General features: G+C 46.9%; 1 protein-coding gene across 2 annotated transcripts; it reads right to left on the bottom strand.

The window, feature by feature from the left end:
• Positions 1–4,292: 4,292 nt before the first annotated feature.
• Positions 4,293–110,946, bottom strand: LOC121272897 (small conductance calcium-activated potassium channel protein 2-like). 2 transcript variants are annotated; one of them, XM_041179736.1, is made up of 8 exons: positions 110,084–110,946; positions 92,233–92,328; positions 61,756–62,174; positions 55,247–55,388; positions 32,994–33,104; positions 30,204–30,331; positions 10,819–10,888; positions 4,293–4,802 (listed from the first exon to the last, which is right to left on the bottom strand). In XM_041179736.1, the coding sequence occupies exons 1-8, from the start codon at positions 110,879–110,881 to the stop codon at positions 4,521–4,523; spliced, it is 2,046 nt and encodes a 681-aa protein (XP_041035670.1). In that variant the 5' UTR covers positions 110,882–110,946; the 3' UTR covers positions 4,293–4,520. The 2 variants fall into 2 exon arrangements, with proteins under 2 accessions (XP_041035670.1, XP_041035671.1); XM_041179737.1 differs by lacking the exon at positions 4,293–4,802 and adding an exon at positions 5,797–5,858.
• Between the last annotated feature and the right edge of the window lie 12,594 nt (positions 110,947–123,540).

The raw sequence follows: 123,540 nt of genomic DNA, 5'->3' as shown, positions 1-123,540 counted from the left end.
GCAAACAGTTATCCAGGCAGTTAATAGAAGGATAATTCTAGCTTTTAAGCCGTGCAAATCTAAACAAGTCATCGTTATATAGTCCGCTATAGACTTTACCTGATTTCCTCTGTGCTGTTAGTCATGGTTTGTCACTGCCATTATCCTCACCCCACCTTCCAAGCTTCGACCCTTGTCCCTGTGCTGTGTCAATGGCCTCCCTCATTCACTCGGGATGAAACGGAACACAGACAGGGAGGTCATACAGGAGGGGTCGTACTTTCCATCCATCATACCACACACTTGACAGCCAATTCTATTGCAGTCACTGGTATTGTACTGAATATCGGGAGGAGTGTATAACAGGTGACCCCTGACCTCTCCTCATTGTCCCTCCTATATACTCAAATTCCCGACCCCATACCTCCATCCTACACATCCACACTGAGATGGAATCCAGTCTCACCACACCATCTCCTATCATTCATCCTTTCCCAAAGACCTTGAATCACATCGCTGCTTATGTCCATCCTCCCCACTTCATTTTTAATTAATGTTTCTATCTATTTTCATCACTTCCGTCCCCCCTCACTGCTCACGGCCTCCCTTTCTGTCAGCTCTTTGAGCCTAATGTCTTTTTGTGACTTCTGCCCCATCGCCCACCTTGACATGTCTCTCTCCTGGTCAGAACAGGATGGATGCCAGACAAGGCTGCCCTCTCCCTTCTCTAGTCTTTTACATAAATGGGCCTGATTTTAACTCAATATAAGTGAAGGGGTTTTCAGTGAGTTAAAATCACACCCACATTCTCTGTCACAACAGCTCTTCTCTCTATTTATCAACCCTAATGAGATCAATGCTTATCTGAACACACCCTCCAAAGTTCCCAAACTGCAGAGCCTTCCTTCTCCCCACACCTTGTTGAAATCCAGACTCAAGTGCACTATCTCCAAATCTAATTCATTCCTCCACAGGACCTCAAATGTGTGGGATTTCCTTCCCTTCCCTCAGCCCTGTCACTGAAAACCAAGCTTGGCATCCAAAAAGCTACTCCTCTGCTATAGTTTTCAATCTTGTTGGGGTCCTTGCACTGTGAGCCTTATTCTATGTGTGGCTGCCCCAATGCCCTGTGCTGAAACCCATCCCTCCCAGCTTGAGGCCAGAGGCGTGAAGTAAGAAGGGCATGATTGAGACCGGGGCCCAAGGAAAAGCATACAGTAATTGGGTCAAGTACCCAAACACCAGACCATCAATCCAGGGCTGCCACTAGCATCTCCATCTGTGAAAAATTAGTCTCACGGGCTCTTGGCAAGACGGACAAGAGAGCATTGCGGGAGATGACACCAGCTTTCCCCTATCAATCTAAGCAGTGGGAGGTGGTGACGTAGTGGTATTGTCACTGACTAGTAATCCAGAGACCCAGGGTAAAGCTCTGGGGACCTGGGTTCAAATGGTGACATTTGAATTCTGTAAAAATCTGGAATTAAAAGTCTGATGATGACCATGAAACCATTGCCAATTGTTGTAAAAACCCATCTGGTTCACTAATGTCCTTTAGGAAGGGAAATCTGCTGTCCTTACCTGGTTTGGCCTACATGTGACTCCAGACCCACAGCAATGCAGTTGACTCATAAATGCCCCCCGAACGAGGGCAATAAATGCTGGCCTAGCTGGCAACACCCACACCCCATGAATGAATTTTAAAAAAAGCTTCCACAAAATCATGGAATAACGCAGGAAAGGAGTCCATTCACCTCATTGTGCCTGTGCTAGATCCTTGAAAAATCAATTGGTGTCACATCACTTTCATCTCCCATTAGCAACCCAGCTGAAGGAAAGGGAACACTGATCAGGCTGAGAAAAGTAACTAAGGGGGAAGGGGTGAGAAATTGATAAGCATTGGGAAAATGATGGGAAATCCGCTTTAAAATTAATATCTGTCTTTGGCCTCGGAGAAGGAGTTTGTGGAGGAAGGGTTAAACCAGGTAGCCTTTCCATTCTTCCTCACTGTCTGGTCAGTTAATCAGCCCAGAAGGTGAGATACACACACATGCACACAGACATTGGAGCCAAAGGACAGATTCGGCTGCAGTGTCTTCCAGGGGCAAATGGTCTCTTGCCACTTGGAGAATGAAGAACTTCTGTGAGTGAGGCGGTGGGTGGGAGGTGTGGAAACGACTCAATGCCCTCGGATCCTGTATCTTCAGCCCTTCACCCCACCCCCAGTGAGAAAGTCAGGGCGGGGGGGGGGGGGGAGGAATCTTTTAAAAAAAAATATTTAACCTCATTGTCACCCACTCTGGTTGAAGCTAATTTTTCACACTCAGTATGGTGAGTCTCAGTGCCAGCCCAGGACAGTTTAACAGTTGTAAAACACTGAAGCACATCCATCACCGTTATACCGACACAGAGTGAATACAAATACTGATAAGCAATCCCTTTGGGTTTTCAACATTCTTCTCCGAGGTTAACCTTTCATCTTATCTTTTTAATAAAAGAACGAGGCATCGCAGAGGCAAGGTGCCACTATGTTTTTTTTGTTATGCCCACGAGTGGCCTGTTTCTGTGCTGTAAATTCTATGTCATTTTCTAAATAGTAGTCTCTCTTTTTTAAAAAAAAAAGCGTCTGACAACCGTGTCTCTCTCTCTCTCTCTCTCTCTGTCCCACGCACACGGAGCGGAACAGCGCAGGGACCCCTCTCCTTTGTTCAACTCGTCCACGCCGTCCCCAGAATTGGCAGACAAAAATTTTGCATAAAATCAAATTTTCTGTTGTCATTGCATCGCCACGGGAACAGAAGGATCATTGCCGCTGGCTTTTCCATGTATAAAAAGGCGAATGAGCTCAATCGAAAGGCCCTCAGAAAAGCCCAGTTTTTTTTTTTCTTCTTTCCCCCCATCCCCACCCCCACCCCTCTCTCTCTTCCTTTTCCTGCTAGTTGAGTGATTTCCTCATGGGAATCGCCCCTGTCATCTTCTGAGGCTGAATTTGGATGAACGACCAGTTAATCCACTTTATTTCGTTTCTTCCCCCCCCCCCCCCCCAAACCCAGACACCAGCGAGAACTCGCCAAGTAACAGAGGAGCTCGGCCGTGGGATTTGTAACATTCACCTCCACTGCTACCTGGGGGGCGTTGGTGGGCTTTGAACGTGGGCTCAAATCCTGGAACGGGACTGGAAGTCGCAGGCTTGTGTGTGTGTGTGTGCGTGTGTGTGTGTGAGATTAACCTAGACAAGTTGGTGCCGAGCTGGTGCGAGCAGGGAAACGCTGACAGCCGCACCCACCACTCAAGAGGCTCGTGTTGTGCTTATTCTGTTTTATATATATATATATATATTTTTGTTGTTTATATAAGTGTTTCTTTAAAAAAAAATTGTTTTGGCAATAAGCAGCGACAGGAAGGCTCTCGGTCAGCTCCTCCTCCTAGTGATGGTCACAGTTTTTGTTTGAAAACACCCGTGTCTCCGCTCCTATGGGGAAGGCAATCCTTCATTTTCACTCCTAACCAGCGAGACCAGCCCCTCACCCAGCACACCAGTCTCTTCTTGCTTCAGAACTGAAGATGCTCCTTTGTTTTTTTTTTTGACCACCCAGCAGCAACTTGAAGGGAGTTGGAGGAGGAGGAGGAGGAGGGGGAGGAGGGGGAGGAGGAGGAGGGGGAGGAGGAGGAGGAGGAGGAGGAGGGGGGAGGAGGGGAGGAGGGGGAGGAGGAGGAGGGGGGGAGGAGGGGGAGGAGGAGGAGGAGGGGGGGGAGGAGGGGGAGGAGGAGGAGGAGGGGGGGGAGGAGGAGGAGGAGAGGAGGAGGGGGGGAGGAGGAGGAGGAGAGGAGGAGGGGGGGAGGAGGAGGAGGGGAGGAGGAGGGGGGGAGGGGAGGAGGGGGGGGAGGGGAGGGGAGGGGGGGGAGGGGAGGAGGAGGAGGGGAGGGGAGGGGGGGGAGGGGAGGAGGAGGAGGGGGGGAGGGGAGGGGAGGAGGAGGAGGGGGGGAGGAGGAGGAGGGGAGGGGAGGAGGAGGGGGGAGGGGAGGAGGAGGGGGGGAGGGGAGGAGGAGGGGGGAGGGGAGGAGGAGGAGGGGGGAGGGGAGGAGGAGGGGGGGAGGGGAGGAGGAGGGGGGGAGGGGAGGAGGAGGAGGGGGGAGGGGAGGGGAGGGGAGGAGGAGGAGGAGGGGGGGAGGAGGAGGAGGAGGAGGAGGGGGGGAGGGGAGGGGAGGAGGAGGAGGGGGGAGGGGAGGGGAGGAGGAGGAGGGGGGGAGGGGAGGAGGAGGAGGAGGAGGGGGGGAGGGGGGAAGGAAGAGGGAGGGGAGGAGGAGGGAGGAGGGGGGGGGGATGCAATAGAGAGGGAGTGTCAGCACCCCCTTGAACCAGTGGGGAGAAAGGGGGACAGGTACAGTGCTGAGTTAGGTGAGAGCTCTGATCCTATGTGCCCGTATCCTCATCCCTTTCCGTTCGCAGAGCCAGCAGGCAAGAAGGGTGGTGAGAGAGGTTGAGGTTGGGGGTGGGGGTGGGAAACGGAAAAATCACGCCTGGTCCGAGGTTCAGGGCCCTAACAGCTGCTGGAGCTGGTGCAAGGGGTCGGGAAGGAAGGGGAGCTGAGCCCCAGCTGGCTGTCAGAGCGCTGGGAGTCGCCGTGGGCACTGCCCGCCTCGGCGATGGCGCTGAGGAGCTGCTGCTGCTGCTGCTGCAGGGTGTCGGCGATCAGCCTGGGCAAGGCATGGAAACTGCTCGTCAGTCCTTCCAGCTTGTTTTCCAGACTCATGATCTGCTTCTCCAAGTCCTCGCCACGGTCGTTCAGCTCTGTGATCAGGTCGTACATGATTGTCTGCATCTGGGACAGAGACACAAGAAAGCAGCGAGGTTTTAGTATCAGAGCGGCATTCCTCATATCCCCATCTCCGCTCTCCTTTCCCTCACCAAGATTACATATTTCCAACTCCTTAACATCGCCTGTCTCTGCCTCCACCCTGAGTCAATCTGCTACAGAAACCCTCATGCATGCTTTCGTACCCCCAGACTCTCACTATTCAAATGCTCCTCCGATCAGCCTACCACCTTCTGTAAACTATAGCTCATCCAAAACTCTGCTGCCCATATGCTAACCTGTACCAAGTCCCATTCATCCATCACCTCATGTGCTCGCTGGCCTCCTCCAGCAATGCCTCAAATTTAAAATTCTCAACCTCCTGTTCAAATCACTCCATGGCCTCACCCCTTCTCCCTATCTCTATAATCTCCTCCAGCTCCACAACTCTCTGTGTTTCTCCGATTCTGACCCCTTGCGCATCCCCACTCTCCTTGCTGCACCATTGACGGCCGTGCCTTCAGCTACCTGGGCCCTAAGCTCTGGAATTGCCTCTCAAAACCTCTCAGCCTCTCTCTCTCCTCCTTTAAGACACTCCTTAAAACTGACCTCTTTGACCAAGCTTCTGGTCACCTGTTTCTCATATCTCCTTATGTGACTCAGGGTCAAATTTTGTCTAATAACATCCCTGTGAAGTACCATGGGTCACTTTTACTACATTAAAGGTGCTATGTAAATACAAGTTGTTGTTGGTAAAAGTTACCACTGAATCTGTTTCTACCACTTTTCAGGTAGTGCATTCCAGACCATAACAACTTATGTAAAAAAAATTCCCATCTCCTCTCTGGTTCCAGCTAAAGCCTGAAGCTGAAAGGTGTTGTCAACATTTGCTGTTTTTCTTTCAGATTTGTAGCATCTGTAGTATATTTATTGTTTTTTTTCCTACATGAAATGAAGTGAACAGAATCAGGGATCTTTACTCCATATCTAACCTCTGCTGTCTCTGAGTGAGGAATTCTTGACACTGACGCTGCATCACAAATGTAGGAACATTCTCCCACTCCCAACACCAATAACCTCGAACTGGGACAAAGCAAAAATTCACAAATTATCACTTTAAATGAGATTCCTTGTTTAAACTGCGATTGCCCGCTTGTAAATTACTATGGAACACCGCATGGTGGCGCCCTGCACTCATCAAATAAATTACAGGCTCCTCCTCTCAAACCCGAGCACAGAATCTGAACATTTCACAACATGCTACCATTTATCTGAGTCATCACTAGCAAAAAGGGACAACTGGCACAATGTCAGCCACTGCCCCTGTCTATCCCACTCTACCTCTGACCCTGTGTATCCCACTCTGCCTCTGACCCTGTATATTCCACTCTGTCACTGCCCCGGTGTATCCCACTCTGCCACTGCCCCTGTGTATCTCACTCTGTCCCTGCCCCTGTATATCTCACTCTGCCACTGCCCCTGTGTATCTCACTCTGTCCCTGACCTCTATATCTCACTCTGCCACTGCCCCTGTGTATCTCACTCTGTCCCTGACCTCTATATCTCACTCTGCCACTGCCCCTGTGTATCTCACTCTGTCCCTGACCTCTATATCTCACTCTGCCACTGCTCCTGTGTATCCCACTCTGTCACTGCCCCTGTGTATCCCACTCTGTCACTGCCCCTGTGTATCCCACTCTGTCACTGCCCCTGTGTATCCCACCCTGTCACTGCTCCTGTGTATCCCACCCTGTCACTGCTCCTGTGTATCCCACTCTGTCACTGCCCCTGTGTATCCCACTCTGTCACTGCTCCTGTGTATCCCACTCTGTCAATGCCCCTGTGTATCCCACCCTGTCACTGCTCCTGTGTATCCCACCCTGTCACTGCTCCTGTGTATCCCACCCTGTCACTGCTCCTGTGTATCCCACTCTGTCACTGCCCCTGTGTATCCCACTCTGTCACTGCTCCTGTATATCCCACTCTGTCAATGCCCCTGTGTATCCCACTCTGTCACTGCCCCTGTGTATCCCACTCTGTCACTGCCCCTGTGTATCCCACTCTGTCACTGCTCTTGTGTATCCCACTCTGTCACTGCCCCTGTGTATTCTACTCTGTCACTGCCCCGGTGTATCCCACTCTGTCACTGCCCCTGTGTATCCCACTCTGTCACTGCACATGTATATCTCACTCTGTCCCTGCTCCTGTGTATCCCACTCTGCCTCTGACCCTGTATATTCCACTCTGTCACTGCCCCTGTGTATCCCACTCTGTCACTGCTCCTGTGTATCCCACTCTGTCACTGCCCCTGTGTATCCCACTCTGTCACTGCCCCTGTGTATCCCACCCTGTCACTGCTCCTGTGTATCCCACCCTGTCACTGCTCCTGTGTATCCCACTCTGTCACTGCCCCAGTGTATCCCACCCTGTCACTGCTCCTGTGTATCCCACTCTGTAACTGCCCCTGTGTATCCCACTCTGTCACTGCCCCTGTGTATCCCACTCTGTCACTGCCCCTGTGTATTCCACTCTGTCACTGCCCCTGTGTATCCCACTCTGTCACTGCCCCTGTGTATCCCACTCTGTCACTGCCCCTGTGTATCCCACTCTGTCACTGCTCCTATGTATTCTACTCTGTCACTGCCCCGGTGTATCCCACTCTGTCACTGCCCCTGTGTATCCCACTCTGTCACTGCACATGTATATCTCACTCTGTCCCTGCTCCTGTGTATCCCACTCTGCCTCTGACCCTGTATATTCCACTCTGTCACTGCCCCTGTGTATCCCACTCTGTCACTGCTCTTGTGTATCCCACTCTGTCACTGCTCCTGTGTATCCCACTCTGTCACTGCCCCTGTGTATCCCACTCTGTCACTGCCCCTGTGTATCCCACTCTGTCACTGCTCCTGTGTATCCCACTCTGTCACTGCTCCTGTGTATCCCACTCTGTCACTGCCCCTGTGTATCCCACTCTGTCACTGCCCCGGTGTATCCCACGCTGCCTCTGACCCTGTATATTCCACTCTGTCACTGCCCCTGTGTATCCCACTCTGTCACTGCTCCTGTGTATCCCACTCTGTCACTGCTCCTGTGTATCCCACTCTGTCACTGCCCCTGTGTATCCCACTCTGTCACTGCCCCTGTGTATCCCACTCTGTCACTGCTCCTGTGTATCCCACTCTGTCACTGCTCCTGTGTATCCCACTCTGTCACTGCTCCTGTGTATCCCACTCTGTCACTGCTCCTGTGTATCCCACTCTGTCACTGCCCCTGTGTATCCCACTCTGTCACTGCTCCTATGTATTCTACTCTGTCACTGCCCCGGTGTATCCCACTCTGTCACTGCTCCTATGTATTCTACTCTGTCACTGCCCCGGTGTATCCCACTCTGTCACTGCCCCTGTGTGTCCCACTCTGTCACTGCACCTGTATATCTCACTCTGTCCCTGCTCCTGTGTATCCCACTCTGCCTCTGACCCTGTATATTCCACTCTGTCACTGCCCCTGTGTATCCCACTCTGTCACTGCCCCTGTGTATCCCACGCTGCCTCTGACCCTGTATATTCCACTCTGTCACTGCCCCTGTGTATCCCACTCTGTCACTGCTCCTGTGTATCCCACTCTGTCACTGCCCCTGTGTATCCCACTCTGTCACTGCCCCTGTGTATCCCACTCTGTCACTGCCCCTGTGTATCCCACTCTGTCACTGCCCCGGTGTATCCCACTCTGTCACTGCCCCTGTGTATCCCACTCTGTCACTGCCCCGGTGTATCCCACTCTGTCACTGCCCCGGTGTATCCCACTCTGTCACTGCCCCGGTGTATCCCACTCTGTCACTGCTCCTGTGTATTCTACTCTGTCACTGCCCCGGTGTATCCCACTCTGTCACTGCCCCTGTGTATCCCACTCTGTCACTGCACATGTATATCTCACTCTGTCCCTGCTCCTGTGTATCCCACTCTGCCTCTGACCCTGTATATTCCACTCTGTCACTGCCCCTGTGTATCCCACTCTGTCACTGCTCCTGTGTATCCCACTCTGTCACTGCCCCTGTGTATCCCACGCTGCCTCTGACCCTGTATATTCCACTCTGTCACTGCCCCTGTGTATCCCACTCTGTCACTGCTCCTGTGTATCCCACTCTGTCACTGCCCCTGTGTATCCCACTCTGTCACTGCCCCTGTGTATCCCACTCTGTCACTGCTCCTGTGTATCCCACTCTGTCACTGCTCCTGTGTATCCCACTCTGTCACTGCTCCTGTGTATCCCACTCTGTCACTGCTCCTGTGTATCCCACTCTGTCACTGCCCCTGTGTATCCCACTCTGTCACTGCACATGTATATCTCACTTTGCCAATGTCCCTGTAGACCTCGTTCTGCCACTGCCCCTCTATATTTCACTCTGCAATTGACACTGTATATCCCTCTGTGCCTGTGTATCTCACTCTGCCACTGGCCCCATATTTCAGACTCCATGTCCCCACTCCCACCCCTGTGTAACGGACTCCGCCGGCGCCCCCTGTATGTCGGACATGCCTCCACCCTGTGTAATGGACTCTGCCACCATCCCTATCCTGGACCTTGCCTCCACCCCTGTATATCTGATTCTGCCACCACCCCAGTGTATCTGACTATATCCTCACAACATCAGTATATCCCAAATTGCTTTACAGTCAATGAAGTACATTTCTAATTAATGCGCAGCAAGATCTCACAGCAATGTTGTAAACAAACTATTTTAGTGAAGTTGATTGAGGGGTAATTATTGGCCAGTTCACCAGGCAGAGGTCCCCTGATCTGCGCCCAACTGGGAGGGCAGACTGGGCACTTGATTTAACGTCTTATCCAAAAGACAGTGCCTCTGCCAGTGCCGTGGTCCTTCAGTACTGCACTGGGATTGTCGGCCTGTTTTTGGCTCAAGGTTCTTGAGCGGGATTTGAAACCACAACCATTCTGACGCAGAGGCAAGAGTGCTGCCCACTGTGGCTGAATACAACATGGGCTAGTTACAAAGTAAAACTGCTCCTTCTAAAAAGGACGAGGGCAAAAAAAAAAGACTCTAGCTGTATCTGTCATTCCTGCCCTGAGTTAAACACTAAAAGGAGCACTAAAATGAGTTTTATTGATGACAATTGCTTTACCCCTGCAATCATTTAATTCAAAACAGCATGCGATACGTTTTGAGTAGCGCGGTGCCTTTTGGAGACGGTCCCTGAGCTGGCCGCTCTTGGTGCTGAAGGATTTCTGATTGAATTAAATAAAGATCTGCAATTGGATTAAAAAAGCTGCTTGTTACTATAGCCACAATCAGAGGAGCAGAGGTGAAAGAAAACGACAGGCAGGTAAATGAAATGAGATGGAACAGCTGGTGGGATTAACCAGGCACAAGCACAGAGATTCCTGCCACACAGATATAATCCTCTAATAATTTAAAGCATGCTCTTAACTCCCGTATAATGCTACTGTGCAGCTTCGGAATAATCCCCTCATTACGCCTGTATCTGAATCTCTTGACGGCGTTAAGTTGCTGCTGTTTCTCGCCCCAACTGCACTTCTCCACCTGCAATCACTATCGTTGTCCTCTTCCCAAAGGTGCCAACCCTCACTGGTGGGGTTTGACCAGAATCCCCACTCCCCCCCCCAGTCCCAGTAGCTGATCTGTGACCCTCCTTCACTTGAGAGGCAGAACAGCCATTGACCATTAGCAATCAATCGAGAGCAGCACCACAGTCTCTACCGACGTCTGGTTTGGAGAGCGGCAGGGGAGATATCACCACTAAAGAAAGTGATTTTCTTTCCCCTGTGCTCTTCTTCGGGGCACTAAAGCGAATTGGGCCATCGTCTGAGGTCAGCTGTCTCAATCTGTACCAGGGATAGAACCTGGCATCTTACTTCTCTGAGTGACTCAGTCCCTTTAATTACCAATTGAGGCATCAAGGGAGCAAGGCAAAATTGTAATAGCGTGGAATCAAAGGTGCCTGAGGGAATGTGAGCTGTCCTACCCTCCCCCAGAAGAATTTTTGTTTATTTTGATGAATATTACCTTTGAGAGATCGACCAGGGTGTTTGCCTGGTCGTTGAGTTTCCTCTGCTCCATCTTCACATTGCGAAGCCTGTGGGATAATCAGAAAAGTACAGACCCTCACAACTACTGAATGCAACAAATCTGAACACTCTCAGTGACCCCCTCGCCCCGCATATGTCATCTCCGAACGATCCTCTTTGGTCAAGGCAAGATGGCCTGACCCCTGGATATCAGAATCCCTGAAGGGCGGCAAACAGATCAACTGTGAATGAATGTGAATGGGAGGAGGCCATTCAGCCCCTCGAGTCTGTTCCGCCATTCAGTCAGATAGTGGTGGATCTGCCCCTCTAGTCCATTTGCCCACCTTTGCTCCATACCCCTTTATACTTTACCCAACAAAATTCTATTGACCTCAATCTTGGGGAGTGAGTTCTAGATTTCCGTTACCCTTTGTAAGAAACAGGCTTCCTGACATCAACACCAAACCTAATTTTAAGATGATGCCCCTTTGTTCTTGATTCTCCCACAAGAGGAAATAGTTTCTCTGTATCTACACTATGGAGCCCCTTAATTATTTTCAACACCTGAATAAAATTACCCCTTAATCTTCTGTGTTCAATGCAAGCCATACTTTTAGCCCCAGTTTCATTCTGGTGAACCTGCACTGCACCTACACATTTTCTCAAAGTTCAACAGTATTGCATAGGATTCTAGCTGTGCTGCCTGCCCAGCAAGCAGTCCCCTCCCCTACAGCATGGTGACTGAGATAGGTAACTTGCTGGGTGTCAATATGCCACCTACCACTCAATTTTGCAGTGTGCCAACCTACATTTCAGCCAATCACAACAAGCCTTTTATCCCCAGTGCCTGAACAGTGACTCTCTAACGTTTATCTCTGCCTCTCCAAGACACAGACTCCTGCTGAGTCAAGACATTTAATGTTTTACATAGGTAACATCACAGCTAAGTCAGATCCTGTCCTCATCCAACACATATACACACTTGCTAGCAACAGTCACTGGCTAGCAACCAGAAGCAGGAATTGTAATTCAATCCCAAGTATAAGTTATTTTGTATATATATTGGCTGAACCTTTCAATTAGATTCCAGCATGTAACTCACTCCCGTGTACCTGTTATTCTGTATTTAAACCACCCCAAACCCCTCGATTAGATTCCAGTCTATAATTCACTCTCGTGTATCTGTTATTCTATATTTAAATTACCCAAACTCCTCAATTAGATTCCAGCATGTAACTCAATCCTGGGTATCTGTTATCCTACATTTAAATTACCTGAACCTCTTGATTAGATTCCAGCATGTAACTCACTCCTGGGTTTCTGTTATTCTACATTTAAATTACCTGAACCTCTTGATTGGATTCCAGTCTGGAACTCACTCCCGGGTATCTGTTATTCTATATATAAACCACCCCGTACCCCTCGATTAGATTCCAGTCTGTAACTCACTCCCGGGTATCTGTTATTCTATATATAAACCACCCTGAACCCCTCGATTAGATTCCAGTCTGTAACTCACTCCCCAGAATCTGTTATTCTATATATAAACCCACCCCGAACCCCTCGATTAGATTCCAGTCTGTAACTCACTTCCGGATATCTGTTATTCAATATATAAACCACCCGAACCCCTCGATTAGATTCCAGTCTGTAACTCACTCCCGGGTATCTGTTATTCTATATATAAACCACCCCGAACACCTCGATTAGATTCCAGTCTGTAACTCACTCCCGGGTATCTGTTATTCTATATATAAACCACCCCGGACCCCTCGATTAGATTCCAGTGTGTAACTCACTCCCAGGTATCTGTTATTCTATATGTAAACCACCCCAAACCCCTCGATTAGATTCCAGTGTGTAACTCACTCCCGGGTATCTGTTATTCTATATATAAAGCACCCGAACCCCTTGATTAGATTCCAGCATGTAACTCACTCCCGGGTATCTGTTATTCTATATATAAACCACCCTGAACCCCTCGATTAGATTCCAGTCTGTAACTCACTCCCCAGAATCTGTTATTCTATGTATAAACCCACCCCGAACCCCTCGATTAGATTCCAGTCTGTAACTCACTCCTGGGTATCTGTTATTCTATATATAAACCCACCCCGAACCCCTCAATTAGATTCCAGCATGTAACTCACTCCCGGGTATCTGTTATTCTATATATAAACCACCCCGAACCCCTCGATTAGATTCCAGTCTGTAACTCACTCCCGGGTATCTGTTATTCTATATATAAACCACCCCGAACCCCTCGATTAGATTCCAGTCTGTAACTCACTCCCAGGTATCTGTTATTCTATATGTAAACCACCCCAAACCCCTCGATTAGATTCCAGTGTGTAACTCACACCCGGGTATCTGTTATTCTATATATAAACCACCCCGAACCCCTCGATTAGATTCCAGTCTGTAACTCACTCCCGGGTATCTGTTATTCTATATATAAACCACCCGAACCCCTCGATTAGATTCCAGTGTGTAACTCACTCCCAGGTATCTGTTATTATATATGTAAACCACCCCAAACCCCTCGATTAGATTCCAGTGTGTAACTCACTCCCGGGTATCTGTTATTCTATATATAAACCACCCGAACCCCTTGATTAGATTCCAGCATGTAACTCACTCCCGGGTATCTGTTATTCTATATATAAACCACCCTGAACCCCTCGATTAGATTCCAGTCTGTAACTCACTCCCCAGAATCTGTTATTCTATATATAAACCCACCCCGAACCCCTCGATTAGATTCCAGTCTGTAACTCACTCCCGGGTATCTGTTATTCAATATATAAACCACCCGAACCCCTCGATTAGATTCCAGTCTGTAACTCACTCTCGGGTATCTGTTATTCTATATATAAACCACCCCGAACCCCTCGATTAGATTCCAGTCTGAAACTCACTCCCGGGTATCTGTTATTCTATATATAAACCACCTGAACCCCTCGATTAGATTCCAGTGTGTAACTCACACCCAGGTATCTGTTATTATATATGTAAACCACCCCAAACCCCTCGATTAGATTCCAGTGTGTAACTCACTCCCGGGTATCTGTTATTCTATATATAAACCACCCGAACCCCTTGATTAGATTCCAGCATGTAACTCACTCCCGGGTATCTGTTATTCTATATATAAACCACCCTGAACCCCTCGATTAGATTCCAGTCTGTAACTCACTCCCCAGAATCTGTTATTCTATATATAAACCCACCCCGAACCCCTCGATTAGATTCCAGTCTGTAACTCACTCCCGGGTATCTGTTATTCAATATATAAACCACCCGAACCCCTCGATTAGATTCCAGTCTGTAACTCACTCCCGGGTATCTGTTATTCTATATATAAACCACCCCGAACCCCTCGATTAGATTCCAGTCTGTAACTCACTCCCGGGTATCTGTTATTCTATATATAAACCACCCCGAACCCCTCGATTAGATTCCAGTGTGTAACTCACTCCCAGGTATCTGTTATTCTATATGTAAACCACCCCGAACCCCTCGATTAGATTCCAGTGTGTAACTCACTCCCGGGTATCTGTTATTCTATATATAAACCACCCCGAACCCCTCGATTAGATTCCAGTCTGTAACTCACTCCCGGGTATCTGTTATTCTATATATAAACCCACCCCGAACCCCTCGATTAGATTCCAGTCTGTAACTCACTCCCGGGTATCTGTTATTCTATATATAAACCACCCGAACCCCTCAATTAGATTCCAGCATGTAACTCACTCCCGGGTATCTGTTATTCTATATATAAACCACCCCGAACCCCTCGATTAGATTCCAGTCTGTAACTCACTCCTGGGTATCTGTTATTCTATATATAAACCACCCCGAACCCCTCGATTAGATTCCAGTGTGTAACTCACTCCCAGGTATCTGTTATTCTATATTTAAACCACCCCGAACGCCTCGATTAGATTCCAGTGTGTAACTCACTCCCGGGCATCTGTTATTCTATATATAAACCACCTGAACCCCTCAATTAGATTCCAGTCTGTAACTCACTCCCGGGTATCTGTTATTCTATATATAAACCACCCCGAAACCCTCGATTAGATTCCAGTCTGTAACTCACTCCCGGGTATCTGTTATTCTATATATAAACCACCTGAACCCCTCAATTAGATTCCAGTCTGTAACTCACTCCCGGGTATTTGTTATTCTATATATAAACCACCCCGAACCCCTCGATTAGATTCCAGTCTGTAACTCACTCCCAGGTATCTGTTATTCTATATGTAAACCACCCCAAACCCCTCGATTAGATTCCAGTGTGTAACTCACACCCGGGTATCTGTTATTCTATATATAAACCACCCCGAACCCCTCGATTAGATTCCAGTCTGTAACTCACTCCCGGGTATCTGTTATTCTATATATAAACCACCCGAACCCCTCGATTAGATTCCAGTGTGTAACTCACTCCCAGGTATCTGTTATTATATATGTAAACCACCCCAAACCCCTCGATTAGATTCCAGTGTGTAACTCACTCCCGGGTATCTGTTATTCTATATATAAACCACCCGAACCCCTTGATTAGATTCCAGCATGTAACTCACTCCCGGGTATCTGTTATTCTATATATAAACCACCCTGAACCTCTCGATTAGATTCCAGTCTGTAACTCACTCCCCAGAATCTGTTATTCTATATATAAACCCACCCCGAACCCCTCGATTAGATTCCAGTCTGTAACTCACTCCCGGGTATCTGTTATTCAATATATAAACCACCCGAACCCCTCGATTAGATTCCAGTCTGTAACTCACTCCCGGGTATCTGTTATTCTATATATAAACCACCCCGAACCCCTCGATTAGATTCCAGTCTGTAACTCACTCCCGGGTATCTGTTATTCTATATATAAACCACCCCGAACCCCTCGATTAGATTCCAGTGTGTAACTCACTCCCAGGTATCTGTTATTCTATATGTAAACCACCCCGAACCCCTCGATTAGATTCCAGTGTGTAACTCACTCCCGGGTATCTGTTATTCTATATATAAACCACCCCGAACCCCTCGATTAGATTCCAGTCTGTAACTCACTCCCGGGTATCTGTTATTCTATATATAAACCACCCGAACCCCTCGATTAGATTCCAGTCTGTAACTCACTCCCGGGTATCTGTTATTCTATATATAAACCACCCGAACCCCTCAATTAGATTCCAGCATGTAACTCACTCCCGGGTATCTGTTATTCTATATATAAACCACCCCGAACCCCTCGATTAGATTCCAGTCTGTAACTCACTCCTGGGTATCTGTTATTCTATATATAAACCACCCCGAACCCCTCGATTAGATTCCAGTGTGTAACTCACTCCCAGGTATCTGTTATTCTATATTTAAACCACCCCGAACGCCTCGATCAGATTCCAGTGTGTAACTCACTCCCGGGCATCTGTTATTCTATATATAAACCACCTGAACCCCTCGATTAGATTCCAGTCTGTAACTCACTCCCGGGTATCTGTTATTCTATATATAAACCACCCCGCACCCCTCGATTAGATTTCAGTCTGTAACTCACTCCCGGGTATCTGTTATTCTATATATAAACCACCCCGCACCCCTCGATTAGATTCCAGTCTGTAACTCACTCCCAGGTATCTGTTATTCTATATATAAACCATCCGAACCCCTCGATTAGATTCCAGTCTGTAACTCACTCCCGGGTATCTGTTATTCTATATATAAACCACCCCGAACCCCTCGATTAGATTCCAGTCTGTAACTCACTCCCAGGTATCTGTTATTCTATATATAAACCACCTGAACCCCTTGATTAGATTCCAGTCTATAACTCACCCCCGGGTGTCTGTTATTCTATATGTAAACCCCCCGAACCCCTCAATTAGGTTCCAGTGTGTAACTCACTCCCGGGTATCTGTTATTCTATATATAAACCACCCCGAACCCCTCGATTAGATTCCAGTCTGTAACTCACTCCCAGGTACCTGTTATTCTATATATAAACCACCCCGAACCCCTCGATTAGATTCCAGTCTGTAATTCACTCCCAGGTATCTGTTATTCTATATATAAACCACCTAAACTCCTCGATCAGATTCCAGTCTGTAACTCACTCCTGGGTAACTGTTATTCTATATATAAACCACCCCGAACCCCTCGATTAGATTCCAGTCTGTAACTCACTCCTGTGTATCTGTTATTCTATATATAAACCACCCCGAACCCCTCGATTAGATTCCAGCCTGTAACTCACTCTCGGGTATCTGTTATTCTATATATAAACCACCCTGAACCCCTCGATTAGATTCCAGTCTATAACTCACTCTTGGGTATTGGAATCAATGTATTGATTCCGATGATTAGTTACCAGTCTCTAACTCACTCCTGGATATCTGTTATTCTAGATATAAATCACCCGAACCTCTTGATTAGATTCCAGTCAGTAACTCACTCCTGGATATCTGTTATTCTAGATATAAATCACCCGAACCTCTTGATTAGATTCCAGTCAGTAACTCACTCCCTGGAATCTGTTATTCTATATATAAACTACCTGAACCTCTCAATTAGATTCCAGCCTGTAATTCACTCCTGGGTACCTGTTATTCTATATATATACCCCCGAACCCCTCAATTAGGTTCCAGCCTGTAACTCACTCCTGGGTACTGTTATTCTATATATAAACCACCCTGAACCCCTCGATTAGATTCCAGTCTGTTACTCACTCTCGGGTATCTGTTATTCTATATATAAACCACCCCGAACCCCTCGATTAGATTCCAGTCTGTAACTCACTCCCGGGTATCTGTTATTCTATATATAAACCACCCCGAACCCCTCGATTAGATTCCAGTCTGTTACTCACTCTCGGGTATCTGTTATTCTATATATAAACCACCCCGAACCCCTCGATTAGATTCCAGTCTGTAACTCACTCCCGGGTATCTGTTATTCTATATATAAACCACCCCGAACCCCTCGATTAGATTCCAGTCTGTAACTCACTCCCGGCTATCTGTTATTCTATATATAAACCTCCCCCGAACCCCTCGATCAGACTCCAGTCTGTAACTCACTCCCTGGAATCTGTTATTCTATATATAAACTACCTGAACCTCTCAATTAGATTCCAGCCTGTAATTCACTCCTGGGTACCTGTTATTCTATATATATACCCCCGAACCCCTCAATTAGGTTCCAGCCTGTAACTCACTCCTGGGTACTGTTATTCTATATATAAACCACCCCGAACCCCTCGATTAGATTCCAGTCTGTTACTCACTCTCGGGTATCTGTTATTCTATATATAAACCACCCCGAACCCCTCGATTAGATTCCAGTCTGTAACTCACTCCCGGGTATCTGTTATTCTATATATAAACCACCCCGAACCCCTCGATTAGATTCCAGTCTGTTACTCACTCTCGGGTATCTGTTATTCTATATATAAACCACCCCGAACCCCTCGATTAGATTCCAGTCTGTAACTCACTCCCGGGTATCTGTTATTCTATATATAAACCACCCCGAACCCCTCGATTAGATTCCAGTCTGTAACTCACTCCCCAGAATCTGTTATTCTATATATAAACCCACCCCGAACCCCTCGATTAGATTCCAGTCTGTAACTCACTCCCGGGTATCTGTTATTCTATATATAAACCACCCCGAACCCCTCGATTAGATTCCAGTCTGTTACTCACTCTCTGGTATCTGTTATTCTATATATAAACCACCCCTAACCCCTCGATTAGATTCCAGTCTGTAACTCACTCCCGGGTATCTGTTATTCTATATATAAATCACCCCGAACACCTCGATTAGATTCCAGTCTGTTACTCACTCTCGGGTATCTGTTATTCTATATATAAACCACCCCGAACCCCTCGATTAGATTCCAGTCTGTAACTCACTCCCGGGTATCTGTTATTCTATATATAAACCACCCCGAACCCCTCGATTAGATTCCAGTCTGTAACTCACTCCCGGGTATCTGTTATTCTATATATAAACCACCCCGAACACCTCGATTAGATTCCAGTCTGTTACTCACTCTCGGGTATCTGTTATTCTATATATAAACCACCCGAACCCCTCGATTAGATTCCAGTCTGTAACTCACTCCCGGGTATCTGTTATTCTATATATAAACCACCCCGAACCCCTCGATTAGATTCCAGTCTGTTACTCACTCTCTGGTATCTGTTATTCTATATATAAACCACCCCTAACCCCTCGATTAGATTCCAGTCTGTAACTCACTCCCGGGTATCTGTTATTCTATATATAAACCACCCCGAACCCCTCGATTAGATTCCAGTCTGTAACTCACTCCCGGGTATCTGTTATTCTATATATAAACCACCCCGAACCCCTCGATTAGATTCCAGTCTGTAACTCACTCCCGGGTATCTGTTATTCTATATATAAACCACCCCGAACACCTCGATTAGATTCCAGTCTGTTACTCACTCTCGGGTATCTGTTATTCTATATATAAACCACCCCGAACCCCTCGATTAGATTCCAGACTGTAACTCACTCCCGGGTATCTGTTATTCTATATATAAACCACCCCGAACCCCTCGATTAGATTCCAGTCTGTTACTCACTCTCGGGTATCTGTTATTCTATATATAAACCACCCCGAACCCCTCGATTAGATTCCAGTCTGTTACTCACTCTCTGGTATCTGTTATTCTATATATAAACCACCCCTAACCCCTCGATTAGATTCCAGTCTGTTACTCACTCCCGGGTATCTGTTATTCTATATATAAACCACCCCGAACCCCTCGATTAGATTCCAGTCTGTTACTCACTCCCGGGTATCTGTTATTCTATATATAAACCACCCCGAACCCCTCGATTAGATTCCAGCCTGTAACTCACTCCTGGGTATCTGTTATCCTATATATAAACCACCCCGAACCCCTCGATTAGATTCCAGTCTGTTACTCACTCTCGGGTATCTGTTATTCTATATATAAACCACCCCGAACCCCTCGATTAGATTCCAGCCTGTAACTCACTCCTGTGTATCTGTTATCCTATATATAAACCACCCCGAACCCCTCGATTAGATTCCAGCCTGTAACTCACTCCTGTGTATCTGTTATCTATATATAAACCACCCCGAACCCCTCGATTAGATTTCAGGCTGTAACTCACTCCCGGGTATCTGTTATTCTATATATAAACCCTCTGAACCCCTCGATTAGATTCCAGTCTGTAACTCACTCCCGGGTATCTGTTATTCTATATATAAACCACCCCTAATCCCTCGATTAGATTCCAGCCTGTAACTCACTCCCGGGTATCTGTTATTCTATATATAAACCACCCCGAACCCCTCGATTAGATTCCAGCCTGTAACTCACTCCCTGGTATCTGTTATTCTATATATAAACCACCCCGAACCCCTCGATTAGATTCCAGTCTGTAACTCACTCCCGGGTATCTGTTATTCTATATATAAACCACCCCGAACCCCTCGATTAGATTCCAGTCTGTAACTCACTCCCGGGTATCTGTTATTCTATATATAAACCACCCCGAACCCCTCGATTAGATTCCAGTCTGTAACTCACTCCCGGGTATCTGTTATTCTATATATAAACCACCCCGAACCCCTCGATTAGATTCCAGTCTGTAACTCACTCCCGGGTATCTGTTATTCTATATATAAACCACCCTGATCCCCTCGATTAGATTCCAGTCTGTAACTCACTCCCGGGTATCTGTTATTCTATATATAAACCACCCTGATCCCCTCGATTAGATTCCAGTCTGTAACTCACTCCTGGGTATCTGTTATCATATATATAAACCACCCGAACCCCTCGATTAGATTCCAGTCTGTAACTCACTCCCGGGTATCTGTTATTCTATATATAAACCACCCCGAACCCCTCGATTAGATTCCAGTCTGTAACTCACTCCTGGGTATCTGTTATCCTATATATAAACCACCCCGAACCCCTCGATTAGATTCCAGTCTGTAACTCACTCCCGGGTATCTGTTATTCTATATATAAACCACCCCGAACCCCTCGATTAGATTCCAGTCTGTAACTCACTCCTGTGTATCTGTTATTCTATATATAAACCACCCCGAACCCCTCGATTAGATTCCAGTCTGTAACTCACTCCTGTGTATCTGTTATCCTATATATAAACCACCCCGAACCCCTCGATTAGATTCCAGTCTGTAACTCACTCCTGTGTATCTGTTATCCTATATATAAACCACCCCGAACCCCTCGATTAGATTCCAGCCTGTTACTCACTCCTGGGTATCTGTTATCCTATATATAAACCACCCCGAACCCCTCGATTAGATTCCAGTCTGTAACTCACTCCCGGGTATCTGTTATTCTATATATAAACCACCCCGAACCCCTCGATTAGATTCCAGTCTGTTACTCACTCTCGGGTATCTGTTATTCTATATATAAACCACCCCGAACCCCTCGATTAGATTCCAGCCTGTAACTCACTCCTGGGTATCTGTTATCCTATATATAAACCACGCCGAACCCCTCGATTAGATTCCAGTCTGTAACTCACTCCCGGGTATCTGTTATTCTATATATAAACCACCCGAACCCCTCGATTAGATTCCAGTCTGTAACTCACTCCCGGGTATCTGTTATTCTATATATAAACCACCCGAACCCCTCGATTAGATTCCAGTCTGTAACTCACTCCCGGGTATCTGTTATTCTATATATAAACCACCCCGAACCCCTCGATTAGATTCCAGCCTGTAACTCACTCCTGTGTATCTGTTATTCTATATATAAACCACCCCGAACCCCTCGATTAGATTCCAGCCTGTAACTCACTCCTGGGTATCTGTTATCCTATATATAAACCACCCCGAACCCCTCGATTAGATTCCAGTCTGTAACTCACTCCCGGGTATCTGTTATTCTATATATAAACCACCCCGAACCCCTCGATTAGATTCCAGTCTGTTACTCACTCTCGGGTATCTGTTATTCTGTATATAAACCATCCGAATCCCTCGATTAGATTCCAGCCTGTAACTCACTCCCGGGTATCTGTTATTCTATATATAAACCACCCCGAACCCCTCGATTAGATTCCAGTCTGTTACTCACTCTCGGGTATCTGTTATTCTGTATATAAACCATCCGAATCCCTCGATTAGATTCCAGCCTGTAACTCACTCCCGGGTATCTGTTATTCTATATATAAACCACCCCGAACCCCTCGATTAGATTCCAGTCTGTTACTCACTCCTGGGTATCTGTTATTCTATATATAAACCACCCCGAACCCCTCGATTAGATTCCAGTGTGTAACTCACTCCCGGGTATCTGTTATTCTATATATAAACCACCCCGAACCCCTCGATTAGATTCCAGTCTGTAACTCACTCTCGGGTATCTGTTATTCTATATATAAACCACCCCGAACACCTCGATTAGATTCCAGTCTGTTACTCACTCTCGGGTATCTGTTATTCTATATATAAACCACCCCGAACCCCTCGATTAGATTCCAGACTGTAACTCACTCCCGGGTATCTGTTATTCTATATATAAACCACCCCGAACCCCTCGATTAGATTCCAGTCTGTTACTCACTCTCGGGTATCTGTTATTCTATATATAAACCACCCCGAACCCCTCGATTAGATTCCAGTCTGTTACTCACTCTCTGGTATCTGTTATTCTATATATAAACCACCCCTAACCCCTCGATTAGATTCCAGTCTGTAACTCACTCCCGGGTATCTGTTATTCTATATATAAACCACCCCGAACCCCTCGATTAGATTCCAGTCTGTTACTCACTCCCGGGTATCTGTTATTCTATATATAAACCACCCCGAACCCCTCGATTAGATTCCAGCCTGTAACTCACTCCTGGGTATCTGTTATCCTATATATAAACCACCCCGAACCCCTCGATTAGATTCCAGTCTGTTACTCACTCTCGGGTATCTGTTATTCTATATATAAACCACCCCGAACCCCTCGATTAGATTCCAGCCTGTAACTCACTCCTGTGTATCTGTTATCCTATATATAAACCACCCCGAACCCCTCGATTAGATTCCAGCCTGTAACTCACTCCTGTGTATCTGTTATCCTATATATAAACCACCCCGAACCCCTCGATTAGATTCCAGCCTGTAACTCACTCCCAGGTATCTGTTATTCTATATATAAACCCTCTGAACCCCTCGATTAGATTCCAGTCTGTAACTCACTCCCGGGTATCTGTTATTCTATATATAAACCACCCCGAACCCCTCGATTAGATTCCAGCCTGTAACTCACTCCCGGGTATCTGTTATCCTATATATAAACCACCCCGAACCCCTCGATTAGATTCCAGCCTGTAACTCACTCCTGTGTATCTGTTATCCTATATATAAACCACCCCGAACCCCTCGATTAGATTCCAGCCTGTAACTCACTCCCAGGTATCTGTTATTCTATATATAAACCCTCTGAACCCCTCGATTAGATTCCAGTCTGTAACTCACTCCCGGGTATCTGTTATTCTATATATAAACCACCCCGAACCCCTCGATTAGATTCCAGTCTGTTACTCACTCCCGGGTATCTGTTATTCTATATATAAACCACCCCGAACCCCTCGATTAGATTCCAGCCTGTAACTCACTCCCGGGTATCTGTTATTCTATATGTAAACCACCCCGAACCCCTCGATTAGATTCCAGTCTGTAACTCACTCCCGGGTATCTGTTATTCTATATATAAACCACCTGAACCCCTCGATTAGATTCCAGTCTGTAACTCACTCCTGGGTATCTGTTATCCTATATATAAACCACCCGAACCCCTCGATTAGATTCCAGTCTGTAACTCACTCCCGGGTATCTGTTATTCTATATATAAACCCCCCGAACCCCTCGATTAGATTCCAGTCTGTAACTCACTCCTGGGTATCTGTTATCCTATATATAAACCACCCGAACCCCTCGATTAGATTCCAGTCTGTAACTCACTCCCGGGTATCTGTTATTCTATATATAAACCACCCCGAACCCCTCGATTAGATTCCAGTCTGTAACTCACTCCTGTGTATCTGTTATTCTATATATAAACCACCCCGAACCCCTCGATTAGATTCCAGTCTGTAACTCACTCCTGTGTATCTGTTATCCTATATATAAACCACCCCGAACCCCTCGATTAGATTCCAGTCTGTTACTCACTCTCGGGTATCTGTTATTCTATATATAAACCACCCCGAACCCCTCGATTAGATTCCAGCCTGTAACTCACTCCTGGGTATCTGTTATCCTATATATAAACCACGCCGAACCCCTCGATTAGATTCCAGTCTGTAACTCACTTCTGGGTATCTGTTATTCTATATATAAACCACCCGAACCCCTCGATTAGATTCCAGTCTGTAACTCACTCCCGGGTATCTGTTATTCTATATATAAACCACCCCGAACCCCTCGATTAGATTCCAGTCTGTAACTCACTCCCGGGTATCTGTTATTCTATATATAAACCACCCCGAACCCCTCGATTAGATTCCAGCCTGTAACTCACTCCTGGGTATCTGTTATTCTATATATAAACCACCCCGAACCCCTCGATTAGATTCCAGCCTGTAACTCACTCCTGGGTATCTGTTATCCTATATATAAACCACCCCGAACCCCTCGATTAGATTCCAGTCTGTAGCTCACTCCCGGGTATCTGTTATTCTATATATAAACCACCCCGAACCCCTCGATTAGATTCCAGTCTGTTACTCACTCTCGGGTATCTGTTATTCTGTATATAAACCATCCGAATCCCTCGATTAGATTCCAGCCTGTAACTCACTCCCGGGTATCTGTTATTCTATATATAAACCACCCCGAACCCCTCGATTAGATTCCAGTCTGTTACTCACTCTCGGGTATCTGTTATTCTGTATATAAACCATCCGAATCCCTCGATTAGATTCCAGCCTGTAACTCACTCCCGGGTATCTGTTATTCTGTATATAAACCACCCCGAACCCCTCGATTAGATTCCAGTCTGTTACTGACTCCCGGGTATCTGTTATTCTATATATAAACCACCCCGATCCCCTCGATTAGATTCCAGTCTGTTACTCACTCCTGGGTATCTGTTATTCTATATATAAACCACCCCGAACCCCTCGATTAGATTCCAGTGTGTAACTCACTCCCGGGTATCTGTTATTCTATATATAAACCACCCCGAACCCCTCGATTAGATTCCAGCCTGTTACTCACTCTCGGGTATCTGTTATTCTATATATAAACCACCTCGAACCCCTCGATTAGATTCCAGTCTGTAACTCACTCCTGGGTATCTGTTATTCTATATATAAACCACCCCGAACCCCTCGATTAGATTCCAGTCTGTAACTCACTCCCGGGTATCTGTTATTCTATATATAAACCACCCCGAACCCCTCGATTAGATTCCAGCCTGTTACTCACTCCCGGGTATCTGTTATTCTATATATAAACCACCCCAAACCCCTCGATTAGATTCCAGTCTGTAACTCACTCCTGGGTATCTGTTATTCTATATATAAACCACCCCGAACCCCTCGATTAGATTCCAGTCTGTAACTCACTCCCGGGTATCTGTTATTCTATATATAAACCACCCGAACCCCTCGATTAGATTCCAGTCTGTAACTCACTCCCGGGTGTCTGTTATTCTATATATAAACCACCCCGTAGCCCTCGATTAGATTCCAGTCTGTAACTCACTCCCGGGTATCTGTTATTCTATATATAAACCACCCCGAACCCCTCGATTAGATTCCAGTCTGTAACTCACTCCCGGGTATCTGTTATTCTATATATAAACCACCCGAACCCCTCGATCAGACTCCAGTCTGTTACTCACTCCCACGCATCTGTTATTCTATATATAAACCACCCCGAACCCCTCGATTAGATTCCAGTCTGTAACTCACTCCCGGGTATCTGTTATTCTATATATAAACCACCCCGAACCCCTCGATTAGATTCCAGTCTGTAACTCACTCCCGGGTATCTGTTATTCTATATATAAACCCACCCCGAACCCCTCGATTAGATTCCAGTCTATAGCTCAAACCCGTGTATCTGTTATTCTATATATAAACCATCCCAAAGCCCTCGATTAGATTCCAGTCTGTTACTCACTCTCGGGTATCTGTTATTCTATATATAAACCACCCCGAACCCCTCGATTAGATTCCAGTGTGTAACTCACTCCCGGGTATCTGTTATTCTATATATAAACCACCCCGAACCCCTCAATTAGATTCCAGTCTGTAACTCACTCCCGGGTATCTGTTATTCTATATATAAACCACCCCGAACCCCTCGATTAGATTCCAGCCTGTTACTCACTCTCGGGTATCGCAAGCTCCAACAACGTATTGATACCAATGCCCATCCAGGACCCTCCACCCCTTCCTATCCCTCTGACCCCATCCCGTCTTCTAATCCCAGCCCTTGCTGTGTATTCACCATACCCTCTGACCTTCCCCTCTCTGTTGCTGAACGTTCAGTACTCAACAAAGCACTCAGTTCCATACCCTTATGCCCTCACCTCAATGAATTTTAGGCTCGGCACAATGCTGAACTCTTCTTCCACCGCCTTCGTCTGTGCTCACTTCTACGGGCAGGAATCCTCCCCCAGTTCAACGGATCCTTTTACCTGCCTCCAGTATTCTTCCTCCACCTGGATCCCTCCTTATGACCTCTTACCTGCTCTTGATCTTTTCATTGAGGGCTGTCGGCGTGACATCAGCCATCTCAATTTCTCTGCTCCTCTCACCCACTCTCACCTGTCTCCTTCTGAACTTGCTGCATTCCATTCTCTTGGGTCCAACCCTGACTTTGTTATCAAACCTGCTGACAAGGGTGGTGCTGCTGTTGTCTGGCGTACTAACTTCTATCTCACAGAGGCTGAGTGACAACTCTCAGACACTTCCTCCTACCTCCCCCTGGACCATGACCCCACCACCGAACATCAAGACATTGTTTCCAGGGCTGTCACTGACCTCATTTCCTCTGGAGGTCTTCACTCCACAGCTTCCAATCTCAGCCTCCAACCTCATAGTCTCCCAACCTCGGACAGCTCGCTCCTACCTCCTCTCCAAAATGCACAAACAGGACTGTCCCAGTAGACCCATCGTGTCAGCCTGTTCCTGCCCCACGGATCTCACTTCTTCCTATCTTGACTCCATTCTCTCTCCCCTTACTGAGTCTGTTCCCACCGACATTCGCGATTCCTCTGATGCCCTACATCATAACTGGCCCTAACCGCCTTATCTTCACAATGGACGTCCAATCCCTCTACACTCTATCCCCCACCAGGCTGGTCTGAGGGCTCTCCACTCCTTCCTTGAACAGAAGCCTGAACAATCCCCATCCACCACTACTCTCCTTCGTGCGGCTGAACTTGTTCTCTCACTGAACAATTTCTCCTTAAACTTGTCTCACTTCCTCCAAATAAAAGGTGTGGCCATGGATACCTGCTTGGGCCCCAGTTATGCCTGTCTCTTTATGGAGTATGTAGAACATTCATTGTTCCAGTCCTACTCAAGTCACCTCCCACAACTCTTTTTTTGGTATATCGATGACTGTTTCGATGCCATTTCATGCTTTCGTCTGGACCTGGAAAATTTTATCAGTTTTGCTTCCAATTTCCACCTCCCTGTCACCTTCAAATGATCCATCTCTGACACTTCCCTTCCCTTCCTTGACCTCTCTGTCTCAATTTCTGGTGATAGACTGTCCACCAATATTCATTACAAGTCTACTGACTCCCACAGCTACCTTGACTACAGCTCCTCACACCCCGCTTCCTGTAAGGACTCCGTCCCATTCTCTCAGTTCCTTCACCTCCGTTGCGTCTGTTCCGATGATGCCACTTTCAAAAATGGAGCATCTGACAATGTCTTCTTTCTTCCTTAACTGAGGTTTCCCGCCAACTGTAGTTGACAGGGCCCTCAACCATGTCCAACCCACCTCCTGCACCTCTGCCCTCACACCTTCCTCCTCCTCCCAGAACCATGATAGGGTTCCCCTTGTCCTCATCTTCCGACTAGGGACTTTACAGCCTTCTGGACTGAATATTGAATTCAACAACTTTAGGTCGTGAGCTCCCTCCCCCATCCCCACCCCCTTTCTGTTTCCCCCTTCCTTTTTTTTCCAATAAATTATAAAGATTTTCCTTTTCCCACCTATTTCCATTATATAAAAAAAACCCCACTAGAGCTATACCTTGAGTGCCCTACCATCCATTCTTAATTAGCACATTCGTTTAGATAATATCACCAACTTTAACTTTAACACCTATGTGTTCTATTGTACTATTGTCGTTGACATCTTTTGATGATCTGCTTCTATCACTGCTTGTTTGTCCCTACAACCACACCCCCACCTCTCTCTCTCTCTCTATCTCTCCGCCCCCCACACACACACCTTAAACCAGCTTATATTTCAACTCTTTCTTGGACTCAAACTCAAGTTCTGTCGAAGGGTCATGAGGACTCGAAACGTCAACTCTTTTCTTCTCCGCCGATGCTGCCAGACCTGCTGAGTTTTTCCAGGTAATTCTGTTTTTGTTTTGGATTTCCAGCATCTGCAGTTTTTTTGTTTTTATTTTTTTTCCCCTTGTCCTCACTCTTCACCCCGCCAGCCTCCACATTCAAAGGATCATCCTCCACCATTTTCACCAACTCTTAGCATGATGCCACCACCAAACACATCTTCCTTTCACTCCCCCTGTCAGCATTCCATAGGGATCATTCCCTCCAGGACACCCTGGTCCACTCCTCCTTCACTTCCAACACCTCATCCCCTTCCAATGGCACCTTCCCATGCAATTGCAGAAGGTGAAACACCTGCCCCTTTACCTCCTCCCTCCTCACTGTCCAAGGGCCCAAACACACCTTTCAGGTGAAGCAGTGCTTCACTAGCACCTCTTTCAATGTGGTCTACTGCATTCGCTGCTCCCAATGCGGTTTCCTCTACGTTGGGGAGACCTAATGCAGTCTGGGTGGCCACTTTGCAGAACACCTTCGGTCTGTCCACAAGCATGACCCAGACCTCCCTGTCGCTTGCCATTTCAACACACCATCCTGCTCTCATGCCCACATGTCCGTCCTTGGCCTGCTGCATTGTTCCAGTGAAGCCCAACGCAAACTGGAGGAACAGCACCTCATCTTCCGATTAGGCAATTTACAGCCTTCCGGACTTAACATTGAGTTCAACAACTTCAGACCATGAATTCTCTCCTCTCTCTTCAACCCTTTTTTAATCCAATTTCTTTAAATTTAAACTTAATTTTTCATCCACTTATTTTCATTTTTATTCATTTATTCATTGTTTTATCCCCTTTTTATCCCTTTTTCCCCAACCACTGCCCCCTCCCTCCACCCCACCCCCAAAAGAGCCATCTGTTACTTGCTCCATGTTGTTCTTTCACAGAGTGCTTACCCTTGTTCTGCTATTAACACATTCTGCTTTCTTACCTTTATGCCACTATCAGCACCTCCTTTAGCCTTTAACGCTATCATGAACACTCCCTTTGTCTTTTTGTCCATGACATCATTGTCATTCCCTCCTTTATCCCCACCTATTGCTGGCCTTCTATACAGCTTCACCTGTTCCACCCCGCTTAAACAGTATAAATTTCATCACATTTCTATTTCTCATTAGCTCTGAAGAAGGGTCATACAGACTCGAAACGTTAATCCTGTTTCTCTCCCCATAGATGCTGTTGGACCTGCTGAGTTTTTCCAGCATTTTCTGTTTTTATCCCGGGTATCTGTTATTCTATATATAACTCACCCAAACCCCTCGATTAGATTCCAGTCTGTAACTCACTCCTGGGTATCTGTTATTCTATATATAACTTACCCAAACCCCTCGATTAGATTCCAGTCTGTAACTCACTCCTGGGTATCTGTTAGTCTATATATAAACAACTTGAACCCCTTGATGATTCTAGTCTGTGACTCACTCCCGGGTATCTGTTATTCTATATATAAACCACCCCGAACCCCTCGATTAGATTTCAGTCTGTAACTCACTCCCGGGTATCTGTTATTCTATATATAAACCCCGCCGAACCCCTCAATTAGATTCCAGTCTGTAACTCACTCCCGGGTATCTGTTATTCTATATATAAACCACCCCGAACCCCTCAATTAGATTCCAGTCTGTAACTCACTCCCGGGTATCTGTTATTCTATATATAAACCACCCCAAACCCCTCGATTAGATTCCAGCCTGTAACTCACTCCCGGATATTGACTACGGTCCTGTTATTGGTCCTCTGAGTGCAGGACATCCGTGTCACAGCCCCTTCCTATGAACTCACTGATGGATGGCCTGCAGGAACTTCCTCTGGTGCTTCCTCACTTTGGCATGGTCAATCTTTTTGAGCAGTTTTGTGTGTTTGTAGATCAGCCAGGTCTCCCGCAAAACATTGGCTGCTGCATTTTTTATCTGGTGGGGATAAGGGAAGCAACAGGTTAGGGTACAATAGAACAAGCAACTGTAAGTCTCACTGTGTGACCCTTTTCAATGGGGCGTCTCACCATCAGGATTCCTTTCAAAGAACTCACCATTGGGACCTTTTTTAAGAGGGAGTCTCAGCATGAGACCCCGTTAACAAAAAAGAAATCTTCACTACTGGGACATTTTCAAATAAGGAGTCTCACCATCAGGACCCCTTTATCAGACAGCGTCTCACCATCTGGTCCCCTTTAGCGGAAGGAGTCTCACCATCGAGACCCCTTTATCAGACAGCGTCTCACCATCCAGACTCCTTTAACAGAGGGAGTCTCACCATTAAGACCCCTTTATCAGACAGTGTCTCACCATCCGGACCCCTTTAACAGAGGGAGTCTCACCATCAAGCCCCCTTTATTAGAGGGAGTCTCACCATCAGGACTCCTTTATCAGAGGGAGTCTCACCATCAGGACTCCTTTATCAGAGGGAGTCTCACCATCGAGACCCCTTTATCAGAGGGAGTCTCACCATCGAGACCCCTTTATCAGAGGGATTCTCACCATCAGGACTCCTTTAACAGATGGAGTCTCACTATTGAGACTCCTTTATCAGAGGGAGTCTCACTATTGAGACTCCTTTATCAGAGGGAGTCTCACCATCAAGACCCCTTTAACAGAAGGAGTCTTACTATTGAAACCCCTTTATCAGAGGGAGTCTCACCATCAGAACTCCTTTATCAGAGGGAGTCTCACTATTGAGACTCCTTTATCAGAGGGAGTCTCACCATCAAGACCCCTTTAACAGAAGGAGTCTTACTATCGAAACCCCTTTATCAGAGGGAGTCTCACCATCGAGACCCCTTTATCAGAGGGAGTCTCACCATCGAGACCCCTTTATCAGAGGGATTCTCACCATCAGGACCCCTTTATCAGAGGGAGTCTCACCATCAGGACCCCTTTATCAGAGGGAGTCTCACCATCAGGACCCCCTTAACAGAGTGATTCCCTCCATCAGAACTCCTTTAACAGAGTGATTCTCTCCATTAGGGCCCCATTAACAGAGGGAGTCTATTGGGTCTGTTTCAAAGAGGGTGTCTCACCCTCCGAACCCTTCCATCGATAAAGCAGAAAGAAAACCTCAGCCTGGTCCAATCCCTCATTGTTTGGTTTGAAGTGACTTGCTCTGTTGGTTAAATTGCTTTCTGCTCCCAGCTTTGGGATAAATCAGGTACTCAAGTTGTTGGTGGACGAACCATTGGAGCATGACAGAAACTGGAGGGGCACTTCTTAATGCTGCAATGTGTCTCTTTGACAGTCATGGTCTTGAAGTGGTTTAATTTATCATCTCTAATCGAGGGTGAGGCCCATCTATACCTTCAATGTTTTCTACCCTTCTGATCCTGGGTCCTCCCATCCCGATTGCAGAGATTGGAAGGAGCCGCATAGCCCCAGGTCTCTGCTGATGTCATAAAACTGTCCAGTAGGAGGTGCAACATCAACAGCCTGAAAAACCTGCCCTCAGACCCTTATTATTTGGTGATTATCACATTGCTGTCTGTGGGAGCTTGCTGTGCACAATTTGACTCCTGCGTTTCCTACATTCCTACAGTGATGACCCTTCGAAGGTACTTCATTGTCTGTGATATGCTTTGGGGTGTCGGGAGGTCTTGAAAGCCGCTCATCAATGCAAAGTTTCTTTCTTTGCTCTGGGGCTTTTGAACAGGACAGGCAGAGTGAAGGCAGAAGTGGGCCTCAGGCCTGCTTCCTCAGCCAAAGAATAATGTGTGTCACATGACAGGACTTAACACCTGAGGTTGTGGCCGCTTGACTTTGATCACTGATCCCAGGAATCCCAAGGAACTGGTGAATGAAACGGTGAGGCTCTCCCCCAACCTCTGCAATGATGCGCAGTACATTTCGGCAGGTATGGAAAACTCCAGCACTGCTGCAAAGCATGTCAACGTGACCTTGTATCAGACGCCCCCACATTCTGGCAGCTTGCAAACATCCTGTTTTGACAGCAGTCAGGCAGGCTCACGGACAGGAGAAGGATTCCTCTTCTCTTCCCCAGCTGATAAATGGCCAAGACTCCCAGATGTTTCCCACATCCCAGACCCAGATAGGGACCATCACCCAGATACACAACTTCTTCACGGCAAGGGTGGGGTGGGAACACCTTGATATTGCTCCTCATCGTGACCCCAGACTCCTGCTGTGGAAAGTGCATGGGCAAAGGCTGTGATGCCCTCCATGGTTGATCAGCTTGCCAATACCCACTGTACTGAGCCATGCTGGAACAACAGTCATTTGGGGTGATGTCCAAGAGGGCACTTGGACTAGCAAGGATGGGAAAACAGTGAACAAAATCCACATCATAAATATATGAAAGGCAGGCCCTTAAAAATAGCAACACAGAGATGTTGGAGATCATTTTGTCTGTGCTCTGAGACACAGAGAATGGCTGGATGAATAGCACCCATCATTCCCACATCACTCGCTGAAGATGCTTGTCCATGCCATCAATTCTCCTGCTCGCTGGTCCATTTGACGCCCTAGTCCACAGGTGTAATATCCATGGACTGAACGGCTCAGGGCAGTACCTGTGTACGTGCTGACGAATAACAAACGTTCACAGAGTTTAATGAAGCCTGCTTACCCGCTTGGTGAGCTGTGTATCCATCATGAAGTTATGGACGTGCTTCTCAGCTTTGGTTAGTTCTAGTTTCCTAGCAACGACAGCCACCACCAGAGCTGTACATCCTGCACCCTTGGGGAGGGGGGAAGGGATGAGAGAGAGTGAGAAGCAGGCAAACAAAAAGGAAGAGAAAGAGACAATGTACACTCAGAGAAAGGGATACACATAGCCAGAGAGGGTAACACAAACAGATCGAGTGATAAATGGATAGAGACAGAAAGAGAGAGAGAGACAGAGAGAGCGAGACAGACAGATAGAGTGACAGGGAGAGAGACAGAGGCAGACAGATACAGAAAGAGAAACAGACAGACAGAGAAAGGGAGAGACAGAGAGAATTATAAAGAGCAATGAAGATACAGAGAATCATATACAAAAATAGGCAAATAAAGGGAGGCACAGGCAGAGAGGGTGTCAAACAGAGAGGGCAGGAAAAGTCAGAGACAGGTAGAAAGACAGTTGGTAGGAGAGATAGAGAGAGAAACACACAGAGATGGAGAACCACATGCACCGATAGAAGGGAATGCAGGCAGAGGGTGTCAATTGGACGAAGAGAGAGTTGAAAAGAGAGTCAGGGAGAGAAAGCAAAATGGAAAAAGACAGACAGAAAGAGAGACAGAGATAGAAAGTGATACATATAGAGGGAGATGGGAAGACAAATTCAAAGGCAATAAACAGATAGAATCAGAGGAAGAGAAAAAAGTAGCACCCAGACACAAGGAAAGAGAGAGGGGACCCAGAGAAGGGAAGGAAGAAAGAAACAAAGAGGAGATTATTTTTGAAAAAGTTTCTTCTCAAAAGTAAACAAGCTCTTTTCCTGGAGACTAAGCACTGATATAAAACCGGAGAGGCATTTGGGATAAGACAAGGTCTCCACTGTCCCTCTAATGGGTTCCCAAATTCACACACACACGCACACACCCTTCCAACCCATTGCTGCAATGTGGTGATTTCACAATGGAGAGGAGTGAAGCAGTGAAAGAGGTAGATACAGAAAGACAGCCAGAGGATGGAGAGAGAAACAAAGCGAGAGGGATAGACAGAGGGAGAAACAGAGAAAAAAGAAATGCATGAGCATGAGGAAGAGAAAGTTTATGAAAGAGGAGAGGGAGTGAGAGAGATAATGGAAAAATCAGAGGAAGAGAAAGAGAGCGATAGAGACAGAGGAGGAAAATCGAGACAGAGAAAGTGGGGAAAGATAGTGAGCGAACGAGAAGGGAGCAGTGAATAAACAGACAGATGAAGGGGATGAAGGAGAATGAGAAAATGGCAAAGAGAAACACAGGAGAAAAAAGAAAGAGGGAAAGAAAGAGAGGAGGAGAGCGCAGGTAGGAAAGAGTCAGACAGAAACAAGAGAATGAGAGTGCGGTGGAGAGAGAGAGAAAAAGGTGTGTGCAGCAAACACCTCTGAATATGTTAAACAAAAACAGAATTACCTGGAAAAACTCAGCAGGCAGGTCTGTCAGCATCGGTGGAGAAGAAAAGAGTTGACGTTTCGAGTCTTCATGACCCTTCCACCGATGCTGCCAGACCTGCCTGCTGAGTTTTTCCAGGTAATTCTGTTTTTGTTTTGGATTTCCAGCATCCGCAGTTTTTTGTTTTCATTTCTGAATATGTTGCCTGCTGTATCACCCAGTGATTAGTAAGTGATGGGGAGAACCAAAGAAAGGAAGGAACTAAAATAACTTGAAAATATATAGACAGGTTAAGTTCTCAGAACGGGATTATAAACTGCTTAGTGTGTCCAAACAATTCGTCAGTGTAGTCTCACTGTCAGTCCCTGAGGGGGCCACTGTCAGCTAAGCAGTGAGTACCACAATATTAATCCTTGATAATTCACTGACAGATTGTATGAGATTTTTAATAACGGGTTTTAAATCATTCAGATAATTCCCTTGTTGACACCTGTCTGCATTAAGTCATATCTCTACACAAGTTACAGATTGCACTGAGGCATCATTCTGGTCACATGACTGGCAGAATCATTCCATAAATGTGCAGCTTTATCATGTAGTAGAACAGATTGAAGGCATTCTGGTTAAAAGCCATTTCAATTGTGCTACTAAGCCCCACAGAAAGGTTAACAGAAGGGCTGCCAGATTTGGACTTGGTATCTCTGAGGTGGGGAGGGGTAAAATCAACCTGGTCCCTATCCCATACCCCAGTGAGAGTCAGTGAGTGTGGGACCTGTACTCCAGTGAGAGTCAGTGTGTGTGGAACCCGTACGCCAGTGAGAGTTAGTGTGTGTGGGACCGGTACCCCAGTGAGAGTCAGTACATGTGGGACTCGTACCCCAGCGAGAGTCAGTACGTGTGGGACTCGTACCCCAGTGAGAGTCAGTATGTGTGGGACCCATACCCCAGTGAGAGTCAGTGTGTGTGGAACCCGTACCCCAGTAAGAGTCAGCGTGTCTAAAACCCGGAACCCCAGTGAGAGTCAACGTGTGTGGGGCCCATACCCCAGTGAGAGTCAGTGTGTGTGGAACCCATAATCCAATGACAGTCAGTGTGTGGGGGACCCACACCCCAGTTGGAATCAGTGGGAATCAGTGTCTGTGGAACCTGTACCCCAGTGAGAGTCAGTGTCTGTGGAACCTGTACCCCAGTGAGAGTCAGTGTCTGTGGAACCTGTACCCCAGTAAGGGTCCATATGTGTGGACCCATAAACCAGTGAGAGTCACTGACTGTGGAAGCTGTACCTCATTGAGAGTCAGTGTGTGTGGAACCTGTACCCCAGTGAGAGTCAGTGTGTGTGGAACCCATACCCCAGTGAGAGTCAGTGTGTGTGGGACCCGTACCCCAGTGAGAGTCAGTGTGTGTGTGGGACCCGCACCCCAGTGAGAGTCAGTGTGTATGGAACCCATACCCCAGTGAGAGTCAGTGCGTGTGGGTCCCGTACCCCAGTGAGAGTCAGTGTGTGTGGGTCCCGTACCCCAGTGAGAGTCAGTGTGTGTGGGTCCCGTACCCCAGTGAGAGTCAGTGTGTATGGAACCCATACCCCAGTGAGAGTCAGTGTGTGTGGGTCCCGTACCCCAGTGAGAGTCAGTGTGTGTGGGTCCCGTACCCCAGTGAGAGTCAGCGTGTGTGGGACCCGTACCCCAGTGAGAGTCAGTGTGTGTGGGTCCCGTACCCCAGTGAGAGTCAGTGTGTATGGAACCCATACCCCAGTGAGAGTCAGTGCGTGTGGGACCCGTACCCCAGTGAGAGTCAGTGCGTGTGGGTCCCGTACCCCAGTGAGAGTCAGTGTGTGTGGGTCCCATACCCCAGTGAGAGTCAGTGTGTGTGGGTCCCGTACCCCAGTGAGAGTCAGTGTGTGTGGGTCCCGTACCCCAGTGAGAGTCAGTGTGTGTGGGTCCCGTACCCCAGTGAGAGTCAGTGTGTGTGGGACCCGTACCCCAGTGAGAGTCAGTGTGTGTGGGACCAGTACCCCAGTGAGAGTCAGTGTGTGTGGGACCCGTACCCCAGTGAAAGTCAGTGTGTGTGGGACCCGTACCCCAGTGAGAGTCAGTGTGTGTGGGTCCCGTACCCCAGTGAGAGTCAGTGTGCGTGGGACCCGTACCCCAGTGAGAGTCAGTGTGTATGGAACCCGTACCCCAGTGAGAGTCAGTAAGTGTGGGACCCGTACCCCAGTGAGAGTCAGTGTGTGTGGGACCCATACCCCAGTGAGAGTCAGTGTGTGTGGGACCCATACCCCAGTGAGAGTCAGTGTGTGTGGAACCCGTACCCCAGTGAGAGTCAGTGTGTATGGAACCCATACCCCAGTGAGAGTCAGTGTGTGTGGGACCCATACCCCAGTGAGAGTCAGTGTGTGTGGGACCCGTACCCCAGTGAGAGTCAGTGTGTGTGGGACCCATACCCCAGTGAGAGGCAGTGTCTGTGGAAACTGTACTCCAGTGAGAGTCAGTGCGTGTGGGACCCGTACCCCAGTGAGAGTCAGTGTGTATGGAACCCATACCCCAGTGAGAGGCAGTGTCTGTGGAAACTGTACTCCAGTGAGAGTCAGTGCGTGTGAGTGATCCGCACCCCAGTGACAGTCAGTGTTTTTCGAAGAGTGAGGGAGTAAAACTGCCAAAAGTAAACCCTCAGCATAAACTGAACCCACACTCGGATCTGGTCAGTATACATGAAATTCCTTCCAGGATTTCTAGGTTAGGCTCCAGATGTCCCTCACACAAAGATCCTTAGTTCTGTGAGAATTATAGATGATCTCTTACTCTGCATCAAATTCATTTTTTAATACATGAAATATTAAACTAAGGATTTAGCTCCCCTGCTTGGCAATGACGTCAATAGCTTTATTCATTTCTCAAACTTCTCTCTCCCTTTCCTGAACACAGTGACTGGACCTGAGGTAAAGTTTCACAGCCAGTATGGCGGCCATGCCTTCATGGGCCCACAGCTCTGGAATTCCCTTCCTAAACTTCTCCGCCCCTCTCTCTCTCTCTCTCTCTCTCTCTCCTCCTTTAAGATGCTCCTGAACATCTATCTCTTTGACCAAACTTTTGACCTGCTGTCCCACTGTCTCCTTATGTGACTTGGTGCCAAACTTAGCCTCATTCTGCGAAGCATCTTGGGGTATTTTTTTGAAGGTACCGCTGCTGTTATTTGACTCTTTTCTCTTTGTGAGTGTGTGTGGGGAACGGGAATTTTGTAGAGCCAGGTTAGGCTTGATAACTCAGCTGGACTTTTCCAGCCCTGCTTGTTAATTCTGTTAGCCCCTGCCTTGTCCGGTTCCACTTCCCCTCAGCAGCCCCTTTACATGCACGCATTACATGGAGCACCGTAGTTGGGCAGGGGAAAGCTGAAACTGTACTAGGGTACGACTAGGGTCGCCAACTGAGATTTCTGGAGATTTCATCACATGACTTGCCCCCATGCTCTTGCCATTAGTCGGCCAACACATGCGCTGTTGTGACGCACTGCCTTCCTACACCACTTGGAAAGCAAAAAAGATTCATTAGCCAAGTGGATGATGCTTGACTGTCAGCCGAACAGCCCTGTATTCCCCATTTTCAGCATTTTTCTATCTGGTTAAGAGAACTGTTCAAAGAAAATGGCCAAAAAAAAAATGCAATTATTTTTTACCGTCCGGATGATTTTCCTCCAGGGTTGCACACAGAAGCCCTGGAGATTGATCTTCAATTCCTGGAGATCCCATGCGCAACCCTAGATACTCCAGGTTTCTGGTGGGAAGGTCAGCGAAAGCCCCATTGGAGTTTTAGCCCTAGATAGCATCTGGGATCCTGGATTTCAGAGTGAGTAAAAATTGCCAACGAGATCGAATTCAAGTTTTGCTGATACTTAGGAACATAAGGAAACCATTCAGCCTTTGGGCCTGCCCTAGTCATTCAGTCAGATCACGGACCTTAACTCTCCTGAACTGGCCTTTGCTCATATCCCTTAATACCCTTACTTAACAAGAATCTGTCAATCTCAATCTTGCAAGCTCCAACTGAAACCCAGCCCCCACAGCCTTTTGGGGAGAGAGTTCCAGGTTTCCATGAGCCTTTGTGTTAAAACGTGCTTCCTCACTTCACCCCTGAATGGCCTAGCACTAAATTTAACGGTTGTGTTCCCTTGTTCATGACCGCCCCTACCAGAGCAAATCATTTCTCTCTATTCACCATGTCCAATCCTCTTAACGTAGCAAATAGTTTGATCAGATCACTGCTCAATGGAAGACAAGCCACTCCTGGGTGAGAATCACCAACTTTACCATTTGGGACTCGCCATCAACTTCAAAGGCTTTTTATCCCTGCATTAAAATGACTAAACTTCAAAAAGTAATTCATTGGCTGTGAAGTGCTTTGGGGCATATACATACAAACTAGGAGCAGGAGTAGGCCACTCGGCCCCTCGAGCCTGCTACGCCATTCAATAAGATCACGGCTGATCTGATTGTAACCTCAACTCCACATTCCCACCTACCCCCGATAACCTTTCCCCCCCCCCCCCCCTTGTTTATCAAGAATCTATCTAGCTTTGCCTTAAAAACATTCAAAGGCTCTGCTTCCACCGCCTTTTGAGGAAGCGAGTTCCAAACTCTCTCAACCCCCTGAGGGGAAAAATTTTTCCTCATCTGTCTTAAATGGGCAAACACTTATTATAAAACGGTGACTCCCAGTTGTAGATTCTCCCATAAGAGGAAACATCCTTTCCACAGCCACCCTATCAAATCCCCTCGGAATCTTTTATGTTTCAATCAAGTTGCCTCTTACTCTTCCAAGCCCCAGCGGATACAGGGCATCCCGAGGTGGTGCTATTTAAACGCAAGTCTTTTTTTAAACAATATTTGCTCCATGCGGTACTGTGTCACACACACCAGACAGCTGCGTTAAGCAGAAGGTGGGGAGGCAAGATGATTCTGACCATTTGCCTCAGTGCCTCCAAACCTGGGGTGTTTGGCCTGAGTAGGAGCACAAGGTCAATCAGCTGGGGCGCCAGCGCATGACCACTGCTGCAAGATGATTACGCGTCGCTGTGTACAGACGCCATATGAGGACGGTGTATGCACCCCATGGTCAAATTTCCCGTCAGCACAGGCAGTCTCCTTCCATAAAAAAAAACCGTGTCACTGGAGTGTCTGTGTCTTCAGGCAAGAAGGGTGAATGAAGGGATTTAAAAAGAATATTTCAGGTTACTATAATCACTATTTATTTCCCAGAGTGTTTCCCATTTCCAGCTGTCTCGGAGCGGAGCTTCAGACACATGGCGAGGCTTATTTTTAATAAAAGATAATGAACAGTCATACAGCACAGCCTGTTGCCAACCTTTCTGGGAAATATGACCCTGAAACCAGGTGAAGACTGAGGAGGCAAAAAATCACCCTGTTCTCTAGTGCCTTGATCTTCTTTCTTTCTAAAAACAAAATTTAAACAGTATTGTGAGAGTCTCTGGAGCATTATCATGCTCACCACAGTGAGGGATGTTATTACTGGGAAATGGAACTATTCTCATTTCATGTGTTAGATACAGAAAAAAGCTCTCTCAACACTGTCCCCATCAAACACTCACAGGACAGTACAGCACGGGATTAGATACAGAGTAAAGATTGTTCTCCACTGTCCCCCTCAAACACTCCCAGGGTAGGTACAGCACGGGGTTAGATGCAGAGTAAATCTCCCTCTACACTGTCCCCATCAAACACTCCCAGGACAGGTACAGCACGGGGTTAGATACAGAGTAAATCTCCCTCTACACTGTCCCCATCAAACACTCCCAGGACAGGTACAGCACGGGGTTAGATACAGAGTAAAGCTCCCTCTACACTGTCCCCATCAAACACTCCCAGGGCAGGTACAGCACTGGGATAGATCCAGAGTAAAGATCCCCCTACACTGTCCCCATCAAACACTCCCAGGACAGGTACAGCACAGGGTTAGATACAGAGTAAAGCTCCCTCTACACCGTCCCCATCAAACACTCCCAGGGCAGATACAGCACGGGGTTAGATACAGAGTAAAACTCCCTCTACACTGTCCCCATCAAACACTCCCAGGACAGGTACAGCACGGGGTTAGATACAGAGTAAAGCTTCCTTTACACTGTCCCAATCAAACACTCCTGGTGCAGTTGCAGCATGGGGTTAGATACAGAGTACAGCACGAGGTTCCATACAGAGGAAAACCCCCTCTACACTGACCTCATCCAACACTCCCAGGGAAGGTACAGCACGGGGTTAGATACTGAGTAAATCTTCACTACGCTGTCCCCATCGAATGCTCCCAGGGCATGTACAGCACAGAGGTTAGATACAGAGTAAAGCTCGATCTACACTGTCCCCATCAAACACTCCCAGGGCAGGTACAACATGGGGTTAGATACAGAATAAGGCTTCCTCTACATTGTCCTCATACACGGTCTCCATTAACACTCCTAGTACAGGTACAGCACGGGGTTAGATTCAGAGTAAAGCTCCTCCTTCATTGTCCCCATCAAACATTCCTAGGGCAGTTACAGCACAGGTTAGATACAGAGTAAAACGCTCCCTAAACTGTCCCCATCAAACACTCCCAGGGCAGGTACAGCACGGGGTTAGATACAGAGTAAAGCTCCCTCTACACTGTCCCCATCAAACACTCCCAGGACAGGTACAGCACGGGGTTAGATACAGAGTAAAGCTCCCTCTACACTGTCCCCATCAAACACTCCCAGGACGGGTACAGCACGGGGTAAGATACAGAGTAAAGTTCCCTCTACACTATCCCCATCAAACACTCCCAGGACAGGTACAGCACGGGGTTAGATACAGAGTAAAGCTCCCTCTACACGGTCCCCATCAAACACTCCCAGGACAGGTACAGCACGGGGTTAGATACAGAGTAAAGCTCTCTCTACACTGTCCTCATCAAACACTCCCAGGACAGGTACAGCACGGGGATAGATACAGAGTAAAGCTCCCTCTACACTGTCCCCATCAAACACTCCCAGGACAGGTACAGCACGGGGTTAGATACAGTGTAAAGCTCCCTCTACACTGTCCTCATCAAACACTCCCAGGACAGGTACAGCACGGGGTTAGATACAGAGTAAAACTCCCTCTACACTGTCCCCATCAAACACTCCCAGGACAGGTACAGCACGGGGTTAGATACAGAGTAAAACTCCCTCTACACTGTCCCCATCAAACACTCCCAGGACAGGTACAGCACGGGGTTAGATACAGAGTAAAGTTCCCTCTACACTGTCCCCATCAAACACTCCCAGGACAGGTACAGCACAGGGTTAGATACAGAGTAAAGCTCCCTCTACACTGTCCCCATCAAACACTCCCAGGACAGGTACAGCACGGGGTTAGATACAGAGTAAAGCTCCCTCTACACTGTCCCCATCAAACACTCCCAGGACAAGTACAGCACGGGGTTAGATACAGAGTAAATCTCCCTCTACACGGTCTCCTGAAATATTCCCTGTGTTGCAATTTTTTAACTATTTCCCATTTTTGTGAGATCAGCGCTTTGGGTTGTTACCCCTGGTACCCTGGCAAATATTTACCCCTCAACCAATAGTTTATATGATGTACAAACAGAAGATATAGCCTTGATCACATTGTTTACTGTGGGAGCTGGCTGTGTGCAAATGAGCTGCGGCGTTAACTAAATTACAACCCTGACTGCAGGGTACTTTATTGACTCTGACTAGTTTTGGGACGTCCTGAAATTCTGAAAGGCGCTATACAAATGTGAGTCTCTCTCAGGCAAGGGAGGTGTGACAGGAAACGGGGGAGCGGGCTAGAGAGTTGGGCAGAAGCGGCAGGAGCACAGAGGAACGTGGAGCACAAAGTGGGTGAGGGACTGTCCGGGAGGCGGGCGGCTTGGATGTCGGAGAACAGGAAGCCACAAGGGGAACAGGGTAACAGAAATGAACCAGGGGGTGGAAGAGTCGCCATCCATCCTACATCATTAGTTCCAGGAATATTAATTTGTTCACCAGACCCTGTTTCGCTTCTAATCGGATTGGCGGCAATGGGAGATCCAGCAGCTGGCTGTAATAAAGAGGCAGTAAATACGAGATGAAAGCGCCTTGCAGTTTATCTGACCTCTGCCTCATCCCGCAGGTGTCCAGTAATATCTTTCAAAATCTCACGGTTCTCCTGACACCTGGGGCAGAATTTTACCTCCCCGTTTCGGCGGGGACGGGGCCGTTATCAACCCCACTGACTTCAGCGGGAACGTAAAATCCCGCTGCTGTAAAATTCTGCCGCCCAACTGCTTCAAGGCGGAGAGTGGCTGAGCCACGGAGTGGCGGATGGGGACAGGGAAGTGGAAAGATGGAGGCTTATTTCAGTCGCCTTGACTTTTCCAAAGCTCTCCTGCCTGCCCGTCAATCCCCGCCCCCTCTACCTCTGCCACCTCTACCTTCCATAAACCTGAGCTCATCCAAAATTCTGCTGCCTCATATCCCAACTTGCACCAGGTACTACTCACTCATCACCCACCTTTGCTGTGACCTACATTAGCTCACAGTCCTGCAATGCCCCAGTTTTGAAATGTTCATTGCCTGTTGAAATCCCTTCATAGCCTCACTCCCGCCCTTACCTCCCTATCTCTGTAAACCTCTGCATCCCAATGGCCCTCTTGACTTTTCTGTACCTCCTCTGAATCTGGACTCTTGTGTATCCCCAGTTTCCATCGCTCCACCATTCAGCCTCCAACTGCCACAGCCCTCAGCTCTGGAGTTCCTTTCCTGAGCCCCTCCACCTCTCTGTTTCCCTCTGATCTCTCTCCTCCTTTAAGTGCTCCTTAGAACCTCTTTAACCAAGCTTTGTTTAACCAAGCTTAACCATCTGTCCTAAAATAGCCTAATGTGGTTCAATGTCATATTTTCTCTGAATATGCGGTATGTTTTCCTATGTTCAAGATGCTACATAAATGCAAGGTGTTATTGTTGAGTGGAGGAGAGTTACAATTAGTCTCAATGTGTCTGGGTTAGAGAGAGAGGGGAAATCAGCCAGTGTTCCCACTCCTGATCACTGTCCAGTGATCTCTGGGTTAGAGAGAGGGGAAATCAGCTAGGGTTCCTACCCTGATCGCTGTCTAGTGATCCCTGGGTTAGAGAGAGGGGAAATCAGCCAGGGTTCCTACCCCGATCGCTGTCCAATGATCTCTAGGGTAGAGAGAGGGGAAATCAGCCAGGGTTCCTGCCCCGATCGCTGTCCATTGACCCCTGGGTTAGAGAGAGAGGGGAAATCAGCCAGGGTTCCTGCTGATCACTGTCCAGTGATCTCTGGATTAGAGAGAGGGGAAATCAGCCAGGGTTCCTACCCCGATCGCTGTCCAGTGATCTCTGGGGTAGAGAGAGGGGAAATCAGCCAGGGTTCCTGCTCCGATCGCTGTCCATTGACCCCTGGGTTAGAGAGAGAGGGGAAATCAGCCAGGGTTCCTGCTCCTGATCATTGTCCAGTGACTCCTGTTGGGAAGGTAACAGGAAGGATGGTGTGGATAAAAGCAAAGTAGCCCAGAGGGGCAGGCACCAGCTGGGAAACCCCCCCACACTACAGGAACCATCCTTAGGAGTCTGAAACTCAGAACTCACAAAGGACGTCCAGGGCAGGTTTTAAAAACAAGAGATCCGCAGGATGCATGGACCTGCGCAAGTACATTTAATTCAAGCCGAGTCTCATCCTCTGGAGGTCTCTCAATGGAAATATATCGATGCAACCTCACGCCGACAGCCACGGGGAACCCTCAATAAAACAAATTGAAGCTGACTTCCCAGAGACCACGTCCCAGTAACTTACCATGGATTTTTAACTGAAACACATAGTGTTCAGCTCCCAGGGGGGCTGTTGTGCAGAGCTTCTCGTGAATTCAATTTAGTCGAGAGGCAGATACGTCAACAGGGGACTTCTCAAAGGTCTGCACAGCCCACAATTACAGTGAATGAAGGACAAACTGCCTGTAGCAATTGGGAAATCTCCGAGCCGTGCTTGGCTTTCTGGCTGGGAGATTTATTGGAGTTAAAGCTTAAATAAAAACTTGCCTTTCCCTCCGCAGAACATCTCAAAGCCCATAACATAGCATCAATACACCACCCTTAATGTAATAAATTGCTCCACAGCAACCAATGAATTACTTTTCTAGACATAGTCTCTGGCATAAGGTGGACAAACACTACAGCCAATTTCTGCATAGCAAGATCCCACAAATACCTATAAAGTGCTGACTGGAAAGATGTCCCCTGCTCCTCTTTGAATTATTGTCTTTTACACACATCTCAGCAGGCATTCGGGGTCTCGGTTTAACGGCACCTCTGACAATGCAGCACTCCCTCAATATTGACACCCTGAGAACGCGGCACTCCCTCAGTACTGACCCTGTAGCAGCTCAGCGCTCCCTAAGCACTGACTGCCTGACAGTGCGGCACTCTCTCAGTACGGCCCCTTCAACAGTGTAGCAATCCCTTAGCACTGACCCTCCAACAGCATGCCTCCCTCAGCACAGACCCTCTAACTATGCAGCACTCCCTCATTACTGACCATCTAACAGTGGTGCGGCACCCCCTCAGTACTAACCCTTCAACAATGCAGCACTTCCTCATTACTGAGTCTCCGACAGAGCAGCCCTTCCTCAGCACTGACCCTCCAACAATGCAGTACTCCCTCAATACTGACCCTGCAACAACACAGTGACCCCTCAGTACTGATCCTGTGACAGAGTGGCACCCCCCCCCCCCAACACTGACACTCATTGCAGTGCGCCCTCAGCACTGACCCTGAGACAGTGCAGTTATCCCTCTGCACTGACCCTCCAACAGCATTGACTCTGTGAAAGTGCAGCACTAAGTGCAGGACTAAAGGCAGACAAGTCGCCAGGACCTGATGGTCTGCATCCAAGGATTTTAAAGGAAGTGGCTGCAGAGATAGTGGAGGCATTGGCCAAACTATTCCAGAACTCACTGGATTCCGGGACGGTCCCAGCGGATTGGAAAACTGCTAATGTGACACCCCTGTTCAAGAAAGGAGGGAGACAAAAAGCAGAAAACTATAGGCCAGTCAGCCTAACATCTGTCATTGGGAAAATGCTAGAGTCCATTGTTAAGGAAGAAATGGCCAGACATTTAGAAAAGCTTCACACAATCAAACAGAGCCAACATGGTTTTGTGAAAGGGAAATCATGTTTGACAAATTTGCTAGAGTTCTCTGAGGATATAACAAGCAGAGTTGATAAAGGGGAACCGGTAGATGTAGTGTATTTGGTTTTCCAGAAGGCATTCGATAAGGTGCCACATAAAAGGTTATTGCACATGATAAGAGCTCAAGGTATTGTGGGTAATGTATTAGCATGGATTGAAGATTGGTTAACAAGGGCGTCAAATTAGCGGTTTTCAAATCCACTGGGACCCTCCCGGAATCCATTGAGTTCTGGAATATTTCGACCAATGCCTCCACTATCTCTGCAGCCACTTCCTTTAAAACCCTTGGAGGCAGGCCATCAGGTCCAGGCAACTTGTCTGCCTTTAGTCCTGCACTTAGTGCTGCACTTTTGGAGGCTCAGTGCTGAGGATGCACTGCACTGAGTGTCAATGCTGATGGGGTGCCACTTTGTCACAGGATCAGTATTGAGGGAGCACTGAACTGTTGGAGGGTCAGTATTGAGGGAGTATTGCACTGTTGGAGGGTCAGTACTGAGGGAGAGCTGCACTGTTGGAGGGTCAGTACTGAGGGACTGCCGCATGAGGGAGTGCTGCACCACTGTCACATGTTCAGTAATGAGGGAGTGCTGCATTGCCGGAGGTTCTGTGCTGAGGGAGGCGTGCTGTTGGAGGGTCAGTGCTAAGGGATTGCTGCACTATTGAAGGGGGCCGTACTGAGGGAGTGCCGCAAAGTCAGACAGTCAGTGCTTAGGGAGCGCTGAGCTGTCAGAGGGTCAGAATTGAGGGAGCACCATGCTGTCAAAGGGTCAGTTCTGGGGGAGTGCCATGCTCTCAGAGGGTCAATATTGAGGGAGTGCTGCATTGTCAGAGGTGCCTTCTATCAGATGGGACATTAAACCGAGACCCCGAATGCCTGCTGAGATGTATATAAAAGACAATAATTCAAAGAGGAGCAGGGGACATCTTTCCAGTCGGCACTTTATAGGTATTTGTGGGATCTTGCTCTGCAGAAATTGGCTGCAGTGTTTGTCCACCTTATGCCAGAGACTATGCCTAGTAAAGTAATTCATCGGTTGCTGTGGAGCATTTTATTACATTAAGGGTGGTGTATTGATGCTGAAGGCAGAGAATCGGGATTAATGGGTCTTTTTCAGGTTGGAAAGACATAACTAGTGGAGTGCCACAAGGATCAGTCCAAGGGCCTCAATTATTTACCATCTATATTAATGACTTGGAGGAGGGAGCAGACTGTAATGTATCCAAATTTGCTGACAATACAAAAATAGGTGGGAGAGCATGTTGTGATGAAGACATAAGGAATCTGCAAGGTTGAGTGAGTGGGCAAAAACTTGGCAGATGGTGTTTAATGCAGGAAAGTGTGAGGTCATGCACTTTAGTAGGAAGAATCAAAAGGCAGACTTATTTAAATGGAGAGAGACTCCAAAAAAGTGCAGCACAGAGGGATCTGGGTGTTCTTATACATGAAACACAAAAAGTTAGCATGCAGGTGCAGCAAGTAATTAAGAAGGCAAAGGGAATTTTGTATTGCTCGGAGGTTGGAGTTTAAAAATAGGGAAGTCTTGTTACAACTGTACAGGGTGTTAGTGAGGCCGCACCTGGAGCACTGTGTACAGTTTTGGTTCCCAAATTGGCATTGGAGGCAGTTCAAAAGAGATTTACTGGGCTGATTCCTGGGATGAAGGGGTTGACTTATCAAGAACAGCTAAACAGGTTAGGCCTTTATTTATTAGAGTTTAGAAGAATGAGGGGTGATCTTATTGAAACGTACAAGATTCTGAAGGGGCTTGAAAGGGTAGATGTCGAGAAGATGTTCCACTAGTGGGGGAATCTTGGACTAGGGGACATAGTTACAGTATAAGGGGACACTCATATAGAACTGAGATGCAAAGGAATTTCTTAGTGAATGTCTGGAATTTTCTACCCCAGAGAGTTGTGGAGGCTAGATCACTGGAAGTATTTAAAGAGGAGATAGAAAGGTTTTTGAAATATCGCGGAGTTGAGGCTTTTGAGGAGCTGGCGCGAAAGCAGGCCTGGGGCAGATTAGCCATGATCTTATTAAATGGCAGGGCAGGCTTCTATTTCTTATGTTCTTATCTTCTTATTCCCTTAGTCTGACCCTCCAACAGTGCAGCACTCCCTCATTACTGACCGTCCGACAGCGCAGTGCTGCTTCAGCACTGACCCTCCGACAGCGCAGTGCTCCCTCAGTAAAGACTCCCCAACAGTGCAGCGCTTCGTCAGTACTGACCCTCCAACAGTGTAGCACTCCCTCAATACTGACCCTCCAACAGCGCACTGCCCCCTCAGTACTGACCCTCTGACAGAGCGGTGCTCCCTTAGTACTGACCCTCCGACAGCTCAGCACTCCCTCACCACTGACCCTCTGACAGCATGGCTCCCTCACCACTGACATTCCAAGATTGCAGCACTCCCTCATCACTAACCCTCTGACAGTGCGGTGCTCCCTCAGTACTGATGCCCTGACAGCTCAGCGCTCCCTTAGCACTGACCCTCCAACAGCCTGGCATTCCCTCAGTACTGACCGTCTAACAGTGCAGCGCTCCAACAGTACGGACCCTTAGACAGTGCAGCCCTCCCTCAGCACTAACCACGCAACAGCACGGCTTCCTCAGTACTGGCCCTCAGACCGTGCTGCACACCCTCAGTTCTGACACTTTAACAGTGCAGTGTTCCCTCAGCACTGACCCTTTGACAGTGCAGCCCTCCCTCAGTACTGACCCTTCAACAATGCAGGGCTCCCTCAATACTGACCCTCTGACAGTGCGGCGCTTCCTTAGCACTGACCCTCCGACAGTGTGGCATTCCCTCAGTACTGACCCTCAGACTGTGCTGCGCACCCTCAATACTGACACTCCAACAGCGCAGTCCTCCCTTAGCACTGAGCCTCCGACAGTGCAACACTTCCTCAGTACTGACCCTCAGCAGTGTGGCACTCCCCCAACACTGACCCTACCACAATACGGCGCTCCCTCAGCATTGACCGTCCCACAATGTGGTGCTCCCTTAGTAGTGACTCTCCAACAGTACAGCACATGATCAGTACTGACTGTCCGACAGCGTGGTGCTCCTCTGCACTGGGAGGTTGGTTGGATGAGGGTGTGGTTGGAGGAGCAGCGGGGGAAGGTTAATGGTAGGATATTGGGAAAAGTGGTTGGGGGGTGTTTCGAGGGGGGTTTGGGGTGGAGGTTGGAGGCAAGATGGGGGGAGGTTGTGTGGGAGCTGTGGAGGGGTATTGGGGGAGGTTGGAGGGGAGATGGGGAGGTTGGGTGGGAGCTGGGGAGGGGTGTTGGGGGGAGGTTGGAAGGGGTTTGGAGTAAAGGTTGGAGGGGAGCTGGGGAGGGGTGTTGGGGGGAGGTTGGAAGGGTTATTGGTATCTGGGGGTTAAGGTTGGGGGTGTTGGCGAGGAGTTGTGGGTTAGTTTGAGTTTTGGTTGAGGGGAGGTTGGAGGGTTTGAGGGGAGGTTGGAGTGAGGTTGGGGGAGGTTGGAAGGGGGTTGGAGGGGATGTTGGGGGGAGGTTAGGGCAGAGGTTGGAGAGAAAGTTGATGGGAGGTTTGAGTGCAGGCTGAGGGCAGATTAGAGGGGAGGCTGGGGGAGGTTGGAGTGGCGTTTGGGGCTGGTTAGAGGGGGATTGGAGGGGCTATTAGGGGAGAGGTTGGAGAGGGGGTTTGCAGGAGAGGTTAGCTACAGAGTTGAACGGTTTTGTAAATGTAGTGATTTCTTTGCAGCCACTTTCCTAACATCAGTTGATTGCTCTGTGATTAATTATCCTTAAAGACTCAGCATTGGGTCTCCAATTTCACCATTGCTACAGTCACTCTGTCTACTGCATGCAGGTGTAATGAATGAGAGACAAAACCTACATTTGTACCTTCCACAATGTCCCAAATCACTTTACATCCAATTAAGTACGTTTGAGTTGAAGTCACTGGCACAACGTAGACAATGTTATCAAATGGAGGAACAGGCTCGAGGGGCCAAATGGCCTACCCCTACTCCTACTCCTAATACGCATGTTCGTATGCAATTCTGGGGTGGGTGAGGTGAACTGGGCTAGATGGCTTTTGTCATCCATAATTATCTTGCGAATAGAAGGTGGAATCATGGCTGGAGTTCTGTTTATTTTGTTGCGAATGAAAGTTTACTGTGAGTGTGATTTGTGGGGTGAGATTGCCAGGACAGGGGTGTGTAATGGGCTCAGAGCGAATCAGTAACCTGTTTTACACTTCACATGATTCTCTAGAATTTTTTCTATTGACTTAAATCTTATTTCTTTGTCTACCTACCTAGTATCCCATTCTTTCTTGGAGCTATTTATGAGTTTTTTGAGGTATTGAAATATTGTGATAAAGTTGTGTTGCATAGTAGATATTGAAAATAAATTGTGGTGAGAATCAGCAATCAGCAGAGACTTCAGACTTGCTGATCAAAAAAACACAGATACTATTATGAACCATTCAGTCTTTGCCTCTTCAAAATTGTGTTGCACAGAGACACTTGAGGGCTCCAATGCTTCTCACTGACAGTGAAGACCTATGTTGTTCAATCATTCCACTCTGTTGTTCAAGAGTCATTTGATCTTTCTACTCTGTGAGGTTACTGATAAAATAAAATCCAATTACACCCCTTGTATGAAATAATTATATTGAATAATTTCATGTGCCCAGGCAGGAGAAAGTCTTCTTCTACTTTGACAGAATGGAATAGATCTTGTGCAGTTTATCTGGGTCACAAGTATTGAATCCTTCGCCCAAATATGAATTTACTGTCACGGTGTCCATATGGTGCAACATGCAGAACATGTTAATGAGTGCTGAGGCAATCACCAAAATCAGTGTTAACATCTGTACAGTGTTATACATTGCTAATGGGATATTCTCCCGTCAAATGAACAATATTGCACAATGCTGTTAAACTAAAATTTGTACTCTCTGGTTTATTTAATAGTCAAGGTGGGATCACCAAAAGGGTGCACACAGACTAAGACTGCATTATATCGTTGATGTTCTTAATATTAATGACTCAAGCTGCATATATATCAGATATTTGTAACCAGATGTTAACAATGGGTGTCATCATTTTACTAGGACCTTTCTGTGACTGTTTGGTGAATTGATTGGCGAATCTTGAAAGAGGAGAAAAGTATCATGCATGATTGAAGAGGACGAGTTAGTGGGAGGAGGAATAAAGGGCCCGGAAACAGGAGAAGCATCGGGGCCCATGATTTCTCTCCCTAGCCCTGGTATTAAACCTTCAACAGTGCAGCGTTCCCTCAGCAATGACTCTCCCACAGTGCGGTGATCCTTCAGCACTAACCCTACGACTGTGCGGCACTCCCTCAGTACTGCCCCTCCGATAGTGCAGCGCTCCCTCAGTACTGACCCCCTGTCAGAGTGGCGCTCCCTCAGTACTGACCCTGCGACAGCTCAGCATTCCCTTAGTACTGACCCTCCAACAGTGTAGTGCTCCCTCAGTACTTACCCGCCAACAGCACAGTGCTGCTTCAGTACTGTTCATCCGACAGTGCGATGCTTCCTCAGCAATGACTCTTTGACTGTTTGTTGCTCCCTCAGTACTGATGCTCTGACAGCTCAGTTCTCCTTCAGTGCTGACCCTCCGACAGTGCAGCCCTCCCTCAGTATTGACCCTCCGACAGTGCGGCTCTCCCTCAGTACTGACCCTCCGACAGTGCAGCCCTCCCTCAGTACTGACCCTCCGACAGTGCACCCCTCCCTCAGTACTGACCCTTAGATGGTGTGGCCCTCCCTCTGCACTAACTATTCAACAGCATGGCTCCCTCAGTACTGACAGACAGTGCTGCTCACCCTCAGTACTGACAATCTGACTCTTTGACAGTGCGCTCTTCATTCAGTACTGACCCTCCGACAGTGCGGCCTTCCCTCGATATTGACCCTCCGGCAGTGCTGCAATCCCTCATTACTGACCCTTAGACAGTGTGGCCCTCCCTCTGCACTAACCATTCAACAGCATGGCTCCCTCAGTACCAACCCTCAGACAGTGCAGAGCTCCCTCAGTAATGACCCTCCAACAGTGCAGCACTCCCTCAATAATGACCCTCCTACAGTGCAGCACTCCCTCAGTAATGACCCTCCAACAGTGTGGTACACCCTTAGTACTGACCTTCTGACTGTGGCGCTCCCTCAGTACTGACCCTCTGACAGTGCGGCGCTCACTCAGTACTGACCCACCGAAAGTGCGGTACTCCCTCAGTGCTTAACTGGGCCCGTAGGAAGGATTATGGGCTCAGCTTTTGCAGTAATTACCAGGAGATGTGAAGCAGTGTCTGTCGTTAAGTATTAAAGAGGCTACATGCACTAACAAATCTGCATCAAGTGAAATTTCTCAAGATGGTTGTGATCTCGAATGCATTGTCTGAAAGGATGGCAGCAGCTGATTCAATACTAACTTTCAAAAGTGGAAGGATGAATATTTGGACGGGTGTAGGAAAGGATCAAGAGAATTGGACTTTCAGAGAGCTGACACAGGCATGATGGGCCGAATGGTCTCCCTCTGTGCCGGGTAATTCTACAAGAAATCCTAACAGTGGCAGCCAGTCCCAGCTCAAAGACAGTCCGCACAGTAACAAAAATAATTTATATAGAGCACGTTTACTATGACCCAGGACACATTGCAGAGCTGATAAAAGAGCTGGGCTCGGCTCACCGACACAAGGTATCCCAGGGAGGGGGGGTTCAGCTTTCCCCAGATTGGTTTGAACACATGGCGCTGATTTCTGTGGTGAGCCGACAGTCAGGAACAGCTGTTCCCTGCCGACGTGCCTCTCAGACAGCTGCTGTGGATGATTTCTGCCTGGAATTTCGGGGGTGGGGGTTGGTGGGGAGGGAGCTGCTGGTCTGACCTTTTTCCCTGACACCGGAAGTTTGAAAGCCCGATGGGTGACGCTGAACGTGCAGCGGTGATTCCGAGCCTGAGAGGACGCCAGTTATAACCCCGTAAGAACATAAGAAACAGGGGGAGGGAGTAGGCCATTCAGCCCCTTAAGCCTGCCCCCGCCATTCAATAAGATCATGGCTGATCTGCCCCAGGCCTCAGCTCCTCTTTCGCGCCAGCTCCTCATAGCTCTCAACTCCCCGATATTTCAAAAATCTATCTACCTCCTCTTTAAATACTTCCAGTGATCCAGCCTCCACAACTCTCTGAGGTAGAGAATTCCAGACATTCACTACCCTCTGAGAGAAGAAATTCCTTTGCATCTCAATTCTAAATGAGTGTCCCCTTATTCTGCAACTATGTCCCCTAGTTCGAGATTTCCCCACTAGTGGAAACACCTTGTCAACATCTACCCTGTCACATCTCCCTCAGGATCTCGTACATTTCATCCTCTCTCTCCACTCCGCAATCATGCACGGCAGTAAGGGTATGGGAATGCCTCCAGGTTGGACAGTGTCACCCTGTCATAACTCTGCGCCTTCCCAGTACCTTACCACTACTTCAATCCGACTGATCGCAGTTAGTGTCGATGGGGGTATTCGACCAAGCGAGTCATCGCAATTGATCATGATGTCACCTGACGCAAGGGCAGTTTCTGGTCAGGAGTCGCTGGGCGGCGATCAGGAAGAGGAGCCCAAGCTGACTGTCCCTTCTTACGGAGGCGTGGTCCATCTTTATTTGACGGTGGGAGGTGGTCATCACTGGCAAGGCCAGCATGTGTCGCCTATCCCAAATTTCCCCTTGAGGACGCAGTGGTCAGCCTTCCTCTTGAGCGACTTCCCATGTGATGAAGCTGATCCCACAATGCTGTTAGGTAGGGAGTTACAGAATTTTGAGCCAGTGACAATCAAGCAACAGGCCATATACCTCCAATTCGGGATAGGCTGAGAGTTGGAAGTGGTGCGGAGGTGGAGATGTTCCAACAACACAACTGCCCTTGCCCTTAGTCGCAGGGGATGGTGTCAAAGCAAATTCAAAATTATGCAGGGTTCTGATAGAAAGAGACTGTTCCCACTGGTAGGAGGGTCACCAAAGGACATAGACAGAAGGTGATTTTTTTGACATGGCATGTTGTTAAGATCTGGAGTGTGCTGTCTGAAAGGGCGGTGGAAACAGATACAATAGTACTGTCCAAAAGCGAACTGGATAAATACTTGATAAGGAAAAAATTGCAAGGTTGTGGCAAAAGAACGCGTGGGGGTAGTAGGGACTAACTGGAGTAGATCTTAAACAGCCAGCACAGGTATGATGGGCGCAGTGAGCTCTTTCTGTGAAGTAATTGTAGCGAGCTCCCAGCTGAGATCAGCCAACTTAGCACAGACTGGGGAACAAACCTGCGGACTTCCCAATTTGTGTGTGTCCCAGCAGCGCACTGCATTTAATACTGCTCTTGTTTTGCTCTCTCTGTGTGTCCTTGATGGACTGGAACATGAGCCACTGGTCGGAGCAGGGAATACCCTCCGTTGCTAATCTCTCCCAGCTGATGTGCTTTGTTCCAAATATAGCCTCGGGAGTCAGGGTAGACAGTGGAATGCACTGAGTCACTGGCTAATGTTACCGAGATAAATTTACTCACACCTCACAGTCTCCAGCGGAGAGGCGGGGCTCCTTTCTAAAATTGATCAGCGAGAATCCAAGGGTTTGTCCACTGTCAGGGGTTCCAGTGCATGTTCCCTGCTTTCACTCCACTATCAGGTAGCAGAGCCTTTCAGCTGTCTCTGCTCTAATCTCTGGAGTCCCTTCCGCTATGTGACTGCTCTCCCATGCCTTTTAAAAACCTCCTTGAACCTAACTCCTCAACCGTGTAAAATTCCATCATCTCTCCTTACTTTCCTACTCCTGTTCTGTCGGCATTTATAGTCCACGCCTTGTTGCACAGGGAATGAGAGAACTAACTGGCATTTATACAGTGTCTTTCTGTGTCCTAAAACCCTCCACAGACAATTTTTGAAGGGTAGCCACTGTTGTAATGTAGGGAACGCACTAGTCAATTTGTACGCAGTAAGCCCTTACAAACAGTATTGTGATAATGACCTGATAATGTCAATTTAGGGTTTAATACTGAGGCCCTGTCTGTCCTCTCCAATGGCCATTAATGATCCCACAGAGGTTAAAAGGGTTAATTTCCAAGGACAGGTTGCATAGACTAGGCTTGTATTCCCTCTGAGTGACGGAGATTAAAACATAATCTAATTGAAGTGTTTAAAATGATTAAAGGATTCGATAAGAATCCTCTAGTAGGGAAAGTTCACAAATGGTGCCACAAACTTAAAATTGGAGCTGTGCCGTTCAAGGGTGATGTCAGGAAGTATTTCTTCACACACAGGATAGTGGAAACCTAGAACTGTCTCCCCAGAAAGCTATTGACACCCCCTCCCAACCTCAACTGAAAATGTCAAAACTGAGGTGAACGGATTTTTGTTAGGCCATGATATTAAAGATTACTGAATCAAGGCAGGTAAATGGAGTTGAAATCCAGATGGGCCATGAATGACCTCCTCTTGTCCCTACATTCCTCTCCCCCCAGCCTGAATGCACTGAACTCTCCTGTGGTGCAGTCCCCAGGCTGCATCCTGAACCCTCCGGATTAATTAGCGCCGAGCCTCACTTACCATGATCCCAGTCAGCAAGCACACCCCCTTCCCGCAGTAAGTGTTGGGCACCATGTCGCCATATCCAATGGACAGAAAGGTGATTGAGATGAGCCACATCGCCCCCAGAAAGTTACTGGTGACGTCCTGGCTATCGTGGTACCTGGCGGGGCAGACAGAGAAAGTTAGGACAACCTCAGGTAACTTAAGAGAGAGAAAAAAATAAACCTTATCGTACCTGAGAAGAGGCTCCTAACCCTTCAACCCATTTACTTTTAAACTGCTCCTTGAAAGAGATCAATGCATTTCCGATAGCACTTTTCGTGACCTCAGAATGCTCCCAAAATATAACCAATAAAGAGCTTTTTGAAGCATCATCACTGTCGTAAAGTAGGAAACGCGGCAGCCAATTTGCACACAGGAAGCTCCCACAAACAACTTGATAACGAGTAGGTAAGTTTTAGTCTCTGAGGCAGAAGATTGTGGCTTCGAGTGCCACATGGTGGCTTGGACCTATAATCCAGGCTCACACTCCCATGCAGCACTGAAGGAGGTTCTACCTTTCAGATGAGATGTTAAACCTAGTCTACCCTCTCAGATGGATATACAGGATGCCATTATTTCGTACAGTTTCTCCCCGCTGCTGTGAGCCAATGCTTAACCCTCAACAAACAGAAGTTAAACAGATTATCCAACCTGTCTCGTATCGCTATTTGTGGGAGCTTGCTGTGCACAAATTAATTGCTGCTTTTCCTACCTTGCAACAGTGACTACACTTCAGAAAAGGGATTGATTGGCTGTAAAGCGCTTTGGGATGTCCGGTGGTTATGAAAGGTGTGACAGAAATGCAAGTCTTCAGTTCTTCCTTCATCCACAATCATCACAAGAAGAGTGGCAATGGAGACAGTAACTAAGGGTTAATTTTTATTAAAACGGCAAATTCAGTTCCCCACACTGCGTTAATGCCCAATCTTTCCTCCGAATCTCTCCTGATGACTTACATTCTCCGCTCTAATCTGTTTTCTTTAATCATTTTGATTCCATTACAAAAACAGATTTTGCCAACATGCCCAGAGCAGCCAATGAACTGCCCTTCAACAGGGCAGCTGCACATCCCAGGATTCCAGGAGTCTCTCTCGTTGCCTCTCTCGATCCCCAACCCCGCATTCCTGTCCACACGTCTCCTGAGAGAAGATCGCAGGCATTACATCAGTAAATCCAAACACAGCCATTTAATGGGCCAACCCCCTGGCAGTTCGGTCAGGACACCAGAGTGATCCCACAGTTCTCAAACCCAACCGAACAGCCTCAGCCTGAGTGATATAGAAATGTTTTTAAAACCATCCAACGGGGTGAAAAATGGGCAGATTCCCTGTTTGTTTCGGTGGTGCAAGTTGAGGGATAAATATTGGCCCAGCCGAACTCTCCCTGCTGTTCAAAATGGCGGCCATAGGGTCTTCCACACGCACCTGAGAGGGTAGATGGGACTTGATTTAACATCTCAGCCGAAAGATGGCATTTCTGACACTCAGTACTGCTCCTCAAACAATGCAGCACTCCCTCAGTACTGACCTTCCAACAGTGCAGAACTTCCTCAATATTGCTCCTCCAACAGTGCAGCACTCCCTCAGTACTGACCCTCTGACACTGTAGCTCTCCCTCAGCATTGACCCCCTGATAGGGTAGCGCTCCCTCAGTAGTGACCCTCTGACAGTGCAGCACTCCCTCAGCACTGACCCTCTGAAGTGCAGCACTCCCTCAGCACTGACCCTCTGACAGTGCAGCACTCCCTCAGCACTGACCCTCTGACAGTGCAGCACTCCCTCAGCACTGACCCTCTGACAGTGCAGCACTCCCTCAGCACTGACCCCCTGATAGTGTAGCGCTCCCTCAGTAGTGACCCTCTGACAATGCGCAGTCCCTCAGTACTGACCCTCTGACAGTGCGCAGTCCCTCAGTACTGACCCCCTGACAGTGCGGCACTCCCTCAGTATTGACCCTCCGACAGTGCTGCCCTCCCTCAGCACTGTCCTTCCGAAAGTGCAGTTTCCCCCTCAGTGCTACCCTCCAACTGTGCTACACTCAGTCAGTACTGACCCTCCGACAGTGCTGCACTCCCTCAGAACTGACATTCCAGCAGCGCAGAACTCCCTCAGCGCCGTCTAACAGCATAGCTGTCACTCAATATTCCCTTCTAACAATTCAGTGCTCCCTCATTACTGACCCTCTAATAGTGCGGCAATCCCTCACTATTGACCCTCCGACAGTGTGGCACTCCCTCAGTACTGACCCTTTAACAGTGCGGCACTTCCTCAGTACTGATCCTTCGATAGTGCTGCACTCAGTCAGGACTGACCCTCCGACAGTGCTGAGTTCCATCAGTGTTGACCCTCTGACAGTGCAACACTCTCTCCGACAATGCTGCATTCCCTTGTATCAAAAGTGCAGTTCCCCCTCTCATTCCTGACCCTCTGACAGTGCAGCACTCCCTCAGTACTGACCCTCCAACAGTGCTGCACTCCCTCAGTACTGTCCTTCCGAGAGTGCAGCTTCCCCCACGGTGCTACACGCAGTCAGTACTGACCATCTGACAGTGCTGCACTCCCTCAGTACTGACATTCCAATAGTGCAGTGCTCCCTCAATGCCTACTCTCCAATAGTATGCTGTCTGCTCAGTACTGACCCTCTGACAATGCAGCATTCATCAGTACTGTCCTTCTGATAGTGCAGTTCCCCCTCAATGCTACCCTCCAACAGTGCTACACTCAGTCAGTACTGACCCTCTGACAGTGCTGCACTCCCTGAGTACTGACCTTCCGATAGTGCAGTGCTCCCTCAGTGCCTACTCTCCGATAGTATGCCGTCCCCTCAGCACTGACCATCTGACAATGCGGCGCTCCCTCAGCACTGACCCTCCGACAGTGTGACGCTCCCTCAGTACTGACCCTCAGACAGTGCGGCGCTCCCTCCGTACTGACCCTCAGACAGTGCTGCACTCCCTCAGTACTGACCTTCCGATAGTGCAGTGCTCCCTCATCACTGACCCTCCGACCGTGCTGCACTCACTCAGTACGGACCCTCCGACAGTGCGGCACTCCCTCATCACTGACCCTCCGATAGTGCTGCACTCGCTCAGTACTGACCCTCCGACAGTGCGGCACTCCCTCATCACTGACCCTCCGACAGTGCTGCACTCGCTCAGTACTGACCCTTTGACAGTGCGGCACTCCCTCAGTACTGACCCTCCGACAGTGTGGCATTCCCTCAGTGTTGTCCTGGATCCTGTGCTCAAATCTCTGGATTGGGGCTTGAACCCAGAGCCTCCTGACACAGCCTCCTGACACAGTAAGGGTGCTTGAAGGTTTTCTTGTCTCTCAAGACCCTCTCATATTCTCTTATAAGGTGATAGTGGTGATCCTTAATTACCATGCATGAACTGTGACTGATACAAACCTATGTTTTCATGTCATTCTAGAATAAAACATTCACCCAGCTTGGGACTTCACTGCAGTATGAAATTGAATAAAGTTAGATTCAGTCTCTAGACAGCAGAGATTTCAGCCTTAAGCTACGTCTCTGAAACCTGGTTATAGCTGGGATTCATCACAGCAAACTCAATTAGCCAAGTGAGTGTTACAGACGGGACAGTTCTGGTATCACTGGACTGAATTAATCTGTCACTTGACAATTGCACCGTGGTTCAAAAAGGGAAGAAGGAGAGACTTATTTATATCGTAGCTTACTGTACCTTGCAGCAACATCTTAAAGTATTACCCCTACAATGAATTGCTATGAAGTGCGGTGGGTATTGTTTTGCACACAGCAAGCTCCCACTTAAAGCAATGGGCAGATCATCTGTTTTAGTGATGTTGGTTGAGGGGCAAATATTGGCCCAGGTCACCGGGGAGAACTCTCCTGCCCTTCTTCAAATGATACAGTGGGATCTTTAACATTTGCCCGAATGGGCAGATGGTTTATCATCTCATACGAAAGACAGCAGCTTCCACAGCGCATTACTCCCTCAATATTGCACTGAGTGCTGGCCTGGAACATCCCAAGTTCTGAAGTACGTCTTAAAGCCGCAAGCTGCTGCATTCAAAAATATGCCTCATTTTCGCCCCGAGCCCCCTTTCTGTGCCAGCAGTGAGGGTCTATGGCAACTTATATTGCTGGTCTCCCAGGTTCGCTGCCGTGTGCAGACTAACGGTGACTGCCTGGTTCGTGACTTCAGGGGACATGGGATGGTGAGAAGAGCTTCGGTCAACTGTGCCTGCTTACGCATTCACCTCAGAGCAAGGGTTCGCTCATGTACCAGGGCCACACTAACCAGCCCTCGTAGGTGTGCTAATCGCTGAAAGCTGGAGGGATAAGATGGACGTAAAAGTCTCCAACTGTCCAGGAGAAGATTCTTTGAAAGCAACATCAAGATCTTCAGTATCCCAATGCATTTCGCAGGAGCTCAGTTCAGCCCCACAACATATTTGTGAGTTGCCATCTCAATTCCAGCGAGGGTGAGTCAACAGCTCCTAATGTAGTACTAATGGGGCAATCTCACTCAACACAGCCATGATGATGACTGGTGTGAGCAATGGAGCTGCAGGAGGGAGCAATCATCTATGTGTTTGACAGAGCTTTAGAGGGGGCTGAGTCGCTTTCATTGCCTCCAACTCTTTATCTGTCCCTTTCACTCTCTCTGTTTGCCTCGTCTCTTTTCTGTATCACAGTGTGAGTCTGTCCTTCTGTTTGTGTGTGTGTGTGTGTATCTTTCTCCTCCCTCTCTGTCTCTCTCTTGATCAGTTTGTCTATATGTGTCTGTGAATTTCTTTCTTGGTCTCGTTCTCAGCCCTCCCTCTCTCTGTTGGTTTGTCTCTGCTCACTCTCTGGGCTCTCTATCTCAGCCTAACTTAATCTGTGTCTCTATCTATCTCTTTCTCACTCATTTTCTTCATTATCATTCTCTGATTTTTCTCTTTGTTTTTCTTTTATTCTCCATTCTCTGTCTCTCTTCCTTTCTCTCACTCTCTTTTATTTTCACTCCATTACATTTTGAATAACTGTGTATCTCTCTCTCCATTTCTCTCTATTCCCATCCACTGAGTTTGTCATTGGTGTGTCCTAGATCACCTGTCAAACAGAGAAATGGGGAAAGTTAACCCCTTTGAAGGTTAAGTATTGGCTGGGAAACTCCCCTGATCCTCTTCAAAATAATACCATGGGATCTTTTACATTCAGGTAAGAGGGTAAACCTCTTGGTCTAACATCTCATTAGAATGACAGTACCTCCAACAGTGTAGTTCTCCCTCAGTACTGACCTTCCGAGAGTGCAGCAGTCCCTCAGAACTGACCCTCTGACAGTGCAGCACTCCCTCAGTACTGATCCTTTGACAGTGCGGAGCTCCCTCAGTACTGAGCCTCTGACAGTGCGGAGCTCCCTCAGTACTGAGCCTCTGACAGTGCGGCGCTCCCTCAGTACTGACCCTCTGACAGTGCAGCGCTCCCACAGCACTGACCCTCCGACAGTGTGACGTTCCATCCAGTACTGACCCTCTGACAGTGCGGCACCCCCTCAGTTCTGACTCTCTGACAGTGCGGCGCTCCCTCACTACTGACCCTCCGACAGTGCGACATTCCCTCAGTACTGACCCTCCGACAGTGCAGCGCTCCCTCAGTACTGACCCTCCGACAGTGCGACATTCCCTCAGTACTGACCCTCCAACAGTGCGACACTCCCTTAGTGCTGAGTCTCCGACAGCGCGGCGCTCCTTCTGTACTGGCTCTGGGAGTGGTGGCCTGGATTTTGTGCTCAAATCTCTGGTGTGGGACCTGTGCCCAAGACCTTCTGACTCGGAGGCAAGAGAGCCCACAGTTGACTGAAGAATGCAGAGATTTTCATCTCATTAGCTTGAAGCCAAATTCTAGCAGTGCAGCTCACAAGTGGGAGTTATAACATAGACCTGAGCCAAGCCATAACTGACTTAGGATTGGCAGGGCATTGACACTAAAGGCAGATTGATTGAACAGAATGGAACTCTTTTCCCTAGAAAAGAGAAGGCTGAGAGGTGGCCTGATAGAGATCTTTAATATTCTGAAAGGGTTTGACGGGGCAGACATAGAGGTGATGTTTCTACTTTTGAGGAAGACCAGAACTAGGGGGCCATCAATATACGGTAGACACTAATAAATCCAATAGGGAATTCAGGAGAAACTTTTTTACGCAGAGATTGGGGCAAATGTGGTACAGGGAGTGGCTGAGGTGAATAGCAGAAATGCATTTAAGGGGGAAGCTGGATAAACCCAAGGGATAAAAGAAATAGAAAGATAAGTCGATAGGGTGAGATGAAAAAGGGCAGAGGAGGCTTGTGAAGAGCATTAACACAGTCAGCGAGCTGAGGGGCCAAATGGCCTGTTTCTGTGCTGAGGATTTTTATGTAACATGGGGAGTCTGATCCCTTCCCCAGCGCTGACTGCGCTCGACCTCACTGAGGATGAAATGCCGTCCCCCTACCCCAACAGCGCACGAGCCCCCCTACCTCTCACAGACACGGACGGTCCAGGCGGCGATGATCCACAACGAGATGCTGAACACGAGGAGCACGGTGCCGGGGCAGATGGTCATGAGGGTCTTCATGACGAAGCGCGTGTTGAAGTTGATCTTGTTCAGTGCCCCGATGCTGCGCGAGGAGGCATCCGTGAAGAGCTTGCTGTGGAGGAGCATGACCCGGGCAATGAGGTAGAGCCGGAGGAACATAGGGATGGAGAGGATGATGTCCACGTCGGCCCAGGTCTCAGACAGTGTGTAGGAGAATGCCAAGCGGGCCTTCCAGTGGAACGTGTAGCGCCCAGGGACAGGGTGAATGGCACACACTACCATCTCCAAGCTGATGAAGAAAATCCGCTCATAAGTCATGGCAATCCTCCAGTCATCAGCTCCATTATCAATCATGAAAAGCTGCAAGACAGAACAGGGAGGAGGTTTCCATAGAGCCAACGAAGATAAAGCGTTTTTGGAGCTATGCTAAAACCCTGCACACCAGCCCGAGCCCTGCTCTGGGTGCCACACTTTAGGAAGGATACCAAGTCCATGGAAAGGGTGCGGAAGAGATTTTTGAGAATTACACCAGGAATGAGGGACTTCAATTATGTGAGTGACTTGGATTGTTCTCCTTAACAGCAGCGAAGGTTACAGAGAGATTTAATAGCGGTTTTCAAAATTTTGTCGGGTTCTGATAGCTAGCGAAAAAAATGTTTTTACTGGCAGGGCACAGATTTAAGATAACTCCTCAAAACACCCTGAAGAAGATGAGGAGAATTTTTTTCAAATGCAATGAGCAATGGTCTGGAACACTGTGACTGAAAGAGCAATGGAAACAGATGCAATAGCAACTTTCAAAAGGAAATTGGATAAATACTTGAAGGTTCGGCACAGATATGCTGGGCTGAATGGCCTCCTCCTGTGCTGTACTATTCTACAAATAGGCAAGTGATCACGAGAGGCTGCAGAGTTTGTTCTGCCCAGAGGTCATCAAACAGCAGCCAATTTCCTATTTATTCCTTCCTGCCCTTTGTCCTATTTAGTATTTCACAGTGACAGGAGAGGGGAAGGTTCCTCAGAGCTCTGGCAGGTCTTTATTACATCACTTGTTGTTGATTTACTGATTGGCAAGATGTGTTAAGCCAAGGAATGTTGAGGCCACTGGGATCTGACATTCAGTTTCCGAGCATCCTCATGGGGCTTAGCCTCCGATAACCCAGTCTGAGTAAAATAAAAAATTCTTGAGAGTTGATTTGAAAGGAGGTGGGCGAGTTGAGGAGAGTTTAAAGACTTAAATGAGGATAGCAAGTAGAACAGTAATGGTCAAAAATAGAACCTAAATTATACTGTACTTCTTATAAGCTCAGAACATCCAATTGGTGCTTTACAGCTAATACGTTACTTTTTGAAGTGTAGTGACCTTTTTTTTATTCTTTCATGGGACGTGGGCGTCGCTGGCAGGGTCAGCATTTGTTGCCCATCCCTAATTGCCCTTGAACTGAGTGGCTTGCTAGGCCATTTCATAGGGCAGTTAAGAGTCAGCCACATTGCTGTGGATCTGGAGTTAAATGTAGGCCGGACCTGGTAAGCATGGCAGATTTCCTTCCCTCAAGGGACATTAGTGAGCCATATTTTTTTTTTTAAAAGAACAACAATCAACGATAGTTTCATGGTCACTGTCACGGTGACTAGCTTTCAATTCCAGATTTGTTATTGAGTATTGCTGAAAAAAAGAGACATGTCAAAGCTTTTCATCTTGCACTCATCAGGATGCTTGCAAGATTACTAATATAAGGGAGAAAACAGCAATTTATACTTTATGTGAAGAGAGTGCTGATTGGTTGGCAAGTGGCGTTGCCATGGAGAATGCACCGCTAACGGTGACTGGCAGCTAACTGCCAAGCATTGTTTGAAAGTTAAACCCAGGCAGCTTGACCCTGATTGGTCAAAGCATTGCCCCAAGGAATGAGTCAGTGAATAGCTGTCATTTATTTTGTTTAGCTGAAACAGCCACAATATGTGTACATGTTCTTTCTGTCTGCAAAGAACAGGGCCCTATGTATTGATATATGTAGCTCCCAGTCCACGCAAATGCACCACATTGTGAACGCGACTGACAATCTTAAATTGGTTGTCAGTGTAATTCTTAGCACACTGAGGATTATTTAGCAAATGTTGTCCAATCGCGGAATCACATCTAATGTTGGGCACTGTGTTTTGTGTTTTGCAAACACGGGCTGGTTGGGTACAGTCTTAACCGTGTCCATTGTGAACAGTGGCTGGGACATACTGTTTGATACGATCCGCCACTCCTTGGGATGTACAGCCTATATATCTACCATCATGCTGGCACTGAAATTTGTATACCACATTACTCGTTTGTGTGATAGGCAGAACGTCTCTTTGGCTTGACGGCAGCATCCTGTTAGTGGTGAATACCACTCATGTTGCTACTGCATAGTAGCAGCGTGAAACAGCTAGCTTCACCTGTTGCTCAAATTTTTGAGATACCTTGCCCTTCCAGGATAATCTGATTTAGACTGGGCACTTTACAGGGATGAAAGTGACGGCCTTAGGCCCGCTCATAAGTTTGCATGATATGTCCCAGCCACTGTTTGCAACAGGCGGGGTACAGATGATACACAACCAGCCTGTGGTTGCAAAACTCAAATCACAGTGTCCAACATTAGATGTGATTCCGCGACTGGACAACATTTGCTAAATAATCCTCACTGAGCTAAGAATTACGCTGACAACCAATTTAAGATTGTCAGTCTAGTTCACAATGTGGCGCATTTGCATGTACTGGAGGCTACACATATTAACACACAGGCCCTGTTATTTGCAGACAGACCGAACATGTACACACATTGTGCCTGCTTCAGCTAAACAAAATAAGTGACATTCATCTGTTGACTCATTCCTCAGGGCAATGCCTTGACCAATCAAGGTCAAGCTGCCTGGTTTAAATTTCAAACAATTCTTGGCATTTAACCGTCAGTCACTATCAGTAGTGCATTCTCCATGGCATCGCTGCTTGCCAGCCAGTCAGGACTCTCTTCACATACAGTATAAGTTGTTGCTTTCTCCCTTATATTGGTATTCTTGCGAGTGTCCTAATGAGTGCAAGACGAAGAGCTTTGACATGTCTCTTTTTTCAGCAATACTCAAGTTCTGTACTATCAAATGATTATTTGTTATTGACTGAATTGAAATTCCACCAGCTGCCAAGGTGGGATTTGAACCTGTACCCCCCAGAGCATTAGCTTGGATCCCTGAGACTATAAGCCCAGTGACGTTACCACTATGCTACCATCACCCTGATATAATTTAGAAAACGTGGCAGTTTGCACACAGAGAGCTCCGACAAACAGTTAACGTGTTCGTGACCTGATCATCTGTTTTCATGTCATTGAAGGATAAGCAGTGGCCAGAGAACTCCCCTCCTTTTCTTCAAAGTAGCAGCCATGGGATCCTTATCCGAGAGGGCAGACAGGCCTTAGGTTTAACACCTTCTCCAAAAGACAGTACAGCATTCCCTCAGTACTGATGTGGGAGCGTCAGCCTAGACCTTGTGTTCGAGTCTCTCAGAAGGGACTTAAACCCACAACCCTCTGACTCAGCGAGTGCGCTAACCCCTGAACCAACAGTCACAAAATGTGCAGAAAAATTTTACCTGCAGCTATGATCCCAGGACAAAAGGACAAGGGTATAAAAGAAGCAAAGGCAGAGCGTTAATCAGTGATCGGTCCCTGGAACGGGCCGGGGATAGAGTCATTCCAAAACTGCAGTCATTCAAGAGGAAGTTGGATGGTCTGGCGATAGATCATAGGTTTCCATTGAAGGGCAGTATTGATCTTTGTGATCTGTAGGGAATTTACTTTTTCAGTTGTCTAACTTGACATTTAGTGACAAGTTTTCATCTGTTTGAACCAAGATTATGGTGTCCTCCAATAATCCAGTGGTTGGTGCTGGGGAGATGAAATGGCTTGTTATCAGATGCATTAACTTAAGCATACTTCAAAGAGGATCACAGATGAAGCGGGATATTGAAAGCTGGGGGTGATGTTTGAAACAGATAAGAGAGTAACTGCGGCCTAGAGAGGAACAAGAAAAAGAGAAGTAGAGCGAGATAGCAAGTTCGGGAAGCAGAGGGAGTAACAGACAACGAGAAGAAAAGAGAGAGGGAGCAACAGACATAGAATGAGAGAAAGGAAGTGACAGAAAGAGCGACTGAGAGAAATGGAAAGGGATAAACGCAGAATGAGAGAGAAAAATAGACAGGGAGAGGCAGAATGAATGAGAGAAGAGAAGAGAAAAGGGAGCAACAAAGAGGTGGAGAGAGAGAAAAAGAGTGAGCGATGGTGAGGTGGACAGAGAGAGAGAGATTGAGGAGTGGCATGCAGAGAATGAAAAAGAAATGGAGAGGGAGAGACTGAAATGGAGTAAGACAGTAAGTGAGACACTAAGAGAGAGAGAAATGGAGAGGGGGACTGATGCAATGAGGAACAATGACTGAGAGAAATGGAGAAGCAAAGAGAGACAAAAAATAAGAAACAGATAGAGAATCAGAGAGGGGGGGGAGACAGGGAAAGAGTAAAACAGAGAGAGGGAAACATAGTGAGAGACAGAGCTAAAACAACAATTCTTTGAGCATGGAACAGCAGTGTGCTATTTCTGTTGCCTAGGAAACAACATCAAAGTCCAGTAATAGCTAATTAGCTTCCTAGTGGAGGCCATTGAGTGCCACATGTGAAGTGAAGGGCATTTCTGGCTGAACACTTGCTCAACACTTTAAACGGACAATTTCCACAGTGCGATGATTCTATTTGTGATACTGTTCAGAATTTAAACAGGTAGACGGAGTATCAGGATTTATTTTTAACACTGTGTTCTCCAGAATTGCTTTGAGACATGAGTACCACTCCCAAGGTGCAGGGTCTGGCTGCCATTTTCACCCCGATCCTGAACAGTTTGATCGTGATTCAGTTGCTGCGAAAATGGTTGTTTACGACCTGACGTGTTCACCTCAACAATAAGTCAGGGCAGGCTGAGCCAAGAGACACCACCCCCCAAACCCCACCACCCAAGGCTTCTCTTTTGAAGTGTAGTCACCGTTATAATGTAGGAAAACGTGGCAGCCAATCTGTGCACAGCAAGCACCCAAACAGCAATGTGATAATGACCCAGATAATTTGTTTTTAGGTGTTGCTGGATGGATAAATATTGGTTACGATATCGGGAAGAACTTCCCCTTTGAATAGTGTCATGGGATCTTTTATATTCACCCGACAGGGTCCCAGTTTAACATCCCATCCAAATGACGGCACTGCAATGGAGTGTTAGCCTAGGCTTTGTGTTCAGGTTTCTGCAGTGGGGCTTGAACCAGTGAGCATCTGGCTCAGGGATGACAGTGCTACTCACTGAGCAATGGCTAGCAACTTAGTCAAAGAGATAGGTTTTAGAGGAGGAAAGAGAGGCGGTGAGGTTTAGGGAAGGAATTCCAGAACTCAGGGCCAAAGGTATAGTCACCAATGGTCAGGTGAAGGAAGTGGGGGATGCGCAAGAGGCCAGAATAGCAGGAGCAGAGAGATTTGGAAGAGTTGTAGAGGGCTAGATGAGGTGGCAGAGATAGGGAGGGGGAGGCCACGTAGCATTTGAGCACAAGGATGGGAATTTTAAAATCATTATAACCTGTCAACATTCAGTGTCTGGGCTTAGACATGAAGACCGGCCACTCGAGCAAGGGTACCCATGGACTTCAACCGAGGATCGATGCTTTCAGCAGGAGAGCAGAGGGAAAATTGTACAAGGCTCCAGGAACATACAGTGTCCCACCAAACATTCGCTCCCAGTTCCTTGGATGACATGGCACCAGGTTGAACTTGGAGGGGAGAAGAAGCTGTTAGCAGCCTGCGGGTGAGGGACCAGAACCTTCAATGCCAAGTGTGTTTCACATCAAGGGAGGAAGATGGTGGTAATGTCATTGGTCGAATAATGCAGAGACCCAGGTGAATGCTCTGGGGTTGTGGGTTCAAATCCTACTCATACAGCTAATAGAATTTAAATTCAATAAATAAAATCTGGAATTATAAAACTAATCAGTGATGGTAACCATTAAACTATCGTCAATTGTTGTAAAAACCCATCTAGTTTAGGCAAGGAAACTTGGTCGGGCTTGCCGATATGTGACTCCAGATCAACAGTAATGTGGTTGACTCTTAATTGCCCTCTGAAATGGTCCAGCCAGTCAGTTCAAGGGCAATTAGGGATGGGCAACAAATACTGGCCTTGCCCTTGGCACCTACACCCCATGGAAGAAGAAAACAAAACCTTACAGGTAACAAAGAAATAGCCAGTGCCAAGCTCATAGTTTTCAGCTCAGATAGATTCGTGGAGGTGCCGTCGCCAGACTTCCTGCTTCCAAATGCCCCAATCCTTGCTCTCCCACCATTGGTCACTCAGCAGGTCCATCCTCACAGTGTCCCGCCCCTGCAGCCAATCAGAAAGCAAACAAACTCTTCACAACCAGGTTGGATGATTCTTGACTTCCAATCTAACCCTTTCTCCCAACCCATGGTCCAATATTTTCACGGTAAACAGTGTTCTCAAAGAATTTTGGTAAATCAAAGTTTTCAAACAATTTCTATTGCTCCTATGCTTTCATCCACCCACCCAACCGCCCCAGCTTTTTTATATGCTGGCAGAAGTGCGATGGAGATTAATTTTTAATTCCTGGAGACTCTGCGACCCTAGACTGTGTGCACTCAAGAGTCATGGCTTTCGGCTTTGAGTTTTAGCATTAAGCAAACAAACCTTTAAGCAGAAGCAGTGTTTCAGTCTGTTAGCTTTAGCCTGGTGAAGCTCCCCATTCCATCACAGCTAAAAACCCACAGAAACTGTGCAGCATCTGCGGTCTAGGAGGTAAGAGTTATGGTTGTCATGGTTACTGAGCGCTGGAAACCAATTGAGACAGCAATTATTACCACTGGGGAAAATAAAAATCAGACTGAGCTCCGCTCTGTCCCTGTCCTAACATGGATTTCAAAGCTGAATTCCTGACCCATGGCCGATGGGAGCAAAATGTTTTTTCTGCATGCCCCCCCGCCCCCCAGCCTTTGTAAAAATGAAAGGAGGAAATGGAAATTTGTTCCCGTGTCACTGCTCCCAATTATCAGTGATACTTAGGCATACAGATCAGGGATATTCCCCATTTCACCCGGTGTCAGTTCTGACTCTGTTGGTAGTGTTCTTGCCTGTAAGTCAGATGCTTATGGGCTCAAACTCCCCACTCCAGGTTGCTAATGCAGTACTGAGGGAGCACTGCACTGTCGGAGGGTCAGTACTGAGGGAGCACTGCACTGTTGGAGGGTCAGTACTGAGGGAGTGCCACACTGTCGGAGGGTCAGCACTGAGGGAGTGCTGCACTGTCGGAAGGTCAGTACTGAGGGAGTGCTGCACTGTTGGAGGGTCAGTACTGAGGGAGCGCTGCACTGTCGGAGGGTCAGTACTGAGGGAGTGCCGCACTGTCGGAGGGTCAGTACTGAGGGAGAGCCGCACTGTCGGAGGGTCAGTACTGAGGGAGTGCCGCACTGTCGGAGGGTCAGTACTGAGGGAGTGCTGCACTGTTGGAGGGTCAGTACTGAGGGAGCGCCACACTGTTGGATGTTCAGTACTGAGAGAGCGCCGCACTGTCAGAGGGTCAGTACTGAGAAGGTGGCACCCTGTCAGCGGTTCAATGCTGAGAGAGGGTCAATACTGAGGGGTGGCTTCCTGTCGGAGGGGCAGTACTGAGGGAGTGCTGCACTGTTGGAGATTCATCGTGTTGCAGAATGGACTTTAAACTTGTCTGCCCTCTCAGGTTGGCATAAATGATTCCAAGGCACTATTTTGAAGAGGTGCCAATATTTATCCTTCAACCAGCATCACCAAGACCTGATTATTTGGTAACTTGTTTGTGGGAGAGTGCTGTGCTCAAATTAGCTGCCGCATTCCCTACATTACAATAGTGACTACACTTCAAAAGTACTTCATTGACTGTAAAGCACTTTGGGACATTCTGAGGTCATGGAAGGTGCTATAAAAATGCAAGATCTTTTTTCTTTGACCTCATTTGCAATTGGTCTCAGCACCTCCTAGGCAGGAGAAGGGGACGTAATTACTTTGTATACAAGAGTAGGTCAGAGGCTGCCTATTCCTGACTCTCCAAAGCCTGTCCACCATCTACAAGGCACAAGTCAGGAGAGTGATGGAATACTCCCCACTTGCCTGGATGAGTGCAGCTCCCACAACACTCAAGAAGCTCGACACCATCCCGGACAAAGCAGCCCGCTTGATCGGCACCACATCCACAAACATTCAATCCCTCCACCACCAACACACAGTGCCAGCAGTGTTTACCATCTACAAGATGCACTGCAGCAACTCACCAAGGCTCCTTCAACAACACCTTCCAAACCCACAACCTCTACCACCCTGAAGGACGAGGACAACAGACGCATGGGAACACACCACCTGCAAGTTCCCCTCCAAGTTACACGCCATCCTGACTTGAAAATATATAATGGTTCCTTCCTTGTCGATGGGTCAAAATCGCGGAACTCCCTCCCTAACAGCATTGTGGGGGTACATGCAGCAGTTCAAGGCAACGGCTCACCACCATTTTCATAAGGACAACTAGCAATGGGCAACAAATGCTGCCCTTGCCAGCGCCTCTCATGTACCGAGAATGAATGAAAAAGAAACCACTGAGCTTTCTTTGCACGTTGCTTTCCATAACAAGCCTTATAGCTTGCAAACTCAGTGATCCCCATAACTTCAATCAATCATCATAATAGAAGGACTAGAGCCCACACAAGTCTCTCAGCAAGGCAGCTAAGGACAGCTATAAGTCAATAAACTGCAAATTGGAACAAAACCATTATTCCCGTTAGCAAGTAGAAACAGAACACGCAATTTCAGCATTTCATCACAGCACCCCTTCTATTAACTTATCAGGGGTAAGGGTCACTCAATGTGTAACTGTACAGAGTCACTGTTTATTCAGCAGGGTAAGGAACACTCACTGTGTAACTGTACAGAGTCACTGTTTATTCAGCAGGGTAATGATCACTCACTGTGTAACTGTACAGAGTCACTGTTTATTCAGCAGGGTAAGGATCACTCACTGTGTCATTGTACAGAGTTACTGTTTATTCAGGGTAAGGGTCACTCACTGTGTAACTCTACAGAGTCACTGTTTATTCAGCAGGGTAATGATCACTCACTGTGTAACTGTACAGAGTCACTGTTTATTCAGCAGGGTAATGATCACTCACTGTGTAACTGTACAGAGTCACTGTTTATTCAGGGTAAGGATCACTCACTGTGTAACTGTACAGAGTCACTGTTTATTCAGGGTAAGGATCACACACTGTGTAACTGTACAGAGTCACTGTTTATTCAGCAGGGTAATGGTCACTCACTGTGTAACTGTACAGAGTCACTGTTTATTCAGCAAGGTAAGGGTCACACACTTTGTAACTGTTCAGAGTCACTGTTTATTCAGCAGGGTAAGGGTCACTCACTGTGTAACTGTACAGAGTCATTGTTTATTCAGCAGGGTAAGGGTCACTCACTGTGTAACTGTACAGAGTCATTGTTTATTCAGCAGGGTAAGGGTCACTCACTGTGTAACTGTACAGAGTCACTGTTTATTCAGCAGGGTAAGGGTCACTCACTGTGTAACTGTACAGAGTCACTGTTTATTCAGCAGGGTAAGGATCACTCACTGTGTAACTCTACAGAGTCACTGTTTATTCAGGGTAAGGATCACTCACTGTGTAACTGTACAGAGTCACTGTTTATTCAGCAGGGTAATGATCACTCACTGTGTAACTGTACAGAGTCACTGTTTATTCAGGGTAAGGATCACTCACTGTGTAACTGTACAGAGTCACTGTTTATTCAGGGTAAGGATCACACACTGTGTAACTGTACAGAGTCACTGTTTATTCAGCAGGGTAATGGTCACTCACTGTGTAACTGTACAGAGTCATTGTTTATTCAGCAGGGTAAGGGTCACTCACTGTGTAACTGTACAGAGTCACTGTTTATTCAGCAGGGTAAGGGTCACTCACTGTGTAACTGTACAGAGTCACTGTTTATTCAGCAGGGTAAGGATCACTCACTGTGTAACTGTACAGAGTCGCTGTTTATTCAGCAGGGTAAGGATCACTCACTGTGTAACTGTACAGAGTCATTGTTTATTCAGCAGGGTAAGGGTCACTCACTGTGTAACTGTACAGAGTCACTGTTTATTCAGGGTAAGGATCACTCACTATGTAACTGTACAGAGTCACTGTTTATTCAGCAGGGTAAGGATCACTCACTGTGTAACTGTACAGAGTCACTGTTTATTCAGCAGGGTAAGGGTCACTCACTGTGTAACGGTACAGAGTCACTGTTTATTCAGCAGGGTAAGGATCACTCACTGTGTAACTCTACAGAGTCACTGTTTATTCAGGGTAAGGATCACTCACTGTGTAACTGTACAGAGTCACTGTTTATTCAGCAGGGTAATGATCACTCACTGTGTAACTGTACAGAGTCACTGTTTATTCAGGGTAAGGATCACTCACTGTGTAACTGTACAGAGTCACTGTTTATTCAGGGTAAGGATCACACACTGTGTAACTGTACAGAGTCACTGTTTATTCAGCAGGGTAATGGTCACTCACTGTGTAACTGTACAGAGTCATTGTTTATTCAGCAGGGTAAGGGTCACTCACTGTGTAACTGTACAGAGTCACTGTTTATTCAGCAGGGTAAGGGTCACTCACTGTGTAACTGTACAGAGTCGCTGTTTATTCAGCAGGGTAAGGATCACTCACTGTGTAACTGTACAGAGTCATTGTTTATTCAGCAGGGTAAGGGTCACTCACTGTGTAACTGTACAGAGTCACTGTTTATTCAGGGTAAGGATCACTCACTATGTAACTGTACAGAGTCACTGTTTATTCAGCAGGGTAAGGATCACTCACTGTGTAACTGTACAGAGTCACTGTTTATTCAGCAGGGTAATGGTCACTCACTGTGTAACTGTACAGAGTCACTGTTTATTCAGCAAGGTAAGGGTCACACACTGTGTAACTGTACAGAGTCACTGTTTATTCAGCAGGGTAAGGGTCACTCACTGTGTAACTGTACAGAGTCACTGTTTATTCAGCAGGGTAAGGGTCACTCACTGTGTAACTGTACAGAGTCACTGTTTATTCAGCAGGGTAAGGATCACTCACTGTGTTACTATACAGAGTCACTGTTTATTCAGGGTAAGGATCACTCACTGTGTAACTGTACAGAGTCACTGTTTATTCAGCAGGGTAAGGATTACTCACTGTGTAACTGTACAGAGTCACTGTTTATTCAGGGTAAGGATCTCTCACTGTGTTACGATACAGAGTCACTGTTTATTCAGGGTAAGGATCACTCACTGTGTAACTGTACAGAGTCACAGTTTATTCAGCAGGGTAATGGTCACTCACTGTGTTACTGTACAGAGTCACTGTTTATTCAGCAGGGTAAGGGTCACTCACTGTGTAACTGTACAGAGTCACTGTTTATTCAGCAGGGTAAGGGTCACTCACTGTGTAACTGTACAGAGTCACTGTTTATTCAGTAGGGTAAGGATCACTCACTGTGTAACTGTACAGAGTCACTGTTTATTCAGCAGGGTAAGGATCACTCACTGTGTAACTGTACAGAGTCACTGTTTATTCAGCAGGGTAAGGATCACTCACTGTGTAACTCTACAGAGTCACTGTTTATTCAGCAGGGTAAGGATCACTCACTATGTAACTGTACAGAGTCACTGTTTATTCAGCAGGGTAAGGATCACTCACTGTGTAACTGTACAGAGTCACTGTTTATTCAGCAGGGTAATGGTCACTCACTGTGTAACTGTACAGAGTCACTGTTTATTCAGCAAGGTAAGGGTCACACACTGTGTAACTGTACAGAGTCACTGTTTATTCAGCAGGGTAAGGGTCACTCACTGTGTAACTGTACAGAGTTACTGTTTATTCAGGGTAAGGATCACTCACTGTGTAACTGTACAGAGTCACTGTTTATTCAGGGTAAGGATCACTCACTGTGTAACTGTACAGAGTCACTGTTTATTCAGCAGGGTAAGGATCACTCACTGTGTAACTCTACAGAGTCACTGTTTATTCAGCAGGGTAAGGATCACTCACTGTGTAACTGTACAGAGTTACTGTTTATTCAGGGTAAGGATCACTCACTGTGTAACTGTACAGAGTCACTGTTTATTCAGCAGGGTAAGGATCACTCACTGTGTAACTGTACAGAGTCACTGTTTATTCAGCAGGGTAAGGATCACTCACTGTGTAACTGTACAGAGTTACTGTTTATTCAGGGTAAGGATCACTCACTGTGTAACTGTACAGAGTCACTGTTTATTCAGCAGGGTAAGGATCACTCACTGTGTAACTGTACAGAGTTACTGTTTATTCAGGGTAAGGATCACTCACTGTGTAACTGTACAGAGTCACTGTTTATTCAGCAGGGTAAGGATCACTCACTGTGTAACTGTACAGAGTCACTGTTTATTCAGCAGGGTAAGGATCACTCACTGTGTAACTCTACAGGGTCACTGTTTATTCAACAGGGTAAGGATCACTCACTGTGTAACTGTACAGAGTCACTGTTTATTCAGCAGGGTAAGGGTCACTCACTGTGTAACTGTACAGAGTTACTGTTTATTCAGGGTAAGGATCACTCACTGTGTAACTGTACAGAGTTACTGTTTATTCAGGGTAAGGATCACTCACTGTGTAACTGTACAGAGTCACTGTTTATTCAGGGTAAGGATCACTCACTGTGTAACTGTACAGAGTCACTGTTTATTCAGCAAGGTAAGGATCACTCACTGTGTAACTGTACAGAGTCACTGTTTATTCAGCAGGGTAAGGATCACTCACTGTGTCATTGTACAGAGTTACTGTTTATTCAGGGTAAGGATCACTCACTGTGTAACTGTACAGAGTCACTGTTTATTCAGCAGGGTAATGATCACTCACTGTGTAACTGTACAGAGTCACTGTTTATTCAGCAGGGTAAGGGTCACTCACTGTGTAACTATACAGAGTCACTGTTTATTCAGCAGGGTAAGGATCACTCACTGTGTAACTGTACAGGGTCACTGTTTATTCAGCAGGGTAAGGATCACTCACTGTGTAACTGTACAGAGTTACTGTTTATTCCGGGTAAGGGTCACTCACTGTGTAACTGTACAGAGTCACTGTTTATTCAGCAGGGTAATGGTCACTCACTGTGTAACTGTACAGAGTCACTGTTTATTCAGCAAGGTAAGGGTCACACACTGTGTAACTGTACAGAGTCACTGTTTATTTAGCAGGGTAAGGGTCACTCACTGTGTAACTGTACAGAGTCACTGTTTATTCAGCAGGGTAAGGATCACTCACTGTGTAACTCTACAGAGTCACTGTTTAGTCAGCAGGGTAAGGGTCACTCACTGTGTAACTCTACAGAGTCACTGTTTATTCAGGGTAAGGATCACTCACTGTGTAACTGTACAGAGTCACTGTTTATTCAGCAGGGTAATGATCACTCACTGTGTAACTGTACAGAGTCACTGTTTATTCAGGGTAAGGATCACTCACTGTGTAACTGTACAGAGTCACTGTTTATTCAGGGTAAGGATCACACACTGTGTAACTGTACAGAGTCACTGTTTATTCAGCAGGGTAATGGTCACTCACTGTGTAACTGTACAGAGTCACTGTTTATTCAGCAGGGTAAGGATCACTCACTGTGTCATTGTACAGAGTTACTGTTTATTCAGGGTAAGGATCACTCACTGTGTAACTGTACAGAGTCACTGTTTATTCAGCAGGGTAATGATCACTCACTGTGTAACTGTACAGAGTCACTGTTTATTCAGCAGGGTAAGGGTCACTCACTGTGTAACTATACAGAGTCACTGTTTATTCAGCAGGGTAAGGATCACTCACTGTGTAACTGTACAGGGTCACTGTTTATTCAGCAGGGTAAGGATCACTCACTGTGTAACTGTACAGAGTTACTGTTTATTCCGGGTAAGGGTCACTCACTGTGTAACTGTACAGAGTCACTGTTTATTCAGCAGGGTAATGGTCACTCACTGTGTAACTGTACAGAGTCACTGTTTATTCAGCAAGGTAAGGGTCACACACTGTGTAACTGTACAGAGTCACTGTTTATTTAGCAGGGTAAGGGTCACTCACTGTGTAACTGTACAGAGTCACTGTTTATTCAGCAGGGTAAGGATCACTCACTGTGTAACTCTACAGAGTCACTGTTTAGTCAGCAGGGTAAGGGTCACTCACTGTGTAACTCTACAGAGTCACTGTTTATTCAGGGTAAGGATCACTCACTGTGTAACTGTACAGAGTCACTGTTTATTCAGCAGGGTAATGATCACTCACTGTGTAACTGTACAGAGTCACTGTTTATTCAGGGTAAGGATCACTCACTGTGTAACTGTACAGAGTCACTGTTTATTCAGGGTAAGGATCACACACTGTGTAACTGTACAGAGTCACTGTTTATTCAGCAGGGTAATGGTCACTCACTGTGTAACTGTACAGAGTCATTGTTTATTCAGCAGGGTAATGGTCACTCACTGTGTAACTGTACAGAGTCACTGTTTATTCAGCAGGGTAAGGGTCACTCACTGTGTAACTGTACAGAGTCACTGTTTATTCAGCAGGGTAAGGATCACTCACTGTGTAACTGTACAGAGTCACTGTTTATTCAGCAGGGTAAGGATCACTCACTGTGTAACTGTACAGAGTCACTGTTTATTCAGCAGGGTAAGGATCACTCACTGTGTAACTCTACAGAGTCACTGTTTATTCAGCAGGGTAAGGATCACTCACTATGTAACTGTACAGAGTCACTGTTTATTCAGCAGGGTAAGGATCACTCACTGTGTAACTGTACAGAGTCACTGTTTATTCAGCAGGGTAATGGTCACTCACTGTGTAACTGTACAGAGTCACTGTTTATTCAGCAAGGTAAGGGTCACACACTGTGTAACTATACAGAGTCACTGTTTATTCAGCAGGGTAAGGGTCACTCACTGTGTAACTGTACAGAGTTACTATTTATTCAGGGTAAGGATCACTCACTGTGTAACTGTACAGAGTCACTGTTTATTCAGCAGGGTAAGGATCACTCACTGTGTAACTCTACAGAGTCACTGTTTATTCAGCAGGGTAAGGATCACTCACTGTGTAACTCTACAGAGTCACTGTTTATTCAGGGTAAGGATCACTCACTGTGTAACTGTACAGAGTCACTGTTTATTCAGCAGGGTAAGGATCACTCACTGTGTAACTGTACAGAGTTACTGTTTATTCAGGGTAAGGATCACTCACTGTGTAACTGTACAGAGTCACTGTTTATTCAGCAGGGTAAGGATCACTCACTGTGTAACTGTACAGAGTCACTGTTTATTCAGCAGGGTAAGGATCACTCACTGTGTAACTCTACAGGGTCACTGTTTATTCAACAGGGTAAGGATCACTCACTGTGTAACTGTACAGAGTCACTGTTTATTCAGCAGGGTAATGATCACTCACTGTGTAACTGTACAGAGTCACTGTTTATTCAGGGTAAGGATCACTCACTGTGTAACTGTACAGAGTCACTGTTTATTCAGGGTAAGGATCACACACTGTGTAACTGTACAGAGTCACTGTTTATTCAGCAGGGTAATGGTCACTCACTGTGTAACTGTACAGAGTCACTGTTTATTCAGCAGGGTAAGGGTCACTCACTGTGTAACTGTACAGAGTCACTGTTTATTCAGCAGGGTAAGGATCACTCACTGTGTAACTGTACAGAGTCGCTGTTTATTCAGCAGGGTAAGGATCACTCACTGTGTAACTGTACAGAGTCATTGTTTATTCAGCAGGGTAAGGGTCACTCACTGTGTAACTGTACAGAGTCACTGTTTATTCAGGGTAAGGATCACTCACTATGTAACTGTACAGAGTCACTGTTTATTCAGCAGGGTAAGGATCACTCACTGTGTAACTGTACAGAGTCACTGTTTATTCAGCAGGGTAATGGTCACTCACTGTGTAACTGTACAGAGTCACTGTTTATTCAGCAAGGTAAGGGTCACACACTGTGTAACTGTACAGAGTCACTGTTTATTCAGCAGGGTAAGGGTCACTCACTGTGTAACTGTACAGAGTCACTGTTTATTCAGCAGGGTAAGGGTCACTCACTGTGTAACTGTACAGAGTCACTGTTTATTCAGCAGGGTAAGGATCACTCACTGTGTAACTCTACAGAGTCACTGTTTATTCAGGGTAAGGATCACTCACTGTGTAACTGTACAGAGTCACTGTTTATTCAGCAGGGTAATGATCACTCACTGTGTAACTGTACAGAGTCACTGTTTATTCAGGGTAAGGATCACTCACTGTGTAACTGTACAGAGTCACTGTTTATTCAGGGTAAGGATCACACACTGTGTAACTGTACAGAGTCACTGTTTATTCAGCAGGGTAATGGTCACTCACTGTGTAACTGTACAGAGTCATTGTTTATTCAGCAGGGTAAGGGTCACTCACTGTGTAACTGTACAGAGTCACTGTTTATTCAGCAGGGTAAGGGTCACTCACTGTGTAACTGTACAGAGTCACTGTTTATTCAGTAGGGTAAGGATCACTCACTGTGTAACTGTACAGAGTCACTGTTTATTCAGCAGGGTAAGGATCACTCACTGTGTAACTGTACAGAGTCACTGTTTATTCAGCAGGGTAAGGATCACTCACTGTGTAACTCTACAGAGTCACTGTTTATTCAGCAGGGTAAGGATCACTCACTATGTAACTGTACAGAGTCACTGTTTATTCAGCAGGGTAAGGATCACTCACTGTGTAACTGTACAGAGTCACTGTTTATTCAGCAGGGTAAGGATCACTCACTGTGTAACTGTACAGAGTCACTGTTTATTCAGCAAGGTAAGGGTCACACACTGTGTAACTGTTCAGAGTCACTGTTTATTCAGCAGGGTAAGGGTCACTCACTGTGTAACTGTACAGAGTTACTGTTTATTCAGGGTAAGGATCACTCACTGTGTAACTGTACAGAGTCACTGTTTATTCAGGGTAAGGATCACTCACTGTGTAACTGTACAGAGTCACTGTTTATTCAGCAGGGTAAGGATCACTCACTGTGTAACTGTACAGAGTTACTGTTTATTCAGGGTAAGGATCACTCACTGTGTAACTGTACAGAGTCACTGTTTATTCAGCAGGGTAAGGATCACTCACTGTGTAACTGTACAGAGTTACTGTTTATTCAGGGTAAGGATCACTCACTGTGTAACTGTACAGAGTCACTGTTTATTCAGCAGGGTAAGGATCACTCACTGTGTAACTGTACAGAGTCACTGTTTATTCAGCAGGGTAAGGATCACTCACTGTGTAAATCTACAGGGTCACTGTTTATTCAACAGGGTAAGGATCACTCACTGTGTAACTGTACAGAGTCACTGTTTATTCAGCAGGGTAAGGGTCACTCACTGTGTAACTGTACAGAGTTACTGTTTATTCAGGGTAAGGATCACTCACTGTGTAACTGTACAGAGTTACTGTTTATTCAGGGTAAGGATCACTCACTGTGTAACTGTACAGAGTCACTGTTTATTCAGGGTAATGATCACTCACTGTGTAACTGTACAGAGTCACTGTTTATTCAGCAAGGTAAGGATCACTCACTGTGTAACGGTACAGAGTCACTGTTTATTCAGCAGGGTAAGGATCACTCACTGTGTCATTGTACAGAGTTACTGTTTATTCAGGGTAAGGATCACTCACTGTGTAACTGTACAGTCACTGTTTATTCAGCAGGGTAATGATCACTCACTGTGTAACTGTACAGAGTCACTGTTTATTCAGCAGGGTAAGGGTCACTCACTGTGTAACTATACAGAGTCACTGTTTATTCAGCAGGGTAAGGATCACTCACTGTGTAACTGTACAGGGTCACTGTTTATTCAGCAGGGTAAGGATCACTCACTGTGTAACTGTACAGAGTTACTGTTTATTCCGGGTAAGGGTCACTCACTGTGTAACTGTACAGAGTTACTGTTTATTCAGGGTAAGGGTCACTCACTGTGTAACTGTACAGAGTCACTGTTTATTCAGCAGGGTAAGGATCACTCACTGTGTAACTGTACAGAGTCACTGTTTATTCAGCAGGGTAATGGTCACTCACTGTGTAACTGTACAGAGTCACTGTTTATTCAGCAAGGTAAGGGTCACACACTGTGTAACTGTACAGAGTCACTGTTTATTTAGCAGGGTAAGGGTCACTCACTGTGTAACTGTACAGAGTCACTGTTTATCCAGCAGGGTAAGGATCACTCACTGTGTAACTCTACAGAGTCACTGTTTAGTCAGCAGGGTAAGGGTCACTCACTGTGTAACTCTACAGAGTCACTGTTTATTCAGGGTAAGGATCACTCACTGTGTAACTGTACAGAGTCACTGTTTATTCAGCAGGGTAATGATCACTCACTGTGTAACTGTACAGAGTCACTGTTTATTCAGGGTAAGGATCACTCACTGTGTAACTGTACAGAGTCACTGTTTATTCAGGGTAAGGATCACACACTGTGTAACTGTACAGAGTCACTGTTTATTCAGCAGGGTAATGGTCACTCACTGTGTAACTGTACAGAGTCATTGTTTATTCAGCAGGGTAAGGGTCACTCACTGTGTAACTGTACAGAGTCACTGTTTATTCAGCAGGGTAAGGGTCACTCACTGTGTAACTGTACAGAGTCACTGTTTATTCAGCAGGGTAAGGATCACTCACTGTGTAACTGTACAGAGTCACTGTTTATTCAGCAGGGTAAGGATCACTCACTGTGTAACTGTACAGAGTCACTGTTTATTCAGCAGGGTAAGGATCACTCACTGTGTAACTCTACAGAGTCACTGTTTATTCAGCAGGGTAAGGATCACTCACTATGTAACTGTACAGAGTCACTGTTTATTCAGCAGGGTAAGGATCACTCACTGTGTAACTGTACAGAGTCACTGTTTATTCAGCAGGGTAATGGTCACTCACTGTGTAACTGTACAGAGTCACTGTTTATTCAGCAAGGTAAGGGTCACACACTGTGTAACTATACAGAGTCACTGTTTATTCAGCAGGGTAAGGGTCACTCACTGTGTAACTGTACAGAGTTACTATTTATTCAGGGTAAGGATCACTCACTGTGTAACTGTACAGAGTCACTGTTTATTCAGCAGGGTAAGGATCACTCACTGTGTAACCCTACAGAGTCACTGTTTATTCAGCAGGGTAAGGATCACTCACTGTGTAACTCTACAGAGTCACTGTTTATTCAGGGTAAGGATCACTCACTGTGTAACTGTACAGAGTCACTGTTTATTCAGCAGGGTAAGGATCACTCACTGTGTAACTGTACAGAGTTACTGTTTATTCAGGGTAAGGATCACTCACTGTGTAACTGTACAGAGTCACTGTTTATTCAGCAGGGTAAGGATCACTCACTGTGTAACTGTACAGAGTCACTGTTTATTCAGCAGGGTAAGGATCACTCACTGTGTAACTCTACAGGGTCACTGTTTATTCAACAGGGTAAGGATCACTCACTGTGTAACTGTACAGAGTCACTGTTTATTCAGCAGGGTAATGGTCACTCACTGTGTAACTGTACAGAGTTACTGTTTATTCAGGGTAAGGATCACTCACTGTGTAACTCTACAGAGTCACTGTTTATTCAGCAGGGTAAGGATCACTCACTATGTAACTGTACAGAGTCACTGTTTATTCAGCAGGGTAAGGATCACTCACTGTGTAACTGTACAGAGTCACTGTTTATTCAGCAGGGTAATGGTCACTCACTGTGTAACTGTACAGAGTCACTGTTTATTCAGCAAGGTAAGGGTCACACACTGTGTAACTGTACAGAGTCACTGTTTATTCAGCAGGGTAAGGGTCACTCACTGTGTAACTGTACAGAGTTACTGTTTATTCAGGGTAAGGATCACTCACTGTGTAACTGTACAGAGTCACTGTTTATTCAGCAGGGTAAGGATCACTCACTGTGTAACTCTACAGAGTCACTGTTTATTCAGCAGGGTAAGGATCACTCACTGTGTAACTGTACAGAGTCACTGTTTATTCAGCAGGGTAAGGATCACTCACTGTGTCATTGTACAGAGTTACTGTTTATTCAGGGTAAGGATCACTCACTGTGTAACTGTACAGAGTCACTGTTTATTCAGCAGGGTAATGGTCACTCACTGTGTAACTGTACAGAGTCACTGTTTATTCAGCAGGGTAAGGGTCACTCACTGTGTAACTATACAGAGTCACTGTTTATTCAGCAGGGTAAGGATCACTCACTGTGTAACTGTACAGGGTCACTGTTTATTCAGCAGGGTAAGGATCACTCACTGTGTAACTGTACAGAGTTACTGTTTATTCCGGGTAAGGGTCACTCACTGTGTAACTGTACAGAGTTACTGTTTATTCAGGGTAAGGGTCACTCACTGTGTAACTGTACAGAGTGACTGTTTATTCAGCAGGGTAATGATCACTCACTGTGTAACTGTACAGAGTCACTGTTTATTCAGCAGGGTAAGGGTCACTCACTGTGTAACTGTACAGAGTTACTGTTTATTCAGCAGGGTAAGGGTCACTCACTGTGTAACTGTACAGAGTCACTGTTTATTCAGCAGGGTAAGGATCACCCTGATCCTTACACAGGTATAACAGTGTAAATGTACAGGGAGGCATGCACTTCACAGGTATCTTTTTATCTTTATTTTTTGATGGGATGTGGGTGTCACTGGCAAGGCCAGCATTTATTGCCCACCCATAATTTCCCTTGAACTGAATGGTTTACTCGGTCGTTTCAGAGGGGCGGTTAAGAGTATGGAGTCACATGTAGGCCAGGCCGGGTGAGAACGGCAGGTTTCCTTCCCTAAAGGGGCCTTAGTGAACCAGATGGGCTTTTACAACAATCGATGGTAGTTCCATAGGCCGGGGTTTTCTGGACCCACTGCAGTGGGACCTAGCAGCCCAGCCAAAAGCCCATTGACTTCCGCTGGACGATTCCAGCTGCAGGCAGGGCCAGTCACCATCATCGAGGCGAACATTCAGCTCCCGGCCCTTTTGTTAAATTAATTGAATTTAACTTCCACCAGCCGACATCCCCAGAGCCTCTGCATCACAATTCCAGTGACATTACCACTATGCCACCATCTCCCCTAAATATAGCCTGTCTGCGCACACCACGCCCCCCAGCCCCCCCACACACCCCCCAGCCCCACACACCCACACCCCACCCCCCTGTGTTTTGTTATTCAGATCCCTCAATGTGTGAGGTCAGACCTCAGTTCAGTTATCTCTCGCAGCATGTGCATGGCGGGAGAAGTGCGAAGGGATTGGGACTAATTGGATGGCCCTTTCAAATAGCCAGCACGGGCCTGATGGGGGCCGAGTGATGTCCTTCTGTACTGTATTATTCTTTGATTCGAGAAAAGAGAAAATCAATAAGCTCGCAGGTATATTTTGGTTCAGAAACCCAGATGAAGGGCAGAAACACCTTTGAGGGCAAGCGACCATCAAGGTCGAAAGGATGGAAACGAAGGTGGAGAAAGATTTAGTCTTTCACAACCTGACAGCATCCCAAAGCGTTTTACAGCCACTTAACTATTTCTGAAGTGCAGCCATAGTTGGAATGGAGGAAATGTGGCAGACAATTTGCACACACAGCAAGCTCCCACAAACAGCAATGTTATAAATGCCCAGATCACCTGTTTGTAGTGATGTCGGTTGAGGGATAAATATTTTTCTTATTCTTTCATGAGATATGGGCATCTCTGACTAGACCAGCACTGAATGCTCATCCCTAGTTGTCCCTTGAGAAGGTGGTGGTGAGCTGCCTTCTTGAACCGCTCTAGTCTATGTGGTGTATGGGAGGGAATTCCAGGATTTTGACCCAGCGACAGTGAAGGAGCAGCCGATATATTCCCAAGTCAGGATGGTGAGTGACTTGGAGGGGAACTTGCAGTTGGTGGTGTTCCCTATGTGAATGCTGTCCTTGTCCTTCTAGGTGGTAGATGTCATGGGTTTGGAAGGTGCTGTTGAAGGAACCTTGGTGAATTCTGCAGTCCATCTTGTAGATGGTACACACACTGCTGCTACTGTGCATCAGTGGTGGAGGGAGTGAACGTTTGTGGATGGGGTGCCGATCAAGCGGGGCTGCTTTGTCCTGGATAATGTTCAGCTTCTTGAGTGTTGAGGGAGCTGCACCCATCCAGGCAAGTGGGGAGTATTCCATCACACTCCTGACTTGTGCCTTGTAGATGGTGGACAGGCTTTGGGGAGTCAGGGGGTGAGTTACTCTCCACAGATTTCCCAGCCTGTAACTTGCACTTATGGCCACAGTATTTATATGGCTGGTCCAGTTCAGTTTCTGGTCAATGGTAACCAGGAAACTGGGGTGAACTCTCTCACTCTTTTTCAAAATAGTGGCCACCTGAGAGGGCAGGTGGAGCTTCAGTTTAATATCTCATCCTAAAGAACACACCTCTGACAGTGCAGCACTCACTTGTGCTCAAGTCCCTGTGGTGGGGCTTGAATGCACAATCTTCTGACTCAGAGGCAAGTGAGAGTGCTACCCACTGAGCCACAGCTGATTAATCAAGAAACTGTGCCGGGTGATGCCAAGATTTCTAAGCTGGATTTTGTAGGGAGGTTGGAGGGGGCGGGGTGGGCGGAGGAGGTGGGGATTCCACAGTTCTTCCGAGAGAGAAGTAGATCAGTGAGAATTGGAGGCTGCCAACATGTGACTCCCACTCCCTCATCCCAGCGTTTCTGTGCAAATAGGAAGCAGCTGAATCAACAGGGGTGTGGCGATGTGATCCAGATTGCTCAGGTGCTTCCTGACAACACAGGAAGGAAAGATCAGGAGCCGAGTTCTCGCTGCTTACCATCAGACATCAAGAACTATCATGGCAGTGGGACTCTTGATCTGCTCGGGGACTCAGGACGTCCAGTTGGGAATATTGCAGAATTGAGGGTCATCCTCCCCCCTCTCACCCAGAGGCAGGAAGTCAACCTGCATCCCTAGGAGTGCTTGAGATTGGGCAATATAGAGGGAGCTTTACTCTCTATCTAACCCCGTGCTGTACCTCTCCTGGGAGTATTTGATGGGGACAGTGTAGAGGGAGCTTTACTCTGTATCTAAACCCGTGCTGTACCTGTCCTGGGAGTGTTTGATGGGGACAGTGTAGAGGGAGATTTACTCTGTATCTAACCCCGTGCTGTACTTGTCCTGGGAGTGTTTGATGGGGACAGTGTAGAGGGAGATTCACTCTGTATCTAACCCTGTGCTGTACCTGTCCTGGGAGTGTTTGATGGGGACGGTGTAGAGGGAGATTTACTCTGTATCTAACCCCGTGCTGTACTTGTCCTGGGAGTGTTTGATGGGGACGGTGTAGAGGGAGATTTACTCTGTATCTAACCCCGTGCTGTACTTGTCCTGGGAGTGTTTGATGGGGACAGTGTAGAGGGAGATTTACTCTGTATTTAACCCCGTGCTGTACCTGTCCTGGGAGTGTTTGATGGGGACAGTGTAGAGGGAGATTTACTCTGTATCTAACCCCGTGCTGTACCTGTCCTGGGAGTGTTTGATGGGGACAGTGTAGAGGGAGATTTACTCTGTATCTAACCCCGTGCTGTACCTGTCCTGGGAGTGTTTGATGGGGACAGTGTAGAGGGAGCTTTACTCTGTATCTAACCCCGTGCTGTACCTGTCCTGTGAGTGTTTGATGGGGACGGTGTAGAGGGAACTTTACTCTGTATCTAACCCCGTCCTGGGAGTGTTTGATGGGGTGGGGAGATGCAAGGGCAGGGTGGTGGGTTTATTAATCCCATGAGCTAGACCCAGCTTCTCTCTTTTCAGTAAAGAAAGCCCGAATTTCCCTGGGGGATGATATTCTTCAGTAATATCAGTGTTCACAGTCAATCTGTGAGAAGAACTTATTAATATTTAATCTTTCTCTGCTGTTCCTGTAAGTGAAAATATTTTATTAATGGAATAGTAAGTGAACTTCAATTCATCATAATTTTGGTGCAGTTCTGGTCACATTAACTTAGGGAAAGAATTCACTGCCCTTGAAGCCTCTGGGAAGGCATTGAAGATTATTCCACGTGACAGGAATTCCAGTTCTGAGGAAAGGTTAAATAGTTGAAATTTTTTTTGGCCAGACCGTAGGCTTTGATGTACAAGATAGTCGGCAAAAAATTGTTCCCTGTTCACCATTGTTTCTGCAAACCGTCTGTCATTCCCTATTCCATCATTCCCATGTCTTTGACTCTGGTCATTTTCTCTCTTGTCACCTGCACAATGTCTCAATCCTTCTTCTGAAAGTTTTTCACTGGGTCACCATTTCCATTTCTCAGCTACTATCTCTTTCTAAGTCTGTTTCGTCCTCCCTCCCTCCCCCCCCACCCCCCCTCTCCCCCTCCCTCCCTCCCCCTTTTTCCAACTGTGCCCGTGGCACTGCTGGTTTGGTGGGAGGGGTGTGGGCTAGAGGTAAGCAGGCCAGTGATTGAAGAGGTGGGCCTTCCTGGCTGCTTGTCAGAACAAATGTTGCTGGAGCTGAACAACTCTGCAGGAGGACACGACCCTGGAGTTTGGCAGTGCCCATGGGGTTGAGCCCACACTGTCTCTGTTATTAATAGTGGCAGGCAGGACAAGGGGCCCCTTCTTTGTCAGGGACTCTGGAGCTTTGACAGCTTCCCACTGGGCTCGCCTGTCTGCTTTACTCAGGCGGGGCCACAATCAACGGAAAGTGCCTTGGAAACCACCCCCCCTCCCCTCTTCCAAAACGTGGCGGCACCACTGAGTGTCTCTCAGCCATCATTTCTGTCCTCTGCTGCCCATACCCTAACCTGCATCAAGCCCCATTCACCCATCACCTCTGCGCACTGACCTACATTGACCCGGTCTGGCAGCAAGTTGATTTTAAAATCCTCTTCCTTGTTTTCAAATCCTTCCATGGCCTTGCGACCCCACCTCTGTAACCTCCTCCAACCCCTACAACCCTCCGAGATCTCTGCATTCCTCCAATTCCAGCCTCTCGCGCATCCCCCGGTTCCCATCGCTCCACCATTGGCAGTCGTGCCTTCAGCTGCCTGGGTCTAAGGTCTGGAATTCCCTCCCTAAACCTGCTTGCCCCCCTCCCCCCACCTCCCCCCACCTCTCTCTCTCTCTCTCTCTCCCTCCTTCTCTCCTCTAAGATTTCCTTGAAACTGACCTCTTTGACCAAGCTTTTTGTCACCTGACCCAATATCTTCACATGTGGCTTGGGGTCACATTTTATCTATTAATGCTCTTTTGAGCGGCTGGGGATGTTTCATGACATTGGAAACACTACGTCAACACAGGTTATTGGCTGAGTCTCAAGAGGGTCACGGGCTTGATTCCTAGCCCACATCAACTTGGCTTATGTCATGACAAGTGATCGAAGGGTTCCAGCCAGTGTTCCTAATCCTGTCCATTACCAGTGACCTCTTCTGCACTCCCTTCCCCCTGCAATGACCAAGCACTTGATGGAGTTTAGAAGGATGAGGGGGGATCTGATTGAAACTTACAGAATACTGAAAGGCCTGGATAGAGTGGACGTGGAGAAGATGTTTCCATTAGTAGGAGAGACTAGGACCTGAGGGCACAGCCTCAGAGTAAAGGGAAGACCTTTTAAAACAGAGATGAGGAGAGTGGTGAATCTATGGAATTCATTGCCACAGAAGCTGTGGAGGCCAGGTCATTGTGTGTATTTAAGACCGAGATAGATGGGTTCTTGATTGGTAAGGGGATCAAAGGTTACGGGGAGAAGGCAGGAGAATGAGGTTGAGAAACTTATTAGCCATGATTGAATGGCAGAGCAGACTCGATGGGCCAAATGGCCTAATTTCTGCTCCTATGCCTTAGGTCTTATGGTCATGACAATATCAGGCTCACTTGTGATGCCCCCCTGCAGTCAAGTAGCCCAATGACGCTCACTGGACTGAAGGGTCTTCCCTTATGTTCAACTGTGCTGCCTGGCAGGCCATTGAATCATGTTGTCTGATTGAAATCAAAAAATAATTACACCAGAGTGGGTGGATACGCATTCAGTAATAAATTTCAAAAGAGAATTGGGTAAATACTTCAAGGAGGAGAAACTGCAGGGATATGAGGAGGGAGCAGGGGATGAGGACTAACTAGATAGCTCTTTGGGGGAGCTGGTTCAAACTCGATGGGCCAAAAGGCCTTGTCCCTTGCCCTGATTTTGTTCTGTTATCACAGGATAAAGAACAGCAGTGACTGTCACCATCACAGTGCTGCATGGGGTCAGACCGCTTGCCAACCTCGCTCACTTCAAATAAAATCCCAGGAAGTTTGAACCCAACCAGCTTCCTGGAAACAAAGCTGAACTTAAGTGAGTGGAGTCAACAAAGAGAGAGCACTGTGTTTATTCTGATAGTTCCAGTTAATTACTAGTTTGCCTGAGTGCCTTTTTGGCTGAACTTTCCTGCCAGTATCAGTCAAAGTTAGTTAAGACTCCTGCCTAACTCATCCCCTTCTCTTTAGCCTCACTCACGTATGGCCCTGCCCTGCTCCGAGAAACCTGAGCACCAAAAAACTGAGCCAACACTCCCTCTACAGTGCTGAAGGTGTGCCGCACTGTCAGAAGTGCCGTCCATCAGATGAGATTTTAAACTGAGACCCCTGGTCTCCCTGCAACAGAGCTCTTCAAGCAATGCTGTTTGGGACACCCCCCCCACCCCAAGCCCCTAATAAAACACGAACACATTCCCGGAGACCACCTGGAAACAATATCATCCCCAACCACAACTCTGCAAACCAGTGTTGGATAGGCAAAAGAGAACTGTTAACACTAAAAAAAATTACATGCAACAATGGGACTAACTTGATGATGATAAACACAAACCTCAGTTGGGATGCCCACACCTCTCAGGGTCTGAGCCCCCAACTTTGAAAGCCTCTTTCCTGTAAAATTCCTCCTGAGCAGCCTTCTAGTTCTGGGAGCTTGCCTACTTGACCCAAGCGAAGAATTTGGCGGACTCACTTTCCATTCCCACCCATCCCACCATTCCAATCCACCAGATCACCATCAATTCTCCACCCTGCACAAAATTCCAACAAACCAACTCACTTTCCCAATACAGGGACTGCTTGTCAGAAGTGGCTCAGTGGGTAGCTCCTTCCACTCTGAGTCAGAAGGTTGTGGGCTGAAGTCCCACTCCAGAGTCTTGACCACAAAATCTCAGCAGACTGCTAAAATATCTTCAGGATGAGACATTAAAGCCTGTCACTTTGACACAAAGGTTCCACAGCTCTACTTCTAGGAGGAGCAACATTGTTCCACATTTTGCCCAATTACCATTAAAATAATATTACTAAAATCCGATAATCTAGGAGTGTAGATGGAGCTTTACTCTGTATCTAACCCCGTGCTGTACCTGTCCTGGGAGTGTTTGATGGGGACAGTGTAGAGGGAGCTTTACTCTGTATCTAACCCCGTGCTGTACCTGTCCTGGGAGTGTTTGATGGGGACAGTGTAGAGGGAGCTTTACTCTGTATCTAACCCCGTGCTGTACCTGTCCTGGGAGTGTTTGATGGGGACAGTGTAGAGGGAGATTTACTCTGTATCTAACCCCGTGCTGTACCTGTCCTGGGAGTGTTTGATGGGGACAGTGTAGAGGGAGCTTTACTCTGTATCTAACCCCGTGCTGTACCTGTCCTGGGAGTGTTTGATGGGGGCAGTGTAGAGGGAGATTTACTCTGTATCTAACCCCATGCTGTACCTGTCCTGGGAGTGTTTGATGGGGACAGTGTAGAGGAAGCTTTACTCTGTATCTAACCCCGTGCTGTACCTGTCCTGGGAGTGTTTGATGGGGACAGCGTAGAGGGAGATTTACTCTGTATCTAACCCCGTGCTGTACCTGTCCTGAGAGTGTTTGATGGGGACAGTGTAGAGGGAGATTTACTCTGTATCTAACCCCGTGCTGTATCTGTCCTGGGAGTGTTTGATGGGGACAGTGTAGAGGGAGCTTTACTCTGTATCTAACCCCGTGCCGTACCTGTCCTGGGAGTGTTTGATGGGGACAGTGTAGAGGGAGCTTTACTCTGTATCTAACCCCGTGCTGTACCTGTCCTGGGAGTGTTTGATGGGGACAGTGTAGAGGGAGCTTTACTCTGTATCTAACCCCGTGCTCTACCTGTCCTGGGAGTGTTTGATGGGGACGGTGTAGAGGGAGCTTTACTCTGTATCTAACCCCGTGCTGTACCTGTCCTGGGAGTGTTTGATGGGGACAGTGTAGAGGGAGCTTTACTCTGTATCTAACCCCGTGCTGTACCTGTCCTGGGAGTGTTTGATGGGGACAGTGTAGAGTGAGATTTACTCTGTATCTAACCCCATGCTGTCCCTGTCCTGGGAGTGTTTAATGGGGACAGTGTAGAGGGAGTTTACTCTGTATCTAACCCCGTGCTGTACCTGTCCTGGGAGTGTTTGATGGGGACAGTGTAAAGGGAGATTTACTCTGTATCTAACCCCGTGCTGTACCTGTCCTGGGAGTGTTTGATGGGGACGGTGTAGAGGGAACTTTACGCTGTATCTAACCCCGTGCTGTACCTGTCGTGGGAGTGTTTGATGGGGACAGTGTAGAGGGAGATTTACTCTGTATCTAACCCCGTGCTCTACCTGTCCTGGGAGTGTTTGATGGGGACAGTGTAGAGGAAGCTTTACTCTGTATCTAACCCCATGATGTACCTGTCCTGGGAGTGTTTGATGGGGACAGTGTAGAGGGAGCTTTACTCTGTATCTAACCCCGTGCTGTACCTGTCCTGGGAGTGTTTGATGGGGACAGTATAGAGGGAGCTTTACTCTGTATCTAACCCTGTGCTGTACCTGTCCTGGGAGTGTTTGATGGCGACGGTGTAGAGGGAGTTTTACTCTGTATCTAACCCCGTGCTGTACCTGTCCTGGGAGTGTTTGATGGGGACAGTGTAGAGGGAGATTTACTCTGTATCTAACCCCGTGCTGTACCTGTCCTGGGAGTGTTTGATGGGGACAGTGTAGAGTGAGTTTACTCTGTATCTAACCCCGTGCTGTACCTGTCCTGGGAGTGTTTGATGGGGACAGTGTAGAGGGAGCTTTACTCTGTATCTAACCCCGTGCTGTACCTGTCCTGGGAGTGTTTGATGGGGACAGTGTAGAGGGAGCTTTACTCTGTATCTAACCCCGTGCTGTACCTGTCCTGGGAGTGTTTGATGGGGACAGTGTAGAGGGAGATTTACTCTGTATCTAACCCCGTGCTGTACCTGTCCTGGGAGTGTTTGATGGGGACAGTGTAGAGGGAGATTTACTCTGTATCTAACCCCGTGCTGTACCTGTCCTGGGAGTGTTTGATGGGGACAGTGTAGAGGGAGCTTTACTCTGTATCTAACCCTGTGCTGTACCTGTCCTGGGAGTGTTTGATGGGGACAACAGATGCAAACAACAACTTGTATTTATATAGCACAGCAGTAAAAAGTCCCAAGGTGCTTCACAGGAGCAATTACCAAAAAAAATCTGACCCCGAGCCACATGACGAGATATTAGAGACAGGCAACCAAAAGCTTGGTCAAAGAGGTCAGTTTTAAAGGAGGAGAGCAGGAGAGCGAAAGCAAGACTGAGAGAGAGAGAGAGAGAGAGAGGTGGAGAAGTTTAGGGAGGGAAGTCCAGAGCCTCCGGCCCCAGGCAGCTGAAGGCACGGCCGTCAATGGTCGAACGATGGAAATCAAGAGGCCAGAACTGCAGGTATTACAGAGATAGAGAGGGGTGAGGCCTTGGAGTGATTTCAAGACAAGGATAAGAATTTTAAAATCAACTGATTGCCAGAAAGGGAGCCAACGTAGGCCAGTAACCACAGGGATGTACGGGACTTTGGATGCAGGGCAGCAGTTTTGGATGGCTCGTGGAGGATGGTGTAGTCAGAGGGCTCAGGGGTTGAGTTTTTGAGGAGAGGCCAGGTTTGAAGGGGGAGGAGACAGTACATGAGGAGAGGGGTCCTCAGCTAACATAGAAACCAGAAAGGGGAAGTGGGTGGTCCGCAGTTTGATGGGAATAGGGTGAAAGGAGCAGGAGGTGTGTGTTGCCCACGACATGAACTTGGAGAGAATACGAGGTAGATGAGAGTGGAACTGGAGAAAGATGTGGGGTTCTGGGCTTGAGGAGAGGGGAGTCTTTATCGGATGTTTGGCCCAGTGGGCTCGGGGAAGGGAAACGGCAGTGGTGGGCCCGTGGATGGTCTCAAACTTAGCAATAAAGAAGAGCATGAGCTCCTCACACTTATAGCGTACCTGGATCTCCCTGGCATGGTAGGCGATGATGAGTCCCAGCAGGATCAATGTGGACAGGCTGATAAGGCATTTCAGGGCGAGCGAATACATGGAGCCCTGAAAGACATGTAAAAGACAATGACATAACCAGCACTTTTAGATCAGATCTCAGTAGAGCAGAGAACCAGCGAAAGCTACTAGTCTCCTCAGCACCTTCCTTGCACAGCTCATGTTCACTTTCTCCTCTCGTGAACTCTACCAGTACATTTAATTGCTTGAAAAACACTGCTAGGATTGGTGCTCAGCTGGGATCGGCGCTCATCCACACACACAGCCCTGCTGGGATCGGCGCTCATCCACACACACACAGCCCTGCTGGGATCGGCGCTCAACCACACACACACAGCCCTGCTGGGATCGGCGCTCATCCACACACACACAGCCCTGCTGGGATCGGCGCTCATCCACACACACACAGCCCTGCTGGGATCGGCGCTCATCCACACACACACAGCCCTGCTGGGATCGGCGCTCATCCACACACACACAGCCCTGCTGGGATCGGCGCTCATCCACACACACACAGCCCTGCTGGGATCGGCGCTCATCCACACACACACAGCCCTGCTGGGATCGGCGCTCATCCACACACACACAGCCCTGCTGGGATCGGCGCTCATCCACACACACACAGCCCTGCTGGGATCGGCGCTCATCCACACACACACAGCCCTGCTGGGATCGGCGCTCATCCACACACACACAGCCCTGCTGGGATCGGCGCTCATCCACACACACACAGCCCTGCTGGGATCGGCGCTCATCCACACACACACAGCCCTGCTGGGATCGGCGCTCATCCACACACACACAGCCCTGCTGGGATCGGCGCTCATCCACACACACACAGCCCTGCTGGGATCGGCGCTCATCCACACACACACAGCCCTGCTGGGATCGGCGCTCATCCACACACACACAGCCCTGCTGGGATCGGCGCTCATCCACACACACACAGCCCTGCTGGGATCGGCGCTCATCCACACACACACAGCCCTGCTGGGATCGGCGCTCATCCACACACACACAGCCCTGCTGGGATCGGCGCTCATCCACACACACACAGCCCTGCTGGGATCGGCGCTCATCCACACACACACAGCCCTGCTGGGATCGGCGCTCATCCACACACACACAGCCCTGCTGGGATCGGCGCTCATCCACACACACACAGCCCTGCTGGGATCGGCGCTCATCCACACACACACAGCCCTGCTGGGATCGCCGCTCATCCACACACACACAGCCCTGCTGGGATCGGCGCTCATCCACACACACACAGCCCTGCTGGGATCGGCGCTCATCCACACACACACAGCCCTGCTGGGATCGGCGCTCATCCACACACACACAGCCCTGCTGGGATCGGCACTCATCCACACACACACACACACACACACACACGTGCACACACACAGCTCTGCTCGGATCGGTGCGCATGCACACACACAGCTCTGCTCGGATCGGTGCGCATACACACACACAGCTCTGCTCGGATCGGTGCGCATACACACACACAGCTCTGCTCGGATCGGTGCGCATACACACACACAGCTCTGCTCGGATCGGTGCGCATACACACACACAGCTCTGCTCGGATCGGTGCGCATACACACACACAGCTCTGCTCGGATCGGTGCGCATACACACACACAGCTCTGCTCGGATCGGTGCGCATACACACACAGCTCTGCTCGGATCGGTGCGCATAAACACACACAGCTCTGCTCGGATCGGTGCGCATACACACACAGCTCTGCTCGGATCGGTGCGCGCGCACACACAGCTCTGCTCGGATCGGTGTACATACACACACACAGCTCTGCTGGGATCGGTGCGCATACACACATACAGCTCTGCTCGGATCGGTGCGCATACACACACAGAGCTCTGCTCGGATCGGTGCGCATACACACACAGAGCTCTGCTCGGATCGGTGCGCATACACACACAGAGCTCTGCTCGGATCGGTGCACGTACACACACACAGCTCTGCTCGGATCGGTGCACGTACACACACACAGCTCTGCTGGGATCGGTGCGCATACACACATACAGCTCTGCTGGGATCGGTGCATACACACACACAGCTCTGCTGGGATCGGTGCACATACACACACACACAGCTCTGCTCGGATCGGTGCGCATACACACAGCTCTGCTCGGATCGGTGCGCACACACACAGCTCTGCTCGGATTGGTGCGCACACACACAGCTCTGCTCGGATTGGTGCGCACACACACAGCTCTGCTCGGATTGGTGCGCACACACACAGCTCTGCTCGGATTGGTGCGCACACACACAGCTCTGCTCGGATTGGTGCGCACACACACAGCTCTGCTCGGATTGGTGTGCACACACACAGCTCTGCTCGGATTGGTGTGCACACACACAGCTCTGCTGGGATCGGTGCATACACACATACAGCTCTGCTGGGATCGGTGCATACACACACACACACACACAGCTCTGCTGGGATCGGTGCGCATACACACAGCTCTGCTCGGATTGGTGCGCACACACACAGCTCTGCTCGGATCGGTGCATACACACACACAGCTCTGCTGGGATTTTGAAGGGGGGAAAAAAAGAAAATCTCTCATTAAATAAATGGGAGATATTGTTCTTTATTTCCCCTGATAAAGCAAAACACTCAAAGGACACCATTACAAGAGTGAACAATTGAAAAGAAATTAAAGTCGAGGCAATGGGGTCCCATGAGAACTGGGATGTGACAGGTCTGATAGTTAGTAAGTGGCAGTCAAAAATGTTTCTCATTTATAAAGGAGTTTCCTTTCAGGCTAATTAGGAATTGAGCCTTTGAAGTTATTGATCCATAACTATCCCATCCAGAAGCAGCTACTTTCAGATAAACATAATCTGCATTCAATTAACAAGCCCCTCCATGGCTGCTGCCCTGCAGAGGTCGAAACTTCATTCCCAGCACTCTTACCACAAGCCAGCTCACTCTCCCTCCTGGATTTGGCTCAGTCAAATATGTTGCAGTCTGCCCTTGTCCTGACAGGCTGCTGGATAATAGCTTGGCTGGGGAGGTATTGAGCCTTACAGGAGCTTAGTCAACTGATCTCAGGGTCATTGGGCTAGGGGAGGGAGAGAACAGCCACATCTGATCACTCTGCAGTAACCTGAGCCAGAGAGTGTGTGTGTGTTTCTTTTTATTCCTTCATGGGATATGGGTGTCACTGGCAAGGCCAGCATCTGTTGCCCAACCCCAATCGCCCTTGAACTGAGTGGTTTGCTAGGCCATTTCACAGCTCTGAAGGAGGGTCAGATGGACTCAAAAACATCAACTCCGTTTCTGTCTCCACAGATGCTGTCAGACCTGCTGAGTTTTTCCAGCATCTTCTCTGTTTTTGTTTCAGATTTCCAGCATCTGCAGTGTTTTATTTTTACCTTAAATCTGTGCCCTTTTTGCTCACAACCTTTCCACCAATGGAAACACATTTCCCACATCTACTCCATTCAGACCCCTCGTGATTTTGAATACCTCCAGATCCCCTCTCAACCTTCACTTCTCCGAGGGAAACAGTCCCAATTTCTCCAATCCATCCATGTCACTGAAGTTCCTTACTCCTGAATCTGGAATCTTTCCTGCACTCATTAAGGGGAATATGGTGGCCTAGTGGTAATGTCACTGGATTAGTAATCCAAAGACCTGGGCTAATGTTCTCAGGACGTGGGTTCAAACGCCATTGGAGCTTAAGCTCAATTAATAAACCTGGAGTTGAAAACTGGCCTCATTACAATGGTGACCATGAAACTATTATTGTAAAAGCCCATCTGTTTTAATAATAGGGAAGGAAATCTGCTGTCCTTACCCAGTCTGGCCTCACAACAATGTGGGTGCCTCTGAAAGGGCCAAGCAAGGGCAAAGAGGGATGGGCAACAATCCCTTGCCAGGGATGCCCACATCCCATGAAAGAATAAAGGAAAATGTCTCCCATGTTGGCCTTAGGGCCAAAATGGGGCACCTCGGCTGCCTGGTTCCTTTCAAAACACTCCTCAGGAGCGTTTGGTCACATTCCCATTAGCTCTCATGTCCACAGGTTTATAAAATGGCAGAAATACGATTGATGGCGCGCTGCTCAATAGAGACTCAACGCTTTTGAGGCTCTGATACCTTGGGCGGGGCACTTCTTTTCCTTTGATTGACCTTTCTGGAAATTTCTAAAACAAACGCGCCAACCGTTCGTTGTAGAAGGGGTCCCATTTCCACCCCACCTCCTTAGCTAACACCTTTCTCCAGAGGGGTGGGGGTGATCACTGAAGGGGTTCAATGAATTTATGTTGGCAGCAAAGGAATCAGTTGAGCACAGCGCCTGACCCTCCAACACTACCCCAACCTCCTCCACCCCCTTACCTCGACCCCAGACTAACTGGGCCCACCTCCCTGTGTCATCCTGAACACAGGAGTAGGTGGCAGACTGACTGACTGAAGAGCGATTCCTCTTTGAGCACAGCAGGAAGCTGAATCACACACACTTCACTGAGAGATCCTTTCCTGCACAAACAGTTTTTTATTAAAACCTATTTCCTGGCCAACCAGTCCCAGAGGGAGGATAATATGATAAGTCGATCTATCTCTTCAAAATCCATTACATACGTCCGAATAGCTAAGAGATAATTATTTCAGTTCAAATCAAACCTTAATTACATTTCAAACTGCCTCACGTACATATTTAAATACACTGGCACAGCAAGATCCCAAAAACAGCTAGAGGAATGACCAGTTAATTTTCTTTTTGGTTGCTTGAGGGATCAATATTGACCCAGGAGACCAGGCAGAACTCCCCTGTTCTTATTCCAAATGTGGCTGTGGAACTTTCTATATCCGCCTGAACAGGCAGACAAGGCCTAAGTTAGCATATCATCTGAAATCTAGCCTCTGTGACAGTGCGGCACTCCCTCAGTACTGACCCTCCGACAGCGCGGCACTCCCTCAGTACTCCGACAGCACGGCACTCCCTCAGTGTTGACCCTCCGACAGCACGGCACTACCTCAGTACTAACCCTCCGACAGTGTTGTGCTCCCTCATCACTGACCCTCCGAGGAGGTGATGGCATAGTGGTATTGTCACTGGACTAGTAATCCAGAGACCCAGGGTAATGCTCTAGAGACCTGGGCTTGAATCCTGCCATGGCAGATGGTGGAATTCGAATTCAATAAATATCTGGAATTAGAAGTCTAATGATGACATGAAACTATTGCCGATTGTTGTAAAAACCCATCTGGTTCACTAATGTCCTTTAGGGAAGGAAATCTGTCGTCCTTGCCTGGTCTGGCCTACATGTGACTCCAGACCCACAGCAATGTAATTGACTCTTAAACGCCCTCTGAAATGGCTGAGCAAGCCACTCATTTGTATCAAGCTGCTACAAAGTCACAAAAAAGGAATGAAACCGGACAGTCCACCCGTCATCAACCTAGGCACCGGAAACGACAACAGCAAACTCAGTCCTGTTGACCCTGCAAATTCCTCCTTGCTAACATCTGGGGGCTAGTGCCAAAATTGGGAGAGCTGACTCACAGACTAGTCAAGCAACAGCCTGACATAGTCATTCTCACGGAGTCATACCTTACAGATAATGTCCCAGTCACCACCATCACCATCCCTGGGTATGTCCTATTCCACCTACAGGACAGACCCAGCAGAGGTGGTGACACAGTGGTATACAGTCAGGAGAGAGTTGCCCTGGGAATCCTCAACATCGACTCCAGACCCCGTGAAGTCTCATGGCATCAGGTCAAACGTGGACAAGGAAAGCTCCTGCTGATTACCACGTACCGCTCTCCCTCAGCTGATGAATCAGTGCTGCTCCATGTTGAACACCACTTGGAGAATGCACTGAGGGTGGCAAGGGTACACAATGTTCTGAGTGGTGGGCTTCAATGCCTATCACCAAGAGTAGCTCGGTAGCACCACTATGGACTGAGCTGGCCGAGTACTAGATGTTAGACTGGGTCTGCAGCAGGTGGTGAGGGAACGAATAAGAGGGAAAAACGTACTTGAACCTCACCAACCTGCCTGCTGCAGATGCATCTGTCCATGACAGTATTGGTTGGAGTGACCACTGCACAGTCATTGTGGAGAAGAAGTCCCACCTTCACATTGAAGATAAACTCCATTCTGTTGTGTGGCATAACCACCGTGATAAATGGGATAGACTTCGAACAGATCTAGTAACTCAAGACTGGGCATCCATGAGGTGCTGTGGGCCACCAGCAGCAGTAGAATTGTACTTGATCACAACCTGTAACCTCATGGCCCAGCATATCCCCCACTCTACCATTACCATCAAGCCAGGGGATCAACCCTGGTTCAATGAAGAGTGCAGGAGGGCATGCCACGAGCAGCACCAGGCATACCTAAAAATGAGGTGTCAACCTGGTGAAGTTACAACACAGGACTATTTGAATGCCAAACAGCATAAGCAGCAAGTGATAGACAGAGCTAAGCAATCCCACAACCAACAGATCAGATCCAAGCTCTGCAGTCCTGCCACATCCAGTCCTGAATGGTGGTGGACAATTAAACAACTCACTGGAGGAGGAGGCTCCACAAATATCCCCATCCTCAATGATGGAGGAAACAAGCACATCAGTGCAAAAGACAAGGCTTAAGATTGTAGCAAATGCCAAGTGGATGATCCATCTCAGCCTCCTCCATAGGTCCCTAGAATCACAGATGCCAGTCTTCAGCCAATTCGATTCGCTCCACGTGATATCAAGAAATGGCTGAAGGCATTGGACACTGCAAAAGCTATAGGCTCCCGACAATATTCTGGCAATAGTACTGAAGACTTGTGAACCAGAACTTGCCACGCCCATAGACAAGCTGTTCCAGTACAGCTGCAGCACTGGCATCTACCCAGCTATGTATGTCCTGTACACAAAAAGCAGGACAAATCTAACCCAGCCGATTATTGCCCCATCAGTCTATTCTCAATCTTCAGTAAAGTAATGGAAGAGGTCATCAACAGGGCTATCAAGCACCACTTGCTTAGCAATAACCTGCTCACTGACGCCCAGTTTGGGTTCCATCAGAGCCACTCAGCTCCTGACCTCATTACAGCCTTGGTTCAAACATGGACAAAAGAGCTGAACTCTCGAGGTGAGGTGAGAGTAATTGCCCTTGTCATCAAGGCCTCATTTGACAGAGTGTGGCATCAGGAGCCCTAGCAAAACTGGAGTCAATGGGAATCAGGGGGAAAACTTTAGCTGTTTAGAGTCATACCTAGCACAAAGGAAGATAGTTGTGGTTGTTGGAGGTCAATCATCTCAGTGCCAGGACATCACTGCAGGAGTTCCTCAGGGTAGTGTCCTCGGCCCAACCATCTTCAGCTGCTTCATCAATGACTTTCCTACCATCATGAGCTCAGAAGTGGGGATGTTCGCTGATGTTCAGCACCATTTGCAACTCCTCAGATATCATGTCCAAATGCAGCAAGACCTGGACAATATCCAGGCTGGGCTGACAAGTGGTAAGTAACATTCGCGCCACACAAGTGTCAGGTAATGACCATCTCCTACAAGAGAGAATCCAACTATCGCCCCCTGATGTTCAATGGCATTACCATCACTGAATCCCCCACTATCAACATCCTGAGGGTTACCATTGACCAGAAACTGAACTGGACCAGCCATATAAATACTGTGGCTACAAGACGAGGTCAGAAGCTAGGAATTGTGCAACGAGTAACTCACCTCCCGACTCCCCAAAGCCTGACCACCATCTACATGGCACAAGTCAGGAGTGTGATGGAATACTCCCACTTGACTGGATGAGTCCAGCTCCCACAACACTCAAGAAGCTTGACACCGTCCAGGACAAAGCAGCCTTGCTGGATTGGCACCACATCCACAAACATTCACTCCCTCCACCACCGACGCACAGTAGCAGCAATGACTACCATCTACAAGATGCACTGTAGGAATTCACCAAGGCTCCTTCAATAGTACCTTCCAAACCCTTGACCTTTGCCACCTAGAAGGACAAGGGCAGCAGATAGATGGGAACACCACCACCTGGAAGTTCCCCTCCAAGTCACTTACGATCCTGAATTGGAAATATGTCATCATTCCTTCACTGTCGCTGGGTCAAAATCCTGGAACTCCCTTCCTAACAGTACTGTGGGTGTACCTACACCACAGGACTGCAGCGGCTCAAGAAGGCAGCTCACTGCCACTTACTCGAGGGGAAATTAGGGATGGGCAATAAATGCTGGCCCAGCCAGCTAAGTGCACATCCCATGAATGAATTTTTTTTTTTAAAAAAGAGTGGCACTACCTCAGCACTGACCCTCCAACAATGCAGTTCTCCCTCAGTACTGACCCTCCGACAGTGCGGTGCTCCCTCAGCACTGACCATCCGACATTGCGGTGCTCTCTTAGTACTGACTCTCCAATAGTGCAGTTCTCCCTCAGTACTGACCCCCAGACAGTGCAGTGCTCCCTCAGTACTGACCTCCGACAGTGCAGCACTCCCTCAGTACTGACCATATGACACCGTGGCACTCCCTCAGTACTGACCTGCAACAGAGCTGCATACACACAGTACTGCCACTGTGACAGTGCAGCAGTCTGTCAGTACTGAACCTCCGACAGTGCAGCATTCCCTCAGTACTGACTCTCCAATTGTGCGGACATCCCTCAATACTGACACTCTGACAGTGCGGCACTTGCTCAGTGCTGACCCCCCCAACAGTGTGGCACTCCCTCAGTACAGACCCTTCAACAGTCCAGCATTTCCTCAGTGCTGACCCTCAACAGTGCGGATTGTCTCAGTACTGACCCACTAACAGCACAGGGCTCCTTCAGTACTGACCCTCCAACAGCACGGCTCTCCCTCAGCATTGACTCTCCAAGGTGTAGCGCTTTCTTAGTAATGACCCTCCAATAGTGTATCAGCCCCTCAGTACAGACCCTCCGACAGTGTGGTGCTCCCTCAGCAATGACCCACCGACAGTGCGGCACTCGCTCAGTATGGACACTCCGACAGTGCGGCGTTCCTTCAGTACTAACCCTCCGACAGTGCAGCACTCCCTCAGTACTGACCCCTGACAATGCGGCGCTCCCTCAGCACTGGCCCTCCGACAGTGTGGCGCTCCCTCAGCACTGGCCCTCCGACAGTGCGGCGCTCCCTCAGCACTGGCCCTCCGACAGCGCGGCGCTCCCTCAGCACTGGCCCTCCGACAGCGCGGCGCTCCCTCAGCACTGGCCCTCCGACAGCGCGGCGCTCCCTCAGCACTGGCCCTCCGACAGCGCGGCGCTCCCTCAGCACTGGCCCTCCGACAGCGCGGCGCTCCCTCAGCACTGGCCCTCCGACAGCGCGGCGCTCCCTCAGCACTGGCCCTCCGACAGCGCGGCGCTCCCTCAGCACTGGCCCTCCGACAGCGCGGCGCTCCCTCAGCACTGGCCCTCCGACAGCGCGGCGCTCCCTCAGTACTGACCCTCTGACAGCGCGGCGCTCCCTCAGTACTGACCCTCCGACAGTGCGGCGCTCCCTCAGTACTGACCCTCCGACAGTGCGGCACTCTCTTTTTGTACTACACCAGGAGTGTGAGGTGAAGTCCTAGAATGGGACTTGCACCTACAATCCCCGCACTGCAAAGCACTTTGGTCTCGGGACATGAAAGCGCTCATGTAAACCTAATTAATTTCCCAAATGAATGTACTACGTATTTGGTCCCTTTATCTCTCTTTTTTCCCCCAGAAACGTCTGCCAATTTTCCACGCTGTTTCTGAACATGCACAAGGTTCCTTCTGTAGAAATTAGAGATTAATCCCTCCATTTGGTGGCTAGGAAACCCATTCATGAGATTTCAACTATTAAGCGCCAGGAAATATGGATGTCCCTAATATTATCGCAGACGAGCCCTGGGCCATGTGCAACTACTTCTTTATGTAATATGTTTTTTCAGCAATCTACTGTACCCACATTACCCAGATGTGCACTATGCTCCTGAGAGTACTGGGCAGCTGTACTTAGTGAAGTTGGCTGCAGTTGATCCCAGTCCACTGCGTCTGCAAGGACTGACATGTGCATGGACTTAATCTGTGGATCAGGAGTTGCTTTGAAAAAAAAAATATCTCTGCTCTGATCAAATTAGTTCAGATGTTTACTGTGACATAAGAAAAAAGCCTCTTAAAGCAAGGCAGCGCTGAGTCACTACAGGTCTTCGAGCTGGTCTGAAGGGAGATTCATGTGCCAACAAAATGAGTGTGTCCACTCTCCCACACAACACCCCCCCGCCCCCCCCACCCCCTCCACCCAGACAAATGATCTGGCATTCAAATCTCAGGATGAAAAGAAGAAAGGCTTGCATTTAGATCACAGCAGAACACCCCAAATTGCCACCTTTGCAGGACTCTGGCAGCCACTTTGCACTCTTGCCTCAGAGTCTGAAGGTCCTGGGCTCCAGTAGCACTCCAGAGATTTGAACACAGAAATCGAGTATGACACTCCCAAGTGCGGTGCTGAGAGAGTGCTGCACTGTTGGGGGTGCTGTCTATCGCGTGAGACTCCAAACCATGTTTGCCCTCGCACATAGATGTAAAAGATCCTGCAGCCACTATTGGAAGAAGTGCGGGGGGGGTGGGGGGAGGCCCCCATCAGTGTCCTGGGGCCCTATATTTATCCCTCAACCAACATTATTAGAACAGATTATTAATCATTGCTGTTTGTGGGAGCTTGCTGTGTACAAATTGGCTGCTGCATTACTATATTACTTGTGAATGTTCTGTATTGGCTATAAAACACTTTGGGACCTCCTGAGGCCATGAAAGATATTATATTGAAGTGCCTTTATCTTTTATAATGTCTACAGCGTGCCAACCCTATTCCTCCATGGTCCCTCTCTCCTCATCCCTATCACATGCATTCAAGGATCTAAACAGATATCCTCCTTACTGAATTCTTTACATTCTGTTGTTGGATATTTAAGAGGTCACTCCTACCCAGTCCAGCTGTTCCCCATCCAGACACTCTTCACCTCCCAGATCATCTGCCATCAGCCTTTATCTGTAGAAGGTCATCTAACCCCACAGCCCTAGAACACATAGTACAGAGTATTTGGCCCTGTTCACCCAATCCCATCCACTTCATCTCTTGCGAAGTGTCAGTGACGACAGGGGAAACTGGCAAGGAAGGAAGGAAGGAGTCTGGGAATCTTCGCCCTGATCTGGGCAGCTGGATCGCAGTCTAACACTGCAAAGCAAAGCGAGAGAGTCGGGAGCTTGAAGCAGCCATTCAGCCCCTCAGGACTGTTAACAAGATCCAAGTTGGTTAGTGAAGCCAAAACCAAGACACAGAGCGTTTCTTTGTGGAGGGAGTTTATTGACTTGTTCAGTCTCACAGCTCTCCTCGCACTCCAACCCAGTGTCCCAGCTATCCCCTTTTTATAGACACTTTTGATGAAACAAACATCAATAAATTAAGCAAAAAATTAATAAATGAGAGGGGCTGACAACCCCTGGTGGGGCACTGTAACTAAAGCAAAACGTCAAAGCAAACTAATTAAACCAAAATATTGCTCCCAGGTGATGATACACCCCAGGCCCCATGGCACCCACATGTCACAGAAGGTCTCCAGTGTACCAGCGGACACCATGTGCTCCTTCTCCAGGGCCACCTGGCCATAAACATAGGCTCAGTAGAGTGGCAGACAGTCAGGTTGGACAACTCCCTCGACTGCCCACTGCCTGGACCCGTTGATGACCACCTTGGCTTTGCCCGAGAGCAGATCCCCAATTTATATGTGCTCAAAGACAATTAATACCCATCACCTGTTTCTCTTAACCATAACAATTCAATTGACCACTGTATCCAAAGTCCACAATGGATAATTGTATCATGGACTCAGTCCCACTCTACCCTCCATATCTGTGTAACCTCCTCCAGCCCCTACATCCCTCTCTATTTCTGTAACCTCCTCCCGCCCCTACACCCCTCCCCATCTCTGTAACCTCCTCCCGCCCTTACACCCCTCCCCATCTCTAACCTCCTCCAGCCCCTACATCCCTCCCTATCCCTGTTACCTCCTCCAGCCCCTAACCCCTCCCTACCTCTAACCTCCTCCAGCCCCTACACCCCTCCCTATCTCTGTAACCCCCTCCAGCCCCTACAACCGTCCGAGATCTTTGCGCTCCTCCAATTCCGGTATCTAACGCATCCTTTGATTCCCATCGCTCCACCATTGGCGGCCGTGCCTTCAGCTGCCTGGGGCCCTAAGCTCTGGAATTCCTTCGCAAAACCCTTCCACCTCTCTCTCGTTCTCCTCCTTTAAGATGCTCCTTAAAACTGACCTGTTTGCCTAAGCATTTGGCCACCCCACCTAACATCTCACGTTGCACAGTGCCGATATTTAGTCAGGGTACATTCCTGTGAAGCACTTTGGGGCATTATGCTATGTAGAACTGTTGCTGTATAAAAATATTATTTGCATTTTTTTAAGCACCTTTTATGATCTCAGGACATTCCGAAGTGCGTTATCAACAATGACATCCTATTTTGAAGTGTGCTCACTATTGTAATGTAGAAAATGCAGCAAGCTACCTCGGACACAGCAAGATCCCACAAGAAGCAATGCAACAATGAACAGGTAATCTTGCTTTAAGGTTTGAGGGATAAATGTTGTACTAATGGAGGTAGAAGCCAAGCCCGCCTTTGTTTTTATATCTAGTGAGGCACTCAAACATTCCTATACATCAGGAGAGTGTTACAGGGGGTGGATAAACTCAGGGAGCTATGATGCCCACTCAGGGACCAGCAAGATTGATGGATTTTTGTCAGGTTAAAGGTAGGGAGGGGTATGAAGCAAGGGCAGGTGGATGGAATTAGGCATACATAGATCAGCCACAATCTCATGGATTGGCAGGGCAGCCTTCAGGAGCTGAATGGCCTCCTCCCTTCTCTGTTGCCTTGTGGGTAACTTGTTTCTGCTGAGGTAAAAGGGGCATTAACATGTCTGGCGTTTGATTCCGAACAACAGATACCTACACCACATGGACAGCAGCAGCTCACCACCACCGTCTCAAGGGCAATTAGGGATGGACAATAAGTGCTTGACTAGCTAGTGACACATCCCATAAATGAATAAATTTTTAAAAAAGATATAAATTTCTGTTATCTCGCTGTAAATAAGTGATTTCATTTTACTTTAAGTGAAACTCTATTGCTGTCTCTCCCTCTTTCAGATAAACTGAGTCTCTCCATCTGCTGGATTGTTGCTCTTCTCTCTCTCTCACTATGATTCTGTCAGTCTCTCCCATTCTCTTTCTGCTTCTCTTTCCATCTGCCTCTCTCAGGTTAAACTGAAAATAGATATATTCAGATTAACTGCAATGGGGGATGATAAACAGCAGCAAGCCTCCGATTTTAAATACTCAATCAAAAGTAGTGGCTTGAATGCTCTGTGTTGTGACCTATTTGTGACAGGAGGGGGTGGGAATGGACTTCGAGTATTCTTGGTGGTAGTGAGACCCCCAGACTTAATAATCCAGCTCTGGCTTTGTATGTGTGTGAACTGCTGCTGGAATCTATCTCCAGCCATTCTAGCCTTTTATGGTGTAGCATTGTATACTAAACAGTCCCTGGTCTTTTGGTAAAATGCTTCTCATTTGGAGCAATTTCTGTTTGTGATTTTGCTGCATTTCAAGTCATTGCTTCAGGGCTTTTTATCAGTGTAAATTTTGGTGTGTGTCTGTGTGCCTCTGTGTCTGTGTGCCTCTGTGTCTGTGTGCCTCTGTGTGCGTCTGCCTCTGTGTGCGTGTCTGCGTCCGTGTGCGTGTCTGCGTCCGTGTGCGTGTCTGCGTCCGTGTGCGTGTCTGCGTCCGTGTGCGTGTCTGCGTCTGTGTGCGTGTCTGCGTCTGTGTGCGTGTCTGCGTCTGTGTGCATGTGTGTCAGTCACAATTGGGAGAGAAAAAGATAGCTGAGAGAGAGAGAAAGGACCAGAGACAGAGAGATATGTATATACATAGAGAAAAGAATGAGGGAGACAGAAAGAGAGGCACAGGAATCAATACACAGATGTATATATAGAGGGGGAGAGAGAAAACAGAGAGAGAGAGACAGACAGAGTGCGAGAGGGAAGAGAGAAAACAGAGAGAAGAGACAGAGTGCGAGAGGGAAGAGAGAGAGAGAGAGACAGAGTGCGAGAGGGAAGAGAGAGAGAGACAGAGTGCGAGAGGGAAGAGAAAACAGAGAGAGAGAGACAGAGTGCGAGAGGGAAGAGAGAAAACAGAGAGAAAACAGAGTGTGAGAGAGAAGAGATAAAACAGAGAGACAGACAGAGTGAGAGACAAAGAGAGGGCCAAGTGGCAGGAACACAAAGGGAGAGGCAGTGCTGAAACAGAAAGCAAGTAGAGGAGGAGAAATAAAGACGAAGAGAATCAGGGAGAGAGATATGAGACCAAGAGGAAAGAAAAGTACCTGAGGAAAAGAGAATTGGAGCACAGAAACCGGGAGGCACAAGTCAGGGAGAGCAAATGAGGGTAACAAGGAGTACAGAGCAACACCCCCCCCCCCCCCCCCCCCACAGACAGAATGGGCCGGAGAGCTGAGGGACGACTGAGCGGCTTATCTAATCGGTAGTGAATAAGGATGGAGACAATGTTTGGAGAGAGTGTGTGTGTGTGTGTGTGTGTGTGTGTGTGTGTGTGTGTGTGTGTGTGAGAGAGAGAGAGGCAGCTCCCTCCGTGGTCTGTGCCCTGGGAATCCTCAGAGCTGAATCTCTTCACAACAGCTGGGGCTGTGTGAACCAGTGCCATTCTCAAATTAGTGTCACTCAGATCCCTGGCGTCTGGCACTCCTGTAGAAACTGGTCTGCAAAGCACATGAACAGCAACATATATATATATGTAAAATATATCTCTGTGTGTGTAAAATTAACAAGGCGCAGCCACCTTTTACACTTCAATCTACATTGAGGAGCAAGAGCCCGAGGGTATGATCCTTCCCCACCCACCCCAGGCCAGGTGTCCTCTCTCCCGTTAACACTGACACCTCCGACTCGAGCCGCTTGGAATCCGAAAACCTTCGCGCGGTTCAGATCGCCCTCTGCCCAGTAAAAGGCCAAATTCTGCCTCGGTTCTTGGTGACACCGCCTGAGAAAATATTTGCCCTCCGAATTCCCTTTTCAACACACAACTTATTTTACTGACAAGCATCAGAGCTGGGGTCATGTTCTGATGTCGCTTAACTCCACTTCTTGCCTGCATCCATTAGGCGGGGTGGGGTGGGGTTGGGTTGTGGGGGCGGGGTATAACTTGGGTGGAATGAGAGAGTAGGTGTCAGAGAGGGGGAGAGAGAGAGAGAGGGGTGTAAATTGGGTGGAGTGAGAGTGGGTGTTAGAGAGAGGGAGAGAGAGAGAGAGAGGGGGGGTGTAAATTGTGTGGAGTGAGAATGGGTGTTAGAGACAGGGAGAGAGAGAGAGAGGGGGGTGTAAATTGGATGGAGTGAGAGTGGGTGTTAGAGGGAGAGAGAGAGGGGGTGTAAATTGGGTGGAGTGACAGTGGGTGTGAGAGAGAGGGGGGTGTAAATTGGGTGGAGTGAGAGTGGGTGTTAGCGAGAGAGAGGGGGTGTAAATTGGATGGAGTGATAGTGGGTGTCAGAGAGGGGGAGAGAGAGAGGGGGTGTAAATTGGGTGGAGTGAGAGTCGGTGTCAGAGAGAGGGGGAGAGAGAGAGGGAGGGTGTAAATTGGGTGGAGTGAGAGTGGGTGTTAGAGAGGGAGAGAGAGAGGGGGGTGTAAATTGGGTGGAGTGACAGAGGGTGTGCGAGAGAGGACGGTGTAAATTGGGTGGAGTGAGAGTGGGTGTCAGAGAGAGGGAGAGAGAGAGAGAAGGGGGGTGTAAATTGGGTGGTGTGAGAGTGGGTGTTAGAGAGAGGGCGAGAGAGAGGTGGTGGGGGGGGTGGGGGAAGTGGGTGACATAATCTAACTGGATCCATTTTCCAGAATGCCTCCACCTTTCATTACATCTCGGTTTTATAAAAAGGCAGGTTTGAATCGCCACTTGGGTAGAATTCTGCGAGTGAGGGTTTGGCCGACATGTGCACAGAAGAGAGACCCATATTATAATCCCACCCCCCATAGAGAAGACAGCTCTGAACACAGGAACACTCCAAGGTGTATGTGTTGGGGAAGGGGGTGGGGATTAAAAGCAACATGTTATTCTACATCCTGGATACTGAGAAAATGGGGGGGGTGGGGGGTGGGGACAAGTGGATAAACAGGAATGGTTTGAAACAGGAGCAGAAAGCGCCGACACACAGGAGTGCAACATGTTGCCACAGGGAGTGTTAGAGGATTGTCAATGCTCAGGAGGATGATCGATGTTTTAAACAAAAAGAAAGCACCGTCTTCCAGTGCCAATTAAAATAAAAATAAATCACAGCAGAAAAGGCATCTCCCTCTCCAATGGAGGTATCGGACCCACAGGCATTATTTAAAGTGGGAGGGGGACAGGGAGAGTCAACATTAATTGATTTCTCTATCAAAAATGAATGAAAAGGAGCAGAGGCGATCGGGGGAAATGTCTTTAAACCAACGACTTATGATGGGGGGGCGGGGTTGGGGTTAGAAGGGGGGCAGATTCAATAGCAACTTTCAGAAGGGCCAATTGGAAGAGGATACATTTGCAAGGTTATGTATGTGTGTATGTGTGTGGCGGGGGGGAGGGGATTGGGGTTGGAGACAAAAAGAGAGTGGGGGCTGACTGGAGAGCTCCTTCAAAGGGCCAGTCACACACATGATGGGCTGAATGGCCTCCCTCATCCCATGATGTAATCCTGTCGTGTGCAATGATCACCCTCATTGCATGGGGGGTGGGGGAAGACCGAAAGGCAACAATGTCAGAGCTGGATGGTGTCAGCTTTTAATGTCGCTTTTTGATTCTGACTGGCTGTGTGGAGAGAGAGAGAGAGGGGGGACAGAGAGGGGGGGGGGGGAACAGAGAGGCGAGAGGGAGGGAGGGTGAGAGGGAGGGAGAGAGAGAGAGAGGGAGAGAGAGAGGCGAGAAGGAGGGAGAGAGAGGGGGGAGAAGGAGGGAGAGAGAGGGGGGAGAAGGAGGGAGAGAGAGGGGGGAGAAGGAGGGAGAGAGAGGGGGGAGAAGGAGGGAGAGAGAGGGGGGAGAAGGAGGGAGAGAGAGGGGGGAGAAGGAGGGAGAGAGAGAGGGGAGAAGGAGGGAGAGAGAGAGGGGAGATGGAGGGAGAGAGAGGGGGATGTGAATGGAGGGAGAGAGAGAGGGGAGAAGGAGGGAGAGGGAAAGAGAGAGAGGAGAAGGAAGGAGAGGGAAAGAGAGAGAGGAGAAGGAAGGAGAGGGAAAGAGAGAGAGGAGAAGGAAGGAGAGGGAAAGAGAGAGAGGAGAAGGAGGGAGAGGGAAAGAGAGAGAGGAGAAGGAAGGAGAGGGAAAGAGAGAGAGGAGAAGGAAGGAGAGGGAAAGAGAGAGAGGAGAAGGAAGGAGAGGGAAAGAGAGAGAGGAGAAGGAGGGAGAGGGAAAGAGAGAGAGGAGAAGGAAGGAGAGGGAAAGAGAGAGAGGAGAAGGAAGGAGAGGGAAGGAGAGAGAGGAGAAGGAAGGAGAGGGAAAGAGAGAGGAGAAGGAGGGAGAGAGAGAGGGGAGAAGGAGGGAGAGGGAAAGAGAGAGAGGAGAAGGAGGGAGAGGGAAAGAGAGAGGTGAGAAGGAGGGAGAGAGAGAGGGGAAAAGGAGGTAGAGGGAAAGAGAGAGAGGAGAGAAGGAGGCAGGGGGAAGGTGAGAGAAGGGGGCGTTTAGAGGGATCAAAAACAGCAGAACCCACCTTGTTGTAGATCCCCCAGGATAGCTCGGTCTCAATCACCATGACAACAATGCCAAACATGCCGAAGATCAGGGCATAGTCGCTCAGCCTCTTCCTCTTCTCGAACAGAGCCCGCCGGTGCCCCAGTTTGTAGCCGATGTTCTGGTTCTTCCTCTTGTTGCCCCTGCGGGAGTTGTTGTTGCCGCCGCCGCCGCCGCTGCCGCCGCCGCTGGGGGGTGGGGGGGGGTGGTGGTGGTGGTGCTTCTGCTGCTGCTGGTGATGCTCGTCCTTGCAGGAGACGACAATCTCCGGCGTGTTGCCCAGCAGGTGGTTGCAGCTGAAGAGGGGCACGGGCTGCGGCTCGATCTCCGAGTCGATCAGGTTCCTCTTGGAGGTGCTGAGACTGCTCAGGGGTTTGACCACGCCGCCGTTGTACTTGCAGCTGCTCATGGCGATCTCGGTGAAGGGGTTGCTGTCCCGCCGGTGGACCAGCGGGCTGGCCTGCCGGTGCTTGCCGCCGCCGCCGGCGGGCGCCGGGGGACCGGCCAGGTAGTCGTCCAGGTGCAGCTGGCTGCCCTGACGGGAGCTCGGCGCCTGGGGCTGGACCTGGACCTGGCTGAGGCTGGAAACTGCCCTGAAGGCTGGGGACGAGGAGGTGCTGAGCAGGTTGGGCAGGAGCTGAGGCTGACGCTGCTGCTGCTGCTGCTGCTGCTGGGACTCCCGCCCGACTGGTGCTGGGGGATACTGACACTTGATAATGTCATCTTCCAGGTCCCCGACACCTGAATCATGGCAGTGACCAGAGTGGGAGTTCTCCATTGTTTCCCCCTGGAGTAGCCCAGGGTGCAAACACCCTGCACTGCCAGAGATCTCCAGCCTGGGACTGCTCCCTGGAGCACTCCTCCCTCCCTCCCTCCTTCCTCAGGTGAGAGACTCCTAGTCCACCCTGAGGTGGTTCCCTCCTGTCTGCCTCCTCTTATCTCTCTTTCTCTCTGTCTCTCCCCAGTTCCAATTGCAACTCCCTCCCCCAGGAGCTCAGTGCCTCCCTCCTGCTGGGATCTGAGCCCCGGTGCTCCCCATGGCTGCACCCTCCCCTACCAATGAGCAGCAGCAGCAGCAGCAGCACAGCCCCCCCGCTCCCCTCTGCACCGCCCTTCTCCCCCCTTCTGCCTCCATCCAGCCTACCTGGCACGCCAGCAGCCTCTGCCTCTCGCGGCCAGCCTCTCTCCTCCTTTTGTCCCAGGCTCCGCCCCGTTCCCGGGGGCCGCGCCCGGCCATTGGCTGCCGCCGCCCCCTCCTCCAGGCCCCGCCTCCTCCTCCTCCTCCTCCTCCTCCTCCTCTGCCAGCTCCACCCACCGGGGTGCACCCTGGGATTTGTAGTCCTTTCCCGATTGACACACACCGAGCATGCGCCGGGCATGCAAACTTCTGAGACTTGCAGCCTGGACTGATGCTGCAGACAGCCACCCCCCACCCCCACCCCCACCCCCACCCCACCCACCGGGGGGGGGGCAATTAGGGCCTCAACGCTGATTAGGGGTGGGGGGGGGGGCTTCTTATTTTAATGCCCCCTAGACGCTGTCGCAGCGACAGTTCAAATGCATCAATCAAAGCTTCAAACAAACCATTGCGGCCACAACAGGAACATCAATCGGTTTTTGTTCAAGACCTCGCCACAATTTATTACGTTTCATTTCCTTATTTCCCAGTTTGCATCACAAGCAGGCAAACATCCGAGCAGATCCCGCACAAATAATACAGGGCATTCCCTGTGTAACTGTCCCGAATACAAAACTATCCCTGTGTAACAGTCCCGTATATAAAACTATCCCTGTGTAACTGTCCCGAATATAAAACTATCCCGGTGTAACAGTCCCGAATATAAAACTATCCCTGTGTAACAGTCCCGAATATAAAACTATCCCGGTGTAACAGTCCCGTATATAAAACTATCCCTGTGTAACAGTCCCGAATATAAAACTATCCCTGTGTAACAGTCCCGAATATAAAACTATCCCTGTGTAACAGTCCCGAATATAAAACTATCCCTGTGTAACAGTCCCGAATATAAAACTATCCCTGTGTAACAGTCCCGAATACAAAACTATCCCTGTGTAACAGTCCCGTATATAAAACTATCCCTGTGTAACAGTCCCGAATACAAAACTATCCCTATGTAACAGTCCCGAATATAAAACTATCCCGGTGTAACAGTCCCGAATATAAAACTATCCCTGTGTAACAGTCCCGAATACAAAACTATCCCTGTGTAACAGTCCCGTATATAAAACTATCCCTGTGTAACAGTCCCGAATACAAAACTATCCCTGTGTAACAGTCCCGTATATAAAACTATCCCTGTGTAACAGTCCCGTATATAAAACTATCCTATGTAACAGTCCCGAATATAAAACTATTCCGTGTAACAGTCCCGAATACAAAACTATCCCTGTGTAACAGTCCCGTATATAAAACTATCCCTGTGTAACATTCCCGTATATAAAACTATCCCTGTGTAACAGTCCCGAATATAAAACTATCCCTGTGTAACAGTCCCGAATATAAAACTATCCCGGTGTAACAGTCCCGTATATAAAACTATCCCTGTGTAACAGTCCCGAATACAAAACTATCCCTGTGTAACAGTCCCGAATACAAAACTATCCCGGGTAACAGTCCCGAATATAAAACTATTCCGTGTAACAGTCCCGAATATAAAACTATCCCTGTGTAACAGTCCCGAATATAAAACTATTCCGTGTAACAGTCCCGAATACAAAACTATCCCTGTGTAACAGTCCCGAATATAAAACTATTCCGTGTAACAGTCCCGAATACAAAACTATCCCTGTGTAACAGTCCCGAATATAAAACTATTCCGTGTAACAGTCCCGAATACAAAACTATCCCTGTGTAACAGTCCCGAATATAAAACTATTCCGTGTAACAGTCCCGAATACAAAACTATCCCTGTGTAACAGTCCCGAATATAAAACTATTCCGTGTAACAGTCCCGAATACAAAACTATCCCTGTGTAACAGTCCCGAATATAAAACTATCCCTGTGTAACAGTCCCGTATATAAAACTATCCTATGTAACAGTCCCGAATATAAAACTATCCCGGGTAACAGTCCCGAATATAAAACTATCCCTGTGTAACAGTCCCGTATATAAAACTATCCTGTGTAACAGTCCCGAATATAAAACTATCCCGGGTAACAGTCCCGAATATAAAACTATCCCTGTGTAACAGTCCCGTATATAAAACTATCCTGTGTAACAGTCCCGAATATAAAACTATCCTGTGTAACAGTCCCGTATATAAAACTATCCCGGGTAACAGTCCCGAATATAAAACTATTCCGTGTAACAGTCCCGTATATAAAACTATCCTATGTAACAGTCCCGAATATAAAACTATCCCGGGTAACAGTCCCGAATATAAAACTATTCCGTGTAACAGTCCCGAATATAAAACTATCCTATGTAACAGTCCCGAATATAAAACTATCCCGGGTAACAGTCCCGAATATAAAACTATCCCTGTGTAACAGACCCGAATATAAAACTATCCTGTGTAACAGTCCCAAATATAAAACCACCCTGTGTAACAGTCCCGAATATAAAACTATCCCTGTGTAACAGTCCCGAATATAAAACTATCCCGGGTAACAGTACCATATATAAAACTATCCCGTGTAACAGTCCCGTATATGAAACTATCCTGTTTAACAGTCCCGTATATAAAACTATCCCGTGTAACAGTCCCGAATATAAAACTATCCTGTGTAACAGTCCCGAATATAAAACTATCCCGGGTAACAGTACCATATATAAAACTATCCCGTGTAACAGTCCCGTATATGAAACTATCCCGTGTAACAGTCCCGAATATAAAACTATCCTGTTTAACAGTCCCGTATATAAAACTATCCCGTGTAACAGTCCCGAATATAAAACTATCCTGTGTAACAGTCCCGAATATAAAACTATCCTGTGTAACAGTCCGAATATAAAACTATCCCTGTGTAACAGTTCCGAATATAAAACTATCCCTATGTAACAGTCTCGTATATAAAACTATCCCTGTGTAACAGTCCCAAATATAAAACTATCCCGTCTAACAGTCCCTTATATAAAATAACTCTATCCTGTGTAACAGTCCCATATATAAAAGTATCCCGTGTAACAGTCCCGAATATAATACTATCCCGTGTAACAGTCCCATATATAAAAGTATCCCGTGTAACAGTCCCAAATATAAAACTATCCTGTATAACAGTCCCGTATATAAAACTATCCCATGTAACAGTCCTGCATATAAAACTATCCCGTGTAACAGTCCCGAATATAAAACTATCCCATGTAACAGTCCCGAATATAAAACTATCCTGTGTAACATTCCCGAATATAAAACTAATCCGTGTAACAGTCCCGCATAAAAACTACCCCGTGTAACAGTCCCGAATATAAAAGTATCCCGTGTAACAGTCCCATGTGTAAAATATCAATCTCCCGTGTAACAGTCCCGAATATAAAATCATCCCGTGTAACAGTCCCAAATATAAACTATCCCGTGTGACAGTCCCGAATATAAAACTATCCCGTATCACAGTCCCGAATATAAAACTATCCCGTGTAACAGTCCCGAATATAAATCTATCCCTGTGTAACAGTCCCGAATACAAAACTATCCCATGTAACAGTCCCAAATATAAAAGTATCCCGTGTAACAGTCCCGAATATAAAACTATCCCGTGTAACAGTCCCGAATATAAACTATCCCATGTAACAGTCCCAAATATAAAACTATCCCTGTGTAACAGTCCCAAATATAAAACTATCCCGTGTAACAGTCCTGTATATAAAACTATCCCGTGTAACAGTCCCGAATATAAAAATATCCCGTGTAACAGTCCCGAACATAAAACTATCCCTGTGTAACAGTCCCGAATATAAAACTATCCCGTGTAACAGTCCTGTATATAAAACTATCCCGTGTAACAGTCCCGAACATAAAACTATCCCTGTGTAACAGTCCCGAATATAAAACTATCCCGTGTAACAGTCCCGAACATAAAACTATCCCGTGTAACAGTCCCGAATATAAAACTATCCTGTGTAACAGACCCGAATATAAAACTATCCTGTGTAACAGTCCCGAATATAAAACTATCCCTATGTAACAGTCTCGTATATAAAACTATCCCTGTGTAACAGTCCCAGATATAAAACTATCCTGTCTAACAGTCCCTTATATAAAATAACACTATCCTGTGTAACAGTCCCGAATATAAAACTATCCCGTGTAACAGTCCCGTATATAAAACTATCCCGTGTAACAGTGCCGAATATAAAACTATCCCGTGTAACAGTCCCATATATAAAAGTATCCCGTGTAATAGTCCCGAATATAATACTATCCCGTGTAACAGTCCCATATATAAAAGTATCCCGTGTAACAGTCCCAAATATAAAACTATCCTGTATAACAGTCCCGTATATAAAACTATCCCATGTAACAGTCCTGCATATAAAACTATCCCGTGTAACAGTCCCGAATATAAAACTATCCCATGTAACAGTCCCGAATATAAAACTATCCCGTGTAACAGTCCCGCATATAAAACTATCCAGTGTAACAGTCCCGAATATAAAACTATCCCGTGTAACAGTCCTGCATATAAAACTATCCCGTGTAACAGTCCCGAATATAAAAGTATCCCGTGTAACAGTCCCATGTGTAAAATAACACTATCCCGTGTAACAGTCCTGCATATAAAACTATCCTGTGTAACAGTCCCGAATATAAAACTAATCCGTGTAACAGTCCCGCATAAAAACTATCCCGTGTAACAGTCCCGAATATAAAATTATCCCGTGTAACAGTCCCAAATATAAAACTATCCCGTGTAACAGTCCCAAATATAAAACTATCCCGTGTGACAGTCCCGAATATAAAACTATCCCGTGTGACAGTCCCGAATATAAAACTATCCCGTGTAACAGTCCCAAATATAAAACTATCCCGTGTGACAGTCCCGAATATAAAACTATCCCGTGTAACAGTCCCAAATATAAAAGTATCCCGTGTAACAGTCCCGAATATAAAACTATCCCGTATGACAGTCCCGAATATAAACTATCCCTGTGTAACAGTCCCGAATATAAACTATCCTGTGTAACAGTCCCGAATATAAAACTATCCCGTGTCACAGTCCCAAATATAAAACTATCCCGTGTAACAGTCCCGAATATAAATCTATCCCTGTGTAACAGTCCCAAATATAAAAGTATCCCGTGTAACAGTCCCGAATATAAAACTATCCCATGTAACAGTCCCGAATATAAAACTATCCCATGTAACAGTCCCGAATATAAAACTATCCCATGTAACAGTCCTGAATATAAAACTATCCCGTGTAACAATCCCAACTATAAAATATCACTATCCCGTGTAACAGTCCCAAATATAAAACTATCCCTGTGTAACAGTCCCGAATATAAAACTATCCCGTGTAACAGTCCCAAATATAAAACTATCCCTGTGTAACAGTCCCGAATATAAAACTATACCGTGTAACAGTCCCAAATATAAAACTATCCCGTGTAACAGTCCCAAATATAAAACTATCCCATGTAACAGTCCCAACTATAAAATAACACTCTCCCGTGTAACAGTCCCGAATACAAAACAATCCCAAGTAACAGTCACATATATAAAAGTATCTCATGTAACAGTCCCGAATATAAAACTATCCCGTGTGACAGTCCTGAATATAACACTATCCCGTGTAACAGTCCCGAATATAAAAATATCCCGTGTAACAGTCCCGTATATAAAACTATCCTGTGTAACAGTCCCATATATAAAAGTATCCCTGTGTAACAGTCCGATATATAAATGTAGCCCGTGTAACAGTCCCGAATATAAAACTATCCCACATATCAGTCCCAAATATAAACCTATTCCATGTAACAGTCCCGCATATAAAACTATCCCATGTAACAGTCCCGTGTATAAAACTATCTCGTGTGATAGTCCCGTATATAAAACTATCCCTGTGTAACAGTCCCTTATAGAAAACTATCCCGTGTAACAGTCCCGTCTATAAAAATATCCCGTGTAACAGTCCTAAATATAAAACTATCCCGTGTAACAGTCCCGTCTATAAAAATATCCCGTGTAACAGTCCTAAATATAAAACTATCCCGTGTAACAGTCCCGAATATAAAACTATCCCGTGTAACAGTCCCGTCTATAAAAGTATCCCGTGTAACAGTCCCAAATATAAAACTATCCCGTATAACAGTCCCGTCTATAAAAATATCCCGCATAACAGTCCCAAATATAAACCTATTCCATGAAACAGTCCCGCATATAAAACTATCCCGTGTAACAGTCCCGTGTATAAAACTATCCCGTGTGATAGTCCTGTCTATAAAAGTATCCCGCATAACAGTCCCAAATATAAAACTATCCCGCATAACAGTCCCAAATATAACACTATCCCGTGTAACAGTCCCGTCTATAAAACTATCCTGTGTAACAGTCCCAAATGTAAAACTATCCTGTGTAACAGTCCCGTCTATAAAACTATCCTGTGTAACAGTCCCAAATATAAAACTATCCCGTGTAACAGTCCCGAATATAAAACTATCCCACATAACAGTCCCAAATATAAAACTATCCCGTGTAACAGTCCTGAATATTAAACTATCCTATGTAACAGTCCCATATATAAAACTACCCTGTGTAACAGTCCCATATATAAAATAATGCTATACCATGTAACAGTCCCATATATAAAACTACCCAGTGTAACAGTCCCGTACATAAACTAACACTATCCCGAGTAACAGTCCCGTATATAAAACCACCCCGTGTAACAGTCCCATATATCAAACTACCCTGTGTAACACTCATGTATATAAAACTATCCTGTGTAACAGTCCCGTATATAAAATAACACTGCCCTGTGTAACTGTCCCATATATAAAATAACACAGCCCTGTGTAACTGTCCCATATATAAAATAACACTACCCTGTATAACTGTCACATATATAAAATAACACTGCCCTGTATAACTGTCACATATATAAAATAACACTGCCCTGTATAACTGTCCCCTATATAAAATAACACTGCCCTGTGTAACTGTCCCATATACAAAATAACACTACCCTGTATATCTGTCCCATATATAAAATAACACTGCCCTGTATAACTGTCCCATATATAAAATAACACTGCCCTATATAACTGTCACATATATAAAATAACACTGCCCTGTATAACTGTCCCATATATAAAATAACACTGCCCTGTGTAACTGTCACATATATAAAATAACACTGCCCTGTATAACTGTCCCATATATAAAATAACACTGCCCTGTGTAACTGTCCCATATATAAAATAACACTGCCCTGTATAACTGTCCCATATATAAAATAACACTGCCCTGTATAATTGTCCCATATATAAAATAACACTGCCCTGTGTAACTGTCCCATATATAAAATAACACTGCCCTGTATAACTGTCCCATATATAAAATAACACTGCCCTGTGTAACTGTCACATTTATAAAATAACACTACCCTGTATAACTGTCCCATATATAAAATAACACTACCCCGAATAACTGTCCCATATATAAAAAACATTACCCCGTATAACTGTCCCAAATATGAAATAACACTGCCCTGTGTAACTGTCCCATATATAAAATAACACTGCCCTGTATAACTGTACCATATATAAAATAACACTGCCCTGTATAACTGTCACATATATAAAATAACACTCCCTATATAACTGTCCCATATATAAAATAACACTGCCCTGTATAACTGTCCTATGAATAAAATAACACTACCCCATATAACTGTCCCATATATAAAAAACATTACCCTGTATAACTGTCCCAAATATAAAATAACACTGCCCTGTGTAACTGTCCCATATATAAAATAACACTGCCCTGTATAACTGTCACATATATAAAATAACACTCCCTATATAACAGTCCCATATATAAAATAACAATGCCCTGTATAACTGTCCCATATATAAAATAACACTGCCCTGTATAACTGTCCTATATATAAAAAAACACTACCCTGTATAACTGTCACATATATAAAATAACACTGCCCTGTATAACTGTCCCATTTTTCAAATAACTCTGCCCTGTATAACTGTCCCATATATAAAATAACACTGCCCTGTATAACTGTCCCATATATAAAATAACATTACCCTGTACAGCTGCCACATATATAAAATATCACTCCCTGTACAATTGTCCTATATATAAAATAACACTGCCCTGTATAACTGTCACATATATAAAATAACACTGCCCTGTGTAACTGTCCCATATATAAAATAACACTGCCCTGTATAACTGTCCCATATATAAAATAACACTCCCTGTATAACTGTCCCATATATAAAATAACACTACCCTGTATAACTGTCCCATATATAAAATAACACTGCCCTGTATAACTGTCCCATATATAAAATAACACTGCCCTGTATAACTGTCCCATTTTTAAAATAACATTGCCCTGTACAACTGTCCCATATATAAAATAACACTGCCCTGTGTAACTATCCCAGATATAAAATAACACTGCCCTGTATAACTGTCCAATATATAAAATAACACTACCCTGTATAACTGTCCCATATGTAAAACAACACTACCCTGTATAACTGACCTATCTATAAAATAACACTGCCCTGTATAACTGTCCCATATATAAAATAACACTGCCCTGTGTAACTGTCCCATATATAAAATAACACTGCCCTGTATAACTGTCCTATCTATAAAATAACACTGCCCTGTATAACAGTCCCATAAAAAAAATAACACTGCCCTGGAATTCTGTCCTATACATAAAATAACACTGCCCTGTATAACTGTCCCATATATAAAATAACACTGCCCTGTATAACTGCCCCATACATAAAATAACACTGCCCTGTATAACTGTCCCATATATAAAATAACACTACCCTGTATTACTGTCCCATATATAAAATAACATTACCCTGTACAGCTGCCACATATATAAAATATCACTCCCTGTATAATTGTCCTATATATAAAATAACACTGCCCTGTATAACTGTCACATAAATAAAATAACACTGCCCTGTGTAACTGTCCCATATATAAAATAACACTTCCCTGTATAACTGTCCCATATATAAAATAACACCGCCCTCTATAACGGTCCCATATATAAAATACCTCTGCCCTGTATAACTGTCCCATATATAAAATAACAATGCCCTGTATAACTGTCCTTTATATAAAATAACACTACGCTGTATAACTGTCCCATATATAAAATAACACTGCCCTGTACAACTGTAGCATTTTTAAAATAACACTGCCCTCTATAACTATCCCATATATAAAATAACACTGCCCTGTGTAACTGTCCTATATATAAAATAACACTGCCCTGTATAACTGTCCCATATATAAAATAACACTGCCCTGTATAACTGTCCCATATATAAAATAACACTGCCCTGTGTAACTATCCCATATATAAAATAACACTGCCCTGCGTAATTGTCCTATATATAAAATAACACTGCCCTGTATAACTGTCCCATATATAAAATAACACTGCCCTGTATAACTGTCCCATATATAAAATAACACTGCCCTGTGTAACAGTCCCATATATAAAATAACACTGCCCTGTATAATTGTCCCATATATAAAATAACACTGCCCTGTATAACTGTCCCATATATAAAATAACACTGCCCTGTATAACTGTCCCATATATAAAATAACACTGCCCTGTGTAACAGTCCCATATATAAAATAACACTGCCCTGTATAACTGTCCATATATAAAATAACACTGCCCTGTATAACTGTCCCATATATAAAATAACACTGCCCTGTGTAACAGTCCCATATATAAAATAACACTGCCCTGTATAACTGTCCCATATATAAAATAACACTGCCCTGTATAACTGTCCCATATATAAAATAACACTGCCCTGTGTAACAGTCCCATATATAAAATAACACTGCCCTGTATAATTGTCCCATATATAAAATAACACTGCCCTGTGTAACTGTCCCATATATAAAATAACACTGCCCTGTATATCTGTCCCATATATAAAATAACACTGCCCTGTATAATTGTCCCATATATAAAATAACACTGCCCTGTGTAACTGTCCCATACATAAAATAACACTGCCCTGTGTAACTGTCCCATATATAAAATAACACTGCCCTGTGTAACTGTCCCATATATAAAATAACACTGCCCTGTATATCTGTCCCATATATAAAATAACACTGCCCTGTATAATTGTCCCATATATAAAATAACACTGCCCTGTGTAACTGTCCCATATATAAAATAACACTGCCCTGTGTAACTGTCCCATATATAAAATAACACTGCCCTGTATAGCTGTCCCATATATAAAATAACACTACCATGTATAACTGTCCTATCTATAAAATAACACTGCCCTGTATAACAGTCCCATATATAAAATAACACTGCCCTGGAAATCTGTCCTATATATAAAATAACACTGCCCTGTGTAACTGTCCCATATATAAAATAACACTGCCCTGTATAACTGTCCCATATATAAAATAACACTACACTGTATAACTGTCCTATAAATAAAATAACACTGCCCTGTATAACAGTCCCATATATAAAATAACACTGCCCTGGAAATCTGTCCTATATATAAAATAACACTGCCCTGTATTACTGTCCCATATATAAAATAACACTGCCCTGTGTAACTGTCCCATATATAAAATAACACTACGCTGTATAACTGTCCTATCTATAAAATAACACTGCCCTGTATAACAGTCCCATATATAAAATAACACTGCCCTAGAAATCTGTCCTATATATAAAATAACACTGCCCTGTATAACTGTCCCATATATAAAATAACATTACCCTGTACAGCTGCCACATATATAAAATATCACTCCCTGTATAATTGTCCTATATATAAAATAACACTGCCCTGTATAACTGTCCCATATATAAAATAACATTGCCCTGTATAACTGTCCCATATATAAAATAACACTGCCCTGTATAACTGTCCCATATAAAAAATAACACTGCCCTGTATAATTGTCCCATATATAAAATATCACTACCCTGTTTAACTGTCCCATATATAAAATAACACTGCCCTGTATAACTGTCCCTATATAAAATAACACTACCCAGTATAACTGTCCTATCTATAAAATAACACTGCCCTGTATAATTGTTGCATATATAAAATAACACTGCCCTGTATAACTGTCCCACATATAAAATAACACTGCCCTGTATAACTGTCCCATATATAAAATAACACTATCCTGTATAACTGTCCCATATATAAAATAACACTGCCCTGTATAACTGTTCCATATATAAAATAACACTGCCCTGTATAACTGTGACATATATAAAATAACACTCCTTGTATAACTGTCCCATATATAAAATAACACTGCCCTGTATAAGTGTCCCATATATAAAATAACACTACCCTGTATAACTGTCCTATATATAAAATAACACTACCCTGTATAACTGTCACAAATATAAAATAACACTCCCTGTATAACTGTCCCATATATAAAATAACACTACCCTGTATTACTGTCCCATATATAAAATAACGCTGCCCTGTATAACCGTCACATATATAAAATAACACTGCCCTGTAGACCTGTTGCATATATAAAATGAAACTGCCCTGTATAACTGTCCCATATATAAAATAACACTGCCCTGTATAACTGTCCCATATATAAAATAACACTGCCCTGTATAACTGTCCCATATATAAAATAACACTGCCCTGTATAACCGTCGCATATATAAAATAACACTGCCCTGCATAACTGTCACATATATAAAATAACACTGCCCTGTATAACTGTCCCATATATAAAATAACACTGCCCTGTATAACCGTCGCATATATAAAATAACACTGTCCTGTATAACTGTCCAATATATAAAATAACACTGCCCTGCATAACTGTCACATATATAAAATAACACTGCCCTGTATAACTGTCCCATATATAAAATAACTCTACCCTGTATAACTGTCCCATATATAAAATAACACTGCCCTGTATAACTGTCCCATATAGAAAATAACACTACCCTGTATAACTGTCCCATATATAAAATAACACCGCCCTCTCTAGCTGTCCCATATATAAAATAACTCTGCCCTGTATATCTGTCCCATATATAAAATAACAATGCCCTGTATAACTGTCCCATTTTAAAATAACATTGCCCTGTATAACTGTCCCATATATAAAATAACACTGCCCTGTGTAACTACCCCAAATATAAAATAACACTGCCCTGTATAACTGTCCAATATATAAAATAACATTACCCTGTATAACTGTCCCAT

The sequence above is a fragment of the Carcharodon carcharias genome, chromosome 36 (genome assembly GCF_017639515.1).
Source record: "Carcharodon carcharias isolate sCarCar2 chromosome 36, sCarCar2.pri, whole genome shotgun sequence".
In the NCBI taxonomy this organism is placed as follows: domain Eukaryota; kingdom Metazoa; phylum Chordata; class Chondrichthyes; order Lamniformes; family Lamnidae; genus Carcharodon; species Carcharodon carcharias.
The sequence above is the reverse complement of the archived record's forward strand: the minus strand, read 5'-3'. Positions and strand labels throughout refer to the sequence as shown.

Coding starts and splice junctions, on each gene's coding strand:
- LOC121272897 (XM_041179736.1), bottom strand. CDS start 110,881: ATGGAGAACTCCCACTCTGGTCACTGCCATGATTCAGGTGTCGGGGAC. Junction 33,105..55,246: donor GCTTGCTGACTGGGATCATG/GTAAGTGAGGCT, acceptor CCCCTCCCCAAG/GGTGCAGGATGTACAGCTCT. Junction 10,889..30,203: donor TTCCTGCAGGCCATCCATCA/GTGAGTTCATAG, acceptor ATTATCCCACAG/GCTTCGCAATGTGAAGATGG.